This window comes from Symphalangus syndactylus, chromosome 1, assembly GCF_028878055.3.
Source record: "Symphalangus syndactylus isolate Jambi chromosome 1, NHGRI_mSymSyn1-v2.1_pri, whole genome shotgun sequence".
Lineage (NCBI taxonomy): Eukaryota > Metazoa > Chordata > Mammalia > Primates > Hylobatidae > Symphalangus > Symphalangus syndactylus.
In genome coordinates this window covers 132,888,437-133,032,615 of record NC_072423.2, presented here as the reverse complement: position 1 = coordinate 133,032,615, position 144,179 = coordinate 132,888,437, and the positions used below count along the sequence as shown (strand labels likewise).

At 37.3% G+C, this 144,179-nt stretch overlaps 1 long non-coding RNA gene across 1 annotated transcript; it reads right to left on the bottom strand.

Annotated features, from left to right (window-relative positions):
• Positions 1-67,859: 67,859 nt before the first annotated feature.
• On the bottom strand, positions 67,860-106,980 carry LOC129491087 (uncharacterized). The gene is made up of 3 exons (XR_008660452.2): positions 106,715-106,980; positions 69,347-69,452; positions 67,860-67,976 (listed from the first exon to the last, which is right to left on the bottom strand). It is a non-coding gene; the product is annotated as an uncharacterized lncRNA (long non-coding RNA).
• Positions 106,981-144,179: the final 37,199 nt, after the last annotated feature.

Here is a 144,179-nt window from a genome sequence, read left to right as displayed (position 1 = left end):
GTTGGGCACTGTGTTAGATGCTACAAATATAATTGTGAGGGAAAGAGACATAATTCTTACCTTATTACACTCACAATCTTGTAATTAAAAAGATATTAAACAAATAAACACATTAATGGCTTCCTATCTCATTGCTGATTGCATAAGTGTTCTGAGGAAAGCGAACAAAGTGCAATAAGAGAAAATAACAGATTTATGTGAAACACATTCCGGCAAATTCAATCCATGGCTGTCCCTCCCTAGACCCTGAAGTCATAAGCTTATGTATGCCCTGTGGGTCTAAGGGGTGGTTCTAGTACCATTTACCTGAATGGAGCTCTTTACTGGGATATCAGGCTCAAAAGAGTCACCACAGGGTTCTGTTAATTTGATAAGAGATATTTATCTGAAACCTCCCAGTTCTACCTGAAACCTGTGAGATTTCATAGACATAGCATTTACTTTCTGTCTTAATATCAGCCAAAATCTCTCAATAAAAACAATAGCAATAATTATAGGAAGCCCTTCTCTATCCCTTACTCTGCAGAGGGCAGCATTCTCAGGTTTTTACATCTGTTAATTCATGTATAAAGTAGCTACTATTATTATCCCTACTTCACAGGTGAAGCATCAGGCACCAGGAGGTTAGGTGACTCGTCAAGGTTGTACAGCTGTTAGGAGCAGACCTAGGTCCTTTCATTGTCTCTCATTTAATCATCTTTTGTAGTTCAACAACTCTGAGGGTTCTGGAGATTTTATAGGGAAAGTACAGAAGTGCTCCTTTGTCTTTTATCATAAACTCAAATTCCAAACAAGTTGTCATTGCCCAACAGGTAGATAAAGGTCTTTCCATTCTGTATTTAACAAAAGGATGAAGGCTTTTGCTGGAGATGTTAGTTTGCCGCCTCCCATTTCTAAATTCAACACTGAAATATAAACTGTGAAATATAATTTCTTTTCTCCCATCTTTCTGGTTGTTTGTGAAATATGTGGGAGCACATGTGGCTAACAAATTTCCCCACCCACTACACTGCCAAGCTGAAGCCATTCATTGACCCCATCAGGCCCTCAGATGTCCCACAAGCAGGAAAAGCACGAAGTGAAGCAATGTTCTAGTCAGTGTGACAATTTTCAAAGAGAAAATCTTCCTTGTGTTTCCCCCTCGCGCCCTCTGCTCCCCGAACAATCAAATAGGAGGCAGTATATCTGTCAAGCTAGCTTTTTGGTCAGTACATTAAAAAAATCCCACTATCTTTGAGAAAAATTGGATGTGTGAGTCTATATCAGTGGTCCTCAACCTCAGGTGATTTTGCCCCGAAGGGACACTGGGCAATGTCTCAAGACATTTTTAACAGTCACAACTTGTGGATGCTACTGGCATTTAATGGGTAAAGCCCAGGGACACTGCTAGACATCCTGCAACACACACAAAAATCCCCCTTCACCTTTCATCCCAAAGAATCATCTGGCCCAAAATGTTAGTAATGATGAGGTTGAGAAATAATAAGATGAGCTTGGTCTGCAATAATGTACTTGTTCTTATGTTCTAAAATGAAATAAAATAAAAATGTTTTTGAGCATCTCTTATGTGCAGAGTCCAGTGATAGGTCCTGGGATAAACTCTTGATCTAAAAGATCAAAAGAGAGAAAAGACATAAAAAGCACATGGCAGACTTCTGCTTCTGGGAAAATGGAATAGATATACTTTTCCCTATTCCTTCCTCCAAGTACAACAAAAAATGCTGCAAATTATATGTAAAATAAACATGAAGGACTTGAAAAATGCTAAAGAAGAAGGCAGACGGTCTAGGGAACTTGAGATTCAAGGAACAACATGGTGGTGAGTTCCCTGGATTTATTTTTACCTCATATATCCCAGACTTGGTGTGAAAAAAAAATCTGGGAAGCCAGAAATGTTGATAGACACAGATGGGGAAAAAGCCAAAGGACCATGAAAGAGGCAGCCTAGCAAGACAGAAAACATTCAGACAATACTTTCTCTAACTCCAGTCAAACACTACAGAAAAGACTACATATAGCTAGCCCCACCCACCCCACGCCAGCAAATACCAAGTGGGGAGCTTAGACTTCTATCATCAAGGCTGAAATGAGGTGCCCCAGCATCTTTGCAGGGGCAGTCAGAGAAGGCCAAGTAGGGAGCTGGGATTTCCATCCCTACCAGTCAGTGACAAGGCCCTCTCCTTGTTACAGTGTCGGTGGAGTTCATATCAGGAGTCTACACTTCCACTCTACCTTGCAATAATAAGGTACCTCTCCCTCTCCTTATCAGAGTGGTGCCAGAGGAAGCTTCATGTTGAGTTGGGACTTTCACCATTGCCCAGAAACAGCAAGGTCACTGCCAGTGTGGTGTTAGTGAAGACAATATAAGAGCTAGAACTCTGACCCATGTCCAGCAATAAAAAGGAACATCTCTCTTAGGGTTAATATAAATGTTTTAGAAAAGAAAATAGAAGAACATTTCGACAGTTAGTATAGGCAAAGAGTTTTCAGACTTAATACAAAAAGCATGAGCTATAAATGAAAAAAATACATTGCCCTTCATCAAAAGTTAAAACTTTTAATGTATGCATTTGGGAAAAATCTATACCTTAGAGACTATATCTAATTATTCAATCAAGTCATTGTTGAATGAATATGTGAATATGTGCAAAATATCTTTTTAAACTTAACCTGCTGTGTGTGATATGATTCAGTTCAGTGTTCATTGAACACCTACTGTTGGAATACACCGTATTATGCCCTGAAGCACTGGATTTTAGAGAAGGTAATGGAGTGTGTAAATTGCAGGGTAAGGAAAATCAAACACAAGGCAGCCTTTTAGATAATAAATATCACCCTCTGGAAAATGAACCGGGGCAGCTCCTTCAGAACTAAGCATTCTAAAACTTTGGCATTTTTGATGGACAAGCATATCGCAGTCATTTCTATCAGGTCTTGATTCTATAAATGAATTATAATGTTTTCAGTCAATATTGGCAGAGGCTTGCCAGAGATGCAAATTCTTTCTCTTACTATGTTCTCAGCTGACATCACTTGTGAATCCCAGCACTCTGTAGCACTGTGCCTAGACGTGGCCTCTGAGTTCATCTCAACCACAGGCTCTAGGCAGTGCTTACCAACTGATCAGAGTTGATCCTTGAGGAACACCTGTCATAAACTCTGGGTCTGAAAGGTGACCTTGATAAATCATTTCTCCTGCCATTTGCACAAGATGAATCTCTCGATAACCTTTTTATGTGGACACTGGCCTCTCAGGGTTTTGGAGTTTGGTAGGGAGAGGAGATTGCAGGTTTAAACCTTCAACTGGGTCATCCTCCTTCACAGGACTGGCTCTCAAACCGAGTATTTTTCCTAGTCCTCAATAGACACGTCAGCACTCTCCTTCCCTGCTGGCTCTGGCAGAGAGAAAGGGAGAGACAGGGACGAAGGGCTGCCATGGATTCCAGGTGTCCCTTAATGCAGTCCAGCGTGGCCACTGCAGGGCCTCTCTGCTTGCCCGCAGATATCCTTTTGAGCGTTCAATTAAAAGGGACATTTGCTGACGTCCGTAGGTGGTGCTCACGGGTCCTGGCAGTTTTAACACGTTGGCTTCAAGCATTGATGTTTATAAGATTTGGGAGACTTTTTGTATTTGTTTCAATGCAAACATTAATGTTGACAAAACCTGAGCTGTTCTGTTTATTTAAAGCCTCAGAAATAACAGAATCATATTTTTTAGCAACCTAGATAATATTTTGCAAAAGTTTTCCTGCGAAATGTTTCTAAAGTGACACTGAGAAAAGAAATTCATTTTCTTACTCTTTGAATCATGTTCTTACTCTTACTCTTTGAGAGACCTACTGTAAGCCCTGAATTTCAGTTTCCTCATTCATAAAAGAAGGTGAATAAGACCTACTTAGAGGATTATTCAAACAATGAAGGGAATGAGTGAATTCTTTTATAACTTTGGAGCAGGGGAAGGCCTTTTAACAATTACTTAAAATCCAGGAGCCACAAAAAAAAAAAAAAACTGATACATTTAAATATTACTTAAAATTCAGAGGACATAAAGAAAAATGGAATCATTTAAATAAATTTTAAAGATATGCAAATCAAATATGAAAGAAAAACCGAAAATAGCTGTGTCATAGCACAAAGAGCTCATCTCTTTCATATATAAAGAGCTCCAAGAAATTGAAAACAGGCCAAAAAGTTCATCAATAGAGAGTTTATAGGAAAAAAAATACAAAGAGCCCATATATATATATATATATATGTATAAAGGCTCGATTTCACTCATCAGAGACAAAGCAAAGTGAAATTACACTGAAATAACATTTCTCACCTATCAGATTGGCAAAAACCCAAAAGTTTAACACACTCTGTTGGCAAGGTTGCAGAGAAATGGGCACTCTGATACATTGCTGGTAGGAGTGCAAAATGGTACAACCCCTGCAGAGGGCAATTTGGCAATCTTTATCAAAATTACAAATGCATTTACCCTTTGACCCAGCAATTCCACTTCTGGGAATTTATCCTACAGATTACATGTATATACATGAAATAATGAATGCATATTAATATGGGCCTTCATTAATAGCAAAAGATAAACAATTCAACCTCTCATTAACAGGGTACTAATGAAATAAGCCATGATGTATGCACACCACAAAATATTATGCCACTATAAAGCAAAGAATGATGGTGCTTTCTGTATGCTGATGTGGAAAGATCTCTAGCATTTATGCTGAAAACGGGAGCAGACACTATATATATAACGGGCTTCCTTTTACGTAAGAAAGATGAGAAGTTGGTGGGAGAGAATATATTTGTATTTGCTATATTTTCAGAAAGAAATATTTTTAATATCCAAAAGAAGATAATAGAAATAGCATTCCTTACAGGACACAGAGCTGGAAATAAAATGGATGAGAATAGTGGGAACAATACTGTTTAATATCTCTCTTTTTATATTATTTTGACTTTTAGCCATGTGAATTTGTTCCCCATTAAAAAATAAAAATTTAGGAAAAGAAAGAATTAAGTGAGTTCATGAACATAAAATACTTAGCCAGTATTCCAGGTCAATCTATGTATAAATGCTGATCATTTATATAAATTGAAAACATATCCCCAGGTTATTTAATTGGTCTCGGAAGAGTTCTATGGCTCTTTCACATACTGTAGCCTTCAGACTACTGGCATCAGAATGAATCTTCATTTTTAAAAATACCCCAGAAAATCTTCATTTTTAGTATGTATCTCAGATCAACACTTGGGTCCACCTCGATGTTTGCATGCATAATCAGAATCTCTGGTGCTAAGACCTAAGAATATAGATTTTTTTAAGTCTCTCCCAGTGATTCTTATGAGCATCACAGTTTGAGAACCACTATGGTCTATCTCAGGTACACTGTAGAGGGTTTTGGAGGTAGCAAGCATGTAGAAGGCCATTTAGGCCATGACTTTGATACCGTAGCTAATCTGCTGAGTTCAAAATATACTTCTCTAGCCTTGTGCTCTAAACCTGCATATACAATTTCCTGTTGGTATGGTCACTTGACTGTGTAATAGGGATCTCAAATATAACACATCTAAAATCAAACTTAAAATAACTGGATTGGAATTGATCCCCTGTTTACCTATTTATTCTCTTACATGTTCTTTGTGTGGTCTTCTCCATCTCAGTCAGTAACATCATAAACCATCCAGTTGCTCAAGCTAAAAGTTTAGACATCATTTTTTATTTTTCCATCTATCCTCTTCCTACATCAAATCCATCAGGAAGCCCTCTCCTCTGCAGGGTTTGTACCATTGTGTAATGCATGGGAGTGAGCATTTCTCTACTGCTTTCTCAACAGACATTGAAATTGAGTCTTTTTATTTGTTTATTTATTTATTTTTTTCCCTGTGGTCTATTCAGTTGTGCAAGATAATGAAGTTCTGGAGACCTAATACACAACAATGTGACAGTAGTTAACAATATTGTACTATATACTTGAAATTTGCTAAGAAGGTAGATCTTAAGTATTCTTCACACACATACACAAAAGGTAACCATGTGAACTGGGAGATGTGTTAATTAGCTTGATTGTGGTGAAGATTTCACAGCGGATACACGTATCAATTCATCTAGTTGTATAACTTAAATATGTACAATTTTTAACTGTCAACTATACCTCAATAACTTTGGGGAAAAAATGTGAAAAGCAACAGGTATTTGAATATTTGCTAAAGCCCTTTCCTCCTTAGAGAGTCCTGCCCATAGCAAACTGCTAAAAGGTGCCCCCTATACACCAACCTCTGCTTCTCTCTATCCCCACTACCCTACCCTTGTGCAACCTCTTCCTCACTCACCTGGACATTAAAGTGTCAGTGGCCTCCCTGTTCTCCTGCTTCCATTCTTGCCTTCCTTACACTCTGTTCTTCATCAAATGATCTACTTCAAACATAAGTCCCCTCATGTCACATTCCTGCTTACAACAGCTTCCCATTTCACTCAGGATAAGACCCTGAGTTTTCTTCACTTTGACCTACGAAGCCTGGGTGATTTTCCCCTTACTACCATTTTTATTTCATTCTGTAGCACTCTTCTTGCTCTCTGTGTTCCAGTCACACAGCCCCTCTTTCTTTCTTTTGAGTGTGCATGATGCTTACCCTCTCTTCAGGGCCTTTGTGTTTGCTGGGCCTTCTGTGTGGAATGTTCTTTCTACAGAGCCTCCCTGTGCTTATTTCTTTGTGTCACTCAGGACTCAGCTGAAATCTCCCCTCTTCAGAGAGCCCTTCTCTCACCACACCAATCCATAGTGCCCCTCTACCACTGCCCCACCCCTGGAGGTCATACTATCATTTTTCCCTGTTTGGTTTTCTTTATAGCACTCGTCATTATCTAATATTATTTTCTGTATTTGTTTACCTCTTCATTGCATTAATCACTCTCCAGGAATGTCAGCTCCATGAGATGGGACTCTGCCTACTTTGTTTACTGTCTTGTCTCCAGACCTGAAGTTGTGTGTGGCACATTAGTAAGTGCTCAATAAATATTTGCTAAGGAAATCAATGACCTGCTTTTTATGACTCATGGCATTGCCTCCACTTCCTCTTCTTCAGACCAACTCAGACTCATAGTCTTGGCTTCAGCTGCCATTGTTTACACCTGTTGCTTCACCACTTTTCTTCAACTTCACTGATGTATAATTGCTTCTTAAAAATTGTATATATTTAAATTATACAACTGGATGAATTGATATGTGTATACATTGTGAAATATTCACCACAATCAAGCTAATTGACATATCCATCACCTCACCTAGTTACATTGGTGTGTGTGTGTGTTGAGACCACTTAATATCTACCTTCATAGCAAATTTCAAATATACAGTACAATATTGTTAACTATAGTGTCACATTGTTGCACATTACATCTCCAGAATCTCCAGAGCTTTATTATCTTGCATAACTGACACTTTGTACCTCTTGACCATTAGTATGGTTTGGCTCTGTGTCCCCATCCAAATCTCATCTTGAATTATACTTCCATAATTTCCACATGTTGTGGGTGGGACCCGGTGGGAGATAATTTGAATCATGGGAGTGGTTCCTCCTTTACTGTTCTCAGGTAGTGAATAAGTCTTGAGATCTGATGGGTTTATCAGGGGTTTCTGCTTTTGCATCTTTCTCATTTTCTCTTGCCGCTGCCACGTAAGAAGTGCCTTTCACCTCCTGCCATGATTCTGAGGCCTCCCTAGCTATCTGGAACTGCAAGTCCAATTAAACCTCTTTTTCTTCCCAGTGGGTATGTCTTTATCAGCACCATGAAAACAGACTAATACAGTAAATTGGTACCAGTAGAATGCTGAAAAGATACCCCAAAATGTGGAAGCAACTTTCGAACTGGGTAACAAACAGAGGTTGGAACAGTTTGGAAGGCTCAGAAGAAGCCAGGAAAATATGGTAAAGTTTGGAACTTTCTAGAGACTTGTTGAATGGCTTTGCCCAAAATACTGATAGTGATATGGACAATAAGGTACAGGCTGAGGTGGTCTCAGATGGAGACGAGGAACTTGTTGGGGACTGGAGCAAAGATGACTCTTGTTATGTTTTACCAGAGTGACTGGTGGCATTTTGCCCCTGCCCTGGAGATTTGTGGAACTTTGAACTTGAGAGAGATGATTTAGGGTAGCTGGCGGAAAAAATTTCTAAACAGCAAAGCGTTCAAGTGGTGACTTGGGTGCTGTTAAAGGCATTCAGTTTTATAAGGGAAGCAGAGCATAAAAGTTTAGAAAATTTGCAGCCTGACAATGTGATAAAAAAGAAAACCACATTTTCTGAGGAGAAATTCCAGCCAGCTGCAGAAATTTACATAAGTAATGAGGAGCTGAATGTTAACCCCAAGACAATGGGGAAAATGTATCCAGGTCATGTCAGAGGTCTTCATGGCAGCCCCTCCCATCAAAGGCCTGGAAGCCTAGGAGAAAATGGTTGTATGGGCCGAGCCCAGGGTCCTCATGCTGTGTGCAGTCTAGGGACTTGGTTCCCTGCATCGTAGCTGTGACTAAAAGGGGCCAAGGTACACCTCAGGCTGTTGCTACAAAGGGTACTTCAAGCCCCAAGCCTTGGCAGCTTCCATGTACTTCCATGTAGTGTTGAGCCTGCAGGTGCACAGAAGTCAAGAATTGAGGTTTGGGAACCTCTGCCTAGATTTCTGAAAATGTATGGAAATGCCTGGATGTCCAGGCAAAAGTTTGCTGCAGGGGCGGGGCCCTCATGGAGAACCTCTGCTAGGGCAGTGCAGAAGGGAAATGTGGGGTTGAAGCCCCCACACAGAATTGCTACTGGGGCACTGCCTAATGGAACTGTGAAAAGAGAGTCACTGTCCTCCAGACCCCAGTATAGTAGATCCACCAACAGCTTGCACCTTGAGCCTGGAAAAGCTGCAGACACTCAACACCAACCTGTGAAAGCAGCCAGGAGGGAGGCTATACTCTAAAAAGCCACAGAGGCAGAGCTGCTCAAGACCATGGGAACCCACTTCTTGCATCGGTGTGACCTGGATGTGTGACCTGGATGTAAGACCTGGAGTCAAAGGAGATCATTTTGGAGCTTTGTTTTTGAGACAGAGTCTCGCCCTGTCACCCAGGCTGGAGTGCAATGATGCAATCTCAGCTCACTACAACCTAAGCTTCAAGCAATTCTCCTACCTCAGCGTCCTGAGTAGCCAGGATTACAGAAGTACACCACCATGCCCAGCTATTTTTTTGTGTCTGTAGTAGAGATGGGGTTTCACCATGTTGGCCAGGCTGGTGTCGAACTCCTGACCTTGTGATCTGTCTGCCTCAGACTTCCATAGTGCTGGGATTACAGGCATGAACCACCATGCCCAACCTATTTTGGAGCTTTAAAATTTGACTGCCTCACTGGATTTTGGACTTTCATGGGTCCTGTAACCTCTTTGTTTTGGCCAATTTCTCCCCTTTGGAATGGCTGTATTTACCCAATACCTGTATCCCCATTGTATCTAGGAAGTAACTAGCTTGCTTTTGATTTTTCAGGCTCATAGATGGAAGGGACTTGCCTTATCTCAGATGAGACTTTGGATTGTGGACATTTGGGTTAATGCTGAAATGAGTTAAAACTTTGGAGGACTCTTGAAAAGGCATGATGGGCTTTGAAATATGAGGTCATGAGACTTGGAGGGGTTGGGGCAGAATAATATGGATCGGCTCTGTGTCCCCACCCAAATCTCATCTTGAATTTTACTTCCATAATTTTCATGTGTTGTGGCAGGGACCTGGGGGGAGATAATTTGAATCATGGAGGCGGTTCCCCCATACTGTTCTTGCGGTAGTGAATAAGTCTCAAAAGATCTGATGATTTTATCAAGGGTGTTCATTTTTGCATCCTTTGCATTTTTCTCTTGCCACTGCCATGTAAGAAGTGCCTTTCACCTCCTGCCTTGATTTGGAGGCCAACTCAGCCATGTGGAACTGTAAGTCTAATTAAATCTCTTTTTCCTCCCAGTCTCAGGTATGTCTTTATTAGCAGTGTGAAAATGGGCTAATACAACCATCATCTTCCCATGTCCCTTCCTCTCTGCCCCGGATAAACACCATGGAGTTTGAGATTTTTAGATTGTGTAAGTATGATCATGCAGTATTTGACTTTCTGTGACTGCTTTTTTCACTTACCATACTGTTCTCCACATTCACCATGTTGTCCTAAATGGCAGGATTTCTTTTTTTTTTAAGGCTGGATAATATTCCATTACACACACACACTCACACACACACACATAGTCCATTATGTAAATATATATAGTCCATTATATATATATGTTATTTATGTATTTCTGTAAATATATGTGTGTATGTGTGTGTGTATATCTATCTATATATGAATATATATATGTCTATATATATATATCTGTCATGAACACTTAGGTTGATTCTATAGCTTGTCTATTGTGAGTAATGCTGAAATGAACATGGGAATGCACACATTTCTTTGGAATATTGATTTGATTTCCTTTGCATATATACCGACAAGTGGGATTGCTGGATTATAAGCCATTTCTATTTTTTTTTTGTGGAACTTATATACGTTTTCCATAACGACTATAGTAATTTACATTCCCACCAATAGCATACTAGCGTTCTCTGTTCTTCACATCCTCCCCAAAACTTATTATCTTTTGTCAATCTGATAATGGCCATTCTAACAGGTGAAGTGATATCTCACTGTGTAGTTCGCATTTCTCCGATGATTATTGAAGTATCGTTTTGTACATCTACTGACCAGTAGATGTCTTCTTTTGAGAAATGTTTACTCAGGTCCTTTACCCATTTTTAAATTGAGTTATTTGGGATGTTGGTTTTTGTTTGTTTTTCTATTGAGCTATTTCTATTGCTTTCTATTGAGCTACATTTCTTATATTTTGGATATTAATTTCTAATCAGATATATGGTTTGAAAAATATTTTCTCCATTCTGTAGGTTGTCTTTTTACCCTGTTGATTGTTTCCTTTGCTGTTCGGAAACCTTTTAGTCAGATATAAGCCCTCTTGTCTTTTTTGCTTTTGTTGCATGTGCTTTTTGTGTGATATCCAATGCCAAGAAGCTTTTCCCCTATTTTTCTAGAGTTTTACAGTTTCAGGTCTTACATTTAAGTCTTTAATCCATTTTGAGTTGATTTCTATATGTGGTGTGAGATAAGGGTCCATTGTGAGATAAGGGTCCATGTGGACATTCAGTTTTCCCAATACCATTAATTAAAACCGCTACCCTTTCCTCATTTTGTGTTCTTGGTATGCTTGTTGAAGATCAGTTCAACATAGGGTATGTAGATTTATTTGGGGGCTCTCTATTCTGTCTTTATGTCTATATATCTACTACTTAAAAAGGAAGCCAGGAAAGCAATCCTATTTATAATGGCTAAAAAAGGAATAAAATACTTTATCACTTATTATTAGTAAGTTCCTGAGGCATTTCTGATGAATCCAGCTCATCTTTTCTCTCCTGTCATAACTGCTGTTTTCATTCATGTTCCTGCACCTGATCCAATCATATGAGGTTTGTGTGTGTTTGGGTCAGGGTAGAAGAAGAGTCACGTGGTTTTCAAAAGCACTGTGAATGAGCTGCTTCACTTAAAATGATAAATCTATAACGTTAGATATAGAAGGCCTAGAACAAGTATGGGAGGAGAGGACCAGCCCAAGATAGAAAAGGGGACACAAAAGGGAGTTTGAAGGCAAATTTTTCTACTGCACATTCTTTTTCTTTTCTTTTCCCTTTTTTCTTTTCTTTTCTTTTTTCCTCTTCTTTTCTCTTTCCTTCCTTCCTTCCTTCCTTCCTTCTTTCTCTCTCTCTCTTTCCTTTCTTTCTTTCTTTCTTTCTTTCTTTTTTTCTTTCTTTCTCTTTCTTCTTTCTTTCTTTCTTTCTTTCTTCCTTTCTTATCTTTTCTTTCTTTCTTTTTCACCCTTGTCACCCAGGCTACACTGCAATGGCATGGTCTTGGCTCACTGAAACCTCCACCTCTGGAGTTCAACTAATTCTCCTACCTCAGCCTCCCAAGTAGCTGAGATTACAGGCAAGCACCACTGTGCCTGGCTATTTTTTTGTATTTTTAGTAGAGACGGAGTTTCATCATGTTGGCCAGGCTGGTCTCGAACTCTTGGCATCAGGTGATCCGCCCACCTCAGCCTCCCAAAGCGCTGGGGTTACAGGCTTGAGCCACTGCGCCCAGCCCTACTTCACATTCTTTAATAGCTTTGTATTGGAACCTTATCTCCATTCTATCTTCCTGGGGCCCAACTTGCTTAATGGAAAACCAAATCAGGAACAAATAGGACTGGGAGTAGTGGAAGTCACATCTTTTGTGAGAAGGAACAGACTTGAATGTGTGCATCCTGGCAAACATGGTGTCATTGTGATCTGTTGCTTTGTGCCATCCACATCTCTTCACTATAATTAGCAGAAGAATCTAGAGTTTAACAGAAGCAGATCTCACTTTAGTGAGCCATGAAAACAATTTCAACTCTGCTTACCTTGGCTTCTTTGAATTTCAAGCAGAGGAGGTACTGCAGTCCATTTTAAGTGAGACCAGAATCTTCTTTCCTCTTGCTGATTCCTTTGTAAGCTCCTATAAAATAAAATCACCAGATTCCCAGAAGATAAAAATCCATTCTCTCCCTCCCCCTCACACAAGTGCATCCTCACGTATTCACAGGCTTCTGCAGATTTTAATAAGGTCCCCTGTGTGGATCTCTTCAAATACGGGCAAAATGCTCAGAGTGAGAAAATGTCACATCTAATCAAGGGTGCTATAAATGCAGCACCCGTGGCAGGCAGACGGCTCACAAGTGGCTTGAACCAAATCACAGTCTTTCTCTGTTGGAAACCAAAATTGAAGAAACTCATTTTGGGTCTTCATTTTGGTTATTTCAATTAAATACTTAGGATTTTTTTAAAAAGGAAAAGTATATTGGAATTGGGCAAATGGCATATCCTGCTAATGGTGACAGAACCTCAGAACTTTATTTCCTGGAGAAAAAAAAGTGTTTTAGAGACCAGTGAGTGCTCTTTTTAAACATAAACACCTAAACATAAAGGCACAACCACCCCTAGCTCCCAAATTCTTTCTGACTCTACATTTCTGCTTATAATACTGTAACTCAGTTGTCTTCACCCTTGAGTTCTTCAGTCCTATGGCTTTAAGTCAACATTCCATGTTTTGCAGATGTCCAGAGCTTCTCCCAGTATCTCTGAAAGGACTGGTTCAGGACAGTGGTTCTTAACCCAGGTGATTTTGCCCATAGAGGATATTTGTAAAAGTCTAAAACATGTTTGATTGTTACAACTGGGGAGAAGAGTGGTACTAGATGTAGAGACCTGGGATGCTGCTAAACATCCTATGATGTTCAGGATGGCACCTCACAACCAAGAATTATTGGGCCCCAGATGTCAGTAGTGCCAAGGCTCAGAAACCTTATCCTAGGGATTTGTATTTCTGTTGAGGCATTCTCCATCACAGCCATTGCAGGCTGCTTCTTTCTTATCACGAGGTTCTGTCTGCAGTCCTTGGCTTGGACCTGAGCCTCTGCTAGTTTCACTGACTGCAGCTCTGAGATTTTGTCCTGTCTCTGTAAGATGCTGCTGCCACTATGTTGATATCAGTAGAGTGTTGAGTTAGGAAACATTACAGTCCTCTTTATTAGACTTGCCCTTCATTCCCCTCTCACATAAAGGTCTCATAGCCTTTGACTGAAGTTTTGGGGTCAAAGAGGGAGAGAACAGCAGAGTTCAGTCAAGAGAACAAATTGATGTATATTCATTCAATTGTCCTTTAATTTAATTTTTCTCCAAAGATATTTCCCTGCTAGGACTTTCACATGGTCTGTCTTTTCTCCTGAGAACCTGCTATGTAACTTACTTCTCCTTGCCCTCAATCTGCAGCTGTCATCTTCCCAACCCTTGCATTCCCAAATCTTCCTCCTTTATTATGCTTTGCTCTCTGTCTCCCTAGTCCCCACCCAAACAGCTTTTGATCTATATCTGCATTTGAAAAACCTCACAATGGCCTTTGCTAAATCCGAAAGCCTCCAACTTCAGTATTATACACACACACACACACACACACACACACACACATACACACACACACACGCACGCAAAACTCACAGAAACTTATAAATTACAGTATTTTCTTAAACATACTGTGGATCAAAATTTCAGTCAGGGATCCCTCTCAAACAAGTCTTTGAAGTCTGAGAGGAGAATAAAATTGTATTTTCTCCCTAATGGAGCAAAGATAGGATATGTGGATTTTCTTTTGTTTTATGTTAGTAGAAGAGGAAGAGTTAGCTCCAATGACTTGTTTCCATGGCTCTATGGTTGGCCGAGATAACCTGTTAATACCTAGGTGTATCAGTATTCTATTTCTATGTAACAGATTTCCATGTGGTTAGCAGTTTAAAATAACACCCACTTATTATTTCACCGTTCTGTTGATCAAAAGTCCTGCATGACATGATTGGATTCTCTGCTCAAGGCATCACAAAGCTGAAATCAAGGTGTCAACTGGACTGAGTTCTCTTCTAGAGTCTGGGGAAGAATCCACTTCCAGATTCATTCAGGTTGTAGGTAGAATTTATTTCTTTGCAACTGTAGGACTGAGGTAGATATTGTCTTGACAGTTCCGTAGGGGTAGGTGTCAGCTCTTAGAGGCCACTCTCTAGCACTTGTGGCACCCCTCTTTTCAGCAACAGAGAACCTCCTTTACATCATATTTCTATCAAATAAAGTCTCTTTGATTTTTCCATCTGCTACTGGCCAGAGAAAACTCTCTGCTTTTAAAGAGTTTGAGAGTTAGGCTTGGCCCACCTGGATAATCTCACTATCTGGAGGTATAGTCTGTCATATAGTGTAACTGAGTCACAGGAGTATAAAATCCATCACCTTTAGGCCAGGCGCAGTGGCTCACGCCTGTAATCCCAGCACTCTGGGAGGCCAAGTTGGGCGGATCACGAGGTCAGGAGATTGGGACCATCCTGGCTAACATGGTGAAACCCTGTCTCTAAGAAAAATACAAAAAAATTAGCCGGGTGTGGTGGTGGACACCTGTAGTCCCAGTACTCGGGAGGCTGAGGCAGGAGAATGGTGTGAATCCAGGAGGCAGAGCTTGCAGTGAGCTGTGATTGCACCACTGCACTCCAGCCTGGGCAACAGAGGGAGACTCTGTCAAAAAAAAAAAAAAAAAAAAAAAAAAAAAAAAAAAAATTCATCATCTTTAAAGTGAGGAAGCATGTTCGTCAGGGGGAAGGAAATTTAGGGGACATTTAAATATCCTGCCTGCCACATCAGGTGTTGTGGAATAAATTATGCCCACCTCCCACCAACAAATTCATATATGAAAGCTCTAAACCCTAATGTGATTGTAATTGGAGATAGGGCTTTTAAGGAGGAACTTAAGGTTAAGTAAGATCATAAGGGCAGAGTCCAAATCCAATAGGATTGATGTCCTTTTAAGAAGAGAGAGACACCAGGAGTGCAAAGTCATAGAGGAAAGGCCATATGGAGAGAGCAAGAAGGCAGCCATTTGCAAGCCTCTCCAGAGGCCTCTGGAGAAACCAACCCTGCTGACACCTTGATCTTGGACTTCTAGCCTCCAGAACTGTGAGAAAATACATTTCTGTTTAAGCCATCCAGTCTGTGGTATTTTGTTATGGCAACCTTAGTAAATAAATTAACTGGACAATAATATCAATGAAAACCTAATTTTTAAAAATTTGAAATTGAGATGGTAGTATTCTTTGATGAAGTTTGAAATGCACAAGCCAATGGAAACACACATGCACCAAATAGGGGAACCAGGATGTGAGAGAAGCCAATATGAAAATTGAGATATAATGTTATGTATCAGAAAATTATGTATAAATACAATCTAGTAAAAATCAATGTTCTAAGATATGTACTAAGTGCTAAGGAACACAGAGAAAGTAAGACTGCCATCAAATGGGACTTAGATACGTTCACAGTGTAGGGCACATCCCATCTGGCAGGGTAGGAAGATCTAATCATAGGTTTAGAAGGATGTGGTATGCTTCGTGTCTATATGGTGATATGGTTTGCATCTGTGTCTCCACCCAAATCTCATGTCAAATCATAATCTCCAATGTTGCAGGTAGGGCCTGGTGGGAGGTAATTGGATCACGGGGATGGATCCTTCATGAATGGTTTAGCACCATCTCTTTGGCGTGGTTCTCATGATAGAGTTCTCATGAGATCTCGTTGTTTAAAAGTGTGTGGCACCTCCCCACAACTTCCTCCTGCTTTGGCCATGGAAGACAAGCCTGTTTCCCCTTTGTCTTCTGTCATGATTGTAAGTTTTCTGAGGCCTCCCCAGAAGCTGAGTGGATGCCAGCATCATGCTTCCTATGTAGCCTGTAGAACTGTGAGCCAATTAAACCTTTTTTCTTTATAAATTACCCAGTCTCAGGTATTTCTTTATAGCAATATGAAAACTGAATAATACAGAAAATTGGTAAAAGGAGTGGGACATTGCTATAAAGATACCTGAAAATGTGGAAGCAATTTTGGAACAGAATAATGGGCAGAAGTTGGAAGAGTGTGGAGGGCTCAGAAAAAGAAAGGAAGATGAGGGAATGCTTGGAATTTCCTAGAGACTTGTTAAGTTGTTGTGACCTAAATGCTGATAGTGATATGGACAGAGATGACCAGGCTGATGAGGTCTCAGATGGAGCTGAGGAATTTATTGGGAACTGGAGCAAAGGTTACTTTTGTTATGTGTTAGCAAAGAACATGATGGCATTGTGCTCCTGCCCTAAGGATCTGTGGAACTTTGAAATTGAGAGTGATGATTTAGGGTATCTGGGGGAAGAAATTTCTAAGCAGCAAAATGTTCAAGATTTAACCTGGCTGCTTCTAAGAGCTCAAATGCATGAGCAAAGAAATGAGGTAAAACTGGAACTTATATTTAAAAGGGAATGAGCACAGAAGTTTGAAAAAATTACAGCCTGGCCATGTGGCAGCAAGGAAAAGTCCATTTTCAGGGGAGCAATTCAAGCCACCTGCAGAAATTTGCATAAGTAAAAGGAAGGCAAGTGCTGATAGACAAGACAATGGGGAAAAGGCCTTGAAGGCATTTCAGAGAACTTCGTGGCAGCCCATCCCATCACAGGCCCAAAGGCCTAGGAAGACAGAATGATTTCCTGGGTCATGGCTGAGGCCTCCCATCCCCTGCTGCCCTACACAGTCTCAGGACACTGCTGCCTGCATCCCAGCTGCTCCAGCTCCAGCTGTGGCTCAGAGGGGCCCAAGTACAGCTCAAGTGTGCAAACTGTAAGCCTTGGTGGTTTCCATGTGGCATTAAGCCTGCAGGTGCACAGAATGCAAGTGTTGAGGTTTGGCAGCTTCTGCCTAGATTTCAGAGGATGTATAGAAAAGCCTAGATGTCCAAGCAGAGGCCTGTTGCAGGAGTGGGGCCCTCACAGAGAACATCTACTGGGACAGTGCAGAAGGGAAGTGTGGAGTTGGAGCCCCCACACAGAGTCCCCACTGAGGCACTGCCTAGTGGAGCTATGGAAGAGTGCCACCATCCTCCAGACCCCAGAATGGTAGATCCACTGACAGCTTGCATCCTGTACCTGAAAAGCCGCAGGCACTCAACACTGAGAGCAGCACACAACCGTGAGAGCAGCTGTGAGGGCTGGGCCCTGGTAAGCCACAGGAGCAGAGCTAACCAAGGCTTTGGGAGCCCACTCTTTGGGTCAGTGTGGCCTGAATGTGAGACATGGAGTCAAAGGAGATTATTTTGGAGCTTTAAGATTTAACAACTGCCCTGCTATGTTTCAGACTTGCCTGGGGCCTTTAGTCCCTTTCTTTTGGCCAATTTCTCCCTTTTGGAATGGGAATGTTTACCCAATGCCTGCATCTGCATTGTATCTTGAGAGTAATGTTACTGTTGTTTCTGATTTTACAGGTCCATAGGAGGAAGATACTTGCCTTGTCTCAGATAAGACTTTGGACTTTTGAGTTAATGCTGGAATGAGTTAAAACTTTGGAATACTATTGAGAAGGGGTGATTGTATTTTGCAATGTGAGAAGGACATGAGAGTGGAAGAGGCCAGAAACAGAATGATATGGTTTGTATCTTTGTCCCCTCCCAAATCTCATGTCAAATTGTAATCTCCAACATTGGAGGTGGGGTTTGGTGGGAAGTGATTGGATAATGGGGGTAGATCCTTCGTGAATGATTTAGCACCACCCCCTTGGTGCCATTCTCATGACAAAGTTCTCATGAGATCTGATTGTACAAAAGTGTGTAGCACTTCTCCTGCCCCTTTATCCTGCTCTGGCCATGTGAGATGAGCCTGCTTCTCCTTTGCCTTCCACCATGATTGTAAGTTTCCTGAGGCCTCCCTAGAAGCTAAGCAGATGGCCAGCATCATGCTTCCTGTACAGCCTGCACAACCATGAGCAAATTAAATCTCTTTTCTTTATAAATTACCCGGTCTCAGGTATTTCTTTACAGCAATGTTAGAGCTGATTAGTACATATGGTTTCTGCTGAATATTTATTATTTCTTGTTTATTGATTAATTTAGAAAAACACCAGCCCAAATGGAGTTTTCTGTTTAAAAAGAGAAAAAGTACCCAAAGGGATACTAAGAAAGAAAAGGAAGATACTAAGAAGGAGAGAAACCTGCATTTTCTTCATCTTATATTTCTGGCCCATCTGAATTACATAGTGATTATAAATTGCTTCATAATATAGTGTTATAAAATTATATAGTGATTATGAATAGCTTAATAATTTTTTTTTTTTTTTTTTGAGATGGAGTCTGGCTCTGTCCGCCAGGCTAGAGTGCAGTGGCGTGATCTCGGCTCACTGCAAGCCCTGCCTCCCGGGTTCACGCCATTCTCCTGCCTCAGCCTCCCAAGTAGCTGGGACTACAGGCGCCTGCTCCCGCACCCGGCTAATTTTTTGTATTTTCAGTATAGACAAAGTTTCACCGTGTTAGCCAGGATGGTTTCGATCTCCTGACCTCGTGATCTGCCTGCCTCGGCTTCCCAAAGTGCTAGGATTACAGGCATGAGCCACTGCGCCCGGCCTAATAATATAGTTTTATAAAAGATAGAAATGAGTATTTTAAAAGACATGCATTGACATCTTAGTTTTTAATTAATTTATTTTTTGCCCTCACATTGAATAAGTGATTTCCAAATTGCAATGATGATATCCCACAAACATGGCTAACAATTGTCGGTTCTCATGTGTGCATGACTCAACATATAGTCCAATATTTGCTATTTGTTATCCAGTTCAACTCCATGAAATTTGCTCACACATTTTAGAAAAAAAGGTCAACATTTTAAGCTTATAATTTCTCCAGTTCAATTGTTAACACCCTTAGAGGAGATATGCAGATCCAGGGCCATCTCATTTCTGGAACCTAAAAGGTAACATGGACCAGTTAAAAGTTGAAGGTCCCATATTCTTGTCCTTGCATTTAGAAATGTAATCAGGAGTAAGCAAGGATCTTAGGTATTCCAGCTGATCATTTAATAAAGCAAATGTCCAGCTATAAGCTTCAGACACATTTTAGAACTCTTGCAAAGGCTAATATAATCATACATGTAAATTAGCCAGAGGATTTTTTTTTCTCAAAACTTTTGAAAAGGAAAGGGATTGTTGTGAAATTAACCATAAAGAAGGTGAGCAGGGAATGGCAAATGTTAACTTGCATGATGTGTGACTAATCTCTAAACTAACTTCTTTATAAGATAGTGACCTTAACCTTGGCCACAGGGGTTGCCAGGTCTTTTATGTCTTTGAGGCACATGTTGTGTGGAACCTATATTTCAAAGACAGAGATCAATGAGAGTGTGTTTCTGGGTGTAAGACTTCCTGCAAATGGGACTTACATACTTTCATAATGCAGGGCTCATGGGAGAAGTTGCCTTGTAAGGGATGTCTTGAAGTAAGTCCCTTGAAAGGGACACCTGGATTTTCCAGTAGATTTAAAAGGCATAAACAGTTGATTTCTCAGTCAGCTTCTGGAATCTCCTTGCCTTTCTCCTCTCCCAGCAGCAGCCAAAGTCCTGACCATCAATCTATAACTTGCAGAAACTTCTAAATCTCATAAGCAAAGCTTCCTGCCTATAAATTGAGGTCCCTGAGTGCACAGCTATTCTCTACATCCTATGTTTCCCAGAGGACAGTGTTTAGAGATCTCTAGAGGAATTTCTCTCATTGGGAGTCACAGCTGATCTCTTAGCCAATATCACAGCTCTCTTTTTTTCTGGCCAATGGCTGTGACTTTAACTTTTAGCTGACACTATGAACCAGAAGTCTGAATGCATGAGTGAGTGAATGAGTAAGTAAATAAATGAATGAATGAATGCTGGCTGGTAGAAGCTCAAAATATAAGCAAAAACAACCACAACAACAAACAAAAATCCACACATTTCCATGCAATCACTTCACCAAGCACTATCATAGGGAGTTCACTGACACCTCTGTCTCCTTTCTCCACTTCAGGCATCAGACCTCATAAAAATGAAAAAGATCTTATATTAATGAAAGGTGGGAACCTAAAATAGTACAGAAAGTTTTGTTAAATTCACTATAGCTTCCAACTACTAGTTTTTGGTAGCTTCTTTGGCATTTACACAAAGCTTTGTGTAGTATGTGTGGTGGTAGATTTTTCTTGTTTTCTGGATTTTTTTTCTTTGTTACAAAATTTGTTCATTTTAAGAGCCTGTATGTTTGTGTACAGGAAGTTTGTGTGGTAAGTTATATGCATGTTATCTTGAACCATTTATTACATTAAATAGAAAGAGAGGAAAAATATTTTTGTTCCTGTTATTCCCAAAACCATACAAGACACACGGGTTTTCTCATGCACGTGACAATTTCTCTCCCTTCTCAGCAACATGGAAAATTTGAGCTCTATTATCCACAAAAGCAAGATGTATGACGTCTAAGAATTTCTCACTTGCTGTCCTTGTAGATAATTTTTTAAGTGGAAGAGAGAGGTTTAAAGGACTATTACTTAGTTTCACCTGATGGACACCAACTTTGGGAAATGGAAGGCAGATCATTCCCAACCAGGAGGGGGTCCCTTGCAGCCCTATGCATGTGACCACAGCTCTTGTATAAGGGCATCATACTGATCTTGCAACCAAAGTTAACTTAAGGTTGAAACTCAAAACTAAACTTAAAGGAAACCAGAGCCTATCACAATTGAGAAAAAAAAAAAGGAAACAGTGGGAGTTCGTGTGGACAGAAATTGTCAAGTTTCCCACTGCTTGTATTTGTCGGTATCACATCCACAGTCCCCACCCACCCACCTTCTCTCCCTCCATCCCAAAGTGATGCCAAGGGAAACACATACAGGAACATATGCACACATATGTATAGAAGGAGCACTGTAGGGCTTTGCCAAAGTGGTTTTGATCATAGCAGATCATTTACTCAGCTTTGCTTAATACAGGGAGTTCCCTTAACTTGCTGTCGTCAGAGTAAGTTTCAGCACCTGGCAAGTGACATTTGATTTTGTTCCTTTGAAAGGGCACTCGGAGGTTATTACCACCCAGTCCCCAAGTTGCTATCAGGACTTGAACCCATGTGAGAACTAATGGCAAGCCACACAGCAGTTTACCTACCTTACACCCACACATGGAAACCTAGCTCAATTTGGGCTCATCTTTGAGGGCATCTTATTTGAAAACCTGTCCCCACAAAGGTATACATTCCCCAGGATACCATAAGAATGAAAGCACAATGAAAGTTCATCATGAGCATAATGCCTAACATTTATTGAGCACTTACAATGTGACAAGTCTTGTGCTAAATACTGCACATGGATGAGCCCATTTAATCCTTATAACAACCCTATGGTGTAGAGGAAACTGAGGCACAGAGAGGTTACATGACTTGCCTAGGATCATACAGCTGCTAAATGGAGAATACAGGCAACCTGACTCCTGAGCTTATGCTCTTAACAAATATATTCTTCAGGCCCCATTTAAATACTTTTGTGAGAGAGAGAGAGAGAGAGAGTGTGTGTGTGTGTCCAATATGTATATGAGTGGGTTTCTGGAAGGGAGGTGCAGGAGGTGACACAGGGCAAAAAGAAATGAAGGAGAAGAAAGATATTCTTCTCCAAGAAGAGCCTTGGAGCAACTCTTCATGAACGCACCTTTCATTTATAGTCTAAAGGGACCCTTTTAAATAGAGTATCAACAGTAGGCTGCTGGTAAGATGTATAGCAATATCTCACTCTCTCCTAGTGGCAATTTGGGAGACCAACTCAAGAAAACATCATTTACCAATTACTGGGGTTTCTAAAGAATTTCTTTGGGAAAGGTGTGAATTGCAGCAAAAAGTAAATCCTACCATTTTCAGGTCCCAAAGCTTGCTTTTTCCAGCTCTTTTCTGTGAAGGGACATGGAAGGATTAAAAAAAAATCACAAACCCAAAAACCATATCTCCATCTCACACCATCTCTTTTTCTTTTTTTCTTTCTTTTTCTTTGTTTTTTCTTTTCTTTTCTTTTTTTTTTTTTTTTTTTTTTTTGAGATGGAGTCTCACTCTTGTTGCCCAGGCTAGATTGCAATGGTGAGATCTCCACTCACTGCAACCTCCGCCTCCCGGGTTCAAGCAATTCTCCTGCCTCAGCCTCCTAAGTAGATGGGATTACAGGCACCCACAACCATGCCCGGCTAATTTTTGTATTTTTAGTAAAGAAGAGGTTTTGCCATGTTCCCTAGGATGGTCTCAAACTCCTGACCTCAGGTGATTTGCCCATCTCAGCCTCCCAAAGTGTTGGTATTACAGGCATGAGCCACCACACCCTGCCACACACCATCTTATAAAAAGAAACTTAACCCTCTTGCTTTGATTTTTCTCCCCAAAGCAATTTCTATTGTCATTAAGACTTCACAGGCAACAAGGGAAGGCTCCTGTCTAGTTATTAAAACATGAGCCCTGCCTCAGAAAGTAGTTCATTCTAATACCTTATTGGGGAATTTAAGACATAATACCCAACAGTAATCTTGTGGATTTAACAGACTATTGCTTTGTAGGTTCAATTGCCATGTCTCTCTTTTGTGCTTCCTCCTTAGAACTTCTACTAACCTCAAGGAAAGTCCTATGTGGTGAAAATATAAAAGTTGAAAACAGTTTGCTGTATTATATTTCTATTATAGATTACTGCTAGAAGACCTTAGACATCATTTAGTGCCATCTTCCTTGGGGCAGGGGTGGGGGTGGTGGGGGGCGGGGCAAGGAGAACAAGGCCTAAATATGTGAGCTGAATATCCTCAAAGCCATACATTGTCTCCAGGTTTGGTCCTTTGAATCCCACTTAGTTTCTCACGTTTACTGAGTATCTTATATGCCCGCATTTCATTAAGATGGCCATAGACTGTTCAATATGAAAAAGATCGTTCAGAAGCTTTCACTGAATCAATACAAATTTTGGACTCACATTCTTCTCTCCACTGTTTTTCCAAAAAAGACCTAAGACAAAAGTCATTTTAAAAAATGTGTGACCCAGTTGGCCATACTTAAATGTTAATAAAATCCTATTTTGATTTCATAATACACTACTAGAGATAGTTTCCAAGTTAGATTAATGCAATTTCTTTACTGTACTGATCAGTAAGAGTTTTTTACTTAGTAGAATTGAGGTAAAGAGGCAAAAGTAGAAGCCAAGAGCTAATCATCAGTGTGAGGTCACAGTGGTGACTACAGGCTCCGTGAGAAAAGAGAGTTTGCCTATGTTATTTACCACAGTGAACTAAATATTAACAGTATATGGTAAGTAGTAGGCGATCAACACGTTTTGGTTAAATAAATTAACAAAAAGGTGATGGGGTGAGGAGGAGTTCCTCATGTATTTCTATATGCTCTGTTTACTATGTTTCCCCAGTTGCCCAAAGACAATCCGTTCTTAATGGATCATGGCACATCTCATAGCTGGAACAGACCAGGTAAATAGCAGCTTCTTAAAGAAAGAAACTGAGAAGACAGTATTATTTGGTGCTTTAAACTATGATTTCTTATTTGCACAATGATGGGAAAGGTAGAGCTGGCTCCCAAGAATGGTTTTCAACTTCTCCACCTTATCAACGCTGTAACATGATAAGACACGTTATCCCTGGATAATATCTCCTGCTTCTCAAGGTTGTCTTCTCTAAGCCTCAGGTTCCTCATGTGTGAAATGTCAGTAACTCTAATTAAAGGTGGTAAATAAGGAAAGGTGCCATTTCTGAATCAGAAATTTTGGCGATCTCTGGAAGACACAAGGAGAAACGACTGACTGATTTGAAAAAAAAAATCAAAGCATGAGCTGACAGGCCCAAATTGCACCATGAGTAGGGTGCAATGCATTTCGTCTCCATGGAAACTCAACAAGGGCTGAGTCAAGTGGTGATCTCTGAGATAATTTATTAAAGAGCAGTTGAATAAGCATGGCTGTTGATCTCTACACTCATTTATCTGTCTGCCCATATTCAGCAGCTGTCTAGGTTAAAACTATGATACTGGCCTCCAAACAAATCAGAGACTTTGTTTCAGGGATAAAAAGTGAGCATTTTAACAGGAGAGAAAAGTAAAGCATGACTATAAATTTAGGTATAAGATAGAAAGGTAGCTGCTTCTTGAAGTGCAAAGCGTTGAAGCACATTGCCTCCTAAGTTTGGCAACCATGAATGGAGGTGCCATGCTCTTGGCCCTCATCCTTAGAAAAGCCTAGATTCTGTCATTCTCTGTTCACTGAAGAGAACCTTTCCAGAGAGAGCAGAGCCTACTGCAGAGATAATACTTTACTTCTGCTGAGGAAAACCCATATTAGCTGCCTGTATTAATCACCCCATGCTTGAATTTCTAAAAATGAGTATACAAGCAATAATCCCAAAATATTTGGAAAGACATAAATAATAAATACAGAAAAATTAAAATCTGGAATTCATAATAATTAAAGTAATTCTAGAGGGAAAGGAAGGAATGAAAGTACACCAAACACTTGTTTGAAGGGTGTGGGTTGTAAATATTGATTAATCTTCGATAATAGGAAAATATGTTTACATACATTAAAAATACATAGCTGGTCAGGTGCAGTGGCTCAGACCTGTAATCCCAGCATTTTGGGAGGCCGAGGCAGGCAGATCACTTGAGCTCAGGAGTTCAAGACCAGCCTGGCCAACATGGTGAAACTCTGTTTCTACTAAAAATACAAAAATTATCCAGGCATAGTGACACACACCTGTAATCCCAGCTACTTGAGAGGGTGAGGCAGGAGAATTGCTTGAACCCAGAAGGCAGAGGTAGCAGTGAGCCAAGGTCACTCCACTGCATTCCAGCTTCGGTGACAGAGTGAGACTCCGTTTCAAAAAAAAAAAGAAAATTACATGGCTAAACATGAGCTAACTAGAAATAGGTTGTAGAGATTCCAAGATGCTTTTGTAAGACACAGCACAACACAAGCACAAAACTGAATAGGGGACAAAGACAACTCAGTCAATCCAGGGAATGAGAAAAAATTTCACATCAAATAGAAAATAAAACAAGATGACAGAAATAAAATCAAATACACATGTAATCACAACAAAAGGCAATGGCTTGAACTTTCATCAAAAAACAAAGATGTTCAGATGTAAAAGAAAAAAGTATATATGTAGTTTATAAGAGAAATACTTTTAAATAGGTTTGAAAATATTAAAAATATGAAGACTTATAAACATATATCAGGCAGAGGATAAAGAGGTAATTCATGAAAGAAGAAATATAAATCATCTATACATCTATGAGAAGGTACTCAATTTCTAGCAAGGATAAGAAGATTAACTAAAATGACCATGAGCTACCATTTTCCACCTGTAATAAGATAAGTAAATTTTTTAAACTATTGGCGATGGCCAGGGTTAATAAGGATGTGTAGAAACAGGCATTGCTAATGAAACTATTAATTGGCTGGGATTCTCCAAGTTATGGGGGGCTACATGGAAAGGGAACAAGAATGGAATTATCCCACTGACTTATCTCCAGGATAAAGACTAGCAGTCTGGACAAAGGTTTCCAGAAGACAAGTTGTGTTAACAAGTCATGTCATCATAAAGGGTAGAGACCCAGACTCAGCTCTGATGCTTCCTTACTTTGTTCTCTAGTGTAAGCCTCTTTGCTAGAACATGCTTCAATTTCTCCATCTGCCTTAGTGTGCTCTTCAGATAAAATGAAATAGTATATGTAAAATGCTTTACCGAATACAAAAAATTGCACCATGTGTGACATTATCATTTTCTATAATAATAAAAATTGTATTTACCTGCTCCCACACGAAGGACAGGAAAGATTAAATGTCTATGAAATTGGACAAAATCTGGCTACCACTATCTGAATGCTTTTATCCTCCCTCAAAAATTTTAAAACATTTAAAAAGCAGTACTTTCAGCATCCTTGGATAGATCCAAATATATGGTCAACTTGTTTTCTTTATAGAAATACAAGAAGATGCTCCCCTGCTCCCCTACAGCTGTGCCTGTCTAAAGCATTCACAATCACTGGGTTTCTTAGAGAGTCCACTTAGGAGAAACCAAAGAAAGTGCTTTTAGCAGCTGGGTCCCAAACCTAGGCCACAGGTCTCAGTGTAGCTCATCAACCCTGAAGTGGGAGGTAGGGACTCAGGATTTTGGTTATACCTTCCATTGTCTGCCTTTTACTGTCACAGTTGCTGTTGTTTCTAAGGGTGACATCTGAGCAGGCTTTCAACACTGGGGAGAAAGAGATTTCTACAATCTAGGAATGACAGGGCTTCTCAGAGGAAATGAAACTTTCTTCTTTAAGACCCCTAGTATCATCTTCAAAAGTCAGCTCATCCACAGAAAATTTTTATTAACCTAAGATATTCCATTTGAGAGTCATCGCTCTATAGAGCAGTTTTTTTAAAATGGTATTGGGCAGATACCAATATACTTGAGGAATAGTTAAGATACTGGGCTGGAATTCTACATAAGCCTCTTGTATCTGCAACCTTGTGTATGATAATTCAATTCTTGGTGCCTCTGATTCTTTATCTTTTCTGCCACTGGTATGTGGCAAGTACTTGATAAATGGTAGCATTGGTCTTTGTTATTGTCTCATTAATACTTTACTTCCATTCAGGCAGAGTCATTATTTCACTAGCAACATTAGTAAAGGAAGACAGTAAGCAAGATAACATCTAGTTTCTCACACCTGGGAGAAAAAGACCAGATGGCCTAGGCTATACTTACAGACAAAGACAAAGAAAAGCTGGGCTGCTGTGGGTAAAATTGTTTGAAAATGTAAGACATGCTAAGTGCCTACTACCAGTTGAGTCAATTGAGAGGCATGGCTGGGAATCAGATTCAAACTGCAGTCAATCTAGATTCTAAAAGCTTCTTTAAACAAATCTAAAAGTGACAGAATGACTTCTCTTTTCTGATAGGTAAATTCAAATTCAGATCCATAACCATAAATTATATGATCTGCCAGTTCTGCTAGAATCATGTCTTTTAATGGAGGCTTTCCATCCCCTTCCTGACCCAGTTTCCAGTGGAAAAAGTGGAGGCCATTTGTGAATAGATGGGGAATTTCAGCAGAGAAATAGAAATTATAAGGAAGAGTCAAGTGGGAATGCTAGAAATAAAATCATGATAACAGAAAAGAATAATGCTTTTGACGGGCTCATTTGTAGGCATGATATAGCCAAGGAAATAATCAGTAAACATGGAAAGAGATCAATAAAAATTACTAAAACTGAGAACACAGAGGATTAAAAAAGTGAGAGAAGAAGAAAGGACAGTGCATTCAAGACTTATGGAACAATATCAAACATTCTAATATATAATTAATAACTCAGAAGAAGAGAGAGACAGCAGGGAAAAATATTTGAAAAGATCATGAAGAATTCTCCAAAAATAATAAAATGTTAACCACAGATTTAAGAAATTTAGAGAACCTCAAGCTGGATCAATATGCTCTCCCCAAATACACATACACTCCCCCCACACACAAAAACAGACATACCTAAACATATTAAATCCAGACTTAATACAAAGATAAAGAGGAAATCTTGAAGGCAGCCAGAGGAAAAAAGAAAGAAATACATATTACTTACTGAAAAATAAAGATAAGCAGATTTCTTGACAAACACTATGCAAGTCAGAAGAAAGTGACATCTTTAAAATATGAAAAATGAAAATGGCTATCCTAGTATCCTGTAGCCAGTGAAAATACTTTTCAAAAATGAAGGTAAAATAATGGCCTTTCAGAAAAATAAAATTAGAACGATTTTATTACCAATAGGCTGACTTTACATGAAATGTTAAAGAAATTCTTCAAGCAAAAGGAATATGACACTAGATAGAAACCTAGATCTACATGAAGAAATAAAGAGTTCTGAAAGTAATTTAAAATGGAAATAAATATAAAAATATATTTTCATATTATTCATCATTCTAAAAGAAATTAACTGCCTAAACAAAAAAAATAGCAGCAATATATTGGGGGTAAATAGCATATATAAAAGTAAAATAAATGTCAACAATAGCACAGAAAAAGGAAGAGAAGAGTTGGAAGTAAGACCCTTACACTATATGAATTCTGTCATTTAAAAATAGACATGAAAATTATATATATACATAGTAAATTTTTAAATGATTTTAACCTTTACTTTAGATTCATGAGGTACATGTACAGGTTTGCTACATGGGTATATTTGCATGATGCGGAGGGTTGGCTTCTAAAGATCGCATCGCCCAGATAGTGAGCATAATACCCTACAGTTAGTTTTTCAACCCTTACCTCCCTCCCCTCCTTCCCCTTCCTATGAGTCCCCAATGTCTATTGTTGCCATCTTTATGTTCATGAGTACCTAACATTTAGCTCCCACTTAAAGCAAGACCATGCAATATTTGTTTTTCTGTTCCTGCATTAATTTCCTTAGGCTAATTACCTCCAGCTGTACCCATGTTGTTACAAAGGACATGGTTCCATTCTTTTTTATGGCTGTGCGGTATTTGTGTATATGTACCACGTCTTCCATATACAACAAACCGTTGATGAGTACCTAGGTTGATTCTATGTCTTTGCTATTACTAGTAGTGCTGTGATGAACATATAAGTATGTGTCTTTTGGTAGAACAATTTATTTTCTTTTTGATGTATACCCAGTAATGGGGTTGCTGGGTCAAATAGTAATTTTAAGTTCTTTGAGAAATCTCCAAACAGTTTTCCACAGTGGTTGAACTAATTTATATTTCTACTGACAGTGCATAAGCAGCTCCCTTTCTCTGCAGCCTCACCAGAATCTGTTTTTTGACTTTTTAACAATAGCCATTCTGACTCGTGTGAGATGATATTTCATTGTGGTTTTGATTTGCATTTCTCTGATGATTCGTGTTGTTGAGCATTTTTTCACATGCTTGTTGGCTGCTTGTAGGTCTTCTTTTGAGAATTGTCTGTTCATATCTTTTGTCTATTTTTTAATGGGGTTATTTGTATTTTGCTTGTTGCATTGTTTAACTTCCTGATAGATTCTGGACATCAAATATTTGTCAATTGTATAGTTTGCAAATATTTTTTCTCATTCTGTAGGTTGTCTGTTTACTCTGTTGATGGCTTCTTTTGCTTTACAGAAGTGCTTTAGTTTAATTAGGTCTCACTTGCCAATTTTTTTTTGTTGCAATTGCTTTTGAGGACTTAATCATGCATTCTTTCCCAAGGACAATGTCCAGAATGATGTTTTCTTCCAGGATTCTTATAGTTTGAAGTCTTATATTTAAATCTTTTGTCCATCTTGAGTTAAATTTTACATATGGTGAAAGGTGGGGATTTAGTTTCACTCTTCTGCATGTAGGAGCCAGCCAGCTAGGCCAATACCACTTACTAAATAGAGAGTCCTTTCCCCATTGCTTATTTTTGTCAGCTTTGCCAAAGATCAGATGCTGTAGGTGAATGCCTTTATTCTGGGTTCTTTATCTGTTTCATTGGTCTATGTGCCTGCTTTTGTACCAGTAAATGTATATTGCAAATCCTAAGACAAGCAGTGAAATACTTTAAAAAGAGGCATAAATAAAAATCCAACAGTGGAGATAAACTAGAATCATAAAAAAACTCAATCCAAAAGTAAGTAGAAAAAGAAGTAAAAAAAAAAAAAAAGACAGAAGAGGAAATAAATGGAAAATACCTAGTAAAATAGTAGAGTTTAATACAATCCTATCCATAATTATATTAAACTTAAATGATTTATCTGTACTAATTAAAATATGAAAATTATCAGATTGGATGAGAACATAAAATATCCATATGCCATCTACAAGAAACACTTTAGATATAAAGACTTAAATAGGTTGAAAATAAAAGGGAAAAAAGATATGCAACAACACTAATAAAAAGTCTGGAGTGGCTATAATAATATCAGGCAACATCTACTTCAAAAGGAAGATATTATCAGAGATAAAGAGGGCTATAATGATAAAGGATTAAGTTTTCCAAGAAGACATAACAATCCTAAATGTGTATGCACCTAAAAACTGAGTTTCTAAATTCATGAAGCAAATGTTTTAGAGCTGAGAAGAAAAATAGGCAAATCTACACAATTGTACTTGGAGAGCTTAATGCTGCTCTCTCACCAATTGATAGAATATGTAAGAGAGAATCAGCAAGTGTATAGAAGACCCAAGTGTCACTACCAACATACTTAATCTAATTGATATTTACCTGACACTCCACCCAATAACAGCAGAATCCACATTCTTTTCATGTGCAAATTAAACACTCACCAAGATAGACCATATTCTGAGTCATAATACAAACCTTAACAGATTTAAAATACTCAAATCATATGAAAGATTTTGTCCACCCAGGACAGAATTAACTTAGAAATCAATAAAAAAGATATGTGGAAATTCTGCAAATATTCAGAAATTAAACATCATACTTCTAAATAACCAGTGAGTCACAGAGGAAGTCAAAAAGAAATTAGAAAATATTTTTTACTGAATTAGTGTGAATACATAACATAAAATGTATGTAAAGTTTCCAAAGTAGTGCTTAGAGGGAAATTCATAACATAAAAATCTTTATATTATTCTTATATTAGGAAAAAAGGTCACAAATTAATGATCTAAGATTTCACTTTAAGAAACTAAAAAAGAACAAATTAAACCTGACATGAGCAAAAGAAAAGGAATATGAAAAATAAGAGTAGAAATCAATAAAATTTATAAGAGAAATACAATGGAGAAAGTCATCAATAAAACTAATGAACCTCTAATAAAACTGATAAAAGAAAAAGAAATCAAGGCACAAATTACTACTATAAAATGAAAGAAGGTTGAAAAGAAATAACATCACTTCAAACACTACATTAAAAGCATTTTAAAAAAGCCAAATTGATAGCCTTAAATTAAATAACTTAGATTAGGGACTGATAAACTTTTTCTATAAAGATCCAGATAGTAAATATTATAGGCCTTGTGGGCCACGCATTGTCTCTATTTTATAATTCCTTTAAAAAGTAATATGATTCTTAGCTTACAGACCATTCAAAAATAAGCTACATTCCACATTAGTCTGGCTCATGGGCATATTTTGCTAAATCCTAATATATATAAAATGGACAAATTCTTTGCGCCACATTATCAAAGGTCAGTCAAGAATAGATTACTTGAATAATCCTATATCTATTAGATCAATTAAATTTGTAATTGAAAACATTGCAACCAAGAAAACTTCCAGACCCCAATAGCCTCCCTCACTGCCAATATCCAACCAGACATTTAAGGATGAGTTAATACCAAATTTTTACCAATTCTTCCAGAAATTAGTAAAGAACTGAACACTTTCCACCTTATTTTATGAGATCAGCATTACCCTGCGACCAAAATCTGACAAGGGCACTATAAGAAAACTTTAGACCAACAACCCTCTTGAACATAGATACAAAAATCCTCAATAAAATACTTGCACATTAAATTCAGTATGTATAAAAAGACTAACACACCATAATGAAGCAAAATTTATCATATAAATAAAAAGTTTGGTTTTACATTTTAATATTGATATAATTCACCATGTCATAGAATAAAGAAGAAAATCTATATGATTATTTAAATAAATGTAGAAAAAGCATTTGAAAAATTCAATATTCATTCATGATTCAAAGTCTAAGCATATTGAGAACAAAAGGAAGCTTCCAGCCGGGCGTGGTGGCTCACGCCTGTAATCCCAGCACTTTGGGAGGCTGAGTCAGGTGGATCATGAGGTCAGGAGATCGAGACCATCCTGGGTAACATGGTGAAACCCCATCTCTACTAAAAATACATAAAAAATTAGCTGGGCTTGGTGGCACGTGCCTGTAGTCCCAGCTACTCGGGAGGCTGCGGCAGGAGAATCGCTTGAAACTGGGAGGCAGAGGTTGCAGTGAGCCAAGATTGCGCCACTGCACTCCAGCCTCGGCAACAGAGCGAAACTTCGTCTCAAAAAAAAAAAAAAAAAAAAAAGGAAGCTTCCACAACCTGATAGAGAGCATCTACAAAAAACTGTCATCATATTTAATGATGAAAGACTGACTGCTTTCTCATTAAGAATGGGAATAAAGCAAGGATATTCACTCCTAATACTCCCATTTCAGATAAAGAGATGAAAGCTACACAGATATGAAAGAAAAAAAAACACCTATATTTGCAGATGGCATAACTGTAGAAAATCCCAAAGTTTCTACTAAAAAGCGACTAAAACTAATAAGTGAATAAGGTCATAGGATACAAGATGAGTATATAAAAATTAATTGTATTTTTACATATTAGCAATAAGCAGTTGGAAATAAAAATGTTTTAAAATCATGTTTTACAATTGTACAAAAAGACAAAAAATACAGGCAATATCTGTATAAAACTTTAATAAGAGAAATTTTAAAACACATGAATAAATGGAGATGTATATAATTTAATTTTTATGAATTGTAAGACTCAATATTATTAATGTCAGTTCAATCCTAAATTGTATGCAATCCTAATCAAATTATCAGCAAGAGTTTTGGTAGAAATTAACAAGCTGATTTGAAAATGTATGTGGAAAGCCGATCGAGCATAGCCAAAACAATTTTGGAAAAGAAGAACAAAATTGGAGTTGTTAACATTATTTTGTTTCAAGCCTTATTATAAAGTTCCAATTATCCAAGAAGGGTGATGTTGGTGAAAGCATAGAAACACAGACACTGAAACAGAATAGATAGTCCAGAAACGGTCCCATGCATTATATGGTCAACTGATTTTTTGACCAAGGTCCAAAAGCAATTCAGTGAATAAAAAAGTTAATCTTTTCAACAAATGGTGCTAGAATAATTTGATATCAATATGCAAAAATGTCAATCTATACCTTGAATTATATACAAAATTTTTACTTAATGCAGATTACATGCCTAAATGTAACACCTAAAACTATAAACTTCTAGAGGGAAACATAAAATATTTTGTAACTTGAGTTAGACAAGGATTACTTACATATGATACCAAAAGCATAATGCATAAAAGAAAGAATCTGATAAATTAGTTGTCACTAAAAATAAAAAAGTTTTGCTTTTCAAAAATCACTGTTAAGAACATGAAAATGCAAGCCTTGAACTGGGAGAAAATATTAGCAAAACTTATAATTGGTAAAGAAGTTGTATCCAGGATATATAAAGAACTCTCAAAACTAACCAAAAAGAAAACAAACTAATAAAGATGAACATAAGGTTGGAACAGATACTTTGCCAAAACTTCGGGAGTCTGGGGCTGGAGGATCACTTGAGCCCAGGAGTTTAAACCCAGCCTGGGCAACGTGGTGAGACCCCGTCCTGCCTCTCCCCCACCACCAAAAAAGATATATTAATGGCAAATAAGCATAAGAAAAATGCTGAACTAATTAATTATTAGGGAAATGCAAATTAAACCTACAATGAGATACAATTACATATCTAATAGAATGGCTAAATTTATTTTTAAAAATTGGCTGTGAGAGTCTCATAGGTTGCTGATGTTGGGAAATGAGTATGGCATTTTCCTACAAAATTAAATATACATTTGCCTTGTGACCCAGGAATTACACACACACAAGCACACAAACACCACACACACACACTCCCCTGTGCATAAACGTTTAGAGGGTATGTTTAGAGGGTATTATTGCCAAAAAACTGAAAATAAGCCAAATGTCCTTCAACTATTGGATGAACAAACAAGCTATGGTTTGTCTATGTAATGAATGCACCCAGAAATAAAAAGTAGTGAACTAGTGACACACGTAATAATATGGATAAATCTCAAAAGCATTATTCTAAGTAAAAGAAACAAGACTCAAAAAACTACATTCTGTATGATTCCGTTTATATGATGTCATACAGCATACGATGAAAGAGCAAACAGTGAGACAAAATAAATCAGTGGTTGCTGGAAGGCTAGGATTTTGCAGAGTGACAGACTACATGCAGCATGAGGGACATTTTTGGAGTGATTACATGTTCTGTATATTGATGGTGATTGTGGTTACATGACCAAAACCAACTACATCAAAATGTTCCCTGTGTTAGCCCTTCTGAGTATACTGCATAGAATCATAGTGTAATGCATTAATGGAAATGGCTGATTTCACAGGGTATTCCCCAGCATAAAACTTCGGTTTATGTTGATGGAACATCTTTCTCATAGTTGGCTTTTTTTTACACCAATCTAGATAAGAAATCCCTTTTGGCAAGAGCTCTAAATTTATATTAGGTCAGAATGTTTGGTGACACACTGGAGAATTACAGAAGTAGGACTTCCTTATTATGTAATAAACAAGAAACCCTCAAAGTTCTAAGCATGTAATATTTCTCAAGTATCTTATATTTCTTTTTCTGATAGTCTCCAAACCATCTTATTCAAATTAGGAAAGCAATGGGCACATTACCATTTATCACATATAAAAGCTCCACCAGGAATGGGGGTGGGTTCTTACATGTTTCTAAAAGCCAGTTAAGGAAAATGATCACATTTGGAAGAAAAAATGATGGAGACTTGATTCTATTGCAAAACCACTAGTAAAGATCAGCCTCATATACATGGTCGGGGTCAATAGAAAACAATCAGTTTTCACCTAAAGCCATTTGTTTTTGAACAGCCTCATTAATTTTATCTTCTGAAAAGAACTTGGCCATCAAATTTATATCAAATACCAGAAGGCTGTCTTTTGGTTTTGAAAGGTGTCTGAGTCACTTAGGAATCACAGGGTTCTGTGCTTGAGGAAGAGCTACTTTGGTGTTGAAAGGTGTCTGAGTCACTTAGGATATGCAGAAAGATGGCTCTTTGCCAGCACGTGGGTTATCTAACATCTGAGCAGCCCAAAGTTCATGTTGGCTGTTTGCATTAATCACCATAATTTGACTAACAAGCCTGAAGTGACAGCTCAGCATCAGGATGGCACAAGGGCCACAAACTGAACAAAGAAAAGAATTAAAAAAGGAAGAGTGGTGAAACAGAAATCCCCCATTCCCCTCCATGGCAGTTGAGAATTTCCAAAATGTCAGTAAAGGCATCAACATTTCAAGCAAAAGAGACAGTGAGGGGGAAGCCGAGGTGGGAAGAGCACAATTCCAACTTCATGTTCTCTTATTCATGGCTTTACTTCTTCCTACAAATCTTAGCCAGTTTCTGACTTCGGGCTGTGGCTCTGTGTGAGGTGTAACCATACCTAGACTCCAGGGTAACATGGTTTCATTTGCTATGCTGTTCAAGAATCCAGGGGCCTGGGTGCAGTGGCTCACACCTGTAATCCCAGCACTTTGGGAGGTCTAGGTGGGTGGATCGCCTGAGGTCAGGAGTTCGAGACCAACCTGGCCAACATGATGAAATCCCGTCTCTACTAAAAATACAAAAATTAGCCATGCATGGTGGTGCAAACCTGTAGTTCCAGCTACTCGGGAGGCTGAGGCAGGAGAATCACTTGAACATAGGAGGCGGAGGTTGCAGTGAACCGAGATCGCGCCACTGCACTCCAGCCTCGCCAACACAGTGAGACTCCATCTGAAAAAAAAAAAAAAAAAGAGAATCCAGGCTGGGCCCACCTGATTGCAAATAGTCAGATTTTGCTGTTTTTCCTTAAAAAAATATAATCATTCTATCTCTAAGACCTGGATAAATTAGAGTTTTTTTTATAATTTCATAAAAAGTAAGAATGAACATTTTATTTACAAGAAACAGAATAAAGCTACATCCCTCACCACCACTACCACCCCCCGCCACCACACACACACCCAAAGGCGTAGAAATAAATGACCATTGAGCACAGATTACTTATTTCTTAAGTAATTCAAATCAATCGATTGGCTTAATTCCTGGGCAGTTTTTCAACTCAACCTTGTCTCTTTCAGTTTGCCTGAAGTACATCACCTGCCAAGTATTATGGCTATATTTTTTAATGAAGCATGGCCTCCCTGCTTCTTTCCAGTGGTCAACTTAACCTACTGGTCATGTGATGGCACTCCTCCCTGAAATCAAGGAGCTTCTCCAAAAATTCTCTCCCATTTCCTGAACTGAGTTCCACAGAATACTATTTCCACGGGATGTCATTTTGTGTTTAAAAACAACAACAAAAAAAGGTTTATGTGGTGAGATGAGATGAGCAAATATTCATTTGTGAGAATCTGTTTTGAACAAACTTAAACAAAAAGCAGGACTCCTCAGAACCTTTCATATGTGTGTGTGCCTTGTGAATCTCCACAGGCAAATAGGGCATACAAGGTTTCCCGAACTTACTTGACAAAGGTGCTCATTTAATTCTCTCATTCACAATACCTACTGTTTCATATAATACAGTTTGGGAATTTCTGTCAACATCATAATTTCTTTTTCTAATAACAGGAGAGACTACTTCCAGTTCTAAAAACCCAACACTATATTTCATCCTCTGGTCAGAATTCCACCACCAGCTCCTAGTTGATTTGCTGAACAGGTGTAAGTGGCACAACCGGCTTCTAACTTCTCCTGCCTGAGTTTACCACTGTCTTATCTCTCCAGGTGCTAGAGATGTGTCTTTTATAGAGAGTAGATTTTTGAAATTGGATTCATCACAGTTATATTTTATGATTACTTCACACATATGATAACACCAAAAAGAATGTGCTCTCACATCACCCCAAGTTAATTCATAGCCCAGGGGTATATAATGTTATCTCCCCTACCAGATAGTCAGCATGTTCCCTTCTGCTCCCTCTTAACAAACTAAGTCTTTAAATCTGTTTCGTAGGGAGTAGCCATAACACATCATAAAAGATCCTGGATATTTAATGAGATAAAAATAGATATGACTGTACTTTTATTTCAAGCCATAGCTAGTCTTCTCGTTCATAAAATAAAGCCTTATTTAGTGGCTCGTGCCTGTAATCCTAGCACTTTGGGATGCCGAGGTGGGCGGATTGCTTGAGCTCAGGAGTCCAAGACCAGCCTGAGCCACACAGCAAGACCTCGTCACTATTTAAAACAACAACAACAACAACAAAACCTTTATTTAAAAGGTAAACAGTTTCTCTTTACAACTATGTATCTATCTGATAATAACTTTTGATTTCTGAAAAGAAAATATAGTGATACACTGCCCTTTCGATTGCTATTTGAACATTATTTCAGTTTTCTTTAAAAGTAAGAATAGCTGGGTGCAGTGGCTCATGTCTGTAATCCCAGCACTTTGGGAGGCCGAGGCGGGTGGATCACGAGGTCAGGAGTTCGAGGCCAGCCTAACCAACATGGTGAAACCCCGTCTCTACTAAAAATACAAAAATTACCCGGGTATGGTGGCACCTGCCTGTAGTCCCAGCTACTCAGGAGGTTGAGGTAGGAGAATCGCTTGAACCCAGGAGCGGAAGTTGCAGTGAGCCAAGATCGTGCCACTGCACTCCAGCCTGGGTGACAGAGCGAGACTTCGTCTCAAAAAAAAAAAAAAAAAAAAAAAAAGTAAGACTAAATTCAATTTGGAGAAGTATTTATTTTGATTAACTCAAAAAATTCTGTACACATCTTACTCTGTGTGTGTGTGTGTGTGTGTGTGTTTGTATGTCTGTGTATGTGTTAAGTGTGGGTTCTTAGCATTTGGAAGAAAACAAAGATTGCTGAGGGTGGGAGGAGGTGTCTCCTGTTTTCACAGAGATTTCAATGCTTGAGTCATCCTTGTCATTTTCAAACTCAACTGCTTAAAACTGAGTCACAGGGGTGGGGTGAAGTGGGGATTAAACTGAGTTTTGAAATAAATCTAACAACTGCAATAGGTAGTCACCCACAACGGTCACCCAAGGAGGCCACCTCACACATTGCTCCCTTGTATACATTTTCTGGTTCTTTTCCATCACTCCCTGGAAAGAATGTGTTAGGCTGTGTTCATTTCCCAAACATGCCCTCTCCTCTTGGAAATGATGTGGTTACTAGCAAAACAACTCTAAATATTTGGACTTTTATAGCTTACCATCAATATATCCTGAGTTTTTCCATATGGAACAATAGTTAACTTATTAAAACCCTTGGAATAAAGATGAACCATTTTTTATTCTTATATCTCTGCGTTATTGTGAGGAATAAATGAGTTGGTATTTGTAGGATAATTTGAGTAAAGCTTAACACAGAGTGTGTGTACTTAGCAAATATAAATAATAAATGTCAGCTATTACTACTACTATCACTGCTTCTACTATTATCATTGCTATCAGTGGCTCATTCAATCTCAGAGTATTTCCTTGAAAATTAGAACTGTGAAGTGTGTTTTGGAACCCTGCTTCTCAAAGTGTAGTTCACGTGGTCTGCAGACTAGCAGTGGCAGTATTACCAGGTAGCTTGTCAGAAACACAGAATCTTTAGTTCCTTCCCAGATCTACAGAGCCAGAACTTGTGTTTTAACAAGATCCATGGATTGTTCATATATACATTAATATCTGAAAAGCACTCAGACAGCAGAATATTCTGGCTAATGGGATACGGTATATATATAGATTATCAGTTCTCAAAGACTTCAAACAAGAATACAACAAAAGAAACTTACTCTTCTGAATTGTGAGGGACAAACCTGAGACACCAGAGGTCTGCTTAAATGCCCTGTATTCTCAGGACACTCGTTGCTAAGAAGGGAGAACTGAAAGAATGAAGGCATGGTTATCACTAGTGCCTATTAACTACTGGACATTTCATCTTGTGTATTTCTTTGGCACCTTGAATATAATATGTCCAAAATCAAACTCCTGGACTCTGTATTAGGTTGGATTTTCCAGACACACGTGCTGAAATAAAGATTCCTGTGACAGTGATTTATTAGAAATGTTTCCAGAAAAATCTAGTAAGGAAGAGGAGAAATGGAATTGGAAGAGAAAGAAGTTAAGTAAGGAAGAAATGTCCAGCAAAAGCCCATGGGGAAGGAGAAATAATTGTGATTCAGTCACTCAGGGGACTCTGGAGATAGTGTAAGTCCTGGCAACACAAAGTGTGGTCCATACACCGGCAGGTCGACATCACTAGAAAACTTGCTAGATGTGCAAAATCTCAGATCCCACACTAGTTCTACCAAATTGAAATACGCATTTTAATACAATCCTCCAAGTGATTCATAGGAGTGTTAAAATTTGAAAAATACTGGTATATTTCATTATATCAAAGCAGTTCTAACTAGAAGCAAAGATGGTGAAGTATTTATGTTCCATTGCTGTGTCAGTCTTTGGTCAAGGGCTGGTCCTAGAGTCCTTAATTTCCTTAGTAAATTCCCTTCCACTTTCTGCCCTCTATGCATGCAGGCAAAGGACTTTGAACAGGCTGAGGTCAGCCCCTGGCAAGGAGACCCAGGATCTGACTGTGCTCAAGTGTTGGTTAAGAGTGAAAACACACCAGGAACTGGTATGCAGGGAACTGATCAAGAAATCCTAGGAGATTAGAGGCAGAAAACAAACAAGGCCTGCTAGTCTCCATTTACCTTTTTCCTCATTCTGCTCCTTCTGTGGTCTTTTCTAGCACATACATTATTTGCCATCCATAGAACTCTGAGATCACTTTCTCTCACTTTCCAAGACCAATAGCGGACCAGTCCTCTCAGGTCTATCTCTGCAAGGGTTCTCAAATCTGTCCTCCATTATCCATCACCATGCCACTGCCAAAGTTCAGAGCTATGGTATCTCAGACTGTCACATTCCCTTTCTAAGTGTCCTCAACCCCACATTGTGTCTGCCACCTGCACACATCTTTCAAGTTGAACATCCCCTGCTCTTCCATGCCTTTCCTAATTCTTCCAGAATTGGCCATTCTAAATTCCCATAGCAGCATTTTTGGTATATTGTTCAAATGAAGCTGGAATGTTCTTTAAGTAAAGCATTTGTCTTATTATTGCTATTTTTAGTCATTTATAAGATTTGTCTATCCAGATAGATTCTGAACTGCTTGAAGATAATGTGATGGCACTTCCTGTGCTTAGCACATAGTAGGTGCTTGATGAACGCATATTAAATAATGAGGTTATTGATTCAAAAGTGTTTTTTAAGTACTTGAGCCTACGGAAAGGTGCTTTGAATCTAAACTTTAATTTAATAAACTTCTCAAGGATGCAAATGCTGCATGAAATGAAAAGGAGATGAATAAGAGATGTTATACATAACCCTTTCAAGCTTTCCAATAGAGGACACCTCACTTATTTGTCACTTAGCAGATTCTCTCTGCTGAAAAATTAAATTGTAATCTTTAATGCAAACAGTTTTCTCAAGAATTGGTCACACGTGTTTGACAAAAGCACAGAACAGCTACGGTCAATCACTATTTCTTATTTTAGCTATTAGACACTAATTTTCATATCCATTGCAGAATTGAAACTGTTTTCCAAATACAAGTCTTAAGAATAAATGCTGTTTACTTTTACTAATATCATTCCAGAACAAATGGAACATTTGTAACTTGAGTAATTAGCATCTGATCCGTTCTTTCTAAATTGTGAGCATCTCCCTCTCTCTCCACTAGCGCTCTCTCTCTCTCCCTCTCTCTGGTTTAATTAATGCTAATGCATACTGCCCTACAAGAATTTGCAAGCTGTACTGAGAAATAATGCAGTGTTAGTTTTGTAATTTAGTGCACAGAGCATATTTGTGCAAAAGCTTTGTACACTGGGCCCGTGGTCAAAAGGAGCAATTAGCACTTTGTTAGTATGCAATGATGTACTAATCTGTGCAGTCCCCAAAAGCAATTGTCTGTTCCATTTTGCCCTCATGTGCAAATTTTTTCCAGTGTATACAGCACTACTCCAAAAATAACACATTGCCTGCCTGGTGCTATAAATTGGATTCATGATGATGAAGACATATCAATTAGAAAATATCTTCTGGGGGGAAAGTGTACATGAGTTTGGTCCTACAATGTTTAGCAAAATGAGGAAGTTGATGCATAGCCTTGACAAGGAGCTATAGTTTTCTGTTCCTCACTCAAATTTCACAAACGAAATTGTTTTCATCTTTATAGAAAGACTATAAGATGGGCATTTGGTGGGAAAACAAGATCTCAAACCAGAGTAGTTAAACCCAGAATCACACGGATGTCGATTTCATTAACACAGCAGGACTGATTTGCATTTAAACAGATGCCATCCGTTCCTTTATTTAAATAGCACATAGGAAACATAAGAACTTTGTGCATTCTTTGGACTTCTCAAGTTCTTAGTAAAGCACATGATTATGTCAGCTGAATAATAAAAACAACAATAATACCTTGCATTTTTAAAATGATTCTCAGTTTCCCTAAGGTATTTCAGGTACACCAGCTCACTTGAGTCTCACCACACATCTGTGGGTAGGCATTATCATCACCACTTTGCTGATGTGGAATCATGGGTTCAGAGGTTGAGTGACTTGTATAAAATCACCCAGGAGGCAGTATTGTATAGTAATTCAAAGCATGAGCTGTGAGGCCAGGCTATCTGAAGGCAAATTTCAACTCTGCTTCTGTCTGGCATGAGACTTTAGCTTCACACTTCTGCACACGTTTCCTCAATCTGTAAAATGGTAATGATAATTATACAGTAGGTCCTCATTTAACATTATCTATAGGTTCTTGAAAACTGTGACTTTAAGGGAAATGACATGTAACAAAACAAATTTTACCATAGGCTAATTGATATAAACAAGAGTTAAGTTACTACAGCATATTTCAGGTCACAAAAATACTACCAAACTTCTAACTAAAGATAAAAACACAAATTATGAGTGAACTCCCATTCACAATTGCAACAAAGAAAAACATTCCATGCTCATAGATAGGAAGAATCAGTATCATGAAGATGGCCATACTGCCCAAAGTAAGTTACAGATTCAATGCTATCCTCATCAAGCTACATTGACTTTCTTCACAGAATTAGAAAAAACTACTTTAATTTCATATGGAAACAAAAAAGAGCCCATATAGCCAAGACAATCCTAAGCAAAAAGAACAAAGCTGGAGATGTAGCACTACCTGACTTCAAACTATACTACAAGGCTACAGTAACCGAAACAGCATGGCATTGGTACCAAAACAGATATATAGACCAATGGAACAGAACAAAGGATGCAGAAATAAGACCACGTATCTACAACTATCTGATCTTTGACAAATCTGACAAAAACAAGCAATGGGGAAAGGATTCCCTATTTAATAAATGGTGTTGGGAAAACTGGCTAGCCATATGCAGAAAACTGAAAGTGGACCCTTTCCTTACACCTTATACAAAAATTAACTCAAGATGGATTAAAGACTTAAATGAAAGACCTAAAACCATAAAACCCTGGAAGAAAACCTAGGCAATACCATTCAGGACATAGGCATGGGAAAAGACTTCATTACTAAAGCACCAAAAGTAATCGCAACAAAAGCCAAAATTGACAAGTGGGGTCTAATTAAACTAAAGAGCTTTTGCACAGCAGAAGAAACTATCATCAGAGTGAACAGGCAACCTACAGAATTGGAGAAAATTTTTGCAATCTATCTGTCTGACAAAGGGCTAACATCCAGAATCTACAAACAACTTAAACAAATTTACAAGAAAAAAACAAACAACCCCATCAAAAAGTGGACAAAGGATATGAACAGACACTTCTCAAAAGAAGACATTTATGTGGCCAACAAACATATGAATAAAGGCTCATCTTCACTGGTCATTAGAGAAATGCAAATCAAAACCACAATGATATACCATCTTATACCAGTTAGAATGGTGATAATTAAAAAATCAGGAAACAACAGGTGCTGGAGAGGATGTGGAGAAATAGAAATGCTTTTACGTTGTCGGTAGGAGTGTAAATTAGTTCAACCATTGTGGAAGACAGGTGGCAATTCCTCAAGGATCTAGAACCAGAAATACCATTAGACCTAGCAATTCCATCACTGGGTATACACCCAAAGGATTATAAATCATTCTACTATAAAGACACATGCACATGTATGTTTACTACTGTACTGTTCACAATAGCAAAGACTTGGAACCAACCCAAATGCCCATCAATGATAAAGAAAATGTGGCACATATACACCATGGAATACTATGCAGCCATAAAAAGATGAGTTCATGTCCTCTGCAGGGACGTGGATGATACTGGAAACCATCATTCTCAGCAAACTAACACAAGAACAGAAAACCAAACGCCACATGTTCTCACTCATAAGTGGGAGCTGAACAATGAGAACACATGGACACAGGGAGGGGAACATCACACACTGGGGCCTCTCAGGGGGTGGCGGGCTAGGGGAGGGATAGCATTAGGAGAAATACCTAATGTAGATGATAGGTTGATGGGTACAGCAAACTACCATGGCACGTGTATACCTACATAACAAACCTGCACGTTCTGCACATGTATCCCAGACTTAAAGTATAATAAAAAAGATAAAAACACTTCTAATATATATTTTTTATTTTATTTTACTTTAAGTTCTAGGATGCTTGTGCACAAAGTGTAGTTTTGTTACATAGGTACACATGTGCCATGGTGGTTTGCTGTATCCATTAACCCATCATCTAGATAACACTTCTAATATTAAACATTGAGATAAATGTGAGATATACATACATTTAAGAAAGATTAATAAAAATGAATAAGATTATTATTTGCCCAATTATTTCAGTTCAGGGTCATAGGCAGGTGGAGCCTATCCCAGCAGCGCAGGGCTCAAGGCAGGAACCCCCACTCTGGACAGGATGGCATTCCCTTGCAGGGCACACTTGCACACACCCACATTCACTCAGGCAGGGGCAACCGAGACATCCTGTTATCTAATGTGCACATCCTCGGGATGTGAGAGGAAACCCGAGTACCCGGAGAAAACCCACACAGACATGGAGCAGATGTGCAAACTCCACACAGACAGTGTCATCAGCTGGGAATGGGTAGAACAATTATGTTGCTCAAGTACCTGTCTCAAGGGGTTATTGTGAGACTTACATATAAAGAACTTAAAATACAAATATGGGCAATATATGAATTAACCATTATTATTGTTATAATTATTTAGCATATAGTAAGTGACACAGGTAAGACTTATTCTCAGATGTGAGGACTTTCAAAAGTATCTCGTAAATATAACCCTTTTTTCCTTTTCAAGGACCTATTTTTCAGACTATCAAAAGCATCAAACATATGTTTGAAGATGAAAGAGAGCTTAAGGGGAAATTAATGCTATACAACTTAAGGAAAAGCTATTAAAGAGATAGTGAATATTGTTCTTTATTATCATCAAAGAATGCTATAATGAATTAGTAATAAGCTGAAACATGAATTTGATTTGACATAAAGAAATAGTTCTGATAGTGGAGAAGAAGAGGTTTCTTAGGGAGTGCAGTAGATTGCAAAAATAACCACAATCCAGCACCTCTCTTTGTATCAATGGCTCTAGAAGGCCATTTTGCAGCTCCTGCTATGAAGAGGTGGAGCCTATGTTCCTACCTAATGATTCTAGGATATCTTGTGCCTTGTTTCAGCAAATAGAATGTAGTGGAAGTAATGGTGTGCTGGTTCTTAGTCTAGGACCCAAGACTTTATAGCTTCTGCTCTTCCTCTGGAAATACTGCCCAGTTAGCATGAGCTAGCCTGCTGGAGTTTAAGAGAGAGTCCTTGTCCCAGGCAACAGCCAGCAAACCCAAGAGGCAGTCATCTAACTTACTGGCGACTGATTGCACGTGTATTAGCAAGTTCAGCTGAGTCCAGAAGAACCATCCAGCTGAGCCCAGGCAAAATTGCTACCCCACAGAAATATGAGCAAAATAAATATATGTATTTTTAATCTGCCACGTTTTGAGGTAGTTTGTTATGCAGAGAAAGCTAAATAACTCTAGGAGACTACAGCATTTTTGACCTTAAAAATCCTTGAAGACAGCATAGGTATCTCCCAGTGGAATCTATTTAGGAAAAAAACTATATGGGATAACATGAGGAAACAGGAGACTTTAGAGGATTTGTTCCAACACACATACTTCTGTAAGTTTGTGAAATGAAGGTTTAAACTTCAGCTAGAGGGTTATTTTCCATTTGTAAGGAAACGGCATGATCTTTCATTCATGCATTCAGTAATCAGCATTGTTGAGGAGCTACTCTGTGCCAAATGCTAAGAAAATGAAGTGGTCTCCTTCCTAGAAAAAAAATAAAAATTGTGGCAAATGTAATTTTGACTCTACTTGGTTTGCTATATATTATTAAAAGTCAAGTTTTTAAAAGAAAGATTGCATTTCCATAGTAGTCATGTAAGCTTAATGATGATATTACATGAAAAGCAAGTAAGTTACAAAGATGTTTTTAGAGCACATTCAAATAGTTTATATATCATAAACGTAACAATACCTACTTGTAAAAATTTGAAATCTAGAACAGGCATTTAAGCAGAGGTCAGGCTGTTTCATCATTTGATATTCAATACAAGTTGGTAGAGCAACTCTGAACCCTGACACTCAACTTTTACCAAAGTCTGTGTGCCAGCCAACATTCCTGTCATACAAGTCTGACACATCAAGTCTGGGCTATCTTATTATTTTTCTTCTTTTTGGTATTTGGTTACCATAATTTTATTGTAATCCTCATTTTCAAGAAATTCTTCCTCCTTTACACTTGCTTTTTTCCCTCTGTATTTGTCAGCTGTGGTTGGTGCCACTGCCCCTCTCTCCTCTGGTCTTGGCAGTGGTGATCTTTTCAACTGCAGCACCATGCTGGTTTGGGGACCAATACCCTTACGTTTGGGGTAGTAGGATGGTACAAAGCCCTCTCAGATTTCTCACAGAAATCTGAGGTTTCATATGGGACGTTTTATTCTCTCATAGTTGCAAAACACTTTTTCAATTTTTCTCAGTTGCCTGGAGCATAGTACATAACCCACAGTGGTCTCTCTTTAATTCATTCACTTGTTCATTAACTCAACAAATAAATATTGAGCTTGGCAATGTGCTGGGCTTGGAAGATACAAATGTGAGCGAAATATTAACTTGAATTCTGTCCTCAAGGAACTCATAGTCTAGTGTGAGAGAGAAAACTTTGTCAAATGGTTATAAAAACAAATGTAAAATTGCCTGTAGGACAAGTGCCACCTGGTATATGAGTATTTTATAATAGCTGAGGACAGAACACGCTTCCCTAGGAAATATCACTTGAAGTGAAATATGAAGCCTGTGTAGTAAGCAAATAGGAGAAGAATGCAAAATAATACAAAATGGAACGAGCACAGAAAACTGTGAGTGCAAAGACACCGTGGCAGGAAGAGGCATAAAGATTTGGGACTACAAGGCATTCAGAGTGGCTGGGATACAGAAGGTCCCGCTGAAAATGTGGGTGGGATGAGGAGGCAGAAAAAGGTGGAACAAAACTGGGTAGGCTTTGGTAAGGAATTTTACCTGTATCCTGAATGAAGAGAAAAATCAGTGAAGGGTCTTGCAGGGTACCAACATGGGTAGAGTGGCATTTTGAAAAGATTACTTTGGCTGCAGTAGGCTGTAAGAACACACTGAGCTTCTGTTCCATAAGAAATTCCCCAAAAGAAATCATACACAAACCACAGCTGAATATTTAGACCAAGGAATGAGAAGGAGGAGCAGGTGGAAGTTGTCTAAGAGAAGACAAAAACCAGTATTAGGCTAGAAAAGAAAGTAATCAGGATACTTTGCCCTCCAGTTGTAGGACCCACATTCTGGATGGGCTTTTTTGTTTTTATTTTTTGTTTGTTTTTGTTTTGAGACAGAGTCTCACTCTGTCACCCAGGCTGGAGTGCAGTAGTAAGATCTTGGCTCACTGCAACTTCCACCTCCAGGGTTCAAGTGATTCTCCTGCCTCAGCCTCCCAAGTAGCTGGGATTACAGGCACACACCACCACATCTGGCTAATTTTTTGTATTTTTAGTAGAGGTGGGGTTTCGCCATGTTGGCCAGGCTGGTCTCAAACTCCTGACCTCAGGTGATCCACCTATCTCAGCCTCCCAAAGTGTTGGGATAACGGGCGTGAGCCACCATGCCCGGCCAGGGTGGTTTGTTAAACATGCAGATTCCAAGGCCCCATCCCACAGCTTCTGAGTCAGAATCTCTAGGAGATGAAACTGGGGAATCTGTCTTGGTGTTTCAAGTCTACCATGACTACAAATTATATTCTCTAAGGCATGCAGGTAAATGAAAAATGATGAGGTTGAGATTATTCAAAATCCCATGAACTCCTTCACGTGAGATCTGAGCAAATAGGAAGAAGAAAAGGCACAGATACAATGAAACAACATTAGACATGGGTTTTCTTGCAGGCTTAGTCATGGTGGCTCCCTGTGCCCTGAGGTTTGTCCCAGGACCCCTCTGCCTGTTTTCTCATCTGCACCACACTGCCAAAGCCCCTTCCAGCTGTTAATGCTAAATTCTAAACTGAAGCATCTATGTTGATTCCCACTTTGCCTACAAAGGGATGTCGGACATTTACTTTCATTTTATTTTGATTACCAATTGAGACTTGTTCATAATACTTTAAATTATGGTTAGCAAATTATTCCCTGTGGGCCAAACCCAGCCTGTCCCCTGATTTTGTATGGCCCAGGAGCTAAAAATGGTTTTATATTTTTAATGACTGAAAAGAATCAAAAGAAGACTTATTTTACGATGCAATAGAAGTATATGAAATTCAAATTCAGTGTCCACAAAGAAAGTTTTATTGGAACACACAGCCATGCTCATTCACATATGGCTGATTTTGCTCCATACATAATTCACAAGGTCAGAGTTGAGTAGTTGTGATAGAGACCATCTGGCCCACAAAACGTAAAATATTACAATTTTTTTTTAACAGAAAAAGTTTCTGACTCATGTTTTACATTAACCTCTCAGCCTTTTTGGTTAAATTGCCAAGCTCCTCTGAAGCAAATAATTAAATTGTAATGCAAATAATTGTCTCACAATTTAAATATTTTATAAATTTGACTTTTCATGCTGAATCTTCTTAAAACCTTTATATTTTTGTCTTATGACTTTTTGTATTCTAACTTACTGTTATTCAGGTGAATCAGAAATGTATGGCTTCATAAAGGATCTAACATAATTATCAGTCCATTGCACATTGCCTAGGCTTCTCTAGAAGTATATCAAATTAATAAGACATAATCTACATATAGTATCTACTTCAATTCTAATTGACTTATTGAAAACAGAATTAATTACTTTTGGCTTCAAACCCATCTCTTAGTCTTCCACTCTGGGTTAATACTGTACATTTGAATGATAACATTTTATGAATATGAAAAATACTTTTGAAAACAGTAAAAATCAGATAATTCACACTATTGACAAGGAGGCCCAGTACAGATTAGCACATTTCTTGGGAGACAGGATTAATTGAAAAAAAAAATGGTGTAAGTTTACGGAATTACCCTGTGAACTGTGCCCAGAGAGACACACACTGTTGACAAGAATCTTTCATTAAAGATACCATAACATATTTGGTAAACATAATGGGAGTTGCACTTGCAGGAGACCTCATTACAGCTCTTGGCTATGAAATCTTGGTGGAGAAGTGGGGTGAGACTGCTGGGTTTTCTGTGAGAAATATTGAGTTTGTGGATTATTAAAGAGGTGAGAACCAGTGAAAAAGTGGGGTTAGGCTGTACAGCACTTTTCAAGACTCATTCCGTCTTCAATGTTTAGACTGCTAGAGAGTTTTTCTCAGATTCAACTAAAGTCCAAGAAATATCTTTTAAAGTATATTTATTACTTTGTTTTAATTGTTTTTGGTACCAGGTGCTACTGTTTTTAGCAATAGAATCTTTTGAAGGAGAGGAATTGGTATCAGGGAGAGAAATAACAGACTGCTAATAATAACTTTGGATGTCACCTTCCCTAGCTTTTCCAACTCCTAATAGGCCCACAAAGGGGCAGACAGTGTTTTAAGGCCCACTGGAATAAGAAATTAAAGTTGTTTCTTCTGGCATGGGCCAGACTGGAGTAATCTTATAAAGAAAACAAAATGTTTTTTCTTCCCACCTCCAGTCTTCAATTCACACCTTTTTTCTAATCAATTATTTGTTTATTATTTGATTATCAATTCAACAAGTATTTATTTAGCGCCTGAAAGGCACCAGGTTAAACCTCTGGCAGCTCTATGGAGAGTTATAAGAAGTAGTGTAGTCTCTTCTACCTAACCAAGGTAAGAGAGCGCTGTAACAAACAATGCCAACGTCACTTTGAATTAACATAATAAAAGTTTACTTCTAGCTCATGTAACTTTTTAGTGTGGAAATTGGATCCTCCCATCTCATAGTTCTATAATATCCTAGGACATCAGGAGCCTTCCATTCTAATGGTTGGAATGGAAGTGACCAACTGGTTGGAACAACTCAGTCACTTGGCCACAGATAACTGTAATGAGAAATGTGAGAAACATAGTTTAACCTCTCTCAAGAGAAGAAGGAAATGGGTTTAGGGGAAAGATAGCCAGTCTTGGCCACATTTCTCTTCAGGAAACTTACTTTCTCTTGTATGCCAGTGCTGGACCACTCAGCACCATCATACTGCATGGATTGACATTCCTTTCATACCTCATGCCACCCAATGCTCGGAAACCTTCCAGCGTCCCAGAATCATTGGAGGCAGGGATAGGAAATGTGAACTTGATTGAAATAGGAGAGATTATCTGAGAAACCACTCTATGCCTTATTATTTTAATAAGTTAAGTAAATTATTTTAATCTTATTTAATCCTCTCAACAGTTCTGAAATGCAGATTTTATTAACAGCGTATCACCAATGACAAACTGAGATTCAGAGAGGCTAAAATCCTTCTAGAATGACTCGGATTCAATCTCAAGTCTACTGGACCCCCAATCTAATATATTTTTCACTACAACAGTTTCCCAACTTGGAGTTTTTTTGTGCAGCACCTTTACGCCATGTCCTGTACTACATACTTCTAGTACTGTTAAAAAGACTTTCTCATCAAAACCTAGTCTCAGCCAAAGCAATGCTACCTGTGATACACTGTGATGGTACTATCTTTACACCTAAGCAATCACTTTATTGACTGTATCCTCATTGTTTGTCATTTAGGATAACAACCTGATAATGCTGAGCAAAGACAAAAGACCAGCGCTGATGATCCTTTCCCCGGGATTTTTGCATTTTTAAAAATATATGCTAGGCTTTAGCCTAGAGGAGAGAGTCACTGGAATGACATCCTCAAATTGAAACAACAATGAGCTATCATTGCATAGCCACTGGAATGACTAAAAAGGCAAATTAAAAAAGCAAATTTTACAAGAATATGTAACAAGTCTCATAAATAACTGGAGGAAATATAAAAGCATATAACCATGTTGGAAAACTGGGTGGCAGTAAGAAAGTTTAACATCTATTCTTGACCCCAATTTTTCACTTGTAGGTATTTACTCAAGAGAAATGAAAACATGTTCACACACACACACACAAACACACACACACAAAATATACAAAGACTCCCCAACTTTTCAGTCCTGAGACCCTTTTACATTCTTAATAATCACTGGGAACCCTAAAGTACTATTGTTTATGTGAGTTTTGTCTATTATTACTAAATTAGAAATTAAAACTAAGAAATTTAGACACTTAGCAAAAAAATTAATTTTAACTATTAATATCATTAATATTGTTAACCTAAATAATATATTTTTATGGAAAATAACTATATTTTCCCAAGTAAAAAAATCAGTGTGAAAAATGGCATTATTTTACATTTTTGCAAATCTCTTTATTAGAAGTTTAATAGAAGATGACTGGATTCTCTTAACTGCTTCCACATTCAGTCTGTTGAAATATCGCATGTCATATAGATCTGGAAAACTCCACTGTACATACATGAAAGAATGAGAATGGAAGCATCAAATAATGGTCTAGTACTATCATGAAAAGAGTTTTTAATCTTGCAGGTCCCTGAATGGGCTGAATGTGTCTCAGAAATCCCTAGGCATTGCTGCACCCACACTTGGAAAACCGCTGACTGCCCTGGAAAACTTTCCCACATACTCAAGTGTTTAAGAATGTTTAACATGTTCAAGAATGATTATTGTGCTATAGCTTGCAATAGGAAAAAGTTGGAAATAATGAAACTGTGTATTTAAGAGAGAATTGGTAAGTTTAGTATTCACAGTATGAAATAGCTGTTTGACTAGATACAGTTACATGTATCAAATAATTAAATCTCAGAAATAAAATATTGTCTAAAAAGAGCAAGTAGAAGAATGACACATTGTATGAGATTATTTTTATAGAGTAAGAAAACATTAGGAAATGTTCTAAATGTTATTCATCACATACAAGTATAGTAAACCTATAGAAGTTTCATGGGAATTATAAACTCCAAATTCAGAGTTATTTGCCTCTGGATGAGAGAGGAAAGGAGGGAGGGGAATAAGATTGGAGAGGACTAAACAGTAGATTCGGTTGTATTTAAAATGTCTTATTTTAAAATCCTAAAGAAATATGGCAAAATGCTAAGATTTGACAAGGTTGAATAGTTGTTACATGAGTAGTATTTATTTTACTTGTTATGCTTTTAGGTATGATTGAAATATTTCAGAATGTTAAAAAATTATATACAAGAGAGTACAAAAGCCTTTGCGAATAAACAAAACAAATGTGTTGGTAATCTATGTTTAAAGGGTTATTCACATTTTTGCTGTTTTGAGGCTTTTCAAAAGTTTTCAAACACAACAGGAAGAGCTTAGGCTCGATTCATGTGCATATTTTTGCTCTTAAAACTTTCCTGAATTTGTACTTTTTCTACATTTTGAAGGAAGAGCCTTTTTGAAGGGGTTTTTGTTTACATTTATCCAAGGAAAATTTATTCAATATCCTGTACAAAGAAAAAAAGAAGAAGAAACGAAGAGGTATTGAAGAGGTACAATAATGCCCATTCTACATCAGCTAACAATGCAATAAGAAAGCAACTTCTTATCCCAACTGAGTTCACAGATGTATGGGCAATCCAGCAAATACTCTTCCTAGGTACACCACAGTAATATGTGACTAGTACATAGGGACATGTATGCAAGAATGTTTATTGATTTTAGTGAATTACACACTAGCAGAAAAAGGTTTAATGAATTATAGTGAGTCTGCATAATGATATCTTATCCTGTTTACAGTAGTAGGCAACTACCTTCTCTTTGCATAATTATCTTGGTTATCCTTAAGGATTTGTTCTTTCACAAAAATTTTAAGGTAATGTTATCTAAATGTAAGGCAAGAAATTTGGATTTTGATTAGAGTTGCAGAAAATTTAAATTTAAACAATAATTTTGGAAAAAAATGTTTTTGTGATTTTAAATTGTCCAATTGAAGAATATATGGATGTCTATACATTCAGATCTTGTGTTATGTCCATCAATAAGATTTTTTGTTTTCTTTATCTTGTCATGCTTAACATATTCTTATGTGCTTTTTTTGTTTTTGTTGTTGCTATGAGTGAAATGTTTTCCATTCCCATTTTGTGATACTCAGGGCTAGGATCTATGAGAGGTATAGATTATTTAAAATATTTATCATGTATACAGCCAACTTACCAAATTTTCTTACTAATTCTATTATTTTTAAAATAATGATGATATGATCTTAATAATACTTATGTGTCCCCCAAAGTTCTAGTGTTAGAAACTTTCTCCCCAGAGCAACCATGCTGAGAGCTGGGCCTTTTGGGAGGTATTTAGGTCATCAAGAATCCACCATCACGAATGGATTAACACCACCATAAAAAGGGCTTGTGGTTCACTCTCTTCTGCTCTTCTGCCATGTGAGGACACAGCACCCATTCCCTCTTGCCCTAACACTTTCTGCCATGTGCAGATGCAGCAAGAAGGCACTCACCAGATGCTTGCATCTTGATCTTGTACTTCCCAGCATCTCCAGACTGTGAGAAATATTTTTTTCTTTATAAATTACCCAGTCTGTGGTATTCTGTTGTAGTAGCATAAAACGACTAAGATAAAAGGTTTGCCCTGTTTCTTTGTAGTCTTCTAGGGGCTCAGGTCTGTTTGATCAGTGGCAGCTCTCCCACTGCGGGTAAATAAAGAGAGCTCTGTTCTTTTTAACAACACCTAATGGCTATCCAGTTGAGCACCAGGTAGCAGGCTACTCTCTGCTATATTGGGGAACTCTTTTGCTCCCCAGTCTCTTTGTTCTCTTTAATACTTTGTCCTCTTGTTAAACTCCTTGGCCTCTTGGAAACCAGGGATACCCGGTACTCTCATGAAAGGCCAATGAGGACCTTCTCCCTGGAGTTCACCAACCTTCACAAGGTAAATTATTTCCTGGGGTTCTACAAAGCTGGTTTCCAGATGCTCACTCAGATAAAGAAGATTGTCCCATATCAGTCGAGTGGGGACTAACAGGTTGGAATTGGTGAGCAAATCAAAGGGCTGCATTTGGGTCACTGTATTTCCAGAATGCCCCTCTTTTAGATTTCTAGATTATTATGCCTAATAGACTGTGTTACTTTTTAAGGAAGCTGTTGAATGATATATGTACAGCTTCATATGGCTCAAGCACTTAGTGACTTGGCTTCCCACATTCTTCCTTTCTCATTCTCTTTCCAACCATACACCTTAACCAGGTAGAGTCTAGATTATCTCAAAATGAACTTTGTACTGTGATGGAATTCCAATTCACAGATAGCAAATCCTAGAGGCTTAAACTTGCACTCAATTGAAAAAGTTATAGAATAACTGAATAAATTATCTTTATGACACAGTTTATCATGCAGGATTGATAACATCACCAGATGTTGGCTGAAGACCAAAATACATAACGTGACACATTATCTGGTCTCTAATAACAGCCCCTAGTGAACCATACCTTCCAGTCTTCCTGCTCACTGAATCTGGACTGGTGGGCCTGTGACTTCCTTCAACTGACAGGATGCAGGAGAAGAGACAGTTAGATAGTTACAAGGCCTAAGCCTGTAAGAAAGATAGTAGCTTCGAGTCATGGTGTAAGATATCCAGCTACTTTGCTGGAAAGACCATGTAGAGACACCACATGTAGAGGCTAGTTGAAAGAGAGAAAAGAATCAGCAACTTCTGCCTTTACCAGCTACAGTCCCAGACTTAGGCATCCTTGCCAGGGTATCTATCAGACTCGTGAGAGGAGAATCCTAGGTGTTTAAGCCTTATCCACAATCTGATCACAGCTGCAAAGAGACCCTAAGTGAGACCACCAGAAGAACCATCTAACAGAGACTATTTAAAAGTGGTGGGAGAAATAGTGTGCAAAACGGCCTCTGAGTTCAGTCCTTGTTGGAGCTTAGGCTGACTTCGTTCATTCAAATAGACATTCTTCAGAATGCCAAACCACAACCCATATAATTTTATTATGCAAATTTATTGCTTATTAAAATTGTGTTGTTTTAAGCCACTAAATATTGAAGTAGTTTGTTCTGCAGTAATATATAACCAAAACATATGTTAAGGCAGAAATTTAGAGTGAAGCTGGGACTCTCAAATCCACACAGTGACTTATTTCCTGACCTAGATTTTCCATTTTGTTCCATGTGTGCATCCCTTTGTCTCCTTGTTGCACTAAGACAAAAATCTTAGTGACACAATTTAGGATTTTTAGGACACTGTTGATTCTCAGGGATTTAAGAATGATCCACTAGAACCTACAACAAAGAATGCAAGTAAAAGCAGTCCTGTAACTTGGATTCTCCAATAATGCTGAAAGTGTGCGATCTTGTTTCATTTCCCAAAGCATTAGGCTTTCTGAATCAGGCCTTCAATCTAGTGAAGTGTCTGTAAGAGTAAAATGGCACACACTCACACAGGCTCATAAAATCATAATAATAATAAAAACCCCTCAGACTTTTTTTTTTTTCAGCTGTGAAGCAGCACCTGCCATTAGCTGTGGTGGTTCCTATTTTCATATTGTCTGACAGTAGCAGTTGGATCACGCTTGAGCCAGTGTGACTGAGAGGCGGGCTCCCTGCTTCCACAAAGCTGAATTTAATAAGATGAGAACAGCATGCCAAGATGGGGAGCTCCCTCCCTGACACTTATCCTGACACCAGCCCCTCAGCGGGGCCGTATTGCTGTGGTAATCTGGGTGAGCCGGACAGAGCGTCCTGCTTACAAGTTCAATATAATGGAACAGCAGGGGGCGAAGGGCTGGCAGAAAAGCTTAGCAAAGTTAAAGCCTATTACTCTATGCTTGAGGAAAAATGAGTCACCAAATATTACACCCAGAGCAAGACTTGAACCTGCCAAATGCAGCAGCAACACACGCTAAGTCTTGTCCATAATGGTGCATTCATTATCCTATGGTCCAGGGTAATGTGGATTTAAATGTTTTTAACCCTAATGGAAATGTATATGCAAATTTTCCCTTAAGCCCATCCCTCCCTCAGTGTTCTTTTGCCCTATTTGAATCTAATAGGCAACGTGACTGTACACTGCATATGTCAAAGAAAATGATGCCTTCTTTATCTGCCTTCAGTAGCAAGAAGAAGGCAAGAAACTGGACAGAAATCTTTCAGCTGCATGTTATGGCTTTTGTTGTTGCTGTTTTATGCCTCTTGTGGTGTTGAATTTAAAATTAATGGAAGAAATAGCATGCAAATGATCTCTGTGTTCAGTCCCGATTGAGGCTTAGGCTGGCTTAGTTAATTTGAATATCAGCTCTTCAATATAAGTGAATTCTAACACAAACTCTTCAATATAGATAGGTTTTGATACAAGTTCTTCAATGCTGGCCATTCAAATCAAACTCTTAGAAGTGGAACAGATTTGCCTTATATTTTCCGTCAACCAGTGTCCCAGAACTTACATATTTCCATCAACCAGCCTAGGACTTTGTCTAACTGAAAGACTATTATTTAGAATCCTGATCCTTAGGACTCTAGGACTCAGTTTTTTTTTTTTTTTTTTTTTTGAAAGAATGACAATAGAACTAAGACTTGTGATTCCTCCTGCTCCGCTAGATTAGCTACTACCAGATTTTCATTAGAGCAGAGGCCACTGAAATAATCAGTTATGGTGTTAATGACAACAGCCACCAATTACTGAGCTCTTATCATGGGCCAGGTGCTTGGTTGGGTAATTTATGCCCATTATCTCCAATTGTTATATAGTGCATCATAAATGTTCTCATACTGTTCTTCAGATGTGCAAAGAAATTTCACCCTTTTTATTTACAGCTGGTCAAATCTTGTTCTTCATTGTTTTCCAATGGAGATACAACATTAAATGTCAGACCCTTTGGATGTATAGTGTCTTTCAGCTATATACTCAGTCTTTTAGGTTTCCTCTCTTTCCCCTTGCTCCTCTTGAACATGGTGTCTGGAATGCATGTGCTTAGCACCAGTGGTGAATGAACACTCCAGACTCATGTTAGTTCTTGGGTTCCTGGAGGCCCTACCTTGGGATGGCTGCCCTGACCAACTGCATGGACTGAAGAGCAATCAGGTTCTAACCAGCTATTTGGAGCGTGCTGCTGGCCTACTGCTAGAGACTGTGATCCTGGTCTGTTGACTCTGTTTATGAAGCCTTCAAATGTTGCAGACTCTGACCATCCCAAGGTATATGACAGTCCACCTTCTGTCTCTTACATTCTGTGTCCCCACATCAGGACATTTAGGAATACCTGTATGCCCTTCATGCCAGGTGCAAGCCAGGGGGAGCAAGCCCTCTTCCTCAGTCTCATCTCTCGTCTCTCTTGTTCTTCTGTCATTCAGTGGTGTACTTTTCTTCCCACTCCGTAGGGACATGGTGCAGAGACTAATGGGAGATCCTTCCTAAGATCTTAGCTGTGTCTAGGAAAGTAGACCACTAATCTTGGTGTCTCGGGGGTATCCTAGAAACATCTAAATATTTCCATTGTCCTATTTATTTATTTATTTATTTATGCATTCATTCATTGAGATGGAGTCTTGCTCTGTCACCCAGGCTGGAGTGCAGTGATGCGATCTCCACTCATTGCATCCTTGGCCTCCTGGATTCAAGCAATTCTCTTGCCTCAGCTTCCTGAGTAGTTGGGATTATGGGCATGCGTCACCGTACCCAGCTAATTTTTGTATTTTTAGTAGAGATGGGGTTTCACCATTTTGGCCAGGCTGGTCTCAAACTCCTGACCTCAGGTGATCCACCCCCCTTGGCCTCCCAAAGTGCTGGGATTACAGGTGTGAGCCACCACGCCCAGCCCTGTCCTCTCACTTTAAATGCAGGACAAGGAGTGAGGAAAATGGGAATCCTGACATCTGACCTCCTTCCTTTATCATTCACACTTTTCTTCTGTTTAACACTACCCTGGGCACAGAAGCAGGGCTTGCCCCTTCCTCTTCCTGACTAGCCAGGCCCCCATACCTCATATGAGTTCTTGTTGTACTCTAATTGCCCTAATTTAGGTTCCCCAGAAACAGACAAGGAATCAAATGGAAGTAGTATATTTGGGAGGGGCAAAAATCACCAAAGTGGGAAAATGAGAGAGGCAGGCAGTAAATAAATGGTGCATTATAGACCAGTTACCACTGTGGGCAAGTGGACCTTAATCCCATGGGTAACAGAGTAGAGCACATGTTCAGAGTTATTCCACCCAAGGGTTAAGGAAGCTGCAGCATTTATACATCAATTCCTGTATTTGCTGTTGCTTCAGACAATGCCACAGGACCTCAGCCATGGATTATCTGATTCAAAATGACTTTAACAGTTAAATTCTGACAGTTGAGGCTTGTAATTTTCCCTAAAAATTATTTCATTAATTTGTGAACCTTTTTCTTCTACTTGCTGATCTGAAAGCCAACCAGCCAAACAAGCAGGAACCATGGCAATGTTCATTCCAGTTCAGCTAAAGACATGCATTAAAACAAAATAATTTGGTTGTGTATCACCAACCAAGTATCACAAGCAGTTCATCACTTTGGCAGAAAGTAATAGCTTTTAAATAAAAATCCAGCTAACACTTTTCATCAAACTGTAGCAGTCAGCCCTGGAGGGCTAAACTCTCTTTTATTTCTCAACTTTTTGAATATGCTTGTCTCTCTTCTCTCTGAAACATCCTCCCATCCAGCTCCCAGCATCCTTGCTTTCATAGACATCCTTTAGGTATCACTTTACATGTAATTTCCTCTGAAAATCTTTCTTCCATTCTGCCACTCATCTTCCAATTCCCAAGAAAGCACTTTACTCATAGCACAAGATATTTAACCTGCCATAGAGTGCATCTATCTGTGCAGTAATGACCAGTTTTCCTCTCCGAAGCCCACTAGCTCATGAGTTCATAAATATAAGGAGTGCTTTCTAAACAAAAGCAGCTTGACACCTAGCATGGCTTACATGCTCAAAGTGGTACACAGTGAGTGAGTTACAGTTGCTTTCAGTCCCCATGAAGCCTTGCCTAGATTAGGAGATAGCATCTGTACTCAGAAAGGCCTGGGATGTTATCCTAATTTACCTCCTCTGTAACTTTTGGCAAATTGCCTAACCTCTGTAATCTTCTGTTTCCTCATTTGTGTTACGAAAACATTAATATTTACCTGTCAGTGATGTTTTGCCACTAAATGAGATGTAAGTCAATTGCTTTGTGTTTTATATAGCAAATGGTAAGCATTCAATAGCTCGTAAGTGGGTTCTACTGCCACTTCTCAACAGAGGGTACTTGGAATCATATTAATATTTATAATGTATTTATTCCTACTATCACAGCAGTCTGAGAGGCTGAATATATAAAGTACTGGTTCTCAAACTTTTGCACGTATTAGAATGCACAGAGCATATATATATCTTTATATATACAGATTATACTGGGCCCTAGCTCTAAAATTTCTGATTAAGCAGGTATAGGGCAGTGTCCAAGAATTTGCATTTCTGACAGTATCCTAGATGACACTAATACTACACTGATGGTCCTGGCACCATCCTTTGAGAACTGATTCTTGCTTTCTTCACATCTCCCTCAGCCCAGACAGCTGCACATGGGAGTCACTCAAAAAGCTTTCAAAATTACTAATGTGTGAGTCCCATACTATAGATTTCTAATTTAATAATAGGTCTAGGGTGCAGCCTGAGCATTAGTGTTTTGAAAGTTTCCCAAGTGATTCTAATGAGAAGCCAAGGTTGAGAACTGGGGCCCCAGGAGCATCTCAAAGTATGGTTCTCAGACTAGCGGCATCCACATCACCAGGAAGCTTGTTAGAAATGCACAAACTCAGACCCCACCTGGACCTAACTAACCAGAATCTGCATTTTAAATAAGATCTTCCAAAGGATTCTTGTTCATGTAAAGTTTGAGAAGCTCTGAAACAGGGAGTCCTCTCACCCAGCTCACATCAGAGGAAGTATTACCAGATCTTACCTTTGCTTCAGGGATTCTTTCCTAAAAGACCAGGATTTAAGACAAAATGAGGAACTCATTACCTATGACCTTTCCCCCAAAACAGGGGTTTTTACTCCTACATTGCAGGCATGAGTCTGAGAACCCTTCACTCATTGTCCCCATCCTTTTCTCCTCTCTGTCTTCCCAGACTCAGTTTCCATCTGCAGACACAGCCTTCATCACACCTATTTATTAATGCCAAGGCTTCATACTCTGATTCAAGTAAAGACAGGAGGCAGCATCAATGTCTTAGTAAAATTCGGAAAAATGAAACTCCTCTTTTAAAACATGTTAACACCTGGTTTCTCCCTGAATTACCCTAACACACAAATGTGTTGAGTATTAAAATAAAATCTTTATCCACTACAGGCTGGAAAGTGGAAAGTAACATTGAAGGGATGCCTAATGATTTGGAAAAAGAAAAAGATCCAGCTGCATTAGTGAAGAAATTATGAGGTGTCTATGACCAGAGAAACCTGAAATGTGCTAATTGAATGCCCTCAGATGCCATTATCAGTGAGGCCCCTCCAGAGCCGGCAGCACAAGCTCATCTGAGCAGAAACCTGAGCTAACAGCAAAGAGAACTGTCTTGATGGCCTAAGTAGGGTTCTACGGTGCATGAGTCAGCAGGGGAGGGTCCTTGCGCATGGGAGTTCATTAGGAATCTTCCACAATCAAGAGTGAAAATCACCTCTGGTTGAGTGTGCCATTATGTATTTGAAACCCAGAGAGAAGACAAGTTTCATTTTTACAGAGAACAATAACAGCCATATTAGGAATACGTGCATGCACACATTGCAGTCATGTACACACACCGACGCCCACACACACTCCAAATTACAACTTTTGTTACTCCAAATGTGTTCCATGAACCAGTAGCATCAGCATCATCTGACCCCACCCTGTACCTACAGTTTATGAATCTGCATTTTAACAAAATCCTCAGGTCATTTGATGCACTTTAAGGTTCGAAAAGAATTACTCTAGACCAGTGGTTCACAGCTTTGGCTGTGCACTAGAATCACTCAGGAATTTCAATATGCAGCAAATTTTGACAGCCAGTGGTCTAAAATCAAAGACAAAATTATGCCCTCTCTTTTCCCTTCAAACTGAGCCCTTTCACCACTTTTAAAACAGGTCTTTGATGTGCATGAGAAATGCTTTAACACTGCTATTGAAAGATATGGCTAATAACTCTTAGACAAGATCAAGTGCATTCAGGGTGGTATGGCCATAGACAGCTAATAACTCCTCTAAAGACTAACTTTATTCTCTTCTAGTAATTATGTCTTTAGCTATAAGCTTACTGAGAATACAAACCATGACTTACTTTGTATAATATCAGACTTCAGGCAAACCAAAGGGCTTGGGCCAGCATCAATGCTTAACCAATGTTTGTAATTAATGATAAATTACTGATAATAAGTGAAAGCTCAGAATTCTGGCTTCTCTGTGCTATTCATTTTTTGTACCTTTCAATTATGGAAGACATTGTTAGGATTATATCTCTTCATGAATATTAGAAGCTCTTTGAAATGCAGGAACACATTACTTCTTCTCCCCCCATCCAAATATACAATATATTAATAAACACAGAGCATATATTCAGTGAGTCTAAATTTCATTTAATATCCTTAAGTTTTTATGAAAATAGAAGGCATGATTTTTACATGAGAACATTTGAATTTTTGTAATTATGAAGCATGCATTACTGGGAGTTTGCTGCATTTTACTTAAGAACTTTTTGATTAATGAGAATTCAACAAGAATGAAAAACAGCTGTCAATAATAATGTTCTTAAAACTAATGTCTTCTAAGATATGTTGTAGATTTAGAATATATTCAACAGAGCACACTGCACTTTACTATCTATAAATCTGTGCAGTGAGTTTCTGTGTTTGGAATGATTACACTAGACAAGGGGTTGGCAAATGTTTTCTGTAAAGGACCAGGTAGTAATTTTTTTTTCTTTGTTTCACCAGCCATGCAGCCTCTGTCACACCTATCTACTCTGATATTGAAAACAGCTGTAGACAATAAGTAAGCAAATGCTTGTACTTGGGTCCTAACAAAACATTATGAGAACAGGTGGATTTGGCCCACAGGATATAGCTTTTCAACCCCTACGATTGGATTATGTAAGAGGTAAATGTGGAATAAATTATACTCACAAAGGCAAAATAAATTAGTTTTGGTAGAAGCTAGAGTATAAACAACTGCCAAACAATGCAAACACACATACTTAGATACTATTTTCACAGAGAAAAGGAAACTATAAATCCTTACCAAATTTTTCAGAGCTAATGTGGGGGTGGAGAGTGAGAAAATGCTCTGTTAACTTGTAACCTTAAGAAATATAGAATTAACCAGGACATGATATTACTCAAATAGTCAGATTATTCACAATTTTCTGTAAAGATTGTAGCAACAAAAGACTGTAGGATGACTTCTTCTCCATTATGGAGAGAATCAAGTGATGACTTCAGTAAGTGAACTGGAAACATAACCCACCTTAGTTTTCCAGCGGAAGTAGGGCAACGAGAAAGACAGCCGGGAGCTGATGGAAACACCTATAGTCAAAATAATGTCTGTTATACTGTAAAAGCTCTTAGTCTTTTGATTTGTGCATTGATCAAAGATCATTTCGGGGTTGAAACTGTTGAATCCTAAGTGGATAGGTAAAGAGCTTCCAGTTCCCTGGCCGGGCGCGGTGGCTCACGCTTGTAATCCCAGCACTTTGGGAGGCCGAGGCGGGCGGATCACGAGGTCAGGAGATCGAGACCACGGTGAAACCCCGTCTCTACTAAAAAATACAAAAAATTAGCCGGGCGCGGTGGCGGGCGCCTGTAGTCCCAGCTACTCGGAGGCTGAGGCAGGAGAATGGCGTGAACCCGGGAGGCGGAGCTTGCAGTGAGCCGAGATTGCGCCACTGCACTCCAGCCCGGGCGACAGAGCGAGACTCTGTCTCAAAAAAAAAACAAAAAACAAAACAAAACAAAACAAAACAAAACAAAAGAGCTTCCAGTTCCCTGTAATTTGGAGATTCCTTCCCTCAGAGGACATAGTAATTAGCCCAGGAGGATAATCAGCCAAACCTAGTATGCTATTGTGGGTCTCTTGACAATATCTAACTCAATGGCCTTCACCACTCATGATACCAAATGCACACACAAGCAAATGGATTTCTCTAGCAAATAAGATGTTAAAATATTAGCTTGGTCTTAACAGATGGTCCTCCAAGTTTAATCTGGTTTAATAATTTTAGAAGACATAAAGTTTTGTTTGATCAGAATTGATTATCAGAGCACACTCCTGGTTAAATATTCTGGATTTGAAAAAGAAATTTAGTTTCACTCAGGGGTTCAGCAAGCTGGTGTCAGGTTTGTTGTTGTTGTGATGGTGGTAGTGGTTTTCTTGTGGGGTTCGGTTTAAGACCCACCTATTAAGCTCTTTACCATCTCCTCCTTTCTTCCTCATTCTAGAAGTATTTCTCCTCCAGAGCAGTAGGTGCTTAAACAACACGTGCTAATGAGCTAGAAAGAAGCATCTATTAATTTGGTAACGGACAAGCAATATTTACATATTTTGGCCTGAGAATTGGATGTTGCTTTAGAGGCGATGAAGTATCTCTAAGGAAGTTTCTTAGATTTAAACCTCCCTTATAATTTCTGGCTTCATGTTAAATATGTAACAGTTTCCCTCTCGTAGCATTTTGCTGAAATTAGTAATGTAGATGGCCATTTACAAAATAGGAACTGGGGTGAATACACACACGACTTTGCCTGGGACATCTCACATTTCTATGCCAATTATTTTATTAAATTCTCACAATATCCCTTGGAGAGTTTACCTTCAGTTTTCACTTTATGGATGAGGAAACTTAGTATAAGAGAACTGGAGTTACATGGATTGTAAATAGCAAAACCTAGATCTTAACCTATGAGAATGATTCTAAAAGAATGTTCAACCACAATGTTCCATTTCTCAATTAAAAGCTACAGTATACTGCAAAGTGCCAGGGTATTGTTCATCTCTTTTGTTTGGGAGAAATTGTATTTGGAGAGTAGGTAAGAGACAAAGTTAGAAAGAAAGGTGGAAGCTGCATAAATGTAATTTTATAAGCAATATTAAAGCTTCTACATCTTTCTTCTCCTTAGTTGGCTTAGTCTGGGATATGACATGAAGTTAAAACATGTGCATTTCTAGAGGGGGTTGTGCACATATGTATACATCCAGGTCTGTAGGTGAAGAAGAAACTGTGAAGAAACTAACAAGAGACAAGGTGGTATTTGCCGTTAAGTTTACAATGAGGACCATAATGTGTTCCAGGGAATACCTGTTGTAGATCAAATACTATGTTTTCATTATTTTAGTGCCTTTTCCCCCTTTCACTCTCAAACATTTCCCAGTTTGGGCAATAAATTGTATAGTCGTATCTATAATAAAATATTCAAATAATTTCATTTTTGTTTAAGTGCTTTTGATGCTTTATTGAAATCTTAATGTATTCTTAAATGTTTCTTGGAATATTTTATTTCTAGGAAAACAGACTTGATCATTCCTTCATATATTTGTTGAAAGCACTGAAACAGCCACTGAAGGGTGGGAATGAATCCACAAATGAAGGTGACAGCCTATGAGCAAAAGCGATAATGATGAGATGATTATAACAGAATCTTATAACAGAGGTAGGTAAAGCCATTTCTGGAAAGAAGAGGCTTGATCAAGGATAGGAGCTTTGTCCTGGACATAAAACATGTGAACAAGAGTTTATGTGGTGGTCACTGTAGCCGAAGAATATTTTAGAAAAACAAGTAAGCAAAAACATACAAGCCCTCAGCAAACTGAAGGCTACCAGGGGCCAGAGTAAGGGGCCAGCTCTTTCTGCCTCCAATGCCGAGCAGCAAGAAGATAGAAAGAGGGGAAAAAAGCAGCAGGAATTTCTCTCAGTTTCTCTGATCATACATAAGGACTCTCCTTTCTTGGAGTTTTGGATACCTGACCAGCCACCACTGCAATTGTCACCATCGCTGCCATAGAATTTCTTGGGAGATAGAGCAGTAGAAAACATAAATTCTCTTTGATCCCATGAGACCCCCTTTCTCCTTCTTTAGACTAAAATTAAGTGGGTTTTCTGGGAGTTCATTCTGTCTATACCTAATGTATAGTTCCTGTTTTCCAACTGTCTTGGTCCTACAGCAGGAGATGCCAGAGGGGAAAAGTGGTTCAACAGTACTTCAGGTTCTGGTTTCTTTCCTTAATCTGCCTGCTGCCACTTACTTTACAGGCTCCTCAGAGAACTGCTACATACATTCTATCCAGGGTTTTAACTTCCTTCATGGAGACAGACAGGAGTGGAATATGTTTACTCCACCTTGACTAGACATCCCAGAAAGGATGGGATATCCCAGAAAGGATGTCTTAATTACTGTAAGAAGACTGGCTTCATGACTAAAAGTATCCAGAAACCTTTTTATCTGAAACTTGAGAAAGTCACTGGACCCATCTTAGATTTCACCCAAGAGCTGGGGGAGAAAAGAATAAAGTTGTTTTATGAAGTGTCTTTCAACTTAATGCTTCCATATGGTTAAATTTTTAAAAGGAATATTTACAAGTATTTCACCTTAATAATCCATTCTACAGAGCCAGCAGGAAAAAAAAAAAAAAAAAAAAGGCAGTCTGAAAGTACTTGAAATGCTTAATTATTTTTCAGAGTAGACAGTAAGGAAGAAAAAGCCCCAGATCCTAACTTTGGCTCTCCGCTTCACTGAATTACCAAAATAAGGGAAGTCTTCAGCCATGGCTTCAGATCAGGACAAGATGGGAACTTCATCATGCCCGTGTTATTGTTGGGGGATTGATCCAAAAAGAAAAGACCTAAGTTTCAGCTGGTCCCAAATCATGGAGAATTTTACCCACACAAAGCCCCCATTTGCCAATGCAAATCTGGTAATTGGACACTTAATTACCCTATTTGCACACATAAATGAGGGGTGTTCCTGCAAGAAATCAGAGTCCACTCTTATAACTTTGGCCGCAAGCAATGAAACCACATGCTTTTGTCAACAGTTAAGTTGATTAGAATTGTGTTTATTTCTGCTCGTGTTAGGCCACATGTATTTTCATTGGAGCCTGATGTCTATTGAGTTACAAGCTTAGTTTAAAAAACCTATGTTATGCAGAAAACCTAGATAGTAATTGCCAACTATGTGCCAAGAATCCTTTCATCATGTAGAGAATACAAGGTCTGAATAAAAAGAAATATTCTTTGCAACCTCATATGCTTGGGCAGACTCAGCAGTCTTATCGTCATAATAAAGACAGAAGGGCCTTTTAAAAGAATACTTTCAGCAAAATTTCCAGCATGGATTACTCTTTTGGGTAAATGGCTCAAACATTGAATTTTCCCATTTCCCTAGGGCAGGTAAAGGAGTGAATTTTCTCTGAATATCTTCTAGCTAGACAGTGTCCTAATAATGTCCTTAGGGGGAAAATGTTCTTTCATTTGGAAGCATGTATTGTGAGTTGGCCCATCTGGGTTTCCTCCCTATGAATAGAAACATCAAGATTTGGCGGTTTTCTGATCTTTGGTTATATGCAGGCCTGAGTTCTAGTCCTGGCTCTAACTCAAACTGTGTACTACTGGGGACAGATTCAGTTCCTTACAAGCGCTGAAAAAAAATGGTGAAGGGAAAGCTTGCCAGGGAGAATCAAGCAGTAAATCTGAGAAATGGAGGCAGGCATGGGAGGCCTCTAAGGTAGCAGTGGTGGAGGAAGATGAGCAGTAAGGAATGATCATTAGATTTGGTGATTTGAAGGTCAATAGCAACTTTATCTCTGTCTTGGTCACTAGGTGCTTAATAAATACATTTTGAGTGAATGACTTAATTATCAGCACAATTTGTTGAGCACCCCTTTCCCAGGAAGCACCATGCAAGGAGTCTGGATTAATCAGAAAAAGAAAATGGGCTCCTGCCTACAAGAGGGTTGTGAGAGTACTCACTAGAGTAAAAACTAGCCAAGGCGAAACAACTGAGCAAGACAGTCGAAGATGTAATGTGAAATGAGGGAGCAAGATGAGTTCTTAACATAGTGATAGGATGCCTACTGTGTATTGCATTCCATAGAGGGGCTCCCCTCCTGCCTGAAGTACAGGGGATCAAACTATAGAAAGACGGAAGCTGGCTTGTCTCTAACACTGCTGTGATCACCTAAGGTTCAGAGATGCCAACCAATGCAGAAAAGCCATGCACCCGGGGAGGCCCCACCCCAACACGGTGAAAACCAGAGGACTCTGGAACCGGGCCTGGATTCTGGCAGCCCAGAGGTAGAGTGCTTGATTTCATCACTTCTTTTGTCTCTCTGCATTATGGTGCATCAGGACTCTCTTACTTGGGCTCCATATTCTTTCATTATTTCTCATGTGGACATGTGGGATACACACACACTCACACACACACACATTATATATATATATGTAATAAATATAATAAATGTTATATTATTATTGTTTTATTTCCAAGGCGAATATTCAAAAGAAATTCTGCTTATGTGTTATGTGTGAAATGGTTATGTGTGAAAACTGTTAGTTTGAGAACAGAAACAGAAGTACGGGCCCTGTCTGTCATATTCATCACTATAATCAATTTCCTCACCATCCCATCCCTCAATAAGACATGTTTTAAAATATTCATTACGATTTTTTTCCTTCTTTCCTCCTTCAATTCTCTTTCTTCCTTTCTTTCTTTTCTTTCAAGAAGGTGCAAGTGCTATTGTGATGGGCTTGACCAGAATTATTGAAAAGCGACTGTTTTAGTTGAAAATACAAGCAACAGTGTTTAAAGATGTGTTATCAGTGGCTAAACACTCTGACCAAACTTTAGAGGTCAGGGGGTTAAGAAAAATATTTTTTCACTTTTACAAACCTGTGAACTTCAGCTGTGTCCTGTTGGTTTAGAAGCAGAAGAGAGGAGAAGAAATTACCTTTAGTAAGTGTTGACTAGATTCCAGGCTCGTTAACCAAATTATCTGAGTTAACTCTCTGCCACCTTCAGGTAGGTATTAATATTTACTTTATAGATGAGGAAGAGTGTTGTTTAGAGAAGACTGGCAACTTGCATAGGGTTACCTAGGGAAGGAAAAGAATCAGAAGGCATGTTCTATGACCTTAAAACACATCCAAAATATTGGTGTTTTTTCAAGCTGTGGATCAATAAGTCAATTTAATGTATCATGACTAGAGTTTTTAAATTAAAAAACAGACTAAAATATATTTGAAAATATCCAAGTACCATTTCCTGAAGCTTTTGCTTTATCGAGTGCACGTGTATGTGTGTGCGTGTGTGTGTGTGTACTATGTTATGATGAAAAATGTATTTCTCCCTGAGTTGTAGTCAAGTTTGAAAGCCACTGCAATTGCCCATACTGGTTCTATGCAGTAAGAAAAAAAATGTCTAGTTAATTGTCATTAGGGTAACTACATAATTTATAATCCGAACAAGAACACTTTGGAAACTAAAGGAAATTTTATCATTATCTACAGGAGGTTAACAGACATAACAGGGATTGTTCTGGGAAAAGTTAAATGAGCATTCGCCCCAATAAACATTGCTATGGTCTGAATGTTTATGTTCCTCCAAAATTCATACGTTGAAGATTAATCCCCAATGTGTTAGTATTAAGAAGTAGGGTCTGTGGGGAGGCGATTAAGTCCTGAGAGTGGAGCCCTCACAAATAATATTAGTGCCCTTGTAAAAGAGGACTGAGGAAGTTTGTTTGCTCCTTCCACCATGCAAAGATATACCAAGAAGGATGGAGCTCTCGCCAGCCAAATCCCACCACTGACTCGATCTTGGACTTTCCAGCCTCCAGAACTGTGAGAAATAAATTCCTGTTGTTTATAAATTACCCAGTCTAAGGTATTTTGGATATAGAAGCACAAAAGGACGGAGACAATCACTCACTTCCCATCCTCACATCTTACATTTTAGCAAAAAAATGACTGGTAAAAAATAGAAAATATATTTAGGAGAGAATGTGTGACATATTTTGTACTCAGGGAGGTAAAACAACTATTTCAGGTTACAGATACACATTTTTTCCCCAGGACACTATTAGAGTTCTAAATCATTGTATACTGGTGCAAAGAATATATTCTTTCTCCTATTCAGAGACTGCAATGTTTGTCAGCACCATCTGGCATTATTAATGCTTTATTAGTAATTAAACTATGAAAATATGGAATAAATACCTATAATATAAAATGACAACTTTCTTCTAACAGGGGTATATAGGGTATCACAGTTTTGTGCTTGTAACTAATTCTATGCAATACTTATTGCATTTTTACAGATAACAGCAAGAGCATTGTAAGTTTAACTTCACCCCTTTATCTTCACTACATTTTACAACATGTGTGTGATATCAGTATAAAGGCTGACATTCTAAAGTAAATGGCTAGATGGCAATACATGGAGGATCAAAGATCATATGACTTACACTATCTGAAAATATGAATGTTCCATCTGTGGACAGTGCTTAGTGACTTTTGGAGAATGTGTGGTCTTTCATCATCCCCTGCTCCTCTTCTGCTCACCATTGATACCTGCAGGAAAAGAATAAAAAATGTCAAGTTATTGAGAGTACCCAGCTTTTTTGCTACCATATTCCTTCCAGGTTTTTTTTTCCTGTAATTCGTTCATTTAGTAGATGTAATTATGATCTATATGCTAGTTACTGTGCTAAAACACTAGGAATAGAAAAATGAATTAGAATTTTTCTCTGCCCTCGAAGGTTGTATAGTCCAGAGAGAGAGAAGGAGAAAGAGAGAGAGAGAACAGATAAAAGACAACACAATATGACAAAAGCTATAATAAATGAGTAGAATTCTCTGAACACTCAGATTGCTAAAGAGACTCTGCTGTGGACTGAATGTGTCTACTCCAAAATTCATATGTTGAAATTTATCCCCAATTTGATGATATTTGAAGGTGGGGCCTTTGGGAAGTAATTAGGTCATGAGAGTGGAGCCCTCATGAATGAGATTAGTGCCCTCACGAAAATAAGGGACATGAGCTCTTTCTTTCTGCTCCGTGCCATGTGAGGTTACAACAAGAAGGTGGCCATCTACAAACCAGGAAATGAGTCCTCATCAGACACCATATCTGCCGGAACTTTTATCTTGGGACTTTCTCGCCTCCCAAACTGTGAGAAATAAATGTTTGTCGTGTAAGCCATCCAGTCTATGGTAATTTATTATCGTAGCCCACACTAAGACCATCTCTGCCTACGGAAGTCAAGAAGGCACAGAAAGAAACAGAGAGAGAGAAAGGGGAGGTGGGGTTGGGCAAAGAGAATGTATTGTTTCCAGCAGAGGAAAGAACATGTGCATGGCCTGGAGTCCTGAAATGATAAGGTATGTTCTGAGACTGGTATAGCTTCTTACAGAGGAGTACTGGAAGTGATGTTTAGAATACAAAGTGGTGCTAGATTGTGAAAAGTTATGTTACAAGCCCATGTGTATTGCACAGATAGAAGTCAGATAATAGATAATGTTAAGTGTGGGAGGAAAATAATCAAGATTAATTTTTATCTTTAATAGAAAGAGAACTTCATAGGAGGATGGTTGATGGGCTGTGATTGGAAGAGTCTGTGATATTATGTCCAGCAGGAGATGAGAGCTACAGCAGGTGAAAAATAGCTAGGTAGAGAAGAGGGTCCATTTCTCTCTCCTTGAATCACTGACTGCTTTGACAAATGGATTATAACCAAAATGTCACTATACCTAATACACACCTAGTCATTAAGAGGACTGGAATCTTCTGCCTTTGTCTATTGAAATTCTCAATTGCCACATAAGAAATCCAACTACATTGCATGGAGAAGCCACAAGTCCACAGTCCACAAGTATTGATAAATTACAATTAATTAAATGTCATAGCTTGCTCAGATTTTCTTAGTTTTTATGTAATGTCCTTTTTCTGTCCCAAGATCCCATCCAGGATACCAGATGGCATTTAGTTGTCATGCACCTTAGGATCCTCTTAGCTATGACAGTTCTGCAGGCTTTCCTTGTTTTTGATGACCTGACAGTGTTGAAGAGCACTGGTCAGGTATATCGTAGGAAAGCCTCTCTATTAGAATTTGGTATTTTCTCATGATTAGACTGGGGTATGAATTTTGGGGAGAAAGATCACAGAGGTAAAGTCTTTGATCCACTTTGAGTTAACTTTTGTATGTGGTGTGAGGTAGGGATTCAATTTCATTCTTTTCCCATGGATATACAGTTGCCCCAGCACCATTTGTGACAAAAACTTTGTTTTACCTTTTTAAATATTTTTTTGAGAGGAGGAGGAGTATTCTGGATGATTTACATTTTTATGTGAATTTTGGGGTCACCTTGTCAATTTTGGCAAAATTAGGTAGGATTTTTTAGAAATGGTGTTGAATCTGTAGGTCAATTTGGGGAGTATTGCAATAATAATAATGTTAAGTCTTTCAATCCTTGAACACAAGATGTCTTTCCATTTATTTAGGCCTTCTTAAGTTTCTTTCAAAATGTTTTCTTGTTTTCTGATTGTTCATGCCAAGTATATAGAAATACAATTAATTTTGTATGTTGATCTCGTGTCTGTCAATTTTGCTGAACTTTGTGCATTATAATAGTTTTAGTGAAATCCTTAGGATTTTCCATATTCAAAATTGTGTCATCTGCAATTATAGTTTCACTAATTTCTTTCTAGATGCCTTTTATTTCATTTTCCTTCCTAATTTCCCTGACTAGAAATGTAACTGCCCAATGGTCAGAGGCATTTGAACTAGAGCAACTCCATCTTGAATATGGTCTGAGTAAAATGAAGCTGAGACCTACTGGGCTGCATCCCTAGACAGGCATTCTAAGTCACAGGATGAGATAGGAGGTTGGCACAAGATATGGGTCATAAAGACCTTGCTGATAAAACAGGTTGCAGTAAAGAAGCCAGCTAAGACCCATCAAAACCAAGATGGTGATGAGAGTGACCTCTGGTCATCCTCACTGCTACACTCCCACCAGCACCATGACAGTTCACAAATGCCATGGCAATGTCAGGAAGTTACCCTATATGGTCTAAAAAGGAAAGACATGAATAATCCACCCCCCTTTAAGCACATAATCAAGAAATAACCATAAAAATGGGCCACCAGCAACCCTTGGTGCCACTCTGTCTATGGAGTAGCCATTCTTTTATTCCTTTATTTTCTTAATAAACTTGCTTTCATTTTACAAAACTCACCTTGAATTCTTTCTTGTGTGAGATCCAAGAACCCTCTCTTAGGGTCTGGATCTGGACCCCTTTCCAATAACAAAATGAGTCCATTACCAAGGCAGGGGAATTGCAATAGAGAAAGAGTTTAATTCAAACAGTGCTGGCCGAACAGGAGACTAGAGTTTTATTATTATTCAGATCAACCTTTCTGAAAATTGAAAATCAACCTCTCTGAAATGGCTAGTTTGGTGGGGAAGTGAATAGGTGCTGCTGATTGGCTGGGGGTGCAATGATAAGGATATGGAAAATAGTTCTCATGTGCTGAGTCCACTTCTGGGTGGGACCACAGGGCTGGCTGGTAGGCCCAAGTGGAACTACTGGTGGTCATAAATGCAAAAACTGGAAATGACATATCAAAAGGCTAATCTTAGGTTCTGCAATAGTGATGTTATCTTCAGGGATAATTGGGGAAGTTGCAAATCTTTCAACCTCTGGAATAAAGGCTGCTAATTTTTTATATCTACACCTTAGCAGAATTCAGGCTACTGTCATACTCCTAACCTGGTGGTCTTTTATTAGCTTTACAAAGGTGGTTTAGTTTTGGGGAAGGGCTATTATTATTTAAACTATAAACTAAATTTTTCCCATAGTTAGCTTGACCCAAGCCCAGAAAATCCTGAGAACAATTTGGAGGTTAAAGGCCAGAGACTTGGTTAGATCAGATCTCTTTTAATGACATAATTTTCTCACTATTACAATTTTTGCAAAGGTGGTTTCAGAAACTCCAGTAAAATTTTAATAGAAGGGGTGTCTTGCTCCTGATCTTAGCAGAAAACCATTCAGTTTCTTACCATTAAGCACGATATTAGCTGTGAGTTTTTGTAGATCCAAATTATTAGATTCAGAAAGTTTCTTTCTACTTAGTTTGTTGTCTTTTTATGACTTGTTACAAATTTTGTCAAATACTTTTGCTGTAATCTGATGATTATGTGGTTTTAGTGCTTTATTATATTAATATGTTTATTACCTTATTGATTATCAGATGCTAATCCAAACTTACATTGTTGGGATAAATCTCACTTAGTCATGGTATATAACGTTTTTATATGTTGCAGGATTAGGTTTGCTAGTATTGTATTGAGGATTTTTGCCATGTATATTTATAAGAGATGTTGGTCTGTAAATTTATTTTCTTGTGATGTCTCAACCTGTTTTTTTTTTTTAAATACTTTAAGTTCTGGGGTACATGGGCACAATGTGCAGGTTTGTTACATATGTATACATGTGCCATGTTGGTTTGCTGCACTCATTAACTCGTCATTTACATTAGGTATTTCTCCTAATGCTATCCCTCTCCCAACCCGCTACCCCATGATACGCCCTGGTGTGTGATGTTCCCTGCCCTATGTCCAAGTGTTCTCATTGTTCATTTCCCATCTATGAGTGAGAACATTCGGTGGTAGGTTTTCTGTCCTTGCAATAGTTTGCTCAGAATGATGGTTTCCAGCTTCATCCATGTCACTACAAAGGACATGAACTTACCCTTTTTTATAGCTGCATAGTATTCCATAGTGTACATGTGCCACATTTTCTTAGCCTGTTTTTTTTTTTTAATCAGAGTAATATTAACCTCACAGAATGGATTGTGAAGTATACTTCTTTTTTTTTTTTTTTTTTTTTTTTTTGAGACAGGGTCTCACTCTGTCACCCAGGGTGAAGAGCAGTAGCACCATTATGGCTCACTGCAGCCTCAGCCTCCTGGGCTCAGGTGATTCTCCCACCTCAGCCTCCCAAGTAGCTAGAACCAAAGGCACATGCCACCATGCCCAGCTAATTTTTTGTATTTTTTGTAGAGATGGAGTTTCACCATGTTGCCCAAGGCGGTCTTGAACTCCCAGGCTTAAGTGGTTCATTCACCTCAGCTTTGCAAAGTGCTGGGATTACAGGCATGAGCTACCATGCCTGATCTCTTTTCTATTTTTTGAAAGATTATAGTTAATTGTTCTGTAAACATTTGGTAGAATTCACTAGTAAAGTGATCTGAGCCATGGCTTTTCTTTGCAGAAAGTTTTTTGATTACTAATCATATCTCTATTTTTTATAAACGTACTCAGATCTTCTGTTTATTCTTGAAAAAGTTTACATAGTTTACGTCTTTCTAGGAATGTATTCATTTCATATAGATTATCTAATTTGTTGGTATACATTTCCTCATAGTGTTCTTTTTAATCCGCTGTTTTATTTCTGTAAAATTAATAGCAATATTCCATTCTTTATTCCTGATTTTAGCAACTTGAGTATTCTCTCTTATTTTTTCCCTTTTGTCAGTCTAGCCAATAGTTTGTCAATTTTGTTGGTCTCCTCAAATAACCAAGTTTGGTTTTGTTGATTTTTCCCTTTTTTTATTTCCCATTTTATTAATTTTATTCTAATCTTTATTATTGCTGATTTTTCTCTATTGCTTTTTTATTTCCCATTTTATTAATTTCATTCCAATTTTTATTATTGCTTTTTTTCTGCTAGATTTGGATTTAATTTGTTCTCTTTTTTCAGTTTTTTGAGGTGGAATTTTGTTATTGATTTGAGACTTTTTTTCTTTCCTAATCTTAACATTTAGTGCTATAAAATTCTCTCTCAGCATTGTTTTAGCTGCATCCCATAAGTTTTATGTGTTTTGGATTTATTTTCATCCACCTCAAAGAATTTTCTAATTTCTTAAGATTTTTTTTTAGACTTATTGGTTATTTAGGAGAGTGTTGTTTAATTTTCACATATTTGTGATTATCCCTATTGTCTTTCCATTATTAATCTCTGCTTTCATGCCACTGTTATCGAAGAACATATTTTGTATGATTCCAATTCTTTTAAAAGTATTGAGATTTGTATTATGGCCTAGCATAGAGTCTATCCTGGAGAATTTTCCATGTGCACTTGAGAAGAATGTGTGTTCTACTCCTGTTGAGTGTTCTATGGACATAGACTGTAGTTTATTCATAGGGTTTTTCAGATCTTCTATTTCCTTATTGATTTTCTGCTTAGTTTTTTTATCCATTATTGAAAGAGGAGTGTTGAAGTCTTCAACTATTATTGTTGAATTGTGCATTTCTACTTTAAATTCTGTTAGAGATTGCTTTGTTTATTTTGAGGTTTTGCTGTTAGGTCTATGAATGTTTATTATTATTATTATATCTTCCTGATGGATTAACTCTTTATTATCAAATGTTCTTCTCTATCTGTAGTAGCATTTTAAACCTCTTTTAAAAAATATTATTATAACTCCACAAGCTTTCATGTGGTTGCTGTGTGCATGATCAATCTTTTTCCACCCTATTACTTCCAACTATTTGTGTCTTTGTATCTAAATTTTGTCTCCTATTGATTGCATTATAATTGGATCATGTTTTTATATCCAGTCTATTTCTGCCTTTTGATTGAGTTGTTTAATCTATTCACATTTAATGTTTTTGTTGATATAGTTAGATTTATACCAGCCATTTTGCTTTTTGGTTTCTATATGTGTTCTGGCTTTTTCCTCTGTTCCTCTTTTACTGTTGTCTTTTGCATTGAGTGCATATTTTCTATTGTAATATTTTAATTCCTATAATTTTTTTAACTACAGCTTTTAACTTATTTTCTTAGGGGTTGTTCTTGAGCTTAACATATACATCTTACCATAACCTACTTAAGATATATATTGTCTTGATTCCAGAGAGATAATTGTTACTCCCATACAGTTCCATTCCCTTTCCCCCTTTTTTGTGCTATTATTGTTATATATATATTACATCCATATATATTACAAACCCAACAATACATTATTATAATTATTACTTTATGTAACTTTATGTCTACTAAAGAAGCTGAGGAAAGAAAGGAGAACAAATATATGTTTATAGTTTATTATATTAACCTTCTTTTGAAATGTTTCTTGTTCTTTTAATTTTGTTCCTGTGGATTCAAGTTACCATCTGGTGTCATTTTCTTACTCCCATACACCTTTACTATCATTCACCTACTTTGTAATGTTAATTGTCAAGTATATTATATCTTTATGTTTTAGGCCCAACAGTTTAATTATACAGTTTTAGTAAATTACTTTTTAAATCACTGAAGACATTGAAAGAAAGAAAATATACATTTATACTGTCTTTTAATAGTGCCTTTATTGGTGCTTTTTAAAAATGGATTCAAATGACCATCTGGAATTATATGCTTTCTGCCTGAAAACTTCTTATAGTATTTTTTGTAAAGTACATCAGCTACCAATAAACTCTCTCAGTTTTTGTCTATCTGATAATGTTTTTATTTCACCTTTGGTTTTGAAGGATAGTTTTACTGAATATAAGTCTGTTGGTTGACACACTGTTAGGATTTTTTTTTCCTTCCAGCACTTTTGAAACAATTGACCTCTGAACAACACATGCTTAACTGTATTTGTCCACTTACACATGGATCTTCTTCTGCCTCTGCTAACTCTGAGATAGCAAGACCTCTTCCTACTCCTCCCTAGTCTATGCAATGTGATGACAATAAGAATGAAGACCTTTATGATGTCCTACTTCCACTTAATGAATCATAAATATATTTTCTTTTTCTTATGATTTCCTTTTTTTGTTTGTTTGTTTAAGACAGAGTCTTGCTCTATTGCCCAGGCAGGAGTGCAGTGGCATAATCTTGGCTCACTGCAACCTCTGCCTTCTGGGTTCAAGTGATTCTCCTGCCTCAGCCTCCTGAGTAGCTGGGATTACAGGTGTGCACTACTAGGCATGGCTAATTTTTATATTTGTAGTACAGACAGGGTTTCAATATGTTGGTCAGGCTGGTCTCAAACTCCTGACCTCAAATGATCTGGCCACCTTGGCCTCCCAAAGTGCTGGGATTACAGGTGTGAGGCACCACACCTGGCTCTTTGTTACGATTTTCTTAATAACATGTTTTCTCTACCTTACTTTATTGTGGGAATAGAGTATAAAATACATATAACATACAAAATATGTGTTAACTGACAGTTTATTTTATCAGTATGGCTTTTGGCAACCAGTAGGCTATTAGTAGTTAAGTTTTAGGAAAGTCAAAAGTTATATGAAGATTTTTGTCTAAACAGGTGCCCCTAACTTGCGTGTTGTTCAAGGGCCAACTGTATGTCCTCCCAGTGCCTTCTGACTCTCATTGTTTTTTATGAGAAGTCAGCTGTTTATATTACTGGAATTCTGTAGTATGTGTTCAGTCATTTTTGTTTTTGATACTTTCAGAATTTTCTCTGTCTTTGTCTTTCAGCATTTTTCTATGATGTATACAAATTTAAATTTATTTGTGCTTGTCTTAGTTGGAGTTTATGGAGTTTCTTGGATGTGCAGATTAATATTTTCAGCCAATTTAGAAAGTTCCAGTCATTATTTCTTCAAATTTTTTTGTTTTTTAAAATTATCTCTTCTTCTTCTGGTACTCCTATTATCATATGTTGATGCTGTTAATGGTATTACACATTTCTGTGAGGCTTTATTCATTTTTCTTCATTTTTTTCTTTCTGTTCTTCAGATTTTATAATCTGTATCAATGTATCTTCAAGTTCAGATTCTTTTTGTCTGTCAGTTCAAACCTGCTGATGAAACCCTCTAGTGAATTTTTTATTTTGGTTATTATGCTTTTCAACTCCAGAATTACCACTTGGTTCTTTTTTATAATTTTCTTATCTCTTTTTTGTTGTTCTCTATTTAATGAGATGTTGTCATATCTTCTTTCACTTCTTTAGACATATTTTCTTTTAGTTCTTTGAATATATTTAAAATGGTGCTTTTAAAGTCTTTGTTAAATATGACATTTGGGCCCTTTTACAGTCAGTTTTTGTTGCCCTCTTTTTTCCTAAGTATGGGTCAAACTTTCCGGTTTCTTTACATGTCTTGTGATTTCGTTAACTGTTGTTGGAAACTGGAAATTTGTTAAAGCAACTCTGGATACTAATTCACTTCCATCCTCACCAGAGTTTGATTTTGTTGCAGTTTGGTTGTTTTTTGTTTGTTTGTTAGTTTCTTTTTTGTGACTTCACTAACCTCTTTTAGTGAGATCTCTTTCCTCTGAAATGTAGCCTCTGTTGTAATTTCTCAAGAGTGTAGTCTTGAATATCTGCACAGACAACCTGGGATGACTGATTTTGGCAGCACTCTCTTTGAGTGTTTCTTTCTATGATCTTTCTGTTAAGTTGTCTGCCTTTGGTATTACACCCAGCTGTTTTGTCAGTAAGGGTATGGCCAAGCAGATTCTACCATTTAGTGAATTGAATTTATGCCAGTTAGTTGCCTCTCTAAGCCTTACTTTCAGAGTGATATTAGTCAAATGACTAATAATACACATTCTAATATGTTATGCCAGTTAAATTAAACCATGGAAATAAAATCATCTACCATAGGATCCTTGGCCCAATGCATGTAGTTAATGCTTAGTCCCTGTTATCCAGACTTCCTCAGTACATATAAAGTTGATGAGTGTATAATAATAAAACTTCAAAATTCTAAACCACAAATATTACAGAAATAATGATTTTCTTCCCTAATCTGGTTTTGCCTATCTGCTTTATTGGCTGATAGCAAATATCAACTAGAATTAAGCTTCTCATTTCCACTTTCTAGATTCATTGAGGATCTATTTTCTACTTTCTAGATTCATTGAGGATCAATTCATTGAGGATGTATTTTGTTCAACATTTGCATATAGCAAGTTAACAGTCAGATTCATCTGAAAAAAAAATCTTTACTGTTAGTACTTACTGATATGTTCTTCCCTAAAGCATCAGCAAAATCAAATTTCTTCTTTAGAGGAAATATAGTAATGCTAGTCATTCACTAAACAATTATGAAGTATCTGGTATGTTTGAGGGAAAAAAAGATGCTAGAGATAAGGGAATAGAAAAGGCAAATATTGCTCTATCCTCATGAAACTTATAATCCAGCAGAGTCCAAGCATCAAGGTATTTCAGAAGCACAAAATTTAACTGCTTATGAAACTAACATTTTTCTCAAGAATTGAGATCAAATTAATGTTTTTGTGATGATATCTTTATAGTCCTGAACAAGGTTTATAAGATATATGGGAAATGGCCTATAGCATTTGGAAGGTAGAGCCAAACTTTTACTTCAGTTGAAGTCTCAAATTGCCTAAAATTCAAAGATGAATAAGATATACTATCATCTACCTCCAGGAAATCTTAGATTCATGTGGGAGATAGGCAAATAACATCAAAACTACATAGCAGTGCCCCTGGCACAAAATGATATGTTCAATAATGGAAACAAATATAATTACTACTTACTAAGTATAGAAAGGTGCTTGAGGAATAAAATGTAATGTGCTTATGCCATATGAAGTATGATCAAACTTGACCACCGGGCACAAAGGAAACAAGAGTCATCTAGATTTGCATTAATTGCATACCTTTACTTGTTCAGCACTACAATGGGAACTCTGGGGAAGATAAAACCACCTGTCTTTGAGGTGATTATACTGATGAAAAGGACTCAAGACAGAGAACTCAGAGCCAGATCAGTTGCTCAACAATGAGTTTTAGAACTATGAAGACTTTATCTACTCTGAGCCTCCATTTCCTTGTCTGTAAAATTACAGTAAACATACAATCACCCAGAGCTGTTGTAAAGATTAAGTGCAATAATGGATTTAAAAGGCATGTGAATGTGTTCTGCAAATTTGGAGGTTATTGTTATAATTCAGCAGGAGAAATGCTGAGTTCCTTTTAAGCCAATGAGGCCATCTCTGAAGACCTGAACTCTGTGTGCTCAGATAAAGCAACCAAGTTACCACATCAAACATGCCTTCCCTTATTGGAGGTTATTGTAGAGGTTATTGTTACAATCCAGGAGGAGAAATGCTGAGTTCCTTTTAAACCAATGAGGCCATCTCTGAAGAACTGTGCTCTGTGTGCTCACATAAATTAACGAAGTTACCACATCAAACATGCCTGCCCTTCTTTCTCTAACCAGCTCTATCGTCCCCATTCAATGTAAATCCAACATTGATCATGTGGATGAAATGAATCTAAATGTGGTAGCTTTTCTTCACTTGGAAGCTTGAGCCTGAACATGGCTAATTCTGTACCCACTCCATACTGCCCAATTTCCATCCTCTCTATCCCCACCAATAATTTGGTTTCATTCTCCCATATTAATGTCACACCCCGCCAAATTATATGCTTCCCAAAGAGTCACTCTCTTCTTGCATTCATCTCTTCATCTTCCAGGGTTCATAGCAGAGTGATTTGCATGTAACTTGTGCTCAATACTACTTTTAATAAACTTACAAAAGAAAAGACCATTTTAGCTGATGGTGTTTAGTAAAGTTATCTCCAATATTGTTTCATGCTACCTCTTATGTCTTCTGATGTGTTACTACTAGTATGCAACATTAGCCACAGGGATAATTAGTTCTAATAATATTTGTTGAGTTCGACCTACATGATAAGTGTTAGGGTTACAATAGTGAGCAAAGCCAAATGTGACTCTGTTTTCACAGAGCTCAGGTTCTGTTTGTTGTTCATTGTAAATGAAAACCAGAAGAATTTAGAAGCAGACTTGGCATTTAGCTGGAACACATAAGTACAGTTGTGTATATGGCCAGAATCTATCTCAGCCAGTGCTTAGGCAACAAGGTTTAGGACATATTTTTATTATCACTTCTAACCAAATATTAACTCTTTAATTCAAAATGTCTGTGGCAAAATAGATAAAAATGGCACCACTGATCTGGCCACTTGTAAATAGAGTGTTTCAAACATTTTGATTTACAGTATTAGGTGTAAGATGACTTCTCCTGAATGGTCAATGTCAGCCTATTCCTGAACACAAATGCAATGTAAATGGGGACTCATGTCCATTGTAAATGTACCCACTCAGATAACCTCCTTTACCTGGTTCGAGAAAGTGTTTCCTAGGGTATATACTTTGTAAACTATCCTCAAGAAATGCTTTTCAAAGCATTCCATGATGAAAATTAGAGAAAAATATCTGTATATGTAAGGGAACACATGAAAGCCCTGAAAATGCTATGGTAAAGTTAAATTTTAAAAAAGGTTTGACTTGGAACCCAGGTCTCCTCATATTTGTTTCACCATAGAACCATTTTCCCAAAACACACATATAAGTATACTGAAAAAGTAATATTCTAGGCAAGGTACTTTTGGATACTCTAGTTTAACTTATTCAGATCCTAATCTGGTAATTTTCTTTCTTTCTTTTTTTAAATTGCCATCATAGGAACTGCATAAATGCATTGAGTTGTTCTCTAAGTCCATTTTGATCAGTTATGTCATCTGCCGAAGTGGCAATCAAAATCCTATTTTGTCTTTTAATAGAGTAAGCAGTTGAGATGAGAGTAATAATAATGGCTGTTTAACACCAGAAAAAGCCAGAGAATGATTCTTTTCTACCTCGATACGTACGGAGGCCTGCAGAGGATTCATCCTGCAAGCTCATACACAGTTCATTTTCATACGTTTATTTCATATTTATTTTTATTGTACTCTTCTTTGGCAATCTTAGATTAAGTTTCCAATTTTCCAAAATTGCCTGCGGTGAACTCCTATCCCCAGAGACTTTTTTTTTTTATTAGTCTCTTAAGCAAGTTATACAATTCAAATCACCTCTCCCTGTCCACCCATCTGCTTGTTTTTGCTTTTCTTCCTCTCTGCTGGATTCAGTGTAGAAATCCTCTATGCCTCCTCTCTCCCCTCCCTGTCCACTGCCCTAAACTCTCCCCCACCGTTCTGTCTATCCTCTCTGTCAGGGTCCAGGGGCCCCTTCTGTTCACATGGCTCTGGGCCCACCTGTACTGGCCCCATCTGTCAGCAAAGCAGCCTCAGCATCCCACAAACCTGGTGGAGGAAATTCTCCTCTGAAGAATTGACGTCACTAGGTGTTCTCCTGAGAGTTGTGCCCTGAAAAATTAGCTACATTGAGAAAGAATAAAGGGCATTTCAGCATGGAATAGAGGCATTCATCCCACTGGCATTAATAAAATACTTCTTCCACACAGGACCACATTTCAGTCTTTCATTTTGAGCATTATTTAACATCAACCTGGCAATTTTTTAAAAGCGGGAATTTAAAAAAGATAATATCTTCAGGATAACCAGAAATTTAAAAATAATTATTTGTATTATTAAAAATGCATTTTATTTACTAGACCTCCTTACGCAATGTAATTATTTAGAAAATACATTTTTATTAGACCTCTTTATGCAATATAAATAATTAAAAATTATAAGTAAAAATATAAATAATTATTTATAATGCATAAGGAGGCCTAGTAAACAAAATGTATTTTCTGAACCTATCATGACCAAACATATTTGCAAAATTATTTCCTCATATTCTTCTAATTCAAGTAATGCAGTAATCTTTTTGGAAGAAGTCATTCTGTTATAGTTCCTTGGCACTATTTGTAAAGGAGTCAAGGAATCATATCCCAAAGAAAGTGTTTCCTTGAAAGAAAAGCTTATCTCTGATATTTAAAATCCCCTGTCCCCAAAACACATATGCAGTGAAAAAAGTGAAGATCTACAATTGAATAATACAGTAAGGCTTGGCTCCTTTTTTCCTGTCTGAAATTTGATTCATATTTAACCCAGATTTGTGTGTTGATTTAGAGACCAAAGTGCCAAGAGGAGAACAGAATGGTCACAGCCAGCCATTGAAGAGAGTATTTGGTGCCAGGACTGAACAAGGTCTCAAAAATGTTGATGGCACCTGAAATTCATACATTAGAACCCTTGATATACAAGGCGGTGTGTTGGTTCTGATGTTCCCTTGCCTGTTTCCTGCATGTGAGAGAAGTGCTGCAGCGACCCTGTTTATCTGGCCCCTGCACAACATTGTCAGGACACATTTCCATTTTCCAAGTGACTGCTGCCACTGGGCCGCAGTCTGTGCTCATTTCTCGAGTAGCTAAACCCTTTGACACTGTGGTTTTTAATTAAAATTACATTAAAGTTAATCAACCAGAAAGAGGCTGCTGTAGAAGGCAGGTTTGATTGCAACCTGCAAAGGGCACGAAGGCTGCCAACTTGCTAAAGATGTGCCTGCAGATGCCAATCTGCGCACATGAGCCCCACGGTTACAGAGCTGCCGAGGAGAGGTCAGTTCTGTTTGCAACTTCCCTGGAACTGTCAAAAAAATCGCGATGGCAGTGGCATGGCATAAAGTTAAAAAAACAGGCAAGCCTCTTCAAAGCACACCATTCCAGCATTTCTGCTACTGCCCCAAACCACTGATGTGAAGCTGTCATGTCCCAACTGTTTCCTCTTCAGACGCAGTTAGGCTCAACTGAGAGCCATTAGGTTTGTTGTTTGAGGAGGCTATAGACACTCTTAGAAGATCTTGTCTTCTACAGGCTAGGTTTCTGGCATATGATGCTGTGATAGGCTTTGCTTTGCTTTGAAAGGACCAGAGAAAATACTTGAATGCTTCAGGATTCCTTGTTCATCTTCAGGTTCTTTGCAAAAGGGATTCACTGGAAACTGACTACTCATAGCACAGCATATCTTTATGCATTCTGAACCGAGACACTATCAAATAAAAATTCACACATAGGACTTTTTATTTGACACTTACTAAATGTTGCAATGGTGTTGAGTCTAAAATATGAATTATTTTATGTTCATTTCTTATATGATTAATTTACTTTTATATAGTTCTTGAAGTACCTCACACTTGGTGAGAGATTGACTAGTTTTCGATAAATGAATGAATGAATGAATGAATGAGTGAATGAATTAAAAGAGTGCATCATCTGTCAGAATTAATTCTATCTGTGCTTTTTCTCTAAAGCTATATAGTCATGTACCATGTAACAATGTTTTGGTAAATGATGGACCACATGGGACAGTGGTCCCATAAGGTTATTAATGGAGCTGAGGAGTTCCTATTGTCTAGTGATATCATAGCAATCATAACATCATAGCACAATGTAACAATGTATTACTCATGTGTTTGCAATGATGCTGGTGTAAAGAAATCTATGCTGCCAGTCATACATGTATAGCAATTTTGTAGAGCACATAATACTTGACAATGATAATAAATGACTATTACTGATTTATGTATTTATTATATAATTTAGTATTATTTTAGAGTGTACTCCTTCTACTTATTAAGAAAAAGTTAACTGTAAACAGCCTGAGGCAGGTCTTTCATCAGGTAGTAACAATGCCACAAGAAGGCATTGTTATCATAGATGACAGCTCCATGTATGTTATTGCCCCTGAAGACTTTCACTGGGACAAGATGTGGAGGTGGAAGACAGTGATCTTGATGATCCTGGCCCTGTGTGCCTAGGCTAAAGTATGTGTCTGTGTCTTAGTTTTCAACAAAAACAGTTTTAAAAAATAAAAATAACTAATTGAATAAGGAATAAGGATATAAAGACAACATGTTTTTGTACAGCTGTACAATGTATTTGTGTTTTAAGCTAAGTGTTATTACAAAAGAATTTAAAAAGTTAAAAAGTAAAAATGTTATAGTAAGCTAAGGATAATTTGTTATTGGAGAAATAAAAAGGAAAATATTTTCCAAAAATATAATGTAGCCTAAGTGTACAATGCTTATGAAGTCTACAGTGGTATACAGTAATGTCCTAGGCCTTCACGACTCACTCATCCTTCACTCACTAATTCACCCAGAGCAACTTCCAGTCCAGCTAGCTCCATTCATGGTAAGTCTCTTATAAAAGTAAACTATTTTTTAAATATTTTATACCATATTTTTACTGCACTTCTATATTTAGATACACAAATACTAATGATTGTGTTACAGCTGCCTACACTATTTGGTACAGTAACATTCTGTACAGGTTTGTAGCCTTGGTACAAAAGGCTGTACCATATAGCCTAGGTGTGTAACAGGCTATACCATCTAGGTTTGTGTAAGTGCACTCCATGATGTTTACACAATAACAAAATCACCTAAAAATGCATTTCTCATTAAGTGACTGTAAAACCACCATTACTACAAAAAGTTAGATGTCATTTTATGTTAAGTGTCAACTCTATTCATATCTGATGCCTAAATCACTGTTCTAAGGATTCTGAGGTTGTATCCAAGTAATAAAGCAGAGAGAATGATTTCTGTCAAGGACTATTCTAGTGCTATGGTTTGGGGAACAATATAAAGATTCTATCAGAATTCCATGGTTGCTTGGAACCAAGTGGACAAAGCCTCATCGCATGAGGCTTTGTACAGGAAAGGGAAGAATGAACTTTGAAGAGGAAACGTAACTAACTTTACTGAGTTTCAAGCTCTGTGAAAGCTGGCAAATATTTTCTTCTATATATCCCTGAGAGGCTTCCTGAGTCCATTCCTGATTCTGATTTATCCGTTGGTCCCAATATTATTTACTTGTCTATGTATATCTATGGGTCTGTCTGGGTGCTCCATTCAGTAGCAAGTTTCTTGAGTCAGGTGAGCCCCAGGTACCATGCATATCATAGCTGTGAATGTTAAAGAGTGGCAAAGTGTCTCCCCATAAAAAGCTATTTATAAAAACACAGTTTTGTTCTTTGAAAAATTCTTTTGCTATAATGTTTAACATTCCTTGGAATCTCAGAAAATAATTTTTGTATATGGATATGGTTAATTCATCATTACAGTATCCTCTCTTTACTGATCATATCATGAAAAAATTGAACTAAACTCTTAAACACCTCTTTCTTTTAATGAAAACTTATAATCTTTTACTCATAAAATTAGTCAGTATAAATGTTCTTTAAACAGACTTTTAGGGATAACCTTAGAAATAAATTGTCTTCTCTCTTTTATAAAACTGATTTTTTAAAAACAGAAATAAAATGTAAGTTTCTCAATTACATATTAACATTTTCTATACTCTCTAAATCACATCCCTGATGAGATCCATATAAATATATGATTTTCAATACAACTTCTAGGTCAAGCAAAGTATAATGTAGTATGGCCACATCCTCCAGCTTACCAGAGAAAAGTTGAGTTATTAAATATTACAAATATTACAAAATACATTAAGTCAGCCAGCTAATACTTACTGACCATCTACGATGGGGTAGGTACTCTTTGGTGTGAAAAGCATAGCAGTGATCAAAGATGATGATGTTCTGCTCCCATGGAGTTTATAGGCTACATATGAGAGAGCAGCTATATAAAATGGCTGTCCTGGAAGCACTATAGGCTAGCTACCCACTAGACATTTCCTTGCTAATAGAATTTCAGTTTGGTTTGGGAAGGCATTACTACCAACATGGCTGCCCTCTTCATTTCAACCAGCTGATACTTCCCAGCTTTGAGCTTGGGATGGCCATGTGACCCAGTTCTAGCCAATGAGATCTACTAGGAAGGCTGCTGGTAGGGAAGTGGGTTCTTCAAAATATATTTTCATCTCTAATAACAAGAGAATAACCCTTGCCAGGAGTTATTCCTTGTCTCCCTTACCAGCCCATTGTCTCTGCCTTTGATGGAGCCATCCTGTAATCATGGGGCACAAGCACAAAGACAAAAAGCCAAATTCTGAGGATAGTAAAACAGAAGGATGGAAACTTGGGGTTTCAATACGATTTTGAACTGCAGCCTGCAAACTGGAACTTCTAGATTTCTTGTTACATAAAACAATTAAATGTCATATCCCTTAAGCTAGTGTTAGTTGGGGATCTATTATTTGCAGCTAAAAGAATCCTAATTGATATAATTGTCTTGTTTTCCAACATAGCAAATAAAACCTTCCAATCCCATAGTCTACTCTACTTCTTCCACTTTAACATTTTACTTATACTATATCTGTATATCATGGTACATCAAAAATCTGTCTGTTCCTTATGGAAGTCCCTAATGGAGAAACATATCAAAGGTTAGCTCTTTTTGCCTGAGCAGGTTTTTGGAGTAATATCTCTGTATAGGTCTTTGGCAGGCCTCCAAAAGCTTTCCCCAGTTAATACATACAATTTTTTTTCTCTTTTCTTGCTTTAAATCAAATAGGAATTCTCTTGTCCACAAGAATGCAATTTTCCCGTGCCTCCATATGAATGAACCAATCAGATCATTCTCTGGATTTTGAGCAAAGGCATTAAAGAGGCTGAGGACATATGTGATTAGTCGGGCAGGCTACGATTCATGAAGGAACAGAAGGATGAGGTTGAGCTTGTCATAGGCAACATCTGAAAGCATTATGACTCTTCCAGGCAAGATTTTGACTCCTACTACTACTCAGGTATGCTGGCCATAAGAACCACCTGGAAAGCTGACAAATTTTGACACCTACATTGACAGACTGAATTAAAAATATCTACCTATATGCTCTTCACAAGAGATTCCTGTAGGGTATAAAGACAGAAAATTGAAAATTACAGATCACAAAAATACTAAGTATAAGAAAGCTGAAATACGCTGGGCGCAGTGGCTCACGCCTGTCATCTCAGCACTTTGGGAGGCTGAGGCAGGTGGATCACCTGAGGTCAGGAGTCCGAGACCAGCCTGATCAAAATGGTAAAACCCCACCTCAACTAAAAATAGAAAAAATTAGCCAGGTGTGGTGGCAGGCATCTGTAATCCCAGCTACTCGGGAGGCGAGGCAGGAGAATCCCTTGAACCTGGGAGGCAGACATTGCAGTGAGCTGAAATGGTGCCATTGCACTCCAGCCTGGGCAACAAGAGTGAAACTCCGTCTCAAAAAAAAAATTCAACTGAATTGCCCAGATATGTAAATATTTGATATCATAGTGAGCACCTGGGAAGTGACTCAACTCCCTCCAATGGTGAGATCAAAGGGGAATGTTTGCTTTGGGAATGGCCTTCCCATGCTTCAACTCTGGAGGTGGGTTGAAGCTCCAGTTAGCCAGTTGAAAAGGGAAGAAAGGAAAAATAGATGACTCTTCCCCAGTGGCAGTTGGCCTATGTGCAACTAGTCTTAACTCTTGGTGGAAAGGTTTAGAGAGTGGTAAAAAATCTTGTTTTTGATGATAAATAAAAGGAAGATTAAAGTATTGATTAACACTATAAAATAAGACACAACACAACAAAACAAAAACCTCCCATGAAACTATAAATAGAGCTCATATTTATGTATTTAATGGTGTAAAATATAGGGTTTTTATTTTGGGAATATTAATAATATGACTAGGGTGAGCCAGAACAGGTAACCTATTGAGAAGTCTGTGGGTTTGAATACTCCTTATCATTTGTGTCACATCTGAATTTTTGTTACTGGTTAGTACTTATGAGGTGTTACAGTTTGGATTCTCTCCAACAGCAGATGCTAAGACAGAGTTTAGATTATAGAACATTTATGAGAGCTGAAATCAACACAAGTAAAAGGAAAGGGGAGTATCTTGGTCTATTGTTTGCTGCTGTAACAGAATACCACAGGTTATGTAATTTATAAAGAAAAAAGTTTATCTGAGGCACAGTCTGGGGGCTGGGAAGTTCAAGAGCATAGCATCTGGTCAGCACTGGTGAGGGACTTCTTGCTGTGTCAAAACATGGCAGAAAAGCAAGTAAGTGAGCACTCAAGACAGAAAGTGAAATGGGGCCAAACTTATCCTTTTATCAGGAGCCTACTCCCATAATAACTAAGCTACTCCCATAATAATGGCATTAATCAATTCCGTAGGGCTTCACCCCCAGGGCCTAATCACCTCTTAAAAGTCCTACCTCTAAATACTATTACAATGACAATTAAATTTCAATGTGAGTTTTGCTGTCATTCAAGCCATAGCAGGGAGAAAGCAAGCTTAAGCAGAGGGAGATGTCAAACTGGGAAGCAGGCCTGACAGATCCTTGGCCAACCTGGCAGGGTACTCTGGCTCAGCATTTCTCTGTCTTGGGCCAGAATGTGTGGGCCTGTACACCACTGTCTTGCTCAGCCATAAGATGCAAGATGCCACAGAAAGGATGTGACCTCAACCAGGTTAGCTCTCTGCAACTGAGGCCAACCCTAAAGGAGCTGCCAGCTGGAGGTAAAATTATGAATGCATATTGTTAACTCTTCCAAGTGACAGTGGCTGTTTCTGATTTCCTTTCTTTATTGAGGTAGTCAAGATATTATTTGCCAAATAAATGACTACATACCATGTTTTGGAGGCCCTATTTATCTGCAGTAGCAAAGATCACGTTCAGCCTAATGGCTGCAATCAGAGCTAATACTTCATTGTGCTAATAGTACTCTGCACTAGGATTTCTCAACCTCAGCACTACTGACATTTTGGGCCATATAATTCTTTGTCATAGGTGGCTGTTCTTTGCATCATAGGATATTTAGCAGCAACCCTGGATTCAATCCACTAAATGCCAGTAGCATCACTACACATATACACAGTGGTAACAACCAAAATGACTCCAGATATTGCAAATGACCCCTGGGGTTCAAAATCACCACCAGTTAAGAATCACTGGTTTCAAGTTGCCCTTAAGAATTCATCCAGTTTCCACAGCACCAGAATGCTCAATCAGATGAAGATATGTTGGAAATGATTACCCCTGCATCCCTTAAATCTTTAAAGTTATTACTAATCTGTACTGTAGCCTCCCCACTTCCAGGATGCAATATTGGTTTTGATTTACTATCTTGGTCATTGGGTGGGCAAATTTCAAGGCTTCTACTTGGCTTTCTCCACTATGATTGCTCTTACTCCATAGACCACAAAATCCCAATATGGGGGTCACAGAATCTGACAATATGTCCAACTCAATGACAATTTAGGGGCAAGGGAAGCAGCTTCCAGAAGGTCTATAGACCCAGTGGATCCTGTAAGAAATATGGTGACCAGGACTCCATTTATCACCTGCCTGCCATTTGTTCCTACTCTATCCAGGGGAACATGATGACACTTCATGTCTTTGGCCTTCAGTGTCAACTCAGACCCTGTGTCCATACATCTTCAAAAAGTATGGAAATTATCCTTACCTCAGTGAACAGCTGCCCAAGTAAGTGGCCATAAGTACCTTTTAAGGACTGAGGAAGTAATTATCATGTATACCTGTTATGGTATTATAGGATCTTTCCCGCTTTGGACCAGATCACCTCTTTGGTCAATGGATTCTGAGTCTGAAACTGGAATAGGGATTGTGACTTTTCATTGGGGGTCTGCTCTCTTTTTCCTGGTCAACAGCTCTTGATTTCTCCTGCTGGCACAAGCTGAGTAATACCTTTGTTGGATACCTCTTTTGTACTTAGTACTCACACTATATTAACTGTCTCAAAACTCTCTGCAAGTCAAGCTGTCATGGCTAGCACTTCAACTTTGCCAGTCATAATAATAATTGTGCCCCTGGCTTCTGGGGGTCGAGCATCACCACTGACCTCTATTTTTTGTGTTCTATTATACCCATTGCTATTTGGGAGTCAAGTTCTGTAACAGCCTTTCTTATCATCAGCCCTGGCAATCCCTACAGCTGGGAAGCAAATGCTGTTTTGACAGAGATGTGAGCTGCACATCTCTGTGTCTAAAACATAGGGTTTCATTTTAATCATACTAGATGATGTAATTATTAATTTAAGATGTTTTGCTATCTAAAGTCACCATTGAACTTTCTATTACCTATGGAAAAATCTGAGTCCAGAATTTTTCTCCAGAATCAGGGAAAATTTCTCCCCAGTGAATATATTTCAAAGACTGGGAGAAAAAAATAAGGATGCATTTTTATTGCCTCCCATGAGACTTGCTTGTTTAAGGGTCTGTTTACCTATGGTAATATCGAACAAAACACCCTCTAAGGCTAAAAGCATTGCTAGAGATAAAGACAGACATTTTCTAATAATAAAACATACAATTTATAGGAATATTTCTTAAAGTCTAAACTTTTATGGACATAATAACACACCCTAAAATATATGAAGCAGGCCAGGCATGGTGGCTCATGCCAGTAATCTCAGCACTTTAGGAGGCCGCCGTGGGTGGATCACAGGGTCAGGAGATCAAGACCATCCTGGCTAACACAGTGAAACCCCATCTCTACTAAAAATACAAAACATTAGCCGGGCGTGGTGGTGCGTGCCTGTAGTCCCAGCTACTTGGGAGGCTGAGGCAGGATAATCACTTGAACTCAGGAGGTGGAGGTTGCAATGAGCCAAGATCGCACCACTGCACTCCAGCCTGGGCAACAGCGAAACTCTGTCTCTCTCTCTCTCTCTCTCTTTTCATATATATATATATATATGAAGCAAAAACTAAAAGAAGTAAAAATACGAATTTACAAATCCACAATCGTGGCATGATTTTACCATACTCATTGTAACAGTTAACAAACAAATAGATCAATAAGCATATAGAAAACTTGAACATCATAATGACTGTCCTGATCTTATAAGCATATATAGAATCCCAAACCCAATGATTAAACAGTATACATCCTAGACAGAAAATTTATGAAAATTCATCACTTGCTAGTCTACAAATCTCAAAATGTTTTGATACCAGGTATCATGTAGATTATGTTCTCTAACCACAATTCAAAAGAGATTTTTTTTTTAATCTAAAAAGCCAACATGTTTAGTAAATGAAAAAACACATTTCTAAGTAAGTAAAAAAAAAATATACTGGAAATTGTATGGGCCATTATAGACCATCCTAAACTAACGCTTTCATATCAAAAATGGTGAAACCAAGACCCAGAGTAGTTAAACAAATTGCTCACACTCTCATTGTAAGTTGGTAGCAAATAAGGGGACAGCAGTGTGTAGTTCAGAGCACAGGATTTAGGGCACAGGCCATGACTTCAGACTAGTTCCTAGTCCTCCATTTACTAACACTGTACCCTGGGACAAGCGACAAACCTCTCTGAACCTGTGTTTTCAGTTAAGATAACAATACCTCCTTTGGAGGCTTGCTTTGAAAATAAATTGACACAATGAATGTAAAAGCCTAGAAGGCAATTGAGAAGGGGAACTGCCTTTTGCAGACCCCAGAAAGTGTGGGACAGTTGCCAGTGATCCCAACTGAGCTGGAGTTTAAAGGGCTAGGTCCAAATTAAAGGTGCAGTGGGGCAGAGAATGCAGTCAGCAGAAAACAAGAGCATCCCCTGGAATGAAGTGGACAAAGGCATGCATAAGCAAGGCAAGACAAGGTAAGGTAGGTGGCCATACATCTGGGAAGGTGCAGGCCATGCATCTGGCATACCCATGGGAACCATAGGCAAAAGAGCAGCCACAAGTGTGGGGCCACCAACACCAGCCCTGCCTGAGAGCTCCAAGGATGTGGGGGTGATGTCAGTAGTTTCCATTTTGGCTACCCAGGAAAGTTGGCCACAAGACCTTCCTATGGAATTTCTAGGGAGAATTATTTCTAATTTTTAATATTTATGGAAATGCAACCTTCTAAAGAAATGTCTCTCACATAACATCAAGTATAGTGTATTCAGTGAATAAGTTTACTTATTTGTAAATTCAGTAAATATTTCTGGAGCTCCTTCTATGGGAGAGATATGACGTTAAGTACATAGGAACTCAATATCAGTTGCTTGATTAGCATTGCCCTCTAAGAATCTTTGCGGCCAACTGCACGAAAACAATGTTAAGGAATATATTTGTTGTCTATTGCCACAATAATACTGTGTAACAAGCAACTACCAAACCTCAGTGGCATACAACCATAAACGTTCATTTTGTTCACAAATCTGTGGGTTGGCTGGTGGTTTTGGTGATTTGCTCTGGGATCAGCTGGTCTCACATGAACTTGCTCATGCATCAACAGTTAGCTGACAGATTGACAGGTCTAGGATGTCCTCAATGGGGGGACTCAGCTCTGTTCCGTGTGGTCTCCATCCTTTAGCCAGGCTAGACTAGGCTCATTTACATGGTGAAAGGTCCAAGAGACACAGCAAAAGTACACAAGGCTCAGGCTCAGTGTTTGCAGTGTTCTGTTGACTAAAGCAAGTCACAAGGTCGGCCCAGCTTCAAAGAGTCAAGGAGTGGGGAAATAGAATCTACCTCTTGAGAGGAGGTGCAAAGTCACGTGGCAAAGAGCAAGGACAGAGAGAGGGGTAGAGAATTTGGAAACGTTTTTGCAATCAATCTATCACAAGTGCTAAATTACTCTTGGCAGAAGCTACAATGGTGATGAATAGAAAGTAAAGTGGATGTATATCTCGTAAGAAGAGCGAGTACTCCTTTAAAAAGCTGTATGTGTTTTCCATTTAAAGCAGGGGTCCCCAACCCCAGGGCTGCAGACTGGTACTAGTCCCTGGCCTGTTATGAACCGGGCTGCACAGCGGGAAGTGAGCAGGGGTGAGTGAGCATTACCGCCTGAGCTCAGTCTCTTGTCACATCAGCAGTGGCATTAGATTCTCATAGGAGTGCAAACCCTACTGTGAACTGTACATGTGAAGGATCTAGGTTGAATGCACCTTATGATAATCTAATGCCGGATGATCTGAGGTGGAACAGTTTCATCCGAAAACCATCCTTCCAATCCTACCCTCTCGTCTGTGGAAAAACTGTCTTTCAAGAAACCAGTCCCTGGTGCCAAAAAGGTTGGGGAATCACTGCTTTAAAGGAATCCATACCTCCAAACAAAGGTCAGATACAAAGAACTAAGTTGATATATGAAATAATGATCAATGAAAGAAATATAAAAATAGTTGCTGAGGTTTCACGAGCTAGAAAAAAAATCTAACTTTAGACTTGAAGAACTGAATCAAATTATTCCATACAGAAAGATAACATTTCTAAAACCCAACTTGTGTGGGTTGGATACAGAGCAAAATATTGACAGACAAATTAATGAATGTGAATAGAAACATATTTTAGGTAAATATTCTAATTTAGACTGCACGGTTCGAACATTTAAATAGTAATAATCTTTTAAGGACTATGCCTTCCAATTCAGAAAATAAAGTCTCTGCTTTTTGATGGAATATCTAAATTATATAATGAGGCTAGAATATCACATCTTATGCAGTTTTTATGGATGCAAGTGCCTTTTTGTATTGTATGTTTGGTACAAAGACATAGCATTTATTACAGCATGGGATAATAAAGGCAGAAATCCTTACGAGCATAAAACAGCATGAGAAATGTAATTTTCACTTCCAGCACACTGAAAGATACATTATAAACACTCTTGAAGATTCTGTCAACCACCTATCCAAGAGCCAGGATTCCAGAGGGATCAATCTGTATATTTTAAAAAGTAATTTTTAACTCATTAAATAGTACATTTAAAATTCCTGATAAGCAAGACTTTATATTTTGAGAAACAAATTAAAATATATTTATTATTTTTTAATAATAATGTCAACTTCTATTTTAGATTTGGGGGTACATGAGCAGGTTCGTTACATGGGTATATTGCATGATGCTGAGAACCTCTTTTTTCAGAGCAAACAACATGTCATGAAATTTTGCTTGGCTTCTTGCACATTTGTTGAAACTTTGCCCCACTTCCCACTTGTAAGAAATAAAAATTATGGAATAAAAATTATCTAAAAAGAAATGCTTATACAGCTCTTTTCAGGAACAACAGTACTGACAGAATCAGCAACTTAATTAAAAGTCTGTTAATGCTGGTGTTAATAAACCTGGCATATTTTCAGTTCAGATTGACACTACTCAAACTGATACTTGGTAATATGTCACAAAATCTGGATGAGAATATTGGCTATATGAATTAAGCTTTGATTGCTTGAAAAATCTTAGAGGCTATTACAGATGCTCCATAATCATATTGTATTTTTTAATAAAAATACTCTACTTAGGAAGCCAAAATGAACTAACGGACTGTGTACTATTTACCTTCTGGTTAGAGAAAAGTCACCGATACATAATTATTCATGATGTTAAAGTTTTAAATAAACAAATTTACTTTTTTAAGGATGGATATGTGCACTGTTTGGATTTCAAAACTGAATAAGTGATTTATTACTTTCATTCCTTTTGCAGGTACTTACTGAGCTCCTATTATGTGCCCGGAACTTTTGCAGAGGTCAGAGAAATTGTGGAACAGGAGACAAAGTTGTCACGCTCATGTAATTTACATCCTAGAGATTTTATTATTAAATTTTAATGACCCTTATTAAAGAATCACTAGAACACTGTAGTAACACGATAGCTTGTTGGAAAGCTATGATGATCTAAAATAAAAATTTTGATAAAGGTTCAAATATTTCTAAAGAGTTGTGTCAAATAAACCTGTATATCTGTTAGCACCTCCTTGCCTCTAATGTCCTCAACCACTAGCAATTCCTTTGTTCCAGAAGTTCAAAGTACTATATAAAGTTTCTGAGTTGAGAGAGGGAAATGATGGCTTGTATTCTCAGAGCCAGTGCAAGTTTCAGACCCCTGAATTCTAGAAGTTTCTTCTCTTCTACTCATTTCACTATATGGAACTCAGTCCTGCCTTACTTTCCACAATGATCATGTGCATCATTTCCTAAAACTGCCTGTTTTCACTGCTCTCGAGGCACACTGTCCTGTTTTCTGTTTCTTAAAGTGCCAAATGACTTCAACTTCAGGGGCCTTTCACTTGCTGTTCCCTCAGCCTGGGATGGGATCTTCCCAGATAGCTGCTCAGGTTGCTCCCTCACTGCATCTGGATTACCACTGAAATGCCACCTCCTCTGACCCTCCTGTCTAAAGTAACACCCTCCCACTCTCTACCTCAATACCCTGCTTTCTCTTTATAATATTTGATAGTAGCCAACATGCTGTATATTTATCTGTTTACTCTCTCTTCCCAACTAGAATATAAGCTCCATGAGATCACAGACCTGGACATAGTCACTGCTGTAACCTCAAAGACTAGAATATGCTGAGGACATAAAATTTGTTCAATTAATATTTGTCGAGTAAGTGAACAAATACAAAAACAAAAGAACATAAGTTTAACAGACTTTCTTGAAAAGTTCTGGGCCAAGATGAAAGAGGAGCTCAAACTACACTAACGTAAATAACCTTAAAGGGAATTCTAAGCATCCACACTCTTAAAAATGTCCTATGGCCACTCACTTTCCCTTCCCTTTGAGACGCAAAACAACATACTCCTGCCCTTGTTTTATAGCTGAGTTCCTCCCTTCCTTAGAAGTTCCAGCACCAACTCACCGAGACTCTCTAAGGGCTCACCTTCTGCACAGTCACTTCTTCATGTATTTTTCCAAAGACAGTTCATTCCTTTAGAAAAAATTACTAAGATCTACTATTTAAAAGTTAAAATCTTCTTCACCTCATTGCATGATTAATTAAAAGCAGTGCAAAATCTAATTTTTGAGTTAAACGTTATTCCAGATAGAAACTATTTGCCTGGTTATGACATATATGTCAAAGACTATCCTAATTCCATCAAGTAGGAGCTTTAAACCATATTTACAGCTTGAATTTTTCTGGGGGGAAAACATATTTAGATGAGTCTAAGATAGTGGGAGCAGTGAATAAGACACCAGGGGATAGAACTGCTGAGTGAGAAGTAACACAGGGAGTTTCCTTGTAATGATGAAAGAGCTCTATGTCTTGATTGTGGCTGCATGAATCAATACACAGGATAAAATTACATAGAACCACACACATGCATGCACACGCAGGGAAGTAAGTTCATGTAAGAATTGGCAAAGTCTGAATACTATTCAGTTTTGTATTGTATTGTACCAATGTCAGTTTCCTGATTTTGATATTGTACTATAGTTATGCATGATACTGCTATTGGGAGAAGCTGGGTAATGAGTACCCAGGGATCTCTGTATTATTTTTGCAGTTTCCTGTGAGTCGGTATTTGTTTCAAAATAAAAAGTATAAAACAAAACACAAAGCCACAATTGAAGTATCTGTGAAAGAAGTTTCAAAAAATCTATTTCAGACCTAAATTGTGATTCCAAATATAAATATATGAACAGTCAAAAATTTTACAAATCTATTGGAAAAACAGGGCACACGAGGCATGAATGAGAATGAATTGCATCTTTTCTTTTCTTACACAACTGTCCAAACTAAAGGCCTTCCTTCACTGAACCTGCATTTGGTATCATCACATTTCAGGATGCAGAGAAAAGTGTTAGGCCTGGGAAGGGGTTATCCCCATCAATCTACAGGGGTTGGGAAGCCAATTTGTGGCTCTTAGTATTCTGCCGATTGGACATTGGTGTCTTCTATTCTTTGGGGCCAGAGTTGACAAATTTTAGAGGATCATTATATTCATGTGCTGATAATAAATTAACCAGCTGTAGTGACAATTGCTGTGATGTAATATAATGTTCTTCCATTATTTTCAAAGCCAAAATTCCCTTTGCCTTATGTGTCTTTAGAAGGATTGGACTTCCCTTAAGAATGCCTCTTTCTTGTATGTCAAGAAAGATCGATATGTTAAAGAAAAGTTCTTAACCATCTTACTAGGAGTATGATGACTACACTAGAACGAAGCCCTAATAAATATTTGATCTTATTGTTCAGTGAGATAGAATGCTTCATTTTGTTCATCCTAAATTTGGAATATGTTACCTGTAAACTATAAATGCATCTGGAAGAAGAGAAAGAAACAGATTAGGATGAGAATAAATTGGAAGAAAGGAGAAACATCCAGCCAGTGAAATCCATATGAGGTCTATATTTTAGTTAACAGTTTATTATATCAATTTCCCGGCTTACACAACATAATATAGTTATACGGCATCTTTGGGTGAAGCTGGGTGAAGGGTATATGGAAATTATTTGTGCAAATTCCTGTGAGTCTTAAACTATTTCAAAATAAAAAATGATTAAAAAAATTAGACAGCAGAGAAGCTAAAAATACAGGGTAACTCCCAACACCCACAAATTAATTTACTGAAAAAAGCTTCATATACTGCCCTTAGCTACAGATGGCCAGTGGCTCCAAAGCAGATTTTACAGTAATAACATCTATTATCTTTTACTGGCTTCTTATTAAGAGCCAAACACTATGCTAAATGCTTTATACACATTTTATTTAATCTCCACAACAACCCTCTCATAGGATCAGTTAATCTTCCAAAGAGCTATTATTCTCATCTTCACTGTACCAACAAAGAAACAAAGATTTATACAGGTTAATTTTCCAAAGCCATATAGCCAATAAGTGATGAGAGTAGGAATTGGAGCCAATCTCTCTGACTTTGAACTTCATGTGCTTTGTGGCACAAGGGACTTAACTTCTTTCCTTCCTTTCTTTTACTAAGATTAATTTTGTATTATCTTTAATTGGCACATAATAATTATACACATTTATGGAATACAGTGTGATATTTCAATACCTGTATACAATATGTAATGACCAAAATCAGGGTAATTAGTATATTACCTCAAACAATTATCATTTTTTGCAGTTGGGAATATTAAAAATCCTCTCTTCTAGCTATTTGAAAATATAAACTAAATAATAACTGTTAATGATAGTAACCCTACTGTGCTGTAGAAAAACGAGAACTTATTCCTCCTACCTAGCTATAATGAAGTATCTATTAACCAATCTCTCTGTATCTCCTTCCCTGCATCCTTCCCCATCTCTAGTAATTACTATTATATTCTCTATTTTTATGAGAGCAACCTATTCAGCTTCCACATAGGAGTGAGAACGTGGTATTTATCTTATCCATGCCTGGCTTATTTCACTCAACATAATGTCTTCCATGCTCATCCATGTTGCCACAAATAACAGGATTTCATTCTTTTTTTTTTAGTGACCATACTTTCTTGATACCTACCCAGTGGCTTAGATAAAGAAAGTAAAATTATTTTGTTTTCCTATGGAGAATATATAGATTTAACCAGAAAGGCTCTAGCAAATCCTCATTTCCTTAGATAGGCCCAGGGAGGGAGAAGGCAATGTCCCCTTTGAACAAAGTGGTCACAGATGGTTCCTTCCTCATAGGTTTCTCTCCTTTGTGTCCTATGGACACAATACACTGACCATAGCTCACTGGACCATGAATTTATAATGTAACATAGACTACCAACTCTGTTGTTGAGGCTGCTAAGTCTGAAGTTTGGTTGACTCTGATGCACATCAAATTGGGGTCCTGAGTTCAAAATAAGAGAGTCCAGATGCTTATGATATGGAATAGTGTGAGAACTCTGCCCAGCTGTAGTGCTCGGTATTAGGTGGTTATTAAGTAACTCAATTATATCTTCCTTTGAGTAATTTTGAATACTAAACACACAAAGAGAAACAGACTCAGCAGAGAGAATCAGAAACAGGAAAAAGCAAGTCCTGAGAATAGCATTGTCTTCCGGCAAAAGATCAATGACCACAAGCTGCTGAGAGAATGGCTAGATTTTTAAAGAAACCCCTGAGTCATAAATTGCAATTATTGATGCTCCAAGTTTCCAAAGGTCTGATTATGCCATTTTTTTCTAGTTTTCCTTACTTATCGTAAATCCTCACCTATTTTGGTTTTATAAATAGGAGTTTCTCCGCAATTGGAGAAACAGAGAGAGAAGTTCCTTGCAGTTAAGAAATAGAAATCAAAAGAACAGACTTCTATATAAAAATTTTAAATATTTGTCACATTCAAAATAGTATTGTGTCCAAGATTATAAAATTATACATTTGTTTTTACACAAAGCAACTGTTGTAACTTTTTTGAAACTATTTCAAACATAAATTATAAGAATAGTACAAAGAGACTTTATCTAGATTTACCCATTCATTGTTAACATTTTGCCACACTTGCCTGATCATTCTTGCTTTAACTGTATATATGCATACTGATTTTTCTGAACCATTTGAGAATAAATTGCCAATATCCTTCCCTATTACTCCTTAATCATCATTATTTATTTATTAACAGTATTCTTTTCACACAAGGATGATGAAGTTATCATATTTAAAAATGTAACATTGATACAATATAGATATTAGATAATATAGATATTAGCTATAAGGTAATATCTAATCTATAGTAAATATCCCAGTTTCACCAACTGTCCCAATATGTCTTTATAGGAAACTTTTCTGGTTCAATATCCAGTCTAAAACCACACACTGCATTTAGTTGTCCTATTTTTTAGGGCACCTGTAATCTGTAACGGTTTCTCAGCCTTCCCTTTTCGTTCATTACATTGACATTTTTAAGATTACAGACCATTAATTTTGTAGTACACTCTCAACTTTTGGCTTGTCTGATGTTTTCTCATGATCAGACTCAAGTTATGCATTTTTTTGGCAGGAGCACTATACATGCAATTTCCTTCTAAATGCAGTAAAGTTTGAAAATCACCACTGTTGCAACCTTCATGGTAATATTTGACCCAGACAAGAATTATCAGTGGATGCTAAGTTAGTGTGTAAAAATTTGATGAGAAACAGAATATTTATACAATCTCAAAGTATCTCCTTATAAATACTTATTAATCTTAAAAAAAGAAATAGTAGTTTTGCAATGGAGAAAGATGATAGATACACCTTAGCAAAGTGATCAGAATCATATATTTTTAAAGATAATAAGTACATAAAAGATTCCTTGAATATGTGTCTTGTTTTATTTTGTATCATCTACATGGAAAATTACATACAGAAATGAAAACTAACAAGAAGAGATAACGAGACAAAATACAGCAGCAAAGAAATAGCACCTTCTTTTCACATAAATCCTAAGTAAATGGATCTTATAAGGTGAGATATTTCTACATTGAGTTTCCAGACTAACTAAAAAATAAGTACCCAGAAGTCTGCCTGATAAATTTCAAAACCAGAAAGAGCATGCATCTGACTCCTATGTTCTTCATTTGTAATAATACTTGTAGCTCCAGGGATGGAAAGGGGGCTAAGATGTGATATTCAGAAACTATTGGGTTTCTGAACAAAGGTACTATGTGGGCCTTAAAGAGAAAAAGGAAAACAAAGACAGCCAGAAGACCTGTAATTAATAGTTATACCTGCAAAACCAAAAGACTTGAAAAGAGCATGGAAAGATCTGCTGGTCACATTTCCATTCCAAGCAGAAATAGCATACAGCACCGTTCAATAAATACTTATTGTCTTTTATGTGGCAAACAATGGGATACCCTTGGGAATCCAAACATTTAAAAAATATTAACCCTTCCCCCTAGATTTTACCCTTTAGGAGGAAAGCATTTGGCTGGGGGAAAGCCAGTATTATAGGCACCGTGATGAGAAAAGTCGAGAGTCCAAGACTATGAAGTAGTCAAAACGCCTTCATAGAGCAGGTAATGGTTGATCTGGACTATTGGGGAAATTGATAGCAATTCAATGTGGCTAAAGAATTACTCTTCTCATGATACTTCTTGAGCAATTATTACGAGGCTTTGTCCTAATCAATTTGCACATGTTAATCCATGTAACTCAGCAATTGAGGAGATAGATGCTATTATTATCTCTCCATTTTACAAATGAAAGTGCTAGAGGAGTGGGATGAAGTGTTGTGCTTAAAGTTTTAATCAGGAGTCAAATTATGAAGTGCAGATACATGTTACAACATGGATGAACCTTGAAGACATTGTGCTAATAAGCCTTGTTAAAAAAGGCCACGAAGAGTAGGATTTCATTTATATGAAATGTCCAGAATAGGCAAATTCATAGAGACATAAAGTGGTTGGAAGAAGATGAAAATAGGGAGTTATAAACGGGGAGTGACTGCTAATTGAGTATAGGGGTTTTTTTGGGGGGATGATTAAATGTTCTAAAATTAGATAATGGTAATGATTGCACAATTTTGTGAATATACTAAAAACTACTAAATTATATATGTTAAAGGGGTGAATTGTATGATGTATGAATTATATCCCATTTTATCTCGATAAAGCCATTATTAATTTAGAAAACCCTCACATTTTAGGAAATGTATTGATGATCAGTTACTGAGTTCTGATGTGAGTTGGTAACAGGATTTTCTCTGGGAGAAATGAACAAAGGAATTTCCCACTTGTAATCATTTGGGAGGCAGGTCTCGGACTATTGTGAAAGAAAAACTGTTTTTACTTTTCTGAACTTCAGGTTATTGGGAGCTTAGATTCTGGATGTGTCAGTCAATTTAAGTTAAGGTATATCACATAAATACCAAATAAAACAAAACAAAAACGAAATTAGAGACTTTTAATAGCACAAGTTTATTCTCTGCTCATCCTTTATGTCATCACAGGTCATCAGGGGACTCTATTCCTTGTCTTCTTCTCTGGAACTTGGATTGATGGTACAGCCATCATTCCAAAAATTGTTTAGCTCACAGCGGAGGGGTCAAGCTCTTGAGTTCCTGCAGTGACAATTACATGCTTTAGCCTGCGTGTGTTACAAGTTACTTTTACTCATTGGCCATAGCTAGCTGCATCCTCCACCCAACCAAAGGTAGTCAGGTAGTGCAATATTACCATTGCCCAGAAGAGTACAGATTGGAAACATTTGGGGAATAACACCAAAGACTACAGTTGTAGGCTGAATAACAGCTCACAAAGATATCAGGTTCTAATCCTTGGAATCTGTAAATGTTACATTATTGGAAAAGAGTCTTTGCAGATGTGGTTAAGCTAAGGATCCTAAGAGTGGGAGATCATCGAAATAGGCCCTGAATGGCACAGTATGCACCTTTATTAAAGGAAGGCAAAGAGAGATTTGACACAGACAGAAGAGGAGGAGGCAATGTGACCATGGAGGCAGAGACCGGAGTCAGGCAGGGATACAGTTGGTCACCAGAAGCTGAAAGAGGTAAGAAATTTTCCCCTAGCACCTCCAGAGGGAATGCAGACCTGCTGATACCTTGATTTCTGCCCAGTGAAATCTGATTTTGGACTTCTAGTTTCTAGAACAGTCAGAGACTACATTTGTGTTGCTGTAAGCCACCCAACTTGTAGTACTTTGTTACAGCAGCCACAGGAAACTAATATAACTGTCATATTAGATATGGTAGCTGTGTTTTGGGTACTTTATTTAGGACAACTAAACTCATCCCTTTTACATAGTCATATGTCCATAACCACACTAAAGCCAAGCAAAAGAACCAAAGAAAGAGGAACCCGATAGTGAACCACAATAAAAAAACTTAAACCTGCGAACTCACAGGACTGAGAGAATCAAACCAGTCACTCTTCACTGGAATCACACCACACTATCCTCCAGACCTTAGGAAACTCTCACTGAAAGTTATGGCACTGTCTTTACTAAAAATAAGAAGGTGGCCTAAAATCGACAAGAAGAGAACAGCAATAATTATATTGCCTTGGCCTGTGGTCAGAGCAAGTCAGTTGGCTGAAATGACAAATGACAACCAGGTTGGATCTTGGAACATATAGGCATTCCTCAAGTATTCCTTGAAATACTTGGGAAAGAAAACATTGTCAACATATGGATTTCCTGATGTCTGTCAAGCAAAATGGAATTCAAGCTGTACTGGCTTGGGATATTTAAAGGAAGTGTGATACTATAATAAACTTAAATTTTTAAATAGAGGTGCCCTTGGAGAAACATTTAGCACTATTACTTCATTATACTAATGAAAAACCAAAACTCACAGGAATTATTACAGCCTCAGTTTCTCCATCTTTAAAAAGAAAGTTGGACAAGACCCTGTTAAGTAATTCAATTCTTAAAGACTTGGGACTCTATAAATTAACTTGATAACTAGCTCTAGCGTTCAATATTGGAAAGAAATCCAAAGTAGACTTGGATACTTTAAAATTGTGCATATGAGATAAAATTAGCAGGCTTTTTAATTTTTTCTTTTTTCTTTCTTTCTTTTTTTTTTTTTGAAAGAGTACAGTGATATGGCTCACTGCATCCTCGAACTCCTGGGCTCAAGCAATCCACCTGCTTCAGTTTCCTGAGTAGCTGGGACTACAGGTGTGCATCAGCATGCCTGGGTAATTTTTGTTTTGTTTTTTTAGATATAGGGTCTTTCTCTGTTGCCCAGGCTGGTCTCCAGCTCCTGGGCTCAAACAATCCTCCCACCTCAGCCTCCCAAAGCATTGGGATCACAGCATAAGCCACCACACCTGGCCTCACAAGCAGTTTTCTTTCTTCTCAGGAATGTTTCTGAGGTCAAAAGTGATTATTACAGAAGTAATAATCATCATCAAGGATGGTTTAATGCTAAATATAAAGTGGCAAATTACTAAAAAAAAAAGCTTATGAAAATATGCCTTGGAACATTTTGATAAATAGTGGATGGGCAAGGGAGTGAGTGGACAAATAACATTTTTAAAAATCTCCAAAACAAAAGTATATAGTCATAGTCTTTCATCTAAAGTGCTTCAGAAAATACGGCTCTACCTCCAAAATATATATAAATCTGATCACTTACCACCGTCACTGTTTCATGTTGATCTAACCACCATCATTTCTTGCCTGTGTTATTTCAAAGTCTTAAATGGTTCCCTGTTTCCACTCAAGCCCTATAGTCTATTCTTAATACCATAGCCGGAGGGATCTTTTAAAAATATATCAGATTGTTATTCCTTTGCTTAAACATCCCTTCACCCAAATAGCTTCTCATCTCATGCAGATTAAGGCTAAAGTCCTTCCAATAGCTTACGAAGCTCCTCTGAGATGGCTGCCCACTACCTCATTAGCTCATTCCTACCACTCTCCTCACTCACTGGCTTTGGTCTAATTACACAGGCCACTTCTATTCTTCAAATACACTATGCAAGCTCTCACCTCAGAGCACTTACATTTCTCGTCCCTCTGCCCAAATGCTCTTTCAAGTCACATAGTGGCATGACTCCCTCCCTCATTTCCTTTATTCCTGCTTAAATATCACTTTTTCCTTATGGTCTTCCCTGATCACCTTATGTAAAACAGCAACAACAACCCCTCCCCAGCTTGGCAATCTCTATTTCTCCTCACTTAGCTTTATTTTTCTCTGTTGTGCTATACATCAAATGAAATGCATTCACTTGTGAATATGTTCATTGTCTGTCGCTTTCTGTTAAAATGGATACAAGAACTGTGTTTTATTCACTGCTGTATCCCTAGAGCTTAGAACAAAGTCTAGCACAAAAGGGATACTCCATAAATATTTGTTGAATGCAAAAATGAATGCAGCTTATTTATTTGTTTGTTTGTTTGAGACAGGTCTTGCTCTGTCGCCCAGGCTGGACTGCAGTGGTGCAATCACGACTCACTGCAGCCTCGATCTCCACAGCTCAAGTGATTCTCCCACTTCAGCCTCCTGAATAGCTGGGACTACAGGCACGTGCCACCACCTCAGGCTCATTTTTAAATTTTTTCTGTGGTGACAGGGTCTTCCTATGTCGCACAGGCTGGTCTTGAACTCCTGATTTCAACAGATCCTCCCACCTTGGCCTCCCAAAGCATTGGGATTATAGGCATGAGCCACCATGCCTGGCCACTAATGCAGTTTAAATATTAGGAGATTTGTTATATAATATTACAAGAAGTTAAGAGGTAATTTTCCACAAGTCTGTCTCAGTTGTTCAACAGTGTCATTAAAGACCTTCCACTATGCCATCTTCAGGGTGCTGGCTCCTGTCATATGGGTTGCTTCAAGGTTGCAAAATGGCTGCTGCAGTTCTAACCATCACAGTCACTCACAAATATTTGCATGCAATCATTCAGTTAGTAAGTAAATTTTATGAGACCGTACTAAGTACCAGGCATTATTGTAAGCATGGGAACATAACCATAAACAAAACAGAGGAAGTCACGACTCTCATGGAGCGAGCCGGGCTGGACTACAGTGGCACAATCACAACTCACTGCAGCTATGACCTCCCAGGCTCAAGCCATCCTCTTGCCCCAGTCTGTTGAGTAGCTGGAATTGCAGGTGTGCACCATCCTGCCTGGCTAACTTGTGTGTATTTTTTTTTTTTTTTTTTTTTTGGGACGGAGTCTCGCTCTGTCACCCAGGCTGCAGTGCAGTGGCGCAATCTCGGCTCACTGCAAGCTCCGCCTCCCGGGTTCACGCCATTCTCCTGCCTCAGCCTCTCCCAGTAGCTGGGACTACAGGCACCCGCCACCACGCCCGGCTAATTTTTTGTATTTTTAGTAGAGACAGGGTTTCACCGTGGTCTCGATCTCCTGACCTCGTGATCCGCCCGCCTCGGCCTCCCAAAGTGCTGGGATTACAAGCGTGAGCCACCGCGCCCGGCAACTTGTGTGTTTTTTGTAGAGACGAGGTCGCACTATGTTGACCAAGCTGGTCTGGAACTCCTGGGCTCAAGCAATCTGCCCACCTCAGCCTCTCAAAGTGCTGGGATTTCAAGCATAAGCCACTGTACCTGGCCCACTTTATATAACTTTTAATCATGAAGAAAAATATTTCTCTGAAGCCACCAAACTTCCTTCATGGGTCAGCATTATGTCACATGACTAACCTTCCCTATAAAGGAAGCTGGGAAAGCAAGTCTCCAAAATTTTCGGCCTCTATCATGACAGGTGGTCATGATAGAGGAAAGAAAAAGTAAAGGGAACAGCTGCCCGAGAGGCAACCAATAGTATTTGCTACAAATCATGCTAAGCATAGGTAGTCATTCAGTATCTGCTTTTTGATAAAGCATTAAGGTTGACAATTATTGCCCTGTGGCTGAAATTTAATATTTCTCTCTGAAGGTTTTTGCTTTCTAAGTTTCTGTCACTTATTCTAACAGCCTTAATCATGCAGCAGCTCCAACATTCTAACAAACATGCTTTGGAAATTCACCAAGAAATGCTGGCTTGCTCCCAGGACTAAGTGATGGCATTTAATTTGCTCACCTGGAAAGAAGGACAATTCCAGAAAAGACCATTTCTTCTTACATTATTTCTTGGTCAACCAGCAACCTTTAAGCCAAAGCTGTGAATATATATAATCTGTCAGCCTTCTCTATGTGTTCTTCAAGACCAAGCCTCAGTTTCAAACTTCTTTTGTCCAGTGTAACTGCAAGACCCACTTTAGACTCTTCACTTCGCTTCTCCGTGGGCAATAAAGCAGCAGTTCCATCACCATTATCCAAACAGCAAATGAGAAGTGATGTTTCAGTATAAGGTACTGTCTGGAAAAGAAGAGAAAGAGGCAGCTTTTCTGACAGAGCCGTTCACACTTTTCCTTCACAGCTGGGAGACATTAGCTGAATTTCCCCAGACTGGTCTGCTTTCTGGCACGGTAAGTTAAAAACCCTGAGAGCCTCCAAGGTAAGCTGGATTTCTATCATACACATTTAGCAGCTAAATCACCAAAAGTCACTTTCAAAAATTCACGCAAAGCTGCATCTTTACCCAAGGTCGAGAGTTCAGCAGAAGTTAGCAAAAAGGGGATTGAGGGCAGGAGGCAAGAAAAGGGAGAGAAAATATCGATAGATTATCTCTGTTAGAAAGCTGCTTTTATTTTGGAAACTTTGTGCTCAGGAAAGTAGATAGGAGATAGTTCTGCAATAAATAGTATTGGACATATATGAAAAGAATAAATAATATTTCAATGTATGTCAATTTCCATTTCTGCCACCATATTAAGGAGATGGGAAGAGCATTAAAAGAGCCATAGGCCCGGCGCGGTGGTTCATGCCTGTAATTCCAGCACTTTGGGAGGCCAATGTGGGTGGATCACCTGAGGTCAGGAGTTTGAGACCAGCCTGGCCAACATAGTGAAACTCCATCTCTATTAAAAATACAAAAACTTAGCCAAGTGTGGTGTCAGGCACCTGTAATCCCAGCTACTTGGGAGGCTGAGGCAGAAGAATCGCTTGAACCCAGGAGGTAGAGATTGCAGTGGGTCAAGATCATGCCACTGCACTCCAGCCTGAGTGACAGAGCGAGACTCTGTTTCAAAAAAAAAAAAAAAAAAAAAGCTAGATTCTAGTCCCACATCATGACTAATTAACAGTGAGATTTTGAACATGTCATTTAGCCATGGGGCTCAAAGTCCTGTCCCCTTCACTTTATGGGAATTTAGTTATGAAAAATTCTATTTCCCCAGGTATTTTGTGATCTATTATCAGCTTTTGATTCCATAGATGAGGACAATCTCTGGGCTTTTTGTTTACATTCTGCCTTATTCCACAAAGAATCTCAGGCTGCTCTGTGGGCCAACTTACATGACTTTGGTGTAGATCTCAGATTTTAAATGTTTATCTAAATCAATATGGCAATACCAGAATGGATTTTGAAAGAGTCAATTCTAATTTTAAATGGCTTAAAACCAGACTGCACCTAAACATTTTTATTTATAATTTGTGCTTAAATTATTTATTCTGGCTCAAAAGATCTATATATTTTCTCCTATATATGCCCCAACATATATATAAACATAGAGACAAGCATCCTTCCCTATGTTGATGATGTAATCTTACTATTATAATAATGTCCTCAAAAAAATGGAACCTGCCGGCAAATTGCCAATTTTAATTTAAAGAAAAAAAGAATCTTATCACAAAGAGACCATACTTTTTGCATTTAGATCTGTGGTTTCTCTATTTTCTTAACCGGGGGATCTCTGGGGCAGGGCTAAAGAGAGAGAGAAGAGGCAAGTGGTTGTGGCTCCAGCCTCACCCCACCCCGAAAGAGGAGTGTTTTTGTTTGGTCATGTTTTTATTTATTAGACTTCTACACAAATGTTATTCAAAAAAAGGAACTCACTGATTTAAAAAAATCTGATCTAGGTGAAAAGAGGCAAAATCAGCAGCCACTGGAGTGAATCTTGCCCATGGAATTTTTTGTCCTGTAATACATCATTAAAATGTTTAGATGTGTTGCCAATATTTAATTATTTTACATAAAAATCTGGATTTCGGGGTCTCTTGACAATAGGGGAGGACTAGAAACACTGAGATGCATTCCCACACAACAATGAACTGCAGCTGTGTATTGGCTGCCCAGCTTTAGAAAGTCACACACTTTCTAATTCACTATGTCTCCGCTACTCCCTAGTTTTTATCCACCTAATTGTATTCACACATTTATTTCACTTGTCTCACACTTGGGGGAATTCTGGGAGTTGGCCCTAATCTACATGTATCTCAACACCAGTACATTCTGGTATGTTGACTGGGATGTGCTCTTACTTAAAATTAAACTTCTGAGTAAGACACATTGAGTCTATGGGACAGGATTCAGTAGCTTCAACCAAGGGTTTGTTTCAGCATTTGAACAGATCCATGGACTTTGCCCTGCCTTAGCTGCTTTGAAGCATTTTATGAAGAGGAGCTGGTTCCATCTGGGCATAACTTCAAGTGGAACTAGGAGGCCATCAGTTTTCTCATAATCTCTAAAGAGTTTTGATTGCAAATCTGCCTTTAAACAACAGCTCAGAGCTTCTTCACCCTTCTACACTGTACAGCAATCTCAGACAGAATCATAGCCAAGAGGAGACATACTGGAAAACTGTCTGAAGCAGTGCTTTTCAAACTTGTTTTTACTACAACATGCAGTAAGGGATGTATTCAGCCACAGGTATGAATACTTCCACACGCAAGTACACACACTCATATGCACACACACAAGTTTTATGTTACAGTACTTACCCTTAATACAAATACTCTATTTGTATACATGTACATATGAATACATATGAAATCTATTTTTTCATTCCTTAAAGTGCTGTTTGTAACCTACTATCTAGATCTCACAAATTCTAGGTCGTAATTTGCAGTTTGGAAAACATAGGTTTAAAGAACATGCTGTTAATTCATCTAGATTTTTAAAGTTCTCTCTTCATATTAGCTAAATTATACAAACATGCCTATATAATATTATTTTAGTTCTCTATGGACCTGCATCTCTGAATTATGAACTAATATATTGCCCTTGCTTTTCATCAGGTGCTGTGATAAGAAATGGCCATTTTCTTGCCAAGTGTCCCCTGTAGGGCAATATTCCTTTATAGTGTGACATACTGTGTTCCTGTTGGAGTTCAAGAAAAGTTGATTTTCCTGACTGGTATGTAATCTTCTACTAGATAATCATTATTGAATCACATCTCTTATTTCCCATTTTACCGTAACTGTTAGCAAACTTAAAACTTTAGTACTTGCCTGTTGTAGCTTTTCTTCACCTAGATTCTCTAGTCTGATTATTTCTTTCTCCATGTCTGCAATCTAACTGCCTTTGCTTTCATCAGTTCTCATCTAAATTACTACAATAGTTTCCAGCCACTTTCCCTGCCTCCTCTCATTCTAATCCTTATTCCATACTGCTGTGGAATGATTTTTCTAAGACACAGGTGTGATGACCTAAAAAGAAAAGACTATTCCCCTGCTTCCAATTCTTCCATGGACCTCCTTGAGCATCACTTTCAAGTGCTTATGGCTTGCACATAAGGATTTTTCTGGAAACTAGGTTAGATAAATATTGCTTATGTAATATTAACATTTGTACTTCTCAAAAAAATTTGATAGAAAAAAGAAAAACATCTAAAGGGCCAATAAAGAATGTGGATCAAATGATTGTGATATGATTTTTGGTATATGCATACGGAAGTTTAAAATGATGCCTGTATATCTAGGAATACTCTTATCTATTCAACGAAAGAGAAAAGTCTACACATGGATCTTAAACCGGCAACTCAAAAGCCAGATTCATCCCTCCAACAGTTTAGCTTTTCATGAACAATGTTTCAGATATTGGATATCTTTAGATGGGCACCTGGTTTCTAGGCTGACCAAAATAGACAGCCTTTGCAATGTGGGTGTGGTCAGCTTTGTTAGCGCCGTCTTTCTTGCCTGTTCTCCAGCTATAGAGGATATCAAACCAAATACTTTGTTTCCCAGCCTCTCTTACAGCTAGAAGTGGCCATGGAATTCCATTTTGGCTACGGAGGCATAGAAGAACATCTGCTAGAGGGATTCTTGGAAACACTTTTTCTTCCTTTGAAAAGAGGAGAGACATGTTTGGAGGTTTTTCTCTCTGTCTTACACCCCCACCTGCTCTCACTTCTTCCAGATTTTGGACTTGAAATTATGAAAATGAGATTTCTGGAGCCACCACTGCCATTTTTCAACAGTGGAGGTAAAGTCAGGAAAATCACAGAGAACCTAGAATCCTCACATTGTGGAACCACCAGACTAACCCTAAACCATGTACTTCTAGCTTTCTCATTAAGTAAACAAGTGATGTCTTTGTGAACTGAGCCAAATTACCTGGCTTTTCCATTACCTGAAGCTTTAATTATGCTAATTGATATAGTAGGCAATGTTGTTATCTTTGTTTCATATGTAAGGAAACAGAACAAAGAAATAAAGTAAAAATATTCCAAGGTTGCACGGAGGGCAAAGAGCAGAACCATGACTCAAGCTTACATAGCCTCAGAACAAACACATAATCTCCTCCAGTTTGTTGAATCAATTTTCACGTATTGTGTTTTTCAGATCCCGCATTATGCTGAATAGCCACATGTTGTCATATTTGGCTTTCTCAATATCTCTCCTAAGTGAGGTTGTTAAAGCCAAGTACAGTCACTCCTAAATCAAAGTAGTGTAAAGAGTAGCAGACATTAACTATCATGTTCTGAATACCTACATGAACACAGGCTGGAATCCTATGAGCTTTTTACTCAGTCTCATCACCCTCATATCAACTCATGTCAAGCTTTATTTTGGCCAGGTGCAGTGGCTCGTGCCTGTAATCCCAGCACTTTGGGAGCCTGAGGTGGGCATATCACTTGAGCACAGGAATTTGAGACCAGCCTGGGCAACACGGCAAAACTCCATCTCTAAAAAAGATTTTATAATTAACTAGGCATGGTGGCACATGCCTGTGGTCCCAGCTACTCTGGAGGCTGAGGAGGAAGGATTGATTGAGCCCAGGACATCAAGGCTGCAGTGAGCTGAGATTGCGCCACTGAACTCCAGCCTGGGTGACAGAGTGAGACCTTGTCTCAAAAAAAAAAAAAAAAAGCTTTATTTTTTCCCCTAATGTCCTTCTCACTCTTTAATATTTAGATAATGAAAATAACTTTAGAGAATTGAAAGAGGTTGCTAAAGAAGCATTTCCTTTACTCATTTGCCTTCACACATACATGCAAGATAATACATAATTCTTTCCAAGGAAATGAAAGTCTCTCAATATTTAAAGCCACAGGGATTCCTAATCTCACTTCACTGCTCCAGTGTTTAAAATTTTTATGATCTTTATTAACTGTATCAATAAAATGTAAGCAGCACAAATGCAGGGAATTTTTGTCCCTCTGCTGTGTCCTCGGCATTTTAGTATAATATTTGGCACATATTAGGCACTCAGTAAACATTGATTGAATGTGAATGAGTCTAAGAAATTCTTTCTTCTATTCAGTTTAAGTTTTATTTCACTATATTTTTTGCAAGTGGAAATCCCAAAAGGAATGGCCTAAGGTACAGATGCCTTGTGAAACTCTGATTAGCAAATGGCTATATCTATGCCTTTAATTTGATCTCTCTTTAATCCATCATCTGGGGAAGGTTTAATACCATTTTGTACACCACTGATGACACTATTTCCTAAAACATTCCATCTAAGCAGTCGTTTTTGGATCTCTAGCTGCTGATCTGTCCAAAACACATGGTTGGTCAATGAATATGTGACATGGGATAGAATCGAGAGCTATGTTGGGGCCAGTGAACAGGCTGAATGAGCAAATGAATGAATAAAACCAAGATCTATGCAGTTATAATTTCCCTTTGATCTTCAATCTTATCTCCTATCACAGGAGGATTTCTTTCTAACCAAATCTTTTGGTATTTTCCTAATACTCATATCTCTTTATCATGTTCTCCTATTGATGCCCACTGTTTTCATAGAAATCTAAATTAGATCTAAGTTTTCCTTGCCTCCCCTAATAACACATTACTCTTCCTTAACAATCTTAAAAATTTTCACTACTTTTTAATAGTAAGAAAGTATTGATCTCCATGAGTAGGTAATTGCACTGAGATTAGCCAAGGAGTCAGTACTTTATCTCAGATTTCAGAAGATCCTGTAAAAGTGAACCCATTTACTCCTCGCATCACTTTAATCAACTCTCACCACTTCTGTTTAATTATTGTACTTACTCTCTCATGGGAAGCCTATCCTAATTTTTGACCCACTTGCTGTGATTAGGAAAACCCTTTAGCCTAAAAGCCAAATTGAGGCTGAGAGAAGCATATCTAAAGTACACAGAGTTATCGAAAGAGCTCGTCAAAACTGAAACTAGGAAGGGATTTAGGAAATAATGAATTTATAAACAGTGTTTGTATCACTTGAAGTGTGCCCTCTTAACTGGTAAAGATGATCTCAGATAAGGAAAACTAAGATGTGCGTTTCTCTGAGAACACACTCAGAAATATTTTATTGCTCTGAATTTAATCTAACCTAATTGAGTGTTGTACCATTTGAGAATTCTCTTCATAAGCAACATTTACAACTTGGTTTGCCTGCCCAGTGGTGGAAAAATGTGTGAACTCTTGACCTAGTTGGAGAACCCAGAGTTTGAAGCTACACATCTAAAGTCTTAAGCTAACAGAAACCCAGGTAACTATGGAAACAAACGATACCCGAACATTGTTAAAATATTACTGGTGCCATTTATCTTTAAGACATTATATGAGTTAAACACCTAAAGGAAAGACAATTACTGCATGCCTTAAGGTTGTGGTTAAATTTCCAACATACTGTAAGTAAAGGGGCTTGTCACAAGAGCCACCACCCAGGACTCCCTGTGCCAGGGAATTACTCTAATGAAGTGTTTCCTGGACACTATTTATTAGAAGAATTTCTAACATCCTGACCTATGCTTCCAGGGTTCTGGTGGAAGATTCTATGCCACCCCTAAAAACGTAAAACCAAACTCAGACATTTTTACAAAGTGGAAATAAAAGGATGATGAGTCAGGAAAATGACAACGTTCTGTTAAATTTTGGCAGGGAGAATTACAGAAAAATAAAAGGTGAAGAAGGTGTTGGTAACAGTACTGTAAATGTGTTCCTAGTCTTCTTTCAAATAGATCAAAGTTCCAGAGAAATACATATGTTTGCCAGATACAGCTGTCACATATTCTTGGTGGAAATGGAAATTAATGCAACTTCATTGAAGGGAAATTTACCCAAATTGATAAAAATTTAAAATGTGTTTCCCTTTGGCTGAGCAACTTTATTTTTACTAGTCTATGCAACAGATATCATCTACATTTTTCAAAACTGTATATGTACTGCTTATAAGAATGAAAATTGATATAACACAATAAATGCCCATCACCATAGGACTGGTTAAAGAAATTAAGGTACATTCAAACAGTGGAATCCTATATGTCCTTAAAAATATAAGTGATAGGAAACAAGCTCCAAATATATTAAGTAAACAAGTAAAATCCGTAACTTTCTCCCCCTCTCTTGAATATGCAGTGAATTTTTCTGGAAGGTGGCACACAAACAGATGACTATAACTGCTTCTAGACTAGGAGACTGGAGGAAGAGGAAGGAAGACTGCATTTCACTATACAACAGTTGAGATTTTTAACATGTTTATGTATTTCTAATTTTTAAAATTAATTTAATAAATGTATGTGTCTCTACATTCAGAACTTACCAGAGGAGACATCTCACCATACAATGGTGTCATCAAAACCCCTAGGGGAGAAGGTTTTCACAGGCCAAAATATCTAGACTCCTGAGGAGCACAGACACTATAAAACAGACAAACTGAGCACGTGAGGCAGATTTGTGGGGCCAAGGGCTTCACAGATAAATGAGAGTTTTAGTAATTTTAAATAGAACACAATAGCACTGAAATTCAATAGGTAGCAGAAATCATGCCTACTGTCAAGGGAGACAAGTTTGTAACTCATTTGCCATTAAGTCCATGATGAAAACTAAATATCAGTAGTTACCACAGTTTTTGCAAACTATTCTCTGAGGTATTAATAAAAGAGCTAGAAGAGGGGGGCCCAGAGTAATAAAAACCAACCAAACCAAGAACCAAACAACAGCCACAGTTAGTATCAATCATGGAGGGCCTCCTAGAGTAGGGCTACGAATTAGAGCTTGAAGATGGAGAAAAATAGGTGTTGATAGACAGAAAAATAAAGATGTTCAGGCAGACAGACAATATGGATGACAATACAATGGTAGGGCTAAAAAAAAATCCAGACTTGGAAATAGTCTGACTTGAGCTGAAAAAGTATTAAGAAGAATGAGGAAAGAAGAAAACATTGATGTCAGTTATTGAATAAAAGATTCAGTTCAGATTTTATATGCTAGGCAAAAGGAAGCTACCAGAGATTCTTAAGCAGGTAATTGATAGATTTCCATTTTACAACTTTTATATAGAGGAGGAAAAAAACACTTAAAGTCACATTCTCAGGCTTCCATTTTAAATCTGCCCTCATTAATGACCTAACATCAGCTATACTATTAAAGTCCTAAGAAATCACTAATTTTCTGACATGGTGGGAAACACAGGAGTTTTAAGATTTCCATGGTAATATATTTGGATTTTTCTTCTTAGTAAATCTCAGTTTTCCAGAAAAGTCACCCTAAAAAAGATTACTCTTAGAATTTTTGTATAACCATTGACATCCTAAAATGTCATGGTCAAGATGTTAGACTTTACTGGTATTAACTCATCTTTGACAAATTGAACATGAAAAAGTATTTCTTGTCAGTCAATTAGGTAGTTTTCTCTGCATGCTTAATGATTTCAGGAGTCTTTATTGTGAATTCTGAAGGTAAGATTTGAAGTGTGACTATAGTTGCTTTATAAAAGGCACAGTTGTATTGTATTCATGATAGCTATGCATTTTGTGATGTCTTCAAATCCAACCATGAATAAAGGCTCATACACTTATTCATTACTATTTTTCACTTCATACTATAACGTGTGTGTGTGTATATATATATACATATACATATATATACATATACACATACATATATACATATACATATATACACACATATATACATATATGCACACACATATACATATATATATATATATATATATATATATATATATATATATACACACACACACACATACCTTATAATTGGGTAGTTCCCAGGTTTGGGGCCCCGAAATTTTTTATTTATGTATTTATTCTCTAAACTGAGAGTTTGATAAGAATTGAATATTAAATAATTTGAGGTTATTTTCTTGGAAAGGGTTTTGTTTTTCATTTCTTTTTAGCATAGAGTACATTCAAGTAATTTTAGATGTCAGATGCTAAACAGGCTCCTAATAAAAACCTAGCCATTTCTTGTTGCCTCTCTTCCCAACTCTTCATTACTGTGCCTAGAGTAATTTTCGGCTTTTTTCGTTTTCTCCTCTGGCATTTGCATCAATATTTTAAAGCAATATACACAACCTGTTTGTTCTAGATTCTGCCTAGGAACCAGACAGAGCTTCTGTTGAACAAGATTAATTTATTTCTTCTTGTTTTTTTAAAATGTAACCACTTTTCAAGACTTTTTTTGTCTCTGGTGTTCAGAAATTTCACAATCATATGCCAGGTTATAGCTTTCTCATGCTTTGTGTTAGTACTCATCTTTCAGTTTTGAGAAATATTCTCGTATTTCTTTCTCATTATTTTCTTTATTTTTCCCCCTGGAACTTCTATTTATCAGATATTGCACTTCTAATTTTCTTGACTATTCCCCTATTATTTGTTTTTGTTTGTTTGTTTGTTTTTGTTTAACTTTTGGGGAGATTTTCTCATCTTTATCTTCCAAAGCTTCTTTGGGTTTATTCTATTTACTTTTATATTTTAAATTTCTCTATTTATTTTAGTAGTATCTCATTCTTGTTTTATCTGTGCAATATTTCTCATATTTTGTGTTTTCTTTGAAGTTTTCCTCTTCTTGCATTTTCTTTCTTTCTTTCTTTTTTTTTTGTAAGCTCTATTTTTCTCCCTTTGTTTGTTTCAGTCTCTTTCTTGTTGGAGATTATCCTCAAATATCTGGTTATCACTGACTGTCCTTTTATGTTCAAGAGTGAAGCGCTAAGAAATTCACTGACATCTTCTTGTGCAAGGGTGGGGTTTTACGCTGGTGGGCTGCACTTCACGGTAATAGAGAGGCAGCTGGCTTTTTACTTGTGAATCTTCTATGTCAATATTAGTATATCTTTTCTCTGGAGTTGTTTTCTACACAAAAGGAGATTCCAGCTCCTACTTGGGAGATGAGGTGGTGACAAGAAAGGATAAATACACTGACTGCTAGTGCTCTTCTGGTGCTGGGTAGGGAAAGGAAACAGGATTGTCAACATTCAGAACTTTCTTATTCATCTAGTTATACTGTTGTCAGTATGCCACTGCCTTCCACTACCTGTCTGCTATGCCTGGTGTTTCCAATCCAGAACCTTTACTTTGGTTAATCTAGAGAATAAACATCCAGTTTCCTGCTGGAGTAGAGTAAAGGAAGCACCGTGACAAGTGCAGGATAGAAGTGACAAGAAATGATCCCGTTTTCAGAACCTACCTCCAGTCTCTCAGGCTGTCTCAGGTCTATACAAAATATCTGCTTGCTCCTGGTTGTCACCCTTCAAATGTGTGTGCACACACATCCACACTCACTTAGACGTGGCCTTCCTCCCACCTGCTACATCATTTATGATAACTCCATCTTTTTCTGTATTCATGTTTTATTTGAATTAAGCATCTCTTGTCTCATTGGCAATGGAATATGTGTTTTTGTTTCTTGTTCCTGTTATTGTTTGGGGATGATCTTTGAAGACGAGGAGTCAAAGATATTTTAATTAAGCTACCTTGAAATAAAAACTTCCAGGAACATGATTGAAGAGTAGATAATTTCTGTGACTGCTGAGGACTGCCTTAGTTTTAGATCAGCATTGTCCAAAAAAAATTTTTGAGAGAACAAAAATATTGTATTCTGGCACTGTACAATATGGCAAATACTAGCTATATATGGAAATTAAACACTGAAATGTGACTGAGGAACTGAATTTTTAATTTGATTTCATTTTTATTAAGTTACACATTAATTTAATAACCACATGTGGCTACTGGCTACTTTACTGGGCTGTGCAGTTTTAGACAGTAAATAAGTTGAGAAGCCAAACCAAGATTCCAGGTAGGTAGATAGCCATTTCCAATCCGGCTGTAGGTTTGGTCTGTTCTCACTCATAAATGCTTAATTCAATTCCCAAAGTATTATCCTCTGCACTTCTACAATATTGTGAAGATTACTTTCTTCCCCCATATCTTAATGCTCAGAAGAAATTACTCTATGCTGGAAGTCCTATTTGTCATTCATCACCTCTATATAAAATGTCATGAGCATGCCAACAGAATATTTAATTATTTTTAAGAAACTTTTAAAAAAATGATCAGAATTAATTGACTACCAATGGCCCTCACCTCTCCAAAGTATGAATGAACTTTTCTACTGTAGGAATAATATTGACTATGTATTAACTAAATTTTAGGTGAAATGTGCTAAAATTAACTTTTTAGTTTCAGAATAATTAATATTAAATTCTCTTATGGCAATTATTGAAGAATCCTTTATTCCCTGAGGCACCTCAACATTCACTGTCATAAAAGCACATAATTTATATACAGAAGAAATATTATTTGTTCTACTTGTTGTAGTCAAGAGGCATATATTACATCATTCTAAAGCAGTTTAAAATCACTGAGATACAGGATTAAGAAAAGTACAAATAGGATGGGCGAGGTGGCTCATACCTTTAATCTCAGTACTTTGGGAGGCTGAGGCAGGCAGATCATTTGAGGTCAGGAGTTCGAGACCAGCCTGGCCAACGTGGAAAAAACCCCCATCTCTACCAAAAATACAAAAATTAGCTGGGTTTGGTGGTGGACGCCTGTAGTCCCAGGGAATTTGCGGCATAAGAATCGCTTGAACCCAGGAGGCGGAGGTTGCAGTGAGCTGAGATCACACCACTGCACTCCAGCCTGGGTGACAGAGTGAGTAAGACTCCATCTCAAAAAAAAGAAGAAAACTACAAATACCACAGCTCCATTTTGAGCTCAAAAGGGTAAACAGACTATTTCTGTGGAGTCTAATTCTTATGTTAGTGACTAGTAAATAGGTTTCAGGGAATTGTAAGTAACTAGGAGTCTGTATTGATTCTTTGCTGAGTCATCCATTATAGTTCCAAATACCAAGGAGATATATATAGAAGTTGAAAATCACATTATAATAATTATAATGTTATAATAATATAATATATACTGTAATTATAACAAAATAATAATTTTTAACAGATTTCTCCATGGGATAATAAAGTATAAAAGCATAATCAGTGATGAAAGTGCCATTCCAGAGACCTGCTTCCTCTGTGTAAACTATTGGCCGGGGAGACCCAGACTTGCAGGTCATTGAGGAGTCAGCTGGAATAATGTAAAGCTGGGATTTTCATCAAATCGATAGTTCCACACTTGGGGAGTCATGAAAAATTACCTTTTTATTTGTAATAAGAAAAAATTATACTGTTAGGATTGTACTCATGGAATCCTAACTACATTCACTGTTCTTCAGCAAAAATTTCTTATCACAGTTTAGTTGTTAACAATAATCATTTTTGATACAAAGGTAAACAGAAATACCAAAGAAGCATTTTTTGCATTACCAGGGCCTGATGGTGACTGCTTTGTTATATGTAATATTTGTGTTAAAACTGAAAAGCTGAATACTTATTAGATTCTGCCATTGAGAATATTACCAAAAACATGAATTTTGGTCCCACTTTTAAGCTATTATTCTATTGTGATAATTTGTTAGTCTAAATAAAGGTCTACATCTAAATCCCAGCAAATGATGGCCTAAACCTGGGCCCCTGTGCAATGGGAGTGATGTGTAAATCAAACACACTTGTGAAACCCAAGTGTTCTCTGTATACTGAAGGGTACTAATGACTTTAATAAGAGTGAAACGTTGTGCTTAAAGCAAACTGATTGACCTTGACAACAGAAGTGTAAACAAGAGTCTAATGAATATTAATTTTTCTTCTTTCCTGCATTAGCTGTAGCTGTTGACTGATTAGCTCTGACACCTACATGGTCAAATTAACAAGCACATTTGTAAGACATTTTCCATTGTTTATAATGTCAACAAAATTTCTGAACCTTGGTAGGTTACTATTACTAAGTTATCATCATTTCTTAGAAATCTACCAGATTACATTTAAAACAATGGTATATTTTAGCTCCCGTAATGTATAAGATGCATATTTTGAAATGGATGCATATAGTTCCAATAATTTATGATGGGATTTCAGAGGCTAAGCCAAAATGTAATAATTATTCCATTATTAGACTTACACATGAGCTGGATTAGTTATCAGCAGCATTGATGCAGGGCAGGTTTGCTGTATCCTGAGCTACCATATTGAACTAAGTGCCACTTCCCATTGTGCCCTTGCCATCTGTATAATGACATCAAAGGAGAGAAGGCAGGAGCAGATGGCATCAATGGCATTCAAGAGCAAAAGTCACACCCACAGCATGCTGCTGAGTAATGAAAGTGAGGTGATGTGCAGGCAGAGAGCAGACGGAAATTAAGAAAGGTCATGGTGGTGCTATGGACTGCTTAGCTCCTACCATCATTACAAGAGCAGCATGCTCCACTCATTCCTACCTTCCTTTTTATGAGAAATGCTTTTCTACCATTCCTAGCATGTGCTTCTAGCAGGGGTTGTCATGTTTTACAGGACCCCCACCTTTCTGGCCATAGTTGATTATCTGAGGAGGTCAGACCCTGACCCCATTTGGACCCCTTTTGTCCAGAATTTGAACTAGGTAAAAAGAAGTATTTTCTCTTCAATTAAGGAGGGACACAAGATGAAAATGTGTGATCTGTCAGTAGTCATGTCTCCAGCCATGAGTGGAGACCCATTCATTCTACAGTTAGAATAACAAATGACATCACCATGAGGTGAAAAGCAAAGACAGGAAATATTTGAGGCTGGGTTTCAAAGAGTAAAAAATATCTGAAATGGAATAGAGATGGAACTCAGTTGAAACTGTTTCTATTGATCCCTGTTCATGCGAGTAAAGACATAAACTTTTACAGGCCATAGTGGAAATGTATAAAACTATGTATAATGTATACTTTATATGTATAAAAATGTATAAAAATATGTATAAATGTATAAAAACTATAGCATCCAACCTTGTCAGCAACAGTCAAGACTGGCCAGAGCAGCACCTAGATCATTTTCTTCCCCTTATCTAAAGCTGTAAAATAGGCTGGGCCTTTTTATAGTCAGCCACTTTTCTCCCAATAAGGAAGACAACTTAGCTTATGCCCAACAATGCCTTACTCTCTTCAAATTTTACTTCATTCAGAAAACTTATTTAGGACTCTTGAAGTGTTTAATTCTCTTAATACTCTAAATCTAGTAGAAGCAGACCACTACTATAAATAGATCCTTAGAGATCAAAACATTGGAATGGTTGGGTTCTCTGTTGTATGCATAATGTGGGTTATCTCTGCAGAGAATTAAAGTTGGGGAGAGAGGTAGTAAACAAGAGGGAATGTTCAGTGAATCTATATTGATTTCATTATTTTATAGTGATAATATTGTAATAATGATAAGTGCCAAGTTTCTTGGTAAATAATGTATATATATTAATTCATTATATTCTGGCCACAACCCCATAAGGCCAATACTAAAATTATCACCATTTTATAGATGAGGAAAGTGGGCCATAGCCAGATGAACTTACTCAAGGTCATATGACTAATAATTGGCAGATCTCAGGGGCTAAAAAGATAATCTAGAGTCTGTGCCCTTAACTGCTATGTCCTACTATGTCTAACATGAAGGAAATTTATTCATGTATTAGTTTTGTTAAATTCAAAGTAATAAAGGCTTTATATTTTTATAAGTTTGGAAACACGTACACCAAAATATGAACAGTGGAAATCAATTTTTAAATATTAGGGTTAATTTTTATTTTATTTATTATTTTAAAAATTATTATTTATTCTTTCCAAATAGGTATGCTTTACTTCTGCAATAAGAAAAAATACCATAAGTTTTCATAGTAACACAATTCAAACTACCTTATGAGACTTTCCACTCCATCACAAGGGAACTATAAAGTATGCAGCAGCTTCCTTTCCAACTGGTAATTGGGTCATTCTGTTCTATGCTGATTGGCAGCAAGAGGAAGATTTTGTGGAGATGTTGCACATGTTCCTTTTAACTCCTCTGGCACAGTGTGCTGTTTGAGAAAATGTATGTTATACCAAATAAATATGAAGATAGATATAACAAGGTTGGTTTGCAACTGATACCTGATTAATACTATAAAGCGTGAGCCCTGAAAATTTTCTCATGGTACAGTGAATATAGAATCTGTAATTTCTGTAATCTGTCTGGGAAAAGTCATGCTTAACGACTAGACCAATATGGAGTAGCAGCATGAAACTGAAAAGAACATGAGATTGGGAATCAGCAGACTGAGATTTATGGAGAATGGGTAATTTATCCTGTTAGAAAAGGTTTTAATTCCAATGGACCTTAAATTTTGTGACCTTCTGCAAGCCATTTAATCCCGTTGGCTCTTAGTTTTCTTGTAAATATTTAGTAGATTTTAATTTTAAAATTATAATATTCCATGATTATATGCTAATATATTTGGTCATGTCTGTAGAACTCAACTGTTATACTTTTGATTAAAAGTGAAATTTCCTAATCATTCAAAAACTGAAATTTCCCATTTTTGGACAGATGTGTAACACTCCCTCAGGGAAACAGGATGCTATAGCTACTTAAATGTGTTTCTTTATCTAAATGAAAGTCGAGTATACACATCTAAAAAGGCAGGGCTGGCTAGTGAAAGTAACCCATGAGACATGTGAGTTTCAGGCTTGTTACCAACAGCACAATGGATGTCAGCTTTCAGCTCACACAGAGTAAGCAGCATTTAATATTGATAGCTTCAAGTCAATGCTTTCTGACACAGATTCTAGCAGAAAAGAAAACAGACATGTATAAAAATTAGTTTCTGCCTGAAGACAGTTTAGTAATGGGATGGCCTATTTCTAAAAAACTGTATTTATCCCTCTAAAAAGAAAACTGAAAGTAAACGGGATCAGTTCTCAAAACATAGAAATTGCTAATGAACACAAGGGAACTTGAGGGTAATGGAAATGTTCTATTTCTTGATTATCGTGGTGGTTACATAAGTGTATACATTTGCCAAAACACTGAACTGTATAATTAAGGTGGCTATATTTGATTATATCAATAAAGTTAATTTTTAAAGAAAACCCTCATGGGTACATGTCAGCATACTCATATGGGTTCCTTTTCATTTCTTTGTGCTAAAGATAATCAAAAATCCCAAAATGCTTAACTTAAAATATGCCTACCTTTCAACTCAGAAATTTCAGCTCAATAAATTATCATTATAAGGAAATACTAACTGATGAGAACTAAAATTTATTTTCAAGGATGTTCCCTACAATGCTGCTTATAATAGCAAAAAAAAAAAAAAAAAGATACAATGTAAATTAACTATGGTGAATGGCAGCAGGGTGAATGATTAAGACCCCAGACACTGAAGCCAGGATCTTCAGTTCAAATCCTAACTGTTGCTTAGTAGCTGGAGACGTTAACAGTTTCTTAACATCTCTTGCCTTAGTTTCCACATTTCTAAAATGGGGTTAATAATGGTGCCTATTTAGCGGTATTATTATGAGGATTAAATAAGTTAATATTTGGAAAGTGCTTAAAACCATGCCTCACATATAATAAGTGCTGAATATGCATCATTAAAGTGAGCAGTGTTTTTCTTCTTAAAAAGCATGGTTCTAGCCTTACAATAGTTAAATTTAATGTAATTTCTTCCACTAGGTCTATGCTAATATAATAATCTTATACTAAGTGGATCTGAATTTTAAGAATAAAAATAATATGTTATTTTTATTAAATAACTTTTTTAATGAGTACTACCTTAAGATTTGTGAAGACCTGATTTGTGGAACTTTATTTAAGAGCATTCTAAATGCTGTCTTCTTCAGAATAGTATGTATACTGTGCTATCTTTTTGTAAAACAGGAGGAATATAAAGGTACTTGTGGTTTTTTAAATGAAAGAGTAAACCAAAAATAAATATAAATGGTTATGTATCTATAAGGTGAGATGGAAGAGATGAAAACTAAACTTTTCTGAATGCAATTAGTTTTATACCTTTGTCTTTGGACCCATGTAAATGTTTTATATAACAAAAAAGTTAACCTAACATTTAAAAAAATTTCTAAAAAATAAATCAAAATGAAACAAATCAATATAACTATGTAAGTTTTTGGCTTAACCACACAGATAGAAACTATTCTAATGACTTTAACTATATATATGCTTTATTTGTAACTATAAATCTATATGTTTATAATATAAATATATTTACATATAATTAAAATAATGATATATCACATGTATATTTAGTAACACATATTTAGTGGAATACTAAAGACAAAAACTATAAATAAATCAAACACTATTTAATAATTATATTGTTGGTAATAATATTGGTATATAATTTTGAAGTTTTATATTGCTAGCATAAAGCAAAGAAATAATATATTTATGTCATTAAAAACAAAGATTTTTCAGTGTATGAGAAAGGAACTACAACTGTAAAATCAACTAAGTTAAAAAAATTCTAAATTTATGTTGGAAATATTACTATGAACTCATGATGTAATTTTTTTAAAACATAAATATTTTCTACTTCTGTCTGTTGGAAAGGCCTAGAAACAAGGACCAATCCTGTGGCAATGAGCACCTTTAGTGCTCAGATTATGGTTTCTAAAAACCACTTCCCATTAAAAGGAAACAGGGTTCCTTGGAGAAATGGCTGATTGTAGACATGAGTAAGTATAAAATGAGGCTCTTGTCATTCCAGAAAGCAAGGAATCCCATGAAGATATCAGAGGAAAGTCAAAAGGAACATGATGCCAATTTGAAGGACTCCCTTAGGGCAAAGATGGACGAATTTGTGCATTTAAAATATATGTTATTTCAATGTATTGAAGCACATCAAAAATTTTTAAAAATCCATGAATTGCTAATAGACATTTTTAAAATATCCTGATTAAGCATTTCTTCTATACTTGTTTTATAAACTATTGCCTCAAGGTAATGGCCAACTTTAAAACAGTTGGATCAGACTAACAGCATGTGAATTCAATCATCAACATCACCAAAAAAAGAGATAACCAGACACTAAATGCCTCCTGATATTACCTAGTAAGACTCAGCCCCACTCATGAACTATTCTTGAAGAAAAAAAATCTAATCTAATCAAGCCTCTAAGTCTAATTATTGGTTTGTTGGAAACTCAGGGGCTAGGATAACATGTTACATAACAATTAATCAGTAAATCCAGAAAGTAGAAATTTATACATAACAAATGCCCTGGTTCTTCACAAAATAAATAGCAAGCAAAAAAATAAAAACAGTGAAGAATCTATAAATTAAATGAGACTTAAGAAGTATATCAACCTGTTTCATGTGTGATTCTTACTGCATCTTCATTTGAACAACAACAAATGAAAACTGCTATCAAATAAAAATTATAAGACAACTGGAGAAATTTGAACAATAACTAGATATTTAGTGAACTGGTGAATTATTGTTACTTTTATTTTACATATCATAATGGCAATCTATCTGTTTTTTAAAAGTTCTCTTTTAAAGATAAATATTGATTTACATGTGAAATAATAGGATGCCTGAGATTTGCTTTAAAATAATCTAGGTTGAGTATCAAGGGTAAAATGTAGATGTGGTCATAAATGAAACAAGTTATGTCATGTGATAATAATTATAGAAACTGAGGGATGGGTTCATGGAGTTTATTATACTAGTCTTCCTACTTTCTTATGTATATATTTGAAAAAATCCATAATTAAAAGGAACCACCTTTTTTGGATTTCTAATCTGGCTTTTAGATTCTTTGTTCTTTTTGGACTATTTCTGGTTTAGGGTGGATGTTTATAATTAAATTGTCGGCTGATGCTCCTTACAATTGAATCAAAACGAGGCCTGGGAATGGAGTGATACGTAGGAAGCCACAGGTATATTAAACCTAAAAATCTTCTAGCTTCCAAGTAACAATATATTACTATATAATTACGTGTGTCCTCACTTTTGTTTGACTTCAAATGAAGCTGCATTTCTTCAATTGCCTGCTACTGGATAATAGTGTGAGATGAATGTCAAATATAATTAAAACATAGCAGAGCACAAGGAGAGACGTTGTCAGCAGCCAGTGAATACAGTGCTGTTCTCATCCAGTAAAAAACTGTGCCACAGGCAGATGAACAGATGCTGCATTTACCTCAAAAGAGTTTATAGTAAAAGGAAGCAATTTCACAATACAGTATAACCCTGTTCATTTCATCTCCTGGTCCTTATTATCTGAACTATTCAGAGGGTCTCTTACCTGTTTTCCTTGCTTCGAGACTTTCCCTCTCTAATTCTTATTTTCCTAAAATTTGCCTGGCTCAGATCCTGCCCTTGGATACTCAGATCCCGTACAACCTGCTCAAGCCAATTCTGTTCCTTATCCTATCATTCAAAGCCTTCCACCATCTGTCTGTAACCTTTGTTTTGGGCCCTAACTCCAGCTACTTATTATTTCCTGATCACAACCAAACTCTTCTTGTAGAATTGCCACCAAGTTATACCCATTTACTTCCCAACTTTACACTTCACTTATTACCTCCCCCAAACCATAGTCACTCCAGTTACTCTGAAAGCTCCTTTAAGAAAGCAAACAAGAGAGACAAAAAAAAAAACCTCCCAATTTTTTGCTTATGTCAGTTCCTATCTCAATGTCTGCCAGTAGTCTTTCAATGTCATATATAAATATGAATTCAACTTTCTCCTTCAAATTCCAAAGTCATCTGTCAGTGTTATTTTATTTTCCTTATATCCTTTTTCTCCTGCCAGTTCCTTCTTTCTAGTCAAGCTCCCATTTCACCCTGTATTTGGTGGGTTCATATATTCTTCCTTTGTGATAATTACTTGAATAATGTGTATCTCCCCAGCTAAACTATAAATTCTACATGGCAAGAACTATGTTTGTCTTTTTCACATTGTAATCCCAGGACCTAGAGCAAAGAGATAAAACAAGTATTTTCAGTGATTGAATAAATTCAGCAACATAAACATCATTTTCATCCAATATTAATTTTGTTTTCTCCTTATGTTAGGAATCATCTCACTCTATATCAGGAATCATTTTTTCTTTCCTTTTCTCATTCAAAAACATTTTTAAAATGTTTAAAATTTTATAAAATTTTTTTCAAACAGAGTTTGTATGAACTCTAGCAATCCTAAAACACCCAAAAAGCATATTTTCTTTTCCTTATATATCTATATTAAGGCTCCACAATAGAAAAATTGTAAAATAAATACAGGTGACCCTCTAACAATCTAAGAGTTAGGGGCACCAACCCCTACACAGTCAAAAATTGTAATATAACTTTTGACTCCCCAAAGCTTAATTACTAATAGCCTACTTTTGACAAAAGGCCTTACTAGAAACATACGATCAATTAACACACATTTGGTATGTTATGCATTATGTACTGTATTCTTTTTTTTCTTTTCTTTTTTTTTTGAGACAGAGTCTCGCTCTGTTGCCCAGGCTGGAGTGGGAGTGCAGTGGTGAGATCTCAGCTCACTGCAAGCTCCGCCTCCTGGGTTCACGCCATTCTCCTGCCTCAGCCTCCTGAGTAGCTGGGACTACAGGTGCCCACCACCACAGCCGGCTAATTTTTTTTGTATTTTTAGTAGAGACAGGGTTTCACTGTGTTAGTCAGGATGGTCTCAATCTCCTTACCTTGTGATCCGCCCACCTCAACCTCCCAAAGTGCTGGGATTACAGGCGTGAGCCACCGCGCCCAGCCTATGTACTGTATTCTTATAAGAAAGTAAGCTAGAGAAAAGAAAATGCTGTTAAGAAAGTCATATAGCCAGGCATGGTGGCATACACCTGTAGTCCCAACTACTCAGGAGGCAAAAGCAGAAGGATGGATTGAGCCCAGGAGTTCTTGAATTTAAATACAGCTTGGGGAACATAATGAAACCTCATCTCTTAAAAAAAGAAAATCATAAGGAAGAGAAAATATATTTACTATTCATTAAGTAGAAGTGGATCACCATAAAGGTCTTCATTCTTGTCATTTTCATGTTGAGTAGGCTGAGGAGGAGAAGAAAGATGAACAATTGGTCTTTCTGTCTCGGGGTGGTAGAGGCAGAAGAAAATCCATATATGGACCCTAGCAGTTCATGCCCATGGTGTTCAAGGGTCAACTTTTTATGTTTGGGGTAAAGTTAAACCTAAACAATGACAATGATATGTGTATAGACTTATTATGGTCCCAGCATGGTGGTATAGACACAAGCTGCTTTCACTCCCCTATACAGAAAACTAAAAACAAATGCACAATGCTGAAATTATTACCAGCAATACCCAAGAATTCAAATGTGAAGATGAGACAGTTCCCAGAGAACTGAAAAATAGAAGTGAAAAAACTCCAAGCAGACAGGAAGAGAGTCAGGCTTCCACATTTGAGACCTCCTGCCCACATTCTCTCTGGCACCAAGCATGAAGAAAACTTTCCTTCAACTTAGCTTCTATGCTGGAAAAAGTGAGATCAAGGTGAACAGCCAGTAGACATCTTGGAATTGAGACATACGTTTGCTGAACTGAAAAATTCAATGGCAGAATGAATCAAACAAAAGAAAGTAACAGTGAGCTCAAAGACAAGCTATTCAGAAATACACAGAGGACAAAAAAGAATAAAAAGCAACAAAGAATGCCTACAAGATATAAAAAATTACCTAAAATGACCAACCACCAAACAAAGAAAAAATAAGCAAAAAAAACTTCTACATGTTAACTTCACCCCGCTCCCCAAATTTTGACTTTTGTCACAATTTATATATTTTTATATTTTTATATTACTTTTATAATAGCTATAGGTTCCTGTAGATATTATTGTTTTTGATAAATTTATCTTTTGGGCTTCACACTAGAGTCATGAGTGGACTGCCACACCACAATTACAAAATTAGAGTTCTGGGTTTTTCTGTTGTACTTCATTATATCAGTGGGTTTTATACTTCCAATTTTTTTTTTGCACGTTAGTATTTTATAGGTATTTTTCTACTGACATCAATGCTGAATTATACCAAACATTTAAAGAACTATTCCAAATCTGCTCAAACTCTTCAAAAAATCTAAGAAGAGATCATATTTCTAAATACATTCTGCAATGCTAGCATTATCTTTGATAACAAAACCAAACAAAGACACAACAACAACAGAAAAACTACAGGCCAATAGCACTAATGCACATAAATGCAAGCAAGCCAAATTCAGCAACACATTGAAAAGATCATTCACCATGACTGAGTGGGATTCATCCCAAGAATGCAGGGATGGTTCAACATATTGTATCAAATCAACAAACATGATACATCACATTAACAGAAGTGAAAACAAGAACTATATGATTATTTTAATAGATGCTTTAAAATCAATAAAATTGTATGTCTCTTTATAATAAAAACCCTCACTAAAATGGGTATAAAAGAAATATACCTCTAAAAATTAAAGGTCATATTTGACAAACTGACAGCTAAGATCATACAAAATGAGGAAAAATTGTATACTTTTCTCCTAAGATCTGGAACGAGACAAAAGAAGGCCAAGTTTATCACTTGTATTCAATGTAGTACTGGAAGTCCCAGCAAGAGCAATTAGGCCAAGGAAAGAAACAAAGGACATCCAGGTTAGAAAAAAAAGAAGTTAAATTAGCCTTGTTTTCAGATGCCATTATCTTATACTTAGAAAAACCTAAAGACCACCAAAAAACTGTCAGAACTGATTAAAAAGTTCAGTAAAGTTGCAGGATACAAAATCAACATACAAAAATCAGTAGCATTTATCTACACCAACAGTGAACAATCTGAAAAAGGAATCAGGAAAGCAGTTCCATTTGCAATGGCTTCAAAAAATATAAAATACCTAAAAATATATTTAACCAAAGAAGTGAAAGTTCTATAGAAGAAAAGCTATGAAATGATAAAAGAAATTAAAGAGGATACAAAAAATTGGACAGATAGTCAATGTTCATGGATTGGAAGAAGTAATATTGTTAAAATGGCAATACTTTCCAAAGCAATTTACAGATTCAAAGCAATCTCTATCAAAATACGAATGACATTCTTCACAGAAATAGAAAAAACAATTCCAAAATGTATATAGCACCACAAAAGATCCTAAATAGTCAAAGCAATTCGGAGAAAAAAGAACAAAGCGGACAGCATCATACTATTTGATATAGTTTGGAAATCACTACAATGCTGCCATGTGAAGAAGGACATGTTTTCTTCCCTTTCTGCCATGATTGTAAATTTCCTATGGTCTCCCCAGCTCTGCAGAACTGTGAACAACTAAACCTCTTTCCGTATAAATTACCCAGTCTCAGGTATGTCTTTATTAGCAGCATGAGAATGGGCTAATATAGTAATCAACCTAAGTGTTCATCAACAAATGAATAAAGAAAATGTGGTATATATACACAATGAAATATTATTTAGCCATAAAAAAGAATGAAATCCTGTCATGTGCAGCAACATGGATGAAACTGGAATTATGTTAAGTGAAATAAGCCAAGCAGAGAAAGACAAATATCACTTGTTCTCACTCATATCTAGGAGCTAAAAAAGTGGATTTCATGAAGATAGAGGTATATTAAAAGAAAATCAGGCAGAAATTCTGGAACTGAAGAATTCATTGAAGGAAATACATTCAAAACCTTCAACAGTAGACTAGACCAAGCAGAATAAATCATTTCAGAACTTGAAGAAAGGTATTTTGAAATAATCCAGTCAGACAAAAATAATTTTAGAAGAATAAAAAAGAATGAACAAAGCCTTTAAGGCATTTGGAACAATATAAAGTGACTGAATTTATGAATTATTAGTGTTCTAGAAGGCAAAGAGAGATCAAAATGTTTAGAAAACCTATTTAATGAAATAGTAGATGAATACTTCCCAAGCCTAGCAAGAGATTTAGACATCCAGATAAGTAGGCTCAGCGATTCCCATGCAGAAACAATGAAATAAGGACTTCACCACAGCACATCAGAGTAAGACGGTCTAAAGGCAAAACGGAAATAGTGAATTTTAGAAACAGCAAGAGAAACATGTCTAGTCACCTGTAAAGGAAATCTCATCAGACTAACAGTGAATTTCTCAGCATAACCTCACAGGCCAGAAGAGAATGGGATGATATATTCAACGTGCTAAAGAAGAAAAAAATAACTGGCAGTTAATAATTTCATATGCAGCAAGATTAGCATTTATAAATGCAGGAGAAATAAAGAGTTTTCCAGGCAAGCAAATCGTGGGAATTTTCATGACTAGACTAGACCTACAAAAACTACTGGGAGTCCTAATCTTGGAAATGAATAGACTTGCCATGATAAAAAGACAAGAAAATATAAAGCTCATTAGTAAAGCAATCACACAAAGGAGGAAGAGAAAGGAATCCGATGATACCACTACAGAATTCTAACCACAATGACAAACACTAAGAGAAAAAGAAAGAAAGAATTTATAAAACAACTAGAAAATAACAGCAATGACAAGAACAAAAATTCACATATCAATAATAACTTTGAATGTAAATGAATTAAACACTCCACTTATAAGAAATAGATTGGCTGAATGGATTTTTTTAAAAGAACCAACTATATACTGCTTACAAGAAACTCACTTTACTTGTAAAGACACATAAAGACTGAAATTAAAGAGTTGGAAAAAGATATTGCATGTAAACACAAACAAAAAGCAAGTAGGAATAGCTATGCTTACATCAGATAAAACAGACTTTAAGTCACAAATGATAAATAAATAAATAAATAAAATTTTTAAAAAGACAAAGATATTATTTAATGGTACAGTTATCAATTCAGCAAGAGCATATACCAATTCTAAATTTCTATGCAGTCAACAGTGGAGCATCCAGGTTCATAAAACAAATATTACTAGACCTAAAGAGAAGGACACACCACAACACAATAATTGTGGGGGACTTCAACACCCAATTCATAGCACTAGATAGATCACCTAGAAAAAAACAACAGCAAAGAAACACTGGACTTAAACTGGACTTTAGACCAACTGGAACTTACAGACATTTACAGAACTGCAGAATGTACATTCCTTTTATCAGCAGATGGAACATTCTCCAAGATAGATCATATGTTAGGTCACAAAACAAGTCCCATCGAATTTTTAGAAATGAAAATCATATCAAGTATCTTCTCAGACCACAGTGGAATAAAACTAAAAAATAATACTAAAAGAACCTTCAGAAATTATAGATACATGGAACTCAAACAACATGCTCCTGAATGACCCTTCAGTCAATGAAGAAACTAAGAAATAAGAAAAAATTTTGAAGCAAATCAAAATGGAGACACAATATACCAAAACCTGTGGGATACAGTAAATAGTGCTAAGAGGTAGATTTATAGCATGAAATGCCTACCCCCAACAAGTAGAAAGTTTACTAATTAACAATCTAATGATGCAGCTCAAGGAACCAGAAAAGCAAGAATAATTCAAATCCCAAATTAGCAGAAGAAAAGAAGTAACAAAGATTAGAGCAGAACTAATAAAATAGAGACTAAGAAAACAAAACAAAGAATCCACAAGACAATAAGTTGGTTCTTAAAAAAGATAAATAAAATTAATAAACTGCTAGCTAGACTAACGAAGAAAAGACAAAAATAAACAAACTCAAAAATGAAAAAGGAGACATTACAACTGATACCATAGAAATACAAAAAAAGATAATTGGAGACTTATGAATAACTATATGCTCACGAACCAGAAAATCTAGAGGAAATGGATAAATTCCTGGAAACGTACAACCTCCCACAATTGAACCAGGAAGAAATGGAAAACCTGAATAGACTAATAATGATTTCATCAGTAATTTTAAAATCTCCCAACAAAGAGAAATCCAGGACCAGATAGATTCAAATTCATGCCAAATTCTACCAAATGTACAAAGAACTAATATCAGTCTTCCTGAAAGTATTCCAAGAATTAAGGAGGAGGGAATTCCCTCTCATTCTATAAGCCCAGTATCATCCTGATACCAAAACCAGACAAGGACAAAACAAAAAGATAACATCCTTGATGAATATAGAAACAAAAATCTTCAACAAATTACCAAAGTGAATCCAACATTACATCAAAAAGATAACGTACCATTATCAAGTGGGGCTTATACCAGTAATTCAAGGATAAGTGAACATACATGAATTAATAAGTGTGATAAATCACATTAACAGAATTGAGGACAAAAACCATATGATCATCCTAACAATACAGAAAAACATTTGATAAAATTCAACATCATTTTCAACAACTGGGAAAAAAAATCCAGCAATGCTTTATGATAAAACCCTCAACTAGACATAGAAGAAACATACTTCAAAATAATAAAGATAATTTATGGGCTGGGTGCGGTGGCTCACTCCTATAATCCCAGCACTTAGGGAGGCCAAGATGGGCAGATCAGCAGGTCAAGATATCAAGACCAGCCTGGCCAAGACAGTGAAACCCTGTCTGTACTAAAAATACAAAAAAATTAGCTGGGTGTGGCAGCACGCACCTGTAGTCCCAGCTGCTCCGGAGGCTGAGGCAGGAGAATCACTTGAACCCTGGAGGTGAAGGTTGCAGTGAGTCGAGATTGCACCACTGCACTCCAGCCTGGGCAACAGAGTGAGACTCCGTCTCAAAAATAATAATAATAATAATAATAAGGTAATTTACGAAAAACCCAAAGGTAACATCATACTGAATGGGGAAAACTGAAAGCATTTCTTCTTTTTTTGAGATGGAGTCTCGCTCTGTCGCCGCCCAGGCTGGAGTGCAGTGGCGCAATCTCGGCTCACTGCAAGCTCCGCCTCCCGGGTTCACGCCATTCTCCTGCCTCAGCCTCTCTGAGTAGCTGGGACTACAGGCACCCACCACCACACCCGGCTAATTTTTTTGTATTTTTAGTAGAGACGGGGTTTCATTGTGGTCTCGATCTCCTGACCTCGTGATCCGCCCACCTCGGCCTCCCAAAGTGCTGGGATTACAAGCGTGAGCCACCGTGCCCGGCCGGAAAGCATTTCTTCTAAGAACTGGAATACAACAAAGATTCCCACTTTCACCATTTCTGTTAACATAATACTGGAAATCGTAGCTACAGCAATCAGGCAAAAGAAAAAGTAAAATACATTAAATTTAGAAAAGAAGTCAAATTATCCCTGTTTGCTGATGATATGATCTTGTTTACAAAAAACTAAAGACTACATTGAAAAATTCTTAGATTTGATAAATGAATAAATAAAGTTGCAGCATACAATATGCACAAACCATAGCATTTCTAAACATCAGTAATGATCTAGCTGAGAAAGAAATCAGGAAGGCAATCCCATTTACAAGAGCTACAAAAATACAAGGTACCTAGGAATAAATGTAACCAAGGCAGAAAAAAACCTCTACAAGGAAAACTACAAAACATTTTGAATATAACACAAATGGAAAAATGCTGCATGCTCATGGATAGAAAGAATTAATATTGTTAAAATGATCATACTGCTCAAAACAATGTACAGACTTAATGTAATCCCTAACAAAATACCAACTTCATATTTCACAGAATTAGAAAAAAAATCCTAAAATTCATATGGAACCAAAATTAGCTCAAATAGCCAAAGCAATCCTGAGCAAAAAAACAAAACTGGAGGTATCACATTACCTCACTTTGGAATACATTACAAAGCTATAGTAACCAAACAACATAGCACTGGTAAAACAAACAAAACAGACACATAGATCAATGGAACAGAATAGAGAACCCAGAAACAAAGCCATATATTTACAGCCAACTAATCTTCAACAAAGCCAACAAGAACATACAGTGGGAAAAGTCAGTAAACGGTGCCAGGAAAATTGGATATTCATATGCAGAAGAAAGAAACTGGATCCATACCTCTCACCATATACAAATATCAACTCAAAATGGATTAAAGACTTAAATGAAGACCTGAAACTAAACAAATACTAGAAGAAAACCTAGAAAAAACTCTTCTGTACATTAGTTGAGATGAAGAATTTATGACTAAGACCTCAAAAGCACAGGCAACAGAAATAAAAATAGACGAAGGGGACTTAAACTAAAAACCTCTGCACAGCAAAAGAACCAATGGAGTAAAGAGACAACATGTTGAGTGGGAGAAAATATTTGCAAACTATGCATCCAACGGGGACAAATATCCAGAATATACAAGGAACTTAAAAAACTCAACAACAAGAGCAAAACCCCTACAAAGATTCCCATTAAAAAGTGAGCAAAGGGCAAGATAGACGTTTTTCAAAAGAAGATATACAAATAACCAACAAGTATTTGAAAAATGCTCATCATCCCTCATCATCAGAGAAATGCAAATTAAAACCACAATGAGCTACCATCTTACTCCAATCAGAATGGCTATTACTAAAAAGACAAAAATAAGAGGTGTTGGTGAGGATGTGTAGAAAAGGAAACTCTTACACAGTATTGGTAAGAATGTAAAATAGTATAGAGATTATGGAAAACAGTATGGGGATTTCTTTAAAAATGAAAACTGGAGCTCCCATTTGATCCAGCAATCCCACTACTGGTCACCTACCCAAAGGAAAATAAATTAATATATCAAAAGAATATCTGCACTCATATGTTTATTGCAACACTACTCATAATAGCAAAGATATGGCATCAACTTATGTGTTCATCAATGGACGAATAGATTTAAAAAATGTGGTATATATATATATATATATATATATATATACATACACACAATGGAATACTATTCAGCCATTAAAGTAATGAAATCATGTCTTTTGCAGCCACATGGATGGAACTGGTGGTTGTTATACTAAGTGAAATAAGCCAGACACAAAAAGACAACTATTGCATGTTGTCATCCATAAGTGTTTGCTCAAAAATGTATTCACATGGATGTAGAGAGTGGAATGATAGATAATAGAGACTTAGAAGGGTGAGGAGGTTGGAAGAGGGGAGGATGATGAGAAATTGCTTAATGGGTACAGAATACATTATTCAGGTGATTAATACCCTAAAAGCCCTGACTTGACCACTGCTCAATCTGTGCATGTAAAAAAATTGCACACGTATCCTATAAATTTGTATAAATAGGAAATAAAAGCCACAATCATTCATTTACATATTGTTTATAGCTGCTTTTGCACTACAATGACAGAATTTTTTTTTTTTTTTGAGACGGAGTCTCGCTCTGTCTCCGAGGCTGGAGTGCAGTGGCGCGATCTCAGTTCATTGCAAGCTCTGCCTCCCAGGTTCACGCCATTCTCCTGCCTCAGCCTCCAGAGTAGCTGGGACTATAGGCACCTGCCAACACGCCTGGCTAATTTTTTGGGTTTTTCAGTAGAGATGGGGTTTCACAGTGTTAGCCAGGATGGTCTCAATCTCCTGAACCTCCTGATCTGCCCTCCTTGGCCTCCCAAAGTGCTGGGATTACAGGCGTGAGCCACCGTGCCTGGCCAAATGTTCATTTTTCTTAAGGTAATGCAAGCTGCTGTAATAAAAAAAACTCCAGATCTCATTGGTTTAAACAAACAAACATGTATTTCCTATGAATGTGTATTTCTGGCTTCTGTAAAGTCTAATACATGGGAAGGAGAAGGGGGCATTCTGCTCCACACACTAATTCAGGGATCAGGATGATAGAGGCCTTGCCATCTTCTATACATACCTTCCAAAAAGGTCCTAAGCTTTGACATCCAGCTAGCAGATTAAAGATAAGATAGCAAGAAGGATGGTCCAGAGATATTATAGGACAGGTCTGGAAGAGGGTATATCCTACTTCCATCCATTTTCCACTGGCCAGAATTTAGTTATGTGGCTCCACCAAGATTCAGAACATGCTGAAAAACGGTATATAGGGCTGGAAACTCCTTTCCTGCAACAATTCTATGCTGTTAAAGGACAATATGAACTTTTGCCAAGGGCTGACCATGCTGCAACCTTCCCTATAAATGTCAGGCACTATGGAACAGTGACACGCATAAATATGTACATGGGATCTGAGTTCTGAAAAAAGCAAGCTTGTCAAAGAAATGCAGAAGTTCACATTTCTATCACAAAAAGGCTCACTGAGAAATTTTAGTATGCTGTATCAAAGCTTTTGAATGCAACCCATAGGTGAATTTCACACCAAAAGCAGAAGAGGATAGGTAGGCATAAAACAAAGGTTAATATGGGTTTTTCTGTTTTTTTTTGTTTGTTTGTTTGTTTTTTTATTATACTTTAGGGTTTTAGGGTACATGTGCACAATGTGCAGGTTTGTTACATATGTATCCATGTGCCATGTTGATTTCCTGCACCCATTAACTCGTCATTTAGCATTAGGTGTATCTCCTAATGCTGTCCCTCCCCCCTCCCCCCACCCCACAACGGTCCCAGGAGCGTGATGTTCCCCTTCCTGTGTCCATGAGTTCTCATTGTTCAATTCCCACCTATGAGTGAGAACATGCGGTGTTTGGTTTTTTGTCCTTGTGATAGTTTACTGAGAATGATGTTTTCCAGTTTCATCCGGGTTTTTCTGTTTTTTAGTGTAACTTTATTTTATCACTTTTGTTAGATCATTTGGTTGTTTTCTCAAAATTTTTCCTTCTTGGATTTATTACTATAAACTCAGAGGATGCTTGAATGAATAAATAAATAAATCTCTGTTGGAGATTTGCTTGATGAGCATCTGTCATGGTGTTTAATTATATATTAACAGTAACCCAAAAAAAGTCTTAATGGCTCTTTCAATTTTGAACTGTTCATCATGAAATTGTGCTGATCATGTGTTGTTGTACTATGAAGTTTTTGTCAGGAAAAAAAAAGAAGTTTCTGATATCACAGGAATTCTGGGTCCTAATTAAGCAATCAGATTCAACAAAGTGTATATTAATGTAAGATCACATACCTCAGGGGCATTGAAAAGCTGAAGGCTGTTCTCTGAAAGTCATTTACAATTTTTAGTGTCACAATATCGCTGTAAAGTGTCCTAAATTATAACTGAAAGTATCTCCAGAGGTAAGTAGAGGGAGAATGTTTTAATCCTGTCACTGTAGGTCACTCAGTCTGAAGGACATTTACTTCTTGATCCATATATAATTTTATTGTGTAATAGTTCTGTCTGCTTTTACCTAACAATGTAAGTATGTAATTATTTATTGATGTCCCTTTTATGTTACATTATGCTAGGTAATGTTATTTGTCAGCTATAATGATGAAATACAAAAAGATATAATATTTAGAAAAGAACACATTTACTGACAGACGGTATGTTTCAATAGGAGCAATAATGTTCCTTCAGGGTCTTCAGAAATATGTGAGGGCATATTTGGTTGTCCCAATTATTGGAAGGCACTACCTAGTGGGCAGTGTCCAGGGATGTGAGACATCCTGCAATGTGCAGAACACTTCTATGGAATGCAGAGTTGTCCAGAAGTTCACATAGCTTTAGCATCCCTCCAGACATCCATGAAGATGAAATTCCTTCATTACATAAGTTTAGAAGCTAACTTTGTTTTATATATTAACACAAAGTCTATTTTTGCACAATTTAAAATTTTTTATTTATTTCTTTATTTTATTTATTTATTTGTGATGGAGCCAGGGTCTCCCTGTGGTGCCCAGGCTGACCTCAAACTCCTAGTTTCCAGTGATCCTCCCATCTTGGCCTCCCAAAGTACTGGGGTTACAGGTATGAGCCACCACACCTGACCTATGTTTGTGCAATTTTTAGATTCACTGACCTTTCCAGAAATGTAACTACCTTATAAACTGATAGAAGATTACTTTTTGTTTTGTGCAGAACTTTACAAAGAAATATTTATTTCAAAATACCATATATATCGTTTTGACAAATTATGTTTCTAACTGCAATGCTGGTTATGGTATTTGAATCATCAGTACTGGACAGTCAGCATTGTTAGCTCTACCATTTGTGTGGATTCTAATTTTAAGTAAACATGTGACTACATTTTTGTTTTCTTATACAGTGTATGCCTGAACTTTCATAATTCTTTTATTATATACTACTATCCTTTTATTTTCTTTTATCATTTATTTGTGGGTAGGGTTTTAGAGTTTTGGGGTTTTTTAACATTCAAATATCAGAAGACTTAAAAATCTTTGTGGCACTGAATCTGAGAGAATTGAGAACCACTGTTTAGGACAGTGTAGGTTTTCAGGATTGCAATGAAATCATAATTATAATAATAGCTGCAATTTATTGATTGTTGACTATGTACCAAGCACTGTGCTGATCAGTTAACCACTCTGGAAAAGACTGATTATTGACTGAGGGAATAACCAAAAGCAAGTAATAACTGTAAGTCTGAACTGTCATTGCTTCCAGTGTGGCAAAACTATTATAGTCTCCTAATTTCAGGAGATGAGAAAGACCCTAAAAAGTACTACTCAAACTTACCTGTGTACTGCTAAACACACTCACCTGGGGATCTTATTAAAATGTAGATTCTGATTCAATAGGTGGCTGCTGGTCTACAAATCACTTTCTAAGAAGCAAAGATCTAAAAATAAGTTTCTTTTGCTGTGCAGAAGCTCTTTAGTTTAATTAGATCCCATTTGGGTTGGTTCCAAGTCTTTGCTATTGTGAATAGTGCCGCAATAAACATATGTGTGCATGTGTCTTTATAGCAGCATGATTTATAGTCCTTTGGGTCTATACACAGTAATGGGATGGGTGGGTCAAATGGTATTTCTAGTTCTAGATCCCTGAGGAATCACCACACTGACTTCCACAATGGTTGAACTAGTTTACAGTCCCATCAACAGTGTAAAAGTGTTCCTATTTCTCCACATCCTCTCCAGCACCTGTTGTTTCCTGACTTTTTAATGATCGCCGTTCTAACTGGTGTGAGATGGTATCTCATTGTGGTTTTGATTTGCATTTCTCTGATGGCCAGTGATGATGAGCATTTTTTCATGTGTTTTTTAGCTGCATAAATGTCTTCTTTTGAGAAGTGTCTGTTCACGTCCTTTGCCCACTTTTCGATGGAGTTGTTTGTTTTTTTCTTGTAAATTTGTTTGAATTCATTGTAGATTCTGGATATTAGTCCTTTGTCAGATGAGTAGGTTGCAAAAATTTTCTCCATTCTGTAGGTTGCCTGTTCACTCTGATAGTAGTTTCTTTAAATGTCCAACAACGATAGACTGGATTAAGAAAATGTGGCACATACATACCATGGAATACTATGTAGCCATAAAAAATGATGAGTTCATGTCCTTTGTAGGGACATGGATGAAACTGGAAAACATCATTCTCAGTAAACTATCGCAAGGACAAAAAACCAAACACCGCATGTTCTCACTCATAGGTGGGAATTGAACAATGAGAACTCATGGACACAGGAAGGGGAACATCACACTCCGGGGACTGTTGTGGGGTGGGGGGAGTGGGGAGGGAGAGCATTAGGAGATATACCTAATGCTAAATGACGAGTTAATGGGTGCAGCAAACCAACATGGCACATGGATACATATGTAACAAACCTGCACATTGTGGACGTGTACCCTAAAACCTAAAGTATAATAATAAAATAAAATAAATAAAAAATAAAAATAAGTTTCAAATATTAATGCATCCCAGGTGTACAAAATTGTTAATATTCATATAATTAAAGCAATTTTTTTAAATGCAAATTAAAAAGGACATGCAACACTTTCAACTTTTTCATAAATGAACATCTGCATTACTATGAGGTAAAAAATAAGAAAATATACCAGAACACATCAAAGAAGTTAGTGAACATAACATAGAACTTGTATATATAATGAGGGACACTCACCAAAACCTCAAAACATAAGCTCCCAAATTAGCATATATTCAACATAGAAAAATATAAATATTAGACTAATACAATATATACTAGCATATATATAAATCATAAAATACGTCAATTGATCTAATGTAAATATATTAAATATTATTTATTGGAATAAAACATATTAAAATAAGCAATTAGCCATAATTTTGCTCCCAGTATGCTAGCTAAAATACCGATACGTATCTACTAACTTAAAGCCAGTTAAGCTGTGGAAAAATGTGTACGTTGGAATTTCTGGTTGCAATATAAACAAATGTGAATATTTTGTTAGGATAATCTGCCAACCATTATTAAAAACCATTAAAAAGTTCATACTCTATGACTAAAAATTATTTTTATACTAAGCTATTTACAGTATCCAATAATTTACTCTGAGAAAAGAATTCACAAAAGAAAAAGATGTCTAGAGCCATAGATTAACAAATATTAATTGAGTACGTACTGTGGCCTATGCTTGAGGCATTGTTGTAGGTACCTGGGGTACACTGGTGAATGAAAAAGGTGAAGGTCTCTGCCTAGCCAGGGGAACCAGGCAATAAATGAAAAATGTAACAAGGAAATTTTATTATAGTATGTTAAGAATGTGATCAGTGCTGTAGAAGAAAAAGAAAGCAGAGGAGGTTAAGAAGGATCAGACTTTAAGATGAAGGCATAGTCAGGCATGGTGGTGCATGCCTGTAGTCCCAGCTACACAGGAGGCTGAGGCAGGAGGATCACTTGAGCCCAGGAGTTGAAGGCTGCAGTGAGCTATGATTGAGCCAACTCACTCTGGGCAACAGAGTGAGACCCTGTCTCTATAAAGAAAAGGAAGAAGAAAAGAAGATAAAGGGCTAGGGTGAGGTGGGCAGGGATCATCTCAGGTTTTTAAGCTGCATGCAACATAGAACCCTTCTAGGGTCCTTAGCAGAGGAGGAGCAACAATAGTTATAATATTGCAAAAATAAAAACAACTTACAATGTGTTTTAAAACAAATTACACTGTTCAAACACAGAAGAAGAGTTTAAGATTTTGAAGATAATAGACTCCATGGAAAAATACAAAGTATTTACAATAAAATAAAAAATAAAAGCACCATTTCTAGATTGAAATCATGGGACATGGAAAAGACAAAATAAAATTGAATATAATATTTGATTATCACCATTTTGAAGTAAGAGATAAGATAGTAAAAAACAGGAGTAAGTGAATTTTTTTACATACATATAGTGTAGGTGTTTTTACCTGACCAAGTGGCAAAATAAAGAAAAAAAGAAAAGGAAAAGGAAATCTCTGTATCAACCAAGTAAGTCCTCAAACCAGTAGCACTGTACATGTGACAGCATAACATCAAAGTCACCATGACACACATTCCTGTGTTCTTCTTTCTATACACTAAAGGTAGATACATTCAGGCCAAATATACAACAAAATTAAATCTTTCTTATGGTCTGCAGAGTTCTTTCTCCTTGGACTCTTTTTTCACCTTTATATTTTACAGCGATAGATATAAGTTTCTTTCTAACTAAAAATCTATGATTCTTTTGTACTTTTACAATTAATTTAGGTGCAAACCTCTGACCTCTATTGCTGTGGCACCTATGGCAAGGCTCAAAGCTATCAGGAGAGGCAGAAAGAAGAGCTACGGGTATACAGAATTAACAACAAACTACAAGTATAGCTGCTTCTCCTCCCAATTTAAAAGTAAAAATGCAACAGAAGTCTCCAAGGTCAAAATCTCCTCTGTTCTGCCCTTCTCCATGAACAACTTCTTTTTATACTCATGCAAAACCTTTGACCCCTAAGAAGCCAACAGCCTTCATAATGATGTCTCAAAAATAACTCTTTATATGGTATCCAGTGCATAATGGATTCAGAGACATGAATAAAACATCTTAATTTTCAAGTATTTCTTTTTAAATTAATTTTTGAAAGAAAAATGTCTTGTAAAGAAAGAAGGTTTTTGTAAGGCATGCAGCTCTTGCATAGAAGGATATAGTTTTCATGGCCTGTCTTGTTAAAAATGTTCTAGTACCCATCTGATGCACACTTACTTATGGATTTTAGACTAAAAGCTCTTTTTTGCCGGTTTTCTTCACAAGCACTTATCTCGACATCCTCATTAGGTGGTTTTTTTTTCTTTTCTTTTTTGTTGAGGCCTAGTCATGCCCTTGGTACTCTCTTTTGTTCCATGCTGCAAAAGGAATGGTTTTTAAAGGCTCCCTCTCCACCAGTCCCACCTTTTTTTTCTTTGTAATTAGCCTTATTTGAGGACCAGAAAAGCAAAAGACTGGAAAAAATACAAAAACTATTGAACAAAAGATATGATGTTCTTTCCCCCAACCATATGCTGTACAGCTCATGTACAACCTGGGTCAGATGACTTGCATATATGCCTTTAAAATGAAAAGAGAAAGAAAAAAAGAAAGGAAAGGCATTGACTTACACAGCAGCTGCATTGGTATAAACAGGCTCAGAGTAAATGTCACAATGAAAGAAGAATAATACATTTTATCTTTATTGCAAAAGTAATTCACTTTAAAACCAAAGAACATGATGAAACTAGGTGCCTGATGACAATACTTGCAGATAGCCATTTGAAATATCTTAATATTAATTTGGTTTGATTAGAATGAGAGAAACAATTTTCTTTTTTCAAATGCAAATGCTTTTTTATTGGAACAACACACAACTGAAATTGTTCAGCTCTTTCCTTTAAAACGGGTTCATTAGAATTGTTTTGATGCAGTGATGATTAATGAAACATTTTTTCTGCCTTCTCTTTCCTTAGATTGCTAGTTAACAGCCTATGTCTACGTAAAGGGCCAAGGGATTTATACTATCCTTGCCTCTAGAAACAAAATTCTAGCTTTCAAAATATTAAAATTTATAAATAATAACTGGACTTTTGGGCCTATAATAGAGTTGCTCACTTCAAAAAAAATTTTTTTGTACAAATACGATTCTATGAAAATGATTATCAGAGGCAGCTTTAATGAGATAAATGTTAGGAAAACTAAGGATTCTGGAAATACAGTTGTCAAGAAGCCAACCAGTCTTCCTCTCTCCTCTAACCCATGAAGCAAATACTTTAAGTTTATCAAAATATGGGCTTTGTTTGTTGTTTGTTTTCCATGCTGATTAGGCAAGCATGAGTCAATATCCAGAAGGAAACATAGGGCATACTCTAACTGGGTAATTTAAGGAGAGTTCAATACACAGACTATCTCCAAAGCTATGAAACAGGTTCAGGAAAACCAAAAAAGGGTAGTGTTGATATCAACTTCTAATCCTAGGCCTGAAGGGGAAAAA